Source organism: Aquarana catesbeiana, linkage group LG02, assembly GCF_042186555.1.
Source record: "Aquarana catesbeiana isolate 2022-GZ linkage group LG02, ASM4218655v1, whole genome shotgun sequence".
NCBI lineage: Eukaryota > Metazoa > Chordata > Amphibia > Anura > Ranidae > Aquarana > Aquarana catesbeiana.
In genome coordinates, this window is record NC_133325.1 from 78,577,240 (window position 1) to 78,699,135 (window position 121,896).

At 42.2% G+C, this 121,896-nt stretch overlaps 2 protein-coding genes and 1 long non-coding RNA gene across 3 annotated transcripts; 1 reads left to right on the forward strand and 2 right to left on the reverse strand.

Annotated features, from left to right (window-relative positions):
- Positions 1-26,039: 26,039 nt before the first annotated feature.
- On the reverse strand, positions 26,040-29,068 carry JRKL (JRK like). Its single transcript, XM_073613058.1, has 2 exons — positions 28,195-29,068; positions 26,040-28,098 (listed from the first exon to the last, which is right to left on the reverse strand). The coding sequence occupies exon 2, from the start codon at positions 28,063-28,065 to the stop codon at positions 26,332-26,334; it is 1,734 nt and encodes a 577-aa protein (XP_073469159.1). The 5' UTR covers positions 28,066-28,098; positions 28,195-29,068; the 3' UTR covers positions 26,040-26,331.
- A 20,584-nt stretch (positions 29,069-49,652) lies between these two features.
- On the reverse strand, positions 49,653-118,393 carry ANGPTL5 (angiopoietin like 5). Its single transcript, XM_073617856.1, has 8 exons — positions 118,114-118,393; positions 97,118-97,295; positions 91,243-91,346; positions 85,003-85,096; positions 83,099-83,199; positions 78,338-78,458; positions 65,817-66,002; positions 49,653-50,857 (listed from the first exon to the last, which is right to left on the reverse strand). The coding sequence occupies exons 1-8, from the start codon at positions 118,213-118,215 to the stop codon at positions 50,538-50,540; spliced, it is 1,206 nt and encodes a 401-aa protein (XP_073473957.1). The 5' UTR covers positions 118,216-118,393; the 3' UTR covers positions 49,653-50,537.
- On the forward strand, positions 109,094-118,463 carry LOC141129775 (uncharacterized). The gene is made up of 2 exons (XR_012241861.1): positions 109,094-109,310; positions 118,169-118,463. It is a non-coding gene; the product is annotated as an uncharacterized lncRNA (long non-coding RNA).
- Positions 118,464-121,896: the final 3,433 nt, after the last annotated feature.

A 121,896-nucleotide genomic window follows, 5' to 3' on the forward strand; every position in this document is an offset into this window, starting at 1 on the left:
CAACTCAATATTGAACCCTATCCACTAAGACGCCATTAAAGTTAATGTGCATGTAAAGGCAGGTGTCCCAATACTTTTGACTATATATTGTATATTGATGAGAAAAATATAAATCAGCGCAAAGTGGTAAATGAGCATTAAAAGCTGCTGAACACTAGGGTCAAAAAACAAATCCCTTAATACAAATATAACAACAGATAGTGCAGCGCTAAAGAAATAAAACACTGAAATCCACCATGATATCAATGTCCATAAGGGTAATCAGTAAATCATCCTCAGGTGCGAGCGAACACCAATTTGTAGAGAAGTGATTTCAGGTAGCCCACCACCAAGAAATAGGTTGGCCTCTCACCTGAAGAAATGGACCCTTTGATTATAGAGGGTCATAAATCGCCTTAATCAAGCAAGGAACAGCATGTGTAAACATCCGTCAGGGCTCAGGTGTCAAACACTCCTCAGGGACCAAGGGGCTCCGGTAACAGACTCTCCAATATAACCCGGGTATGTAAAAGAGGAATGACAAAAAAATAGTGCTCTCTGTATGCAATACTTTATTGAAGACTAAAAAAGAATCACTCACATGTTGAACGCTGGGTACAGGCATGTAATCAACAGAAGCAATGCGATCTCCGTCTCGTAGTGTGGATGTGCAGTAGCCGCGGGTGACGTCACGGCGTATCCTCGTTCTGGACGCGTTGCGTCCCAGTGGGCGGGGACTTCATCCCTGAGGAGTGTTTGACACCTGAGCCCTGACGGATGTTTACACATGCTGTTCCTTGCTTGATTAAGGCGATTTATGACCCTCTATAATCAAAGGGTCCATTTCTTCAGGTGAGAGGCCAACCTATTTCTTGGTGGTGGGCTACCTGAAATCACTTCTCTACAAATTGGTGTTCGCTCGCACCTGAGGATGATTTACTGATTACCCTTATGGACATTGATATCATGGTGGATTTCAGTGTTTTATTTCTTTAGCGCTGCACTATCTGTTGTTATATATATTGTATATGGCACTGATAAAGAATTAACCATTCTTAAAAGGATAGTTCACCTTTTACAAAAAAAACTGCCTATGCAGGTAAGAAATGTTTGTGGATTAAAACAAACTGTGCAGCTCTGACTAAAGATGAATAATTACCCTTGCTATAGGTGTAGGCCCTTTACATACCTTATGAAGCCTGACTGGAATACTCCCAGGACGTTGCTAAGTCAGGCCTAGTTATCACTGTTCACCTCCACCATCACAGGAGTGAGCTCTTTCTCTGATTCATACCCCCCCAGTACTCTCTCTCCCCTGATGCAGTAGCTCTGAGCTTAGCATTTGAGAGCTCACTCCTGTGATGGTGGAGGTGAGCAGTGATAACTAGGCCTCACTTAGCAACGTCCTGGGAGTATTCCAGTCAGGTTTCAAAAGGTATGTAAATGGCCTACACCTATAGAAGGAGCTTTATTCAACTTTAGTAAGAGCTGCACAGTTTGTTTTAATCTATAGATGCCCCTTATCTGCATAGGCATTTTTGTGGTAAAGGTGGACTATCCCTTTAAGGTCAACCAAAGCTTTTTTATTTTGTATTGAATGGAACAGAGTTACTAAGTCAGTTGTGTTCAGGTTGTTCCATCCTGCACTAGGCTGGACGTGCTTTCTACAAAATCAAAAAGGAAAAAAATGAATAAAAAAATAACCATTTTTTTTTTTTAATAAAAATAATAATAATATATATATATAAATATAATATGTTCTTTCAACAGGCACCGTGCTTCTGCAACACAGCCTCCCCATGAGGTTACTGTCACAACCTCTCAGTTGCTGCTCATACCACTCATTACCCGTTTACAGACACCACGAGCTTCTGCTACACGGCCTCCTTCTCAAGGTTTTTTGCCACAAGCTCTCAGTCACTACTCATACCCCTCATTACCCGTTTTCAGGCACCACAAGCTTCTGCAGCACGGCCTCCCCCTTGAGGTTCCTCCCTCAAGCTCTCAGTCGCCACTTATACACCACTCATTTGCCCATTGACACTTACAACTCATGCGACTTCTTAGGTCGGAACCGCCGACATGCTTCAGCACGCCTCTTTTCAGTGTCAGCTCATTTATTTATGTCACTCGGTCAGCATGGCCTTGGTTATCCCCATACATGTTCCAATTTTCTCTACGGCTTGTTTTCGCCTCCCTTTGAGGCTACTTTCTTGCAACACACATTGCAAGCTCGTCTCCAGTGGCACTCAACCCGGCCACTCACGTTTTCTTGTCTGTCTTTCTCCATAGGTCAGTGAGGTCAGGTTGTTTGATCCTTCTCAAGGTTGGACGTTTTTCTCACAGGTAATATGGCATACATACACACATGCAGGGCTTCGCATTTCTGGGGGGGGGGGGGGTGTTTGTCATGCTTTAGGGGGAGGGGGCGGGCTTAGGGCTCTCCTTCACGCCAGGTTAAACCTTTTTCAGGCTCCCGGTCGCCAAATTAGTCTCGGCCACAACCAGGACCCCTATTCTCTCAGGGCACAAGTCAGGTGGGTAGTACACGGGACACTCTCCCACATCAACCTACAGCACCCTTTATTCTTCTTGATACCTCACATACACTAATTGGGCTGCCGGTCTGGTGCTTAGCTACTGTCACATTTTCTTTCTTACCTATTTTCTGAAGGACATCTACTTTAAACTACGCAGAAACGGTTGCTAAACAGTTGCTTGTTGACAGTGCAGGCGTTAGCAGGCCAACCATACGTCACCTACTACAGAATGCAACATTCCTACTTAGGCCACACCCAGACTGCAACTTCCCTCCCCAGTACGCCCTGAGGCTCTGGTTTACAGGTCCGTGCATGACACTGACCAGGCACCCAAGCTATCGGTTATTTGGCCAGTCACCTCCTGGCTAACCTCGGTTGCCCCGCACTTTTCGAGTTTTCTAAATTTCCACTCTTCAACGTTCGCTGGAACGCATTGTGTTCTTCACTATACCTGTCGTTCCTTTTTCTGTTCTTCCTCCCCCTTGCTTCTTACTTATTCTTATGTATGCCATCTCTCCTCCTCATTTTCCAAAAACTCTTCTTAAACAAACACCCCCCCCCCCTTTCTCATTATAGCTGGAGTCATGTCACAGTCTGGCAGTGAGGACCTTGCCTCCGTCCCTCTGTCACCCACCGCGGGTTCAGAGCCAGGCAGCACTCAGTCCCTCAGGCGATGGACTATTCCCAAGCTCATGGCAGAGCTGCGGCACAGGGCCACAGCCAGGAAAGCTGAATTATTCAGGCTGCTGTTCCCAACACCAGCAGCAGCTGCACCCGGAACCCAGCAGGCATCCCTGCAGTCCATCTCCTCAGCTTTCGCCCAGCTGCACACCATGATCGGCACACTGACCGCAGCAGTCTCTGACATGCAGGCAAGAGTAGGAGTCCTGGAGGTGCACCCAGCGGCGAACCCCCTAGACACGGTCGCAGCACCCATCTTGGCACTACCACCCACAGGTATGCTGGTAGTTCCACTATTTTTCCTGCACACCTCATCCCTGCCGGCATCAGGAAGGACATCCTGGATGGAAAGAATGTTAACCTGGCCTCCCTGCGCATCTTGGTCCACGATCTGGCTGAGAATAAGTCCTGCGCCAGGGTGTGTCGCACTTGCTAAAATAAGATTTTTTTATATTAATCAGACATAACAGTACACAATAGTGGTTGGACATAGAGATACTGTCAGGTTTTGGCTTGAGTAGATTTCTCAAACAAATGCTGTTGCATACAAGGGGTATGTAGATACCATTGTTGTATTCATATTGACAGTTTGAATAGGCTATTGTCTCTATAGCTACAGTAAACAAGTAAGAGACTTACTTGTTTGAGATTCTTTCAGCTCTCAAACTGAAAGAATGACTGTTAGTCGGTTGTTATGGAAACAAGTTTGTAACCATTAACTTTTGGCAACAAACTTGTACAAATAAAAAGGGATGAGTAGAGACTGGGACACACACATCATCATGTTTTAAGATCGGAAGTGTCACGCCAATACTCACCAAGGCCGAGATGCCGAGAGCGGCTTGCCCTTACGACCACGCGCACCCGAACCCCCGAGAGTGAGACAGGGGATCGGAAGCACGCGGAGGCACGGGTCTCCGGTAAGCTGTAGGATGGCTTGGATGGTGGAGAGTCTTCTGAAGAAGTGCCTGGAGATGCAAGGGTAAAGGTTAAGAGATAACAGACTGGTGGTAAGGAAGTCCTTGGAACTGAGGGAATCAAGGGGGTGGCAGCCCCGTGGGAAGTATGGTTGGAAGCACAGGCAGAGGACAGGAAATCCAACAGGTCTGGAGTGATCCTTTAACAGGCCAAAGGTCAGGGTGTCAGCAAGCAAGAGTGGTCTTATATCCAGGCAGAGGGTCAGGGTATCTAGCAAGCAAGAGTGGTCGTGTATCCAGGCAGAAGGTCAGGGTATCTAGCAAGCAAGAGTGGTCGTTATATCCAGGCAGAGGGTCAGGGTATCCAGCAAGCAAGAGTGGTCATTATATCCAGGCAGAGGTCGGTATTACAAGTGACAGTAAGCAGGGTTCAAAACACAGGTCGGGGTAAGCTGACGACAAACCAGCAACCCGACTGGGTGCTGGTGTCGTCTAAAGTACCTCCCAGTGAGCGCGTCAGCGTGACGCGCTACCGGGCACCCGCACGGGCGACGGCGCGCACACGCGGGCCGCCGTGCACCCGCGCGCGCCGTACCATCAGGCCGCGCACGGGTGCACGTCTCAACAACAACCCCCTGCGCATGCGCCCAGCGGCCCGGCGGACGGAGGTGACTTGTCTTCCGTGACAGTGCTCCCCTCCTAAGGGCGGACACCGGACGCCCAAGCTAGACATCAACTCCGGATGGTCTTGATGAAAGGTTTGAATCAAGCGAGGGGCATGTAGGTTCTTCGCAGGTTCCCATGAATTGTCTTCAGGCGGGTATCCCTTCCATTGGATCAGGTACTGTAGTTGTCTGCCCCTCCTTCTACAACCCAAGATAGCCTCCACCTCAAACTCGTTCTCACCGTCCACCCTGATTGGTGGGGGAGGAACCTCTCCTCTTTCTGGAAATGGACTGGGTACAACAGGCTTCAATAAAGATACATGAAAGACAGGATGGATCCTGTACGTTTTGGGCAGGGCTAACTCCATGGCCACGGGATTGATGATCCTCTTGATAGGGAAAGGACCAATAAATTTAGGTCCTAGTTTTCGGGATGGTAACTGCAGCTTGAGATTGGAGGTGGACAACCAATCCTCTTCCCCTATGTTAAACTTTGGATTCTCCTTCCTGCCTCGGTCATACTGCTCCTTGTAGGTCCTCTGAGCCTTTTGTAACATGCTTTGGATCTCCTGAAAATTGGCTTGTAAGGATATTATTCTGTCCTGTACTGCAGGAACTGTTACCTCAGGAGTGTCCTTAGTCAGGAACGTGGGGTGAAACCCGCAGTTGGCCCAAAAGGGCGTCTGGTTGGTAGCCGCGTGAACTGAGTTATTATACGCAAATTCTGCATATGGAAGAAGTTTTGACCAATCATCCTGAGATCCTGAACAGAAGCAACGGAGATACTGCTCCAAAGTCTGATTTGTCCTCTCCGTTTGGCCATTGCTCTGAGGGTGATAGGCTGATGAGAGGCATACTTTAATATCCAGGGCCTTACAAAGTTCCTTCCAGAATTTGGACGTGAATTGCACGCCTCTGTCAGACACTATATTCTTTGGTACCCCGTGAAGCCTTATGACCTCTTTCAGAAAAACGTTGGCTGTTTCTGCTGCGGAGGGAGTACCAATCATAGGTAGAAAGTGGGCCATTTTGGACAGACGGTCGACCACAACAAAAATGGTAGTGTAGCCTTCTGAGGCTGGCAGATCCACAATGAAATCCATAGACACGTCGGACCATGGTCGTTCCGGAATAGGGAGTGGTTTAAGTAAACCCCAGGATCTGGCGTTCTGGCCCTTGCTGCGTTGACAACGGAGACAAGAGGCCACATATTCGCTGCAATCTCGTCTCCAACCCGGCCACCAGAAGGAGCGGGAAATCAAGTCAGCTGTCTTCCTAACTCCGAAGTGGCCGGCCAATTTATGGTCGTGGCACATCTTGAGAGCGGTTAACCGGGTTTGTTGGGGCACAAAAATTTTGTCCCAGACCCAAAAGAGGCCCTCATCTTTCCTCAGGGATTGTACCTCCGGATCGGTACATGTATTGGATGATCTCTTGATCGAAGACATCAGGTCTGTCTGTGTCAATCCAAGAAAGTTGTGAGGTGCAAGAATTGTACTTGGTTCTGAGGTCTGGAGTTCTGCTGAGAACATCCGGGAGAGGGCGTCTGCTTTTCCATTCTTTTTGCCAGGTCTGTAAGAGATATGGAAATTGAAGCGCGAAAAGAACAGGGCCCAACGAGCTTGTCTGGGTTTGAGGCGTTTTGCTGTTCGGAGGTACTCAAGATTCTTGTGGTCGGTGAAAATCATCACCGGATGGAGTGCCCCCTCAAGTAAGTACCTCCATTCTTCCAGGGCAAATTTTATGGCCAACAGTTCCCTGTCACCTACGTCATAGTTTAATTCCGCCGCACTGAGTTTCCGAGAAGCAAATGCAACTGGGTGTAAGATGGCCTTGGCTCCCTGTCTCTGAGAAAGGATTGCCCCCGTGGCTATTTCTGATGCATCCACCTCCAACACGAACGGATGGGAAGGATCAGGATGCCGGAGAATAGGAGCGGAACTGAACAGATCCTTTAGCTTCATGAAAGCTTCCTGTGCTGCTTGGGACCACTGGAATGATCCGTGCCGGCGAGTTAACTGAGTGATGGGTGCCACTATAGTAGAGAATCCGACAATGAACTTCCGATAGAAGTTAGCGAATCCTATAAAGCGTTGAACCCCTTTCTTATCAGAAGGAGCTGGCCACTCCTGAATAGCCTGTATCTTTTGAGGATCCATCTCCACTCCATTTGCCGAAATGATAAACCCTAGAAATTGCACAACTGATTTTTCAAATTCGCACTTTTCCCTTTTTAGGTAAAGCCTGTGTTGTCTCAAAATGGTCAGAACTGTTTTGACGTGATCCCTGTGCAGTTCCAATGTAGAGGAAAAAATTAAGATATCATCCAGGTAGACTACGAGGAAGTCATCTAGGTATTTGCGGAAAATGTCGTTCACTAGGTGTTGGAACGTAGCCGGAGCGTTGCAGAGCCCAAAGGGCATCACCAAGTATTCGAAATGCCCGAACCTCGATCTGAAAGCTGTCTTCCACTCATCCCCAGCTCTGATTCGGATAAGGTTATATGCCCCTCGGAGATCCAATTTGGAGAAGATTCTGGCTGACCTAAAGCGTTGGAATAACTCTGGAATGAGCGGTAACGGGTACCGATTTTTGATAGTAATGTTATTCAACTGCCGGTAATCCACACAGGGCCTAAGGGAACCGTCCTTCTTACCAACGAAGAAGATACCTGCTCCGGCAGGTGAAGATGAGGGACGGATGAACCCTTTTTTCAGATTCTCATCTATATATTGTTTGAGAGCCTCCAGCTCTGTTTCGGAAAGAGGGAAGATACGCCCAAAAGGAATTTCTGATCCTGGCAATAGGTCGATTGGGCAGTCGTATGGTCGATGAGGTGGAAGACAATCGGCCATTTGTTTGCTGAAGACTTCTTGGAACTCGTGATACTCCTGGGGGACATGCTGGAGGTCAATCGGAGGAGCTGAAATCGTAGCACAGATCTTGGATCTCTGAGGGCGGCAGTGTTGAGAACAGTAGGAGGAAGGAAATGAGACCATCTTCGAGCTCCATTGGATAAGAGGGTCATGGGCTTGTAGCCAAGGTAATCCCAGAATGACTGGAAACATGGGAGAGTGGATGAGGTCTAAGCGCAGAAGTTCTTGGTGTCCTGAATCGGTGGTGGCTAGGATAGGTTGAGTCTCCTGGGTGATTAGGCCTGAACTGGGAAGGGACCCATCTGCCAAGTGGACTTGTAAGTGTTGCGTTTTAAGTTGTAAAGGCACATGCAAGGTTCGGGCCAGGGCAGCGTCCATAAAGCAGCTACATGCGCCTGAGTCAATGATCGCCGGCAGGCGGGATTCCCCTTCTGGTAGCTGTAACGAGATTATCAACATCACGTAAGATTTAGAGGAATTGTTATCTTGGTAGGTCATTGTTTTGGGTTGAAAAGACTTACTAGGCCTTATCGGGCAGTTGCGCAGGAAGTGGCCGGCACCCCCGCAATAGAGACACAAGTTGGACTGCCGTCTACGCTGTCTCTCTTCTGAGGTTAGCGGTGGGCGTACTAAACCCAGCTGCATCGGTTCGGAATCGGGAAGTGCAGTAGACCCAGCTGTAATGGGTGAAGATCCTGGAATGGGTTGGAGTCTTGGAGTTGCCCATGCCGGGCGAGGATTTTGAAATCGCTCTGACCGACGTTCCCTCAAACGCCGATCTAATTTGGTCGCTGCCTGAATTAACTCCTCTAACGATGTGGGGGTCTCCATCCTGGCTAATTCATCCTTGAGGAGCTCTGACAGACCTTGGCGATACTGGTAGCGTAAGGCTGGCTCATTCCAGTTAGTGTCGGCCGCCCACTTACGGAATTCCACCGTGTAGTCCTCAATTGGTCTCCTTCCCTGGACTAGATGGTGTAGGATAGCTTCGGCGGTGGCCATACGCTGTGGATCGTCATATAGTTGGGCCATACTTTCAAAAAAGGTATCAATGGTATTAAGCACCGGACTCCCTGACTCCATCAGGCCGTGTGCCCAGGCCTGAGGTTCCTCCGACAACAGGGAAATCGCAAATCCCACCTTGACCACTTCTGATGCGAAGGTTCGGGGTTGCAACGCGAAGTAAAGAGTGCATGCATTCTTGAAGGCCCTGAACTTCTTACGGTCCCCTGAGAACCGTTCCGGAGTGGGAACCCTAGGTTCCGGAAGTGCCATTACTACTGTAGGACTGGCAGTGGCCTGAGGGAGCGGGCCTTCATTGCTAGGTGCTGGAGCTGCGGTGGCAGGGGGAAGTGCCCCCGTCAGTTGTTGGAGGTGGCTATCCACTTGTGTGTATCCCTCTTGTAGCCTCTGTACTGAATCAGCCAAGGCGGAGACTTGTTGGCATAAGATCTCCAAGGGAGAGCGCGCTCTGTCGGCCTCGGACATCTGGCTGGTTTGTACTGTCACGCCAATACTCACCAAGGCCGAGATGCCGAGAGCGGCTTGCCCTTACGACCACGCGCACCCGAACCCCCGAGAGTGAGACAGGGGATCGGAAGCACGCGGAGGCACGGGTCTCCGGTAAGCTGTAGGATGGCTTGGATGGTGGAGAGTCTTCTGAAGAAGTGCCTGGAGATGCAAGGGTAAAGGTTAAGAGATAACAGACTGGTGGTAAGGAAGTCCTTGGAACTGAGGGAATCAAGGGGGTGGCAGCCCCGTGGGAAGTATGGTTGGAAGCACAGGCGGAGGACAGGAAATCCAACAGGTCTGGAGTGATCCTTTAACAGGCCAAAGGTCAGGGTGTCAGCAAGCAAGAGTGGTCTTATATCCAGGCAGAGGGTCAGGGTATCTAGCAAGCAAGAGTGGTCGTGTATCCAGGCAGAAGGTCAGGGTATCTAGCAAGCAAGAGTGGTCGTTATATCCAGGCAGAGGGTCAGGGTATCCAGCAAGCAAGAGTGGTCGTTATATCCAGGCAGAGGTCGGTATTACAAGTGACAGTAAGCAGGGTTCAAAACACAGGTCGGGTTAAGCTGACGACAAACCAGCAACCCGACTGGGTGCTGGTGTCGTCTAAAGTACCTCCCAGTGAGCGCGTCAGCGTGACGCGCTACCGGGCACCCGCACGGGCGACGGCGCGCACACGCGGGCCGCCGTGCACCCGCGCGCGCCGTACCATCAGGCCGCGCACGGGTGCACGTCTCAACAACAATCCCCTGCGCATGCGCCCAACGGCCCGGCGGACGGAGGTGACTTGTCTTCCGTGACAGGAAGCCACTCATGATACAAGGAGGTACCTGGTCTCAAGGAGAATCGTTGCCAATGGAGATCACGAACATACAGTAACCAAAAGTTAAGTAACCTTTAAGTGTATTTGTACTGTTATAGACCATAGGCTGTTCATTTGCTAGGCATTTTGCATGTTATAGATATCTGTCAGTTTTGTATTGTATTCCCAATATTGTAATAGTTTTGCATGTACAGCATCTTTGTATAGTAAAAGCACATTTACACACTGCAGAAGTCTAAGCTTCCTTGCTTATACCACAGAGTAACCTTGCTAGATAGACGCAAGCAAATTATTTGGATCTTGTGCCATGATCTGTGCTATAATTCAATTGAGGCAGACCTGTTTTTCTGTAGTGTGTTGTGTAGCTTGTGCTAGGTAAAATGCTGCGTATTTGAGGGGGTAGGTATGGCGCTGCTCTTATTAAGAGGTGATCTACAACCTCTAAATACTTGAGGGGTGTGTGTCACGGGTGCATTTAGTGCAAAAAGTGACAATAAAAGTGCAGAAAATAAATATTTGTATATTCACAAAAATATCCTACTGTGTAAACTTCCTAACCGCTTATATATAATACATATTGTTATGTTCAAACGAAAATAAAATAAAACACAATCCTGTGCAAAACCTGCAATTCAAAGTGATGTTTCTGTGCAAAAAATTCCAACATATATGACTGGTGTATATTGTTGCTGTGAAACTGGGTTCAGAAATATGCATATACCGTCCTTAAACCCTGGTGTATAAAAAAGTCCAATAAAGTGACAATGTGCTCCTTCAAATTGTTCTGTGCTTCTTGGAAAACAGTGCCCCATAAGAAACGCACTCATCGCTATTATTCACCCCGCAAGGAGGTATTTCACCTTCACAGTATGAGCCACTGTGCAGCCTGTGGAGTGGGAGGAAACTTCCTGTCCTGTGTTCTCCAAGTGCCTCCTTGTCTGCGATGTAAGTGGTCTTGGCATCGCTCCAGATGACATCCCATTGATGAAATGCGTAGGGAGTTTCGCATGATGATCTGCTAGTGGGAAAGAAAAAGTATGCCAGTATACAAAAAAGCATACATTTATACACACACACGCACACACACACACACACACATTTTCTTGTAATCTTAGAGAAGGCTGAAAGCCCTATTAAATGTTATTGCTCTATGCCTTCCTTTTAAAGGTGTCCCCTTTGCTTCCTGACTGGTGAAACTATTGTCACTGAGACAATCCACTCTATCCAAAATTAGAAAAAAAATCTTTAACTTTAAAATTTAGGGACCTTACACACCAGCGCCAAAAACACCATGGTTTTACGCGTTCAGGTATTTTTTTCTGATCTGAATGCAGCCCATTGCTTTTAATGGGCCTGAACACCAAAGTGTGTCAAAAGCAGTAAACTATCATGTGTAGATCAATTAAAAAAGCACATAAATCGGAGTTATTGATCATTATTTTACACATATTTTACGAATGCGCAAATACAATCTGCTATTTCCACGGGCTACTTCCTTTTCACTTTATGCACTTGGTGTGGCCATTATTTCTTTGCTTTTTTCTGTTTTTTAAGGGGGGCGGGGTTTAACCCTTTCCAAGGTTTTGTTCTATAATGCAATCAAATGGAATAAATACATTTATCAAAACGTAGATATTAATAGAAATATAACAAATCATCATTACTATTGCCCATTTTTTAAACCGCATGTTTAACGTGATGGAAGTAACATAAATACATAAGGGATTAAGCTTCACACTCAACTGTTTCAATATAACATCTGCATCTCATAGGCAAAAATAGAAATGTACATTTCCCTAAGACAAATTAAAAACATGAAACATGAGAAGCACGTTCATTTTAAATTTAACAGCAGTATCTACTTATAAAACATTTAAAGTAGTACTCCACCCAAACCTTTGAAAAGGTTTGGGTGGTTTGGGCAGGGATCAATTCCAAACCAGGTCTTTATTTTTCTTTGGAATCTGGGATCTCGCAAAAAATAAATAAAAAATCCAAAGTGTCCCTTGTGATGCTGACTGTGGGATTACTTGAAATTTTCCTCTTCCAACCCTTTTCGCCCTGTACCCCTGCCACCGGAATCTTCTGATGAGGATGGGGGGATGAATGAAAGGCCTGCTTCTTTCCCCATTTTACTAACCCCCCCCCTCTATTTGGAGGCACACAGAGGTTGGAAAGGTTATTTTATCCTTCAACATTGAGATAAGAGTAATTTGCAAGGGAGAAAAGTTTGTCAACTCCAACCTTGCAAGCTACAGCCATTCCCAATGGTTAAAGACAAATGGCCTGGTATGGTAAAGGAAAGGAGGACACATGCTTGTTGCCGTTCCTTGAATGGCCACCAAAGCTGCATGCCTGGATAAGGGTCTGGTTGGAATAGTAAGGTGAATCCCAAGCTGTTCTTTTAAATAAATGTGTACTGTCATTTGCCACCACCTCAGCTGGCTGCCTCTTCTGGGTTCCCGCCTCCCAGCCATTCTGTTAATGGGCTTCTGCAGACTCCGGAATATGTTATAGCGGTTTCCCAGAGGGCTGTGAGGCCAGAACAGTGACAGGGGGTGGGGCCACTAGAAAAGAAAACATCCAATAAAAAAAAAAATCATTTATTATTATTATCGGGGGGCGAGGGGCAGATGCAAGTTCTGCTTTAATGCAGCTCTGTATTTATTAAAACATACCTAAATGCATTATGGTTCAATGCAGTCAGTGTAAGTAAGTAAATTTAGCTTGGTATTAGGCTTAGAGTAGGATATGATATGCAAGGAGCCAATCAGTTGTGCTTCAGGACTCATGTGCTAACAAGAGGCATGCTGATAGAAGGTGAGAGTAGAGTGACAGCGATGTCAGATCATTAGTATGCTGCTACTTCTTTTACTAGCTGAGCAATGGAACTGAACATGTTACTTAAAAAAAAAGAAGAAGCAAAAAAACTAGGTCTCCTAACCTGCCTCAAATGGCTGTACTGTGAGGCAGAGCTGTAAAAATCTCAGAACCACATGGACAGAAATGAAAATTTTTTGCCAAGTAAAACAGCTTCCTTATACAGCAGGGGTCGGTAACCCACGACCCGCGGGCCACACCCGGCCCGCCACTGCTAAATGTCTGTCCCGTCAGTGCACGTGATGAATTCACGTGCACCCGGCTGGTGGACATTTTTACCCCTTCACGCCGACCGTACGCAAATATGCGGCCTTGGCGTGAAGGGGCTGTACTGGGTTGATGCCTGCTGCTGCACGCACCGCCCCGGTACCGTTTTTTAGAGCCGGCAGTTGGCTTTCTTGGGATAACAACCGATGTGGCTAAGGAGGGGGTGACTTCTGCCACGTCTGCCTGTTGGCTGGAGACCCAAACGAAGCCGAAATCGGCTTCAATCGGGTTCAGTCGGGTCTCGGATCTAGTAACCGGATCTAGTACAGAAGACTTAAAGGCACCAAATTTTAAGAAATCAAAACAGGTAACCTTAAACAAAAAAAGACTGACAATTTTGAAAAAAAAAAACATTTTTTACTTTCTGCTATAAAACATACCCAATAAAAAAAAATTTAATTTCTTCATCAATTTAAGCCAATATGTATTCTGCTACATATTTTTGGTAAAAAAAAAAATCCCAATAAGTGTATATTGATTGGTTTGCGCAAAAGTAATAGAGTCTACAAACTATGGGATATCTTTATGCAATTTTTATTATTATTTTTTTTTTTTTTACTAGTAATGGCGGTGATCAGCGAATTTTAGCAGGACTACAATATTGCAGTGGTCAGATCAGACACATTACTGACACTTTTTAGGGACCAGTGACACTAGTACAGTGATCAGTGCTAAAAAAAATGCACTATTACTGTACTAATGACCCTGGCAGAGAAGGGGTTAACATCAGGGGAGATCAAAGGGTTAAATGTGTTCCCTATGAGTGCTTTCTAACTGTGGGGGATGTGCTTTCATTAAAGGAAAGCAGGGATCTGTGTTTCTGCTCAGCAAAAACACAAGATCTCCATTTTCCTCTCTGGCAGAACGGCGATCTGCCTTGTTTACATAGGCAGACTGCCGTTCTGCCTTCCCAAGAACAATTACAGATAGTCGGAGGACATCACGTCTGCCAGACCCGCTGATTGGCTCCAATCACAGCGAGAGCGGGGGGTCTAGCAGCGCGCACGCCCCAGAGCCGAATAAGAAAATAACGTACAGGTACAGAAAACTCCACTATGAACAGGCGGGACTTTTAAGGCTCAATAAGTGTACAGACACAAGCTGAACAAAATATAATTTCAAAATATTTATTAGTATCAAGTAAAGTAAAAAGTATTCATAAAAATATATATCTGTTACATACAACAATGGTATATAAAATTGAATGGTAAAGGGCTGCAAGGCAAAAAATGGCACCAATCAATATACAATGATTGAATTTATGTATAAACCGAACACCGACATGTTTCGGAGTCCTATATGCTCCTTCTTCAGGGTAGGATTAAACAATCTTCGTAAATATCGTCTAAAAAATAAAAAACACATTAGAACATCATAGACTATCTGCAGTATATACAAAGCGGATGGAGACAAGGAAGGAAAGGGAAAGGTAACAGAGGAATTACAATATCTGAGAGTGGATACACAGCGCACAGCCAACCAGAATAAAAACAATAATGCAGAATCCACTGAGAAGGATAAGGAAAGTACAAAAAATCCCTACAGGCTCAAGCGAGGCCCAAAGGATATACACAGAGATGACCTGATGTGAAACATAAGGAGGAAAAAAAATGGAATATATGTATATGTATAGGAATACACACACACACACACACAAACACGTATATATAGGGATGTACTGTAAACAAGGTTATAACAGAAATGTGCCTAAAGGCACATAATATGTATGAAGTTACCTTACGAGCAATGAGACAAGTGCCCAGCCTCAGAGGTAGCAAAGAGTATTCAGTAATCCCTCCAGGATTGTTTTAATGGCCGGATGCAGCAAGGAGGTCCATACCCAGGGAAAGGGGTTCAGAGCAGTAGTGGTTGTCAATTGAAAGATGATATACTCCAAAGAGTTTCTTGAATGAAAACAAAAGTATATATACATATAGGTAGTGAATAAAAATAGTGATGAGGTGTGGGGATGGCGACAGAAACATAATCATGCCCCCTACTCCCCAGCACTGAAGGTATCTTCAGAGTCAGAAAAGTAAACATCCATACCTGCTCAATGAATCCTCCCTGCCTGGTATGACCTGCATGCAGAAAACCACACTGGTTACTGCATGAACGGGGGTGTCTATATAGGAAGACACGCAAATAGCAGCTGCAACCTGCACTGATGGAGCAGGGAGAGGGAAGCCGATCCCATAATGAGCTCCAGTTGTGCACAGCGCCAAACGGCGCCAAAATGGTGATCTCCCGGGAACAGAGCACGCGGCATCACCCCGCACAGCCCCACAGGAAAGGGGGCATTATTTGCGGGGTGATGCCATGCGCTCGGGACCCACCGACACAACAAAGCTGCCCTGTCCCATGGGCGTGCCTGACGTCCCCAAGGGAATGCGGTGGCCAGGCAGACGGAAGTGATGCCCAGAGTTCTCGGGTGCGAAGGAAAAAGCAACCCGGAAATGGACGGCTGGAAACAGCCGATGAGATACAGACAGTAATGACACAAGGGGATACATCCCCTGAGCGTCAGAATGTATCTGAAGCCCACCGGCCTGGGTGTAACAACCAGTGAGAACACAAACAGAGCCAAGGTGGTGGTAAAAATAATAAAATAAAAAAAAGAAGGAGAATGAAAAGGAAAAAGAGGAATGAGGAAATAAGAAAATAAAGGAGTGAAAAAGAAAAGGAAAAAAGAAAAAAAAAAAAAAGGGAGAATATAAAATAATAAAAGGCGGAAAAAAGGGAGGAGAGCAAGGAGACTGAGCGTGCCGTATCCAAAGGCAGGAGTAGAAGGAGTAAAAAGGAACCACGGAGAGGACCAAAGGAAGAATCACAACTCCATTCCTCCGGAGACAAAGCCCTCCAAAAAGGGCTTGTAGTTGACGGCCTCATTGAGGCCTAGGTATTGAGTGACCCTTAAATAGTGGATCCACTAGGGGAAAGTCAGGATTGGCAGTTTGCATACAGAGTATATGCCTGTAAATTCTTTTGCACAGTTCATTTTTGTTTTTTTCAACATAGAAAGAACCACAACTGCAAATCAGGTTTTACAGTTCACAAAGTGTTTTGCATTAAGTAGCTGTCCATTTGACATTACAATGGAGGCACCTGTATGAATATATCTACATTGATTACAGCCTCCACAGGTGTATGTACCCCTATATTTGCATGGATCCTTCCTTTTTTCAACTTTGTATTCACTCTGTGATGGAATCTCGCAATGACACGGGGTGTCTATAAGTAATCTGAGGGGTCTGGGATACAAATCTCCCTATGTTGGAATCCAGGAATATCAGGTGCCAGTGTTTCTATATGATATGTCTTATACTAGAGTGTTGATTGGAAAATTTTATGATGATTCTAGTAAAATTCTCCTGTTTTCTAGGCATTTGGGAACCGTATAGCAATTTGTTCCTGGAATTACTAATTGCTTTCTTATAAGCTTTCTTCAAGCATGTTGGGGTGTATCCTCTCTCTAGCAATCTTTCTCTTATGCCGCGTACACACGAGCTGACTTTACGGCAGACTTTGCCCGGCGGACGGGATTTCGTCGGACAATTCGATCGTGTGTGGGCTCCAGCGGACTTTGTTTGCTCAAAAGTTGGACGGACTTAGATTTGAAACATGTTTTAAATCTATCCGTCGAACTCGAGTCCAGTCGAAAAGTCCGCTCGTCTGTATGCTAGTTCGATGGACAAAAAGCCACGCTAGGGCAGCTATTGGCTACTGGCTATGAACTTCCTTGTTTTAGTCCGGTCGTACGTCATCACGTACGAATTCGACGGACTTTGGTGGATTGTGTGTAGGCAAGTCCGTTCATTCAGAAAGTCTGTCGTAAAGTCCGTCGAAAAGTCCGCCGGGCAAAGTCTGCCGTAAAGTCCGCTCATGTGTACGCGGCATTAGTTTCAAAGCTTCCTGCTGGAAGGATGTTTCATTCGAGCAGATCCTTCTGATCCTAAGATACTGCCTATACGGAATAGATCTCAAAAGTGGTTTGGGTTGGAAACTCGACGCATGCAAGAGAGAGTTGCCAGCCATAGGTACGTGATTTTATGCTTAAGGGTAGCCCTGCTGCAGTAAATATATGTGGGGTGGTCCTTAAGCGGTTAATTACGCCTAAGTAACGTTCAAAAATATGTACCTTTTTGTCTTCAATTCCTCCTGAAAAATAGCAGTGCACTTCCTGGCATGCACTCCTGCTGGTAAGACCTTGTAGCTATAAATCTGCAGTGTGAGGTCTAGGGCACTGCCGCCTCTGACTGCTAGTCTCAGGAAATTTGGTGTGAGCTTTGGTGATATTAACACTACACTGCTTGCTGGAGGGGAATCTGCACTGCATGCACCCCCTGCTTCTGCTTAATTCATTTAGAGGACCTATAAATGTGAACCTCTTCTAAAGTTTTCAGAAGATTACCCAACCAGTCATCAGATCACCACCTGTCACCATGGGGAGCAACTCTTTCAAGAGCAAACCAAGCCCTGCCTCTACCAAGATGACGGCCTCCATACAGAAACACAAGGCATGGCAAGTCAGTAATGGGTAAGATCAGCGGCAGGGAGTCGGGAGACCACATGTAATAATGGTGATGAGTCCTTTGATCGCTGCCTGTCTTTTTGGACACAGCTTGCAAAATACAGGTCCTCTTTAAAAGAGAACTCATATCACAAGACATATGTTTAGTTTTTTTAAAACTGTAAATTGAAACCATTGTGCTTAGTTTTGTACCACACCCTTTTCCTCCTAAGACTGATTCTCTTGGCAGTTACTATGTTTATGCGTTTATGCTAATATTACTACAGCCACCATTTATATAGTATATGGAAATCTGGTGTACATTTTAGAACCTCTAATTCTATTGTTTTAGTAATCTTCAGCTCAATAATAGGAATGGAGTGACATGAATAGAATGATTTATGACTCCTGTTTATTCAGTTCTCAAGATGATTAATACATGAGCAGATGTGGCATTTAATTTGTTTCTCTAGAATAAAATAATTTGGATTTCAAAACACTAATAACAATTATTAATAGATAATTCACAGAGATAAGTGATATATAACAAGCAGATTTTAGTTCCTTGATATCTCAGCCCTTCAGACTGGTTGCTATGAGTTGTTGGTACATTGCTCCTTTCCTTTTTGAATAAGCCAGTAAATGACCCAACATTAAGAAATATAGAAAAAAGGAAGATTACATTTTTAAATACACTATATTACCAAAAGTATTGGGACGCCTGCCTTTACACGCACATGAAATTTAATGGCATCCCAGTCTTAGTCCGTAGGGTTCAATATTGAGTTGGCCCACCCTTTGCAGCTATAACAGCTTCAACTCTTCTGGGAAGGCTGTCCACAAGGTTTAGGAGTGTGTCTATAGGAATGTTTGACCATTCTTCTAGAAGCACATTTGTGAGGTCAGGCACTGATGTTGCACAAGAAGGCCTGACTCGCAGTCTCCACTCTAATTCATTCCAAAGGTGTGCTATCAGGTTGAGGTTAGGATTCTGTGCAGGCCAGTCAAGTTCCTCCACCCCAAACTCACTCATCCATGTCTTTGGAGACCTTGATTTGTGCACTTGTCCAAATCATTTGGTGGAGGGGGGTTGGGCTTGGCCCCTTAGTTCCAGTAAAGGAAACTCTTAAGGTGTCAGCATACCAAGACATTTTGGACAATTTCATGTTCCCAATTTTGTGGGAACAGTTTGGGGATGGCCCTTTCCTGTTCCAACAAGACTGCGCACCGGTGCACAAACAAGATCTATAAAGACATGGATGAGCGAGTTTGTGGTGGAGAAACTTGACTGGCCTGCACAGAGTCCTGACCTCAACCCGATAGAACACCTTTGGGATGATTTAGAGCGGAGACTGCGAGCCAGGACTTCTCGTCCACATCAGTGCCTGACCGCACAAATGCTCTTCTGGAAGAATGGTCAAACATTCCCATAAACACACTCCTGAACCTTGTGGACAGCCTTCCCAGAAGAGTTGAAGCTGTTATAGCTGCAAAGGGTGGGCCAACTCAATATTAAACCCTACGGACTAAGACTGGGATGGCATTAAAGTTCATGTGCGTATAAAGGCAGGTGTCCCAATACTTTTGGTAATATAGTGTATGTATTAGGCTACATTCACATGGGAGTTTATCTGTGGCAAGGGGTGACCTTTATCAATTATCAGTAGATTCTTTCCAGTGGTTGCAGTTGTTAGCAATGGCTATAAGATTTGTACTCATCTGAGCCGTTACAAGCGAATAGAGCCTACGACCGACCCGAGCCAGTGTGTGCTCAGGATCGGTGTTTCTACAGAGTTTTAGCTGCACACAAACTGGCTACAGCTAATCGGCCAGTTTGTATGTAGCTATAGGATAAACTGTTGCTGTCCCCAGAGGAGGCATTTAGCTGCGCCCCAAATGCAGCAGACTATTCGTGGTTAAACTGTTGTGTGAATGTGACCTTAAAGCCCAACGTAAAAAAAAAACGTTTTATCTTATTGTGGATAAAGCAGGGCAGGCTTAAGCTGGCTATACACAGAATATTCTTTGGGATTGTATGCTTTCGAAAGGATTGTTTGTTTTTATATGATAACAGGAACCTATCAGCAATCGACCATATTATGGAAAACCTAATTGTTTCTAATCTGAACTAACAAAATTGTTAATGTGGTCCCCAGTTGGGAAAAATCTTATATACCGTATTTATCAGCGTATAACACGCACCGGCGTATAACACGCACCTCAATTTAGGAGGGAATTTTAAGGAAAAAAACTTTTAGGAGGGAAGTTGAAGGGAAAAAAACTTACATTTAAATGCCCATCATTGCAGCCTTCTCAGTGCAGCCTTGCCCCAGTCCAGCCTTGCCCAGTGCAGCCTTGTCAGTGCAGCCTTGTCAGTGCAGCCATGTCAGTGCAGCCTTGCCAGTGCAGCCATGTCAGTGCAGCCTTGCCAGTGCAGCCATGTCAGTGCAGCCATGTCAGTGCAGCCTTGCTAGTGCAGCCATGTCAGTGCAGCCATGTCAGTGCAGCCATGTCAGTGCAGCCTTCCCCAGTGTCCAGTCCAGCCTTGCCCCAGTCCAGCCTTGCCCCAGTGCAGTCTTGCTGAAGCCTGTGAGCTTCAAAATCGCCGACCGCGATTTGAAAATGGCGCCGCCGGCGCCGAAATACACAGAGCCGGTCCTCGGCTCTTCTCGGCGGCTCTCGTTTACTTTCGGTTCCACTCGGACGGTGAGCGGAGCTATCCGAAACTAGCCGAGTATACTCGGCTAGGTTCGGGCGGCGCTCGAGTGAAACCGAAAGCCGCCGAGAAGAGCCGAGGACCAGCACTGTGTATTTCGGCGCCAGCGGCGCCATTTTCAAATCGCGGTCAGCGATTTTTTAATTCTGACAGGTCAGGATCGCAGGGGATCGGCGTATAACACGCACCCGCGATTTTCCCCTGATTTTAAGGGGAAAAAAGTGCGTGTTATACGCCGATAAATACGGTATATTATGTTCACTACTACAACCCCATGGGCTGATGAAGATATAATGAGCAAATTGATATACAGTATATACAGCATAAATAAACCTCTGAATATGCAATATACTTATAATTAGGGATGGGCCGAACAACCCCCTGTTCAGTTCGCACCAGAACTTTCGAACATCAGGAAAGTTCGGAACCGAATAATGAACTCTATTAAAGTCTATGGGACCCGAACGTGAAAAATCAAAAGTGGCCATTTTGAAGGCTTGTATGCAAGTAATTGGCCATAAAATGGTTATGGGGGTCCGATACTGCCCTGGGGGACACATATTAATGAAAAAAAAAGTTTGTAAAAAACTTATTTTAACCACTTTTACCCCCTTCCTGACCAGAGCACTTTTTACAATTTGGCACTGCGCTGCTTTACCTGGTAATTGCGCGGTCATGCAATGCTGTACCCAATAAGTGTATATTTATTGGTTAGCGCAAAAGTGATATCGTCTACAAACTAGGGTACATTTTCTGGAATTTACGCAGCTTTTAGTTTATGACTGCCTATCTCATTTCTTGAGGTGCTAAAACGGCAGGGCAGTACAACCCCCCCCCCCCCAATGACCTAATTTTGGAAAGTAGACACCCCAAGGAATTTGCTGAGAGGCTTGTTGAGTGCATTAAATATTTTATTTTTTGTCATAAGTGATTGAAAAATGACAACAACGGGGGGCAGGAGGCGGAGCCTAGCAGAGCAGACATGCATTGTTAGAGCTCCACACCGCTGAGGAGAGAAGAGAAGGACAAAGCGGAGCCTGCAGGCTCAAAAGGTATCCATTTGAACCTTTTTGCCCCAGGGAACAAACTGTGAAAGTTTGGGCAGGAAATATGGTACTGGGAGGAAACCGTGGCAGAAATAAAAATCACCTCACAAAGAGCTCACAGGCACTCACTGCAGCTGAAGCAGCTCCAGTCACCTCACAAGATACAGCATCAGGGCGCTCTCACAGACAGAAAATGTCACAGCAAGACTCTCCATTTGAGTCAGATACAGAACAAATCCTCTCACAAACTTCTCCACAAGCCTCCTCAGTATCCCCAGTAATATTATTACAATTTGAAAAGATGCTTCATAAGGCTTTAAAACAAACCTCAGACCAAATAACAAAAAGCCTAACCAAAGAAATAAGAGAGCTGGGAAACCGCACCGCAGCCTTAGAAATAAAAATGGATGAAATTGAAATTACAACCCAAGAAAATATAACAGAATTGGAACAATTAAAAAAAGAGAATTTAATACTTCAAACTAAGCTCGAAGATTACGAAAATAGAGCCAGACGTTCAAACTTGCGCATAAGGGGAATACCTGAAACTGTGACAGACCTGCAATCTACTATTACTGCTCTATTACAAGAACTAAAGCCAGATATCCCTATTGAACGTTTAGAACTGGACAGAGTACACAGAGCTCTCACAGCCAAAAAGAAAGATGGACCCCCACGTGATATAATCACAAAATTTCATTATTACAGAACGAAAGAACAAATACTAATTGCTGCAAGAGAAAAAAAGGAACTTAATTTTCAAGGACACAATTATCAAATTTTTGCTGACCTATCCCAACTTACTATTACTAAAAGACGATCCATGAAACCCCAACTAATGGAACTGCAACGCCACAACATTATGTATCAATGGGGCTTCCCCTTTTCAGTCAGATTTAACTACCAAGGTACAATTTACAGAAGCAGATCAGCAGATGAACTACAACAAACCCTTTTAAAATTAAATCTGACAGAACCCACAAGCAGCAACACTCCCACACGCAGAAGAATAGCGTCATCTTCACCTTCAGGCAGCACCCAGAAAATTTCAGAACAAAATGGGAATCATCATTCTCACAAAAGAGGCCGTTATGCCACATCATCCATGGACCAAGAAGATTCAATGGACTGACATCCTAATTCCTGATATCTCTTCATTTATTATACTAAGAGATGGTTCTCTATAAAAAAACTGTATTTATAACTGAATGTAACTGCATTCTGATAGTCACACACTGTGTGGGATCATGTTACATTCCAGTTATATTTCTTATTACTTCTGATTCATATAGCCTTAGAATATATAAGTGAAATAAGGAAATTCTTGTTCAGTTATATATTATCAGGTAATAACAATAGATTTATTACTTTTTAGGACAAATATGTTCAATAATCCAGAAGTAATGGAAGCTTTTTCTTTCTTTTCTTAAAACAAATATATTATTACCTAACTAGTTCCTAGAATTATGTTTTTGTTTATTCTAATCTGAAGCAATACAACCTCAATTTTATGAGTTAACATATCTAAACAGTTACATATGAATAAAATATGTAATTGTTTACTCTAAAAGGGTTAAAATCCCAAAATAATTCAAACTATCTTCATCAATACCAAAGTTATTAACAGTACCTTTCTAACTGAATTATTTAGCCTAGGGCAAGACTAACCATATACAACCACCCTGGAATAAATAATTTCAACAAAAACTATATTCTGCACTCCAATTAATGAAACATCATTTTGATGTCTTTTGACATAGCACTTCTCTCCTGTAAGCGGAAGATCCGTGTACCCCCATTAGCCCTCCTCATTCTCCCAACCATATTATGTGGGAGTGTGACGAAGGCACTTATTCCCCTGAGAGAGATATTTATTCTCTTTCACGGGTAAATTGTGATTACTTGCAAAAAATAATTTATACAATGTATCTAATCTCATATGTTTTTTGTTTACTCTTTACTCCAGAATTCACTGGTTTCTTTGCTATCTATTCATCTCTTCAGTCCACACAGGTTGATCTGCGCAGTCAGCTCTGCATAACAAAAAGTAAGTCCAAACTATTTGATCTATTGCCATGGCACCACTGAATATACTTTCCCTGAATGTTCAGGGAATAAATGTCCCTCAAAAAAGGACCAAAGCCTTCCGTACTTTCCATAACAAGAAGGCTCACATAGTATGCCTCCAAGAAACACACTTCACCAAAGATTCTACTCCAAAATATATTTCTCCTTTTTATCAACAAATTTACACGGCTTCTGCCTGTACCAAGCAAAGGGGAACTCTAATTGCATTTCACCGATCCACACCATTCACCTTATCATCAGAAATTAAAGACCCAGAAGGTAGATACCTGATACTCATGGGTTATATAATGGATACAGCAATCACGGTGATTTCCTACTACGCTCCTAACAAACAACCTACACCATTCCTCTCACATATATTACAAGTGATTAATACACACAAAATAGGAACAGTGATAATGTGTGGGGATTCGAACCAGGTCCTTCTCCCATTTCTAGATAAATCACCTTTTACACCATCCAAAATAACCTCTAGATTACCTTTTTCTCAACTTCTTTCCAAATACAATTTGGTAGATTCATGGAGAGAAAGTAACCCAATGAAAAAGAAATTCACTTATTTCTCGCACCCTCATCAAACCTTCACCAGAATAGATCATATTTTTCTAACAATAGGAATGATACCAGAAATTATTGCATCAGATATAATTCCGATTCCGTGGTCTGACCATAATGCAGTATACACTACTATAGCCTCAGCCATACCAAAAGCGCATGACCCAACGTGGTACTTACCGGACATAATGCTCAAACACCCACTACATCAGATGGCCATTGAACAAGCTTTAAAGGAATACATATCAATTAATAATACAACAGACATCTCCCCAATAACACTGTGGGAAGCTCATAAGCCTGTCTTGCGTGGTACAATACAAAGACAAATGGCACTATTTAAACGGGAACGCAAAAATCTAGCAAAAAAACTAGAACTCAGTTTTAATGCAGCCTACATATCATTTCAAGATAATCCATCTCAGAGTACAAAATCTCATCTGGAAAAATCTAGATTGGAATACGATCTATTTCTCACTGAGTCAGTTGATAAATCCCTCAAACGCTCCAAACACAATTTCTACATGAATACAAACAAACCAGGTACATATTTGGCTCGGGCATTAAATTCAACTAACAAATCTTTCAAACCAATACGTTTGAAATTATCAAAAAATGTTTACACTTGTAATCCAGTTAAAATAGTCCATAAATTTCACTCACATCTCGCAACTTTATACAAGACAAACAATGAATTTAATCCTACAGAAGCTGAATCCTTCTTCTCAAAAATAACCTTACCTGAGTTATCTCAGAATCAAAAAAGCAGTTTGGATGAGCCTATAACTATAGATGAAGTTGCTAACGCCATAAAAGACCTAAAACTTAACAAAAGACCAGGCCCAGACGGCTACTCGGCTTTATACTATAAAACATTCTCAGAAATACTCTCTCCCATTCTCACTGAAACTTTTAACAAACTTCTAGATGGACATTCTTTTCGGCAAGAAACACTAATGGCAATTGTTTGTATGATCCCAAAACCCCTTTCTGATGATACTTCCTGTGTGAATTATCGGCCTATCTCTCTGTTAAACCTCGATATTAAATTATTAGCAAAAATAATAGCAAAACGCCTCAATAGCATTATAGGAAAATTAATACATAGAGATCAAGTAGGCTTCATGCCAAATAGACAGGCAGGCGATAATATACGCAGGGCAGTGTTATTGGCACATATTGCTAAAAAACGGAAAATCCCTTTATGTTTTCTATCTCTCGATATTAAGAGGGCATTTGACACAGTATCCTGGCAATATATGCAATATTCATTACAAAAGTGGGGTTTTGGACCCCACTTTTTAACATGGATCAAAGCATTATATAATAAACCCAAAGCCTATATAAAATATGCTGGATACAAATCTGAAGCCTTTAATATCGAAAGAGGTACCCGACAGGGTTGCCCATTATCTCCCTTATTATTTGCCCTTATACTCGAACCCATGGCCCAATACATCAGAACAAACCAAACTATAACTGGCATTGAAGTAGGAGGTATTACACACAAATTATGTATATTTGCAGACGATATATTACTTTTTCTATCATCACCACAGGTCTCTGGTCCTAACTTAATACCAGCTCTTGATGGATTTGCAGCCCTATCCGGCCTTATGATTAATCCTAAGAAATGTCTAGTGCTTAATATTTCACTCACAAACATGGAATTGATCCCGGCTAGGGCTGCACTCCCATTCACATGGGCAGAAAAATCAATCCCATATCTTGGAATTCATTTAACAGCATCTCATTCTGACTTATTCTCAACCAATTATCCTCCTGTATTAAGACAGATCACAAATCTAATAAAACAATGGTCGCAACTTCCTTTATCCTGGATAGGGAAGATTAATGCAATCAAAATGACTATTCTACCCAAATTGCTTTATCTATTCAGAGTCCTCCCTATTCCAATTCCTTCCTATTTTTTGAGAATAGTACAAAAAAGAGCAACTTCTTTTATACAGGGGGTCCCCGGGTTACGAACGAGATAGGGACTGTAGGTTTGTTCTTAAGTCGAATTTGTTTGTAAGTCGGAACGGTACCTTTTTTAAGTGCAAATCCAGTCTCAGAGTCAGGAAGTGAGATTAAATCCATCTAATGAGGATACAGACAGCAGTAAAAACTTAAGTGGCTCTATAAATAAATAAATACAACGTAGACAGGTGTTTGGTTTAACATATTATTTATGTTTACCTGTGCATGTAGATGCAGATACATACATGTAAATTCCTAAACATTTTCAAACACTGTACAGTACTGTACAGAACAGTACAACCTTAAACAATTATGGTAGAGGATGATGGGCTTGTTGAAGAGGATGGGACTGTTATTATAGAATCTGATTCAGCTGCTGGACTCTTGAAGTAGGCATCAAGGGATGTTTGCACAGCGCTTTTCTTTATCTCATCATAAATAGCCCTGTAGCATCTCAGGCCGTCAGTAACTGTACGATAAACTTTGGTAAACCTCTCTGTATCAGGATCTTGCTCCTCTAACTTTGCCATTCCTGCTTCAACAAGATGAAAAGCATCAGATAACCGTTTTGTAGAAAACTTTTTCAATGTTGGAGTTTCTAGGTCCTGGTTTTCTTCACTAAATGCTGCCATCTGCTGCTCTAGTTCCATAAGGTCTTCATTGCTTAATTCTTGCCCATGGGAGTCGAGTAACTCGATGATATCATTTTCACTGATGTCCAACTGCAATTGATTACCAATAGTAACTACAGCTTGCCTGGTTGCCGAGATTTCTTCATCTGTAAACCCCAGAAATTCTTCTGTGAATTGGGGGCACAAATTTTTCCAAACACCTCTCATATTTGTTTCTTTCACTTCAGCCCAAGCATCAGCAATATTTTTGATGGCATCATAAATGTGATAATTCTTCCAGAACTCTCTTAAGGTCATCTGATCCTTTTGGGTAGCCCTGATAGCTTGTGAGAATGTCCTCCGTAAATAATAGGCCTTAAAGGAGGCTATGACTCCTTGATCCATAGGTTGAAGTAGTGATGTGGTGTTGGGGGGTAGAAATACCACCTTTACATTGGGGTGCAAGTCAGCTAAAGTGTTTGGATGTCCAGGGGCATTGTCAAGGAGAAGAAGAATTTTGAAGGGAATGTTTTCCCTCAAACAGTAACGTTCAACAGCAGGGACAAAATGGTTCAAAAACCAATCTTCAAACATTGTAGCTGTAACCCAAGCCTTTGTATTTGCCCTCCAAATAACAGGAAGAGATGCCTTAGTGACATTACGTAGTGCCCTGGGATTTAAGAAGTGATGCACTAACAAAGGCTTGAGCTTTAAATCCCCAGATGCATTACCCCCAAGTAAGACAGTCAGCCTGTCCTTTGATGCCTTATGTCCTGGTGCACATGTTTCCTCTTTTGAAATGTAGGTCCTAGCTGGCATTTTTTTCCAAAACAAGCCTGTTTCATCTACATTAAAAATTTGTTCTGGCATATAACCTTCGTTGTCAATAATAGCTTTCAATATCTTGGGAAAATTATTTGCAGCACTTACATCGGCACTTGCTGCTTCACCTTGAACTCTAATGCTATGCAAATTAGCTCTTTCTTTAAAGCGATTGAACCAACCCCTACTTGCACCAAATTCTTCATTGCAATCATCTTCTCTTGGATGGGCAGCTTTTAAATCGTTGAAAAGGCTTTGAGCCTTTTCTTGAACAAAAGTAAGACTGATAGGTATGTTACGCTGATTTTGGTCTTCTATCCAAATTGTCAGCAGCCTTTCCATCTCGACAATTAAACCACTGCGTTGCTTGGTAATAATCGTAGCATGCATTGGGGTATGGCCTTTCACATGCTCCATTATTCTACCTTTATCTTTTAAAATCGTTGCGATCGTTGACCGATTGTAGCCCAATGCTCTGCCAATAGATGATGGAGTTTCACCTTTTTCTGATCTTTTTATTATTTCTAATTTATTTTCCATGGTGATGGATCTTCTTTTCTTTGCTGTATCACCAGCACTTGCATCAGATTTGTTTTTCGGCATTTTGAAGACAAAAAATGTGGAATGAAGTGCACTCTAGAAAAGAAGAACAAGAAGGAAAAAAAGTGTAGCAGCCAGCCAATTTATTACCAATTTATTCTAGTTAGACTGGAACTGTATAAAAACACTCACTGTGGCGGCAAGATAGATACAGGTATGCCCGGTTGTTGTGCGTCCTCAGAGCCGTCAAGCACTGTGGGATCCAGTACAGTACAAAAAAACAGGGCTAAAAGAGAACAGAAGGATACAGTAGTGGTTACATTCACGACCAAGCAAAGATGGTATAAAAAACATGCGCGATTGGGTGGGGGCTCCGCATGGGTAGATGGCATGGGCTCGTGCTGGGACACAGGGATACATTCTGTCCCTGTGTTCCAGCGTGGGCTCATGTCGTCTGCCTATTGTGGAGCTCTCATTCAATTGTGTGTGGTACAAGCAGGGCCGGATTTGCTCTCCCTGCCACCCCAAGGCCAAGTTCCGCAATGCACCCCCTCCCCGCCAACCGAACCACCCCCCCCAAAAATGGCAACTGGATGGCAGGAGTGGCATGGTTAGTTCAAATATGTTTTGTTTCTTTTTTTTTTTACCACTTTTTTTTTTTTTTGTAGCTTGTCGTTTACTTTTTTAAATTTTTGTATAATTTTTTTTATTTTAATTATTCTTTACTTTAATTACGTTGTTATTTTTTTTTTTTATTTAATTAATACTGTATTTCTTATTTTTTTTTATTTTTATTTTTTTATCAATTTTTTTTCATTTAACTTTATTGCTATCACACAGGAGAAAACAATTCCCTGTGTGATAGCAATTGGAGGTGACAGGTTCCCTTTATTGACCCTGTCACCTCCTAGCACTGCTAGATTTTCTTTCATAGCTGAGAGGGGAGGAGCACAGCTCTCCCCTCTCACTCTTTACATGGCGGCAGGGACAGGAGGAAGCAGAGGTACAGTACACTGCATATTAAACATACAGTATATCTTAAGCATATTACAGTACTGCAGTACAGGCTGCTCACCTGATGGCACAGCAGGGAGATGGGTAGACGGTGTGTCCAGGCAGGCCGGCCGTGGTGCACCTCCGTGGGGCAGCACTCCTAGGAAAGACCGGGGATCCTGGAGGCCTCACTAGGCCGGACAAGGCCGCGGCCACGACGGGCAGTTGTAGCGGCCTGGCAGGCCACTGGCAGTCCCCCGGACCGTGGACAGGCAGGCAGGATAACGAGGGGGGCCCCTTAACTTCACAACCAGGCCAGGAACACAGGAACGGCTCACACTCCAGCAAGAAGAGGGATGGCGCCGGCCGGCAGTGACGTCACTCGGGCCCCGTTCGTAAGTAGGGGTCGTTCGTAAGTCGGATGTTCGTAAGTCGGGGACCCCCTGTATGGGGTTCTTCTAAACCACGTATACCTATACACACACTACATCTTCCCAAAAATAAAGGAGGCCTGGGATACCCTAATTTTACTAACTACTACAGAGCAGCACATTTGGCCAGTCTGTCCAAATACCATGCAAAACAGGAAATCCCATTATGGGTATTTATAGAGGCTTCAGAAAATGACCCTCTATTAATATCAAATTTATTATGGCTTGATCCTAAAGACCGCTTTAAAATTCATAATCCCATAACTAAACACTTCTTATCTCTCTGGGATAAACTAAAAACCAAATATCAGTTACAATCTCCACACAATCCTCTCCTTTCTTTTATCAGAAATCCGGCCTTTTATCCGGCATGGATCTACCCAAATTCTTTTAAAGCTTGGACAACATCAGGCATTCAGACACTAAATGACTTCATAGCATCTAAATCATTCCTTTCATTCCCATCGCTTAGAGAAAAATATGATCTACCAAACTCTGAGATATTTAGATATCTCCAAATCAAAAATTTCTATACACCATTCCTAAAGGGGGATACACCATTATCCCAATTATCCATTTTTGAATCAATCTGTACAAAAGATCCATTTGCTAAAGGTACAATTTCATCACTTTATAATCAATTATATGGAGTAGCAAATCTTAATAGACCCTCTTACGTTCAGAGGTGGGAGGAGGACCTGGGACGAACTTTAGAAGACACGGACTGGTCTAATATATGGCTCACATCTAAGTCATCTTCACCCAACATCTTGGCACTGGAGACAAATTATAAAGTCCTAACTCGCTGGTACCTTGTACCCGCTAGAGTGGCAAAATATTCACCTAATACCTCAGCTCTTTGTTTTCGAGGATGCCCAGAAATAGGCACATATTTACACATATGGTGGACGTGCCCAGTAATCCAAACCTTCTGGAAGGAAGTCTTCGTGATTGCATCTAAAATATTTAAAAAAATAATACAACCAGATCCATATTTAACTTTACTTAATCTAAAACCGGAATGGTTAACACTCTCTCAATTCAAACTTATGATCCAACTAATAACGGCTGCAAAACAAACAGTGGCCAAGGCATGGAAATCTCCTACATTGGTACTAGCAGAAACAATTCACAGAATGAATAATTCAATGTCCCATGCTAAGATGGTAGCCATCGATCAAAATCAAATTCCAAAATTTGAAAAACTCTGGCATCCTTGGATAAAACAACAGTTCCTGTCAAATTTCAATGACTCTGTCCTGTTGCCATGGTAACAGATTAAATGACTTACAGAGACACCCATTCTAAGGCTTCAAAGAGAACTAAAAAGAATAATAAACTGACGAGCGGGACAACCTTGTGGACCATACCTTTACCTTTCAACCCTTTTTCTTCTTTCTCTTTCCTTTTCTCCACCTTATGATTAAAGCTCATTATCAGAATTTATTTGACCTATATACACTCTACTTGTAAACAATATGTATAGTAGGTATAAATCATTTAAATACCTACAAAAGTAACTAAGGAAATGATATATATCTTTAATTTAGGTTTACGTGAACCCAATGTTTAATATTTGAAATTTCATGATATTTACCTATATAAACCCTACTGTAGAACAATGAGCTTACTTTATAGATCCTTGTAAACTTACTTTATGTATCTTTATGTATCTTTATAACATTGTATACTCAATAAACTTCTTTTGACAAGGAAAAATGACAACAACAAAAAATTTACACAAAGTTGTCACTGAAATTATATTTTGCTCAAACTTGTCATGAGCATATGTGAAATGACACCCCAAAATACATTCTGTTGCTTCTCCTGAGTATGGGGATACCACATGTGTGGGACTTTTTGGGAGCCTAGCCGTGTACAGGACCCTGAAAACCAAGCACCGCCTTCAGGCTTTCTAAGGGCGTAAATTTTTTATTTCACTCCTCACTACCTTACACAATTCCGCCATGAAATGCCCAGATAGCACAACTCCCCCCCCAAATGACCCCATTTTAGAAAGTAGACACCCCAAGCTATTTGCTGAGAGGCATGTTGAGTCCATGGAATATTTTACATTTTGCCACAAGTTTCGAAAAAATTACAATATTTTTTTTTTTTTTTTTCCGCAAAGTTGTCACTAAATGATATATTGCTCAAACATGCCATGGGCATTTGTGAAATTACACCCCAAAATACATTCTGCTGCTTCTCTTGAGTACGGAGATACCACATATGTGGGACTTTTTGGCAGTCTAAAGAACAAAATATTACAGCGCACACATGCAAAAAAGACATTTACCTCCTGCAAGGCTGGTTAAAACACCTAGACATTTTCAAAAACCATTATCAAAAAATATGGGGATTTGGTCACACCGTATTGCTATATGGTGCTTAAGCCCACTTACTGCGACAAAGTACCCCATGGTTATTGGGTTCTACGCTATCCATAGAATGGGAGATCCTGCTTCTCTGAACCTTGGGAGCCATACAATCCTCTATATGGGAGAACTAAAAGGTCTCCACCTATGACACAGGTGGACACTAATGAGAGGCACTGATGAGGGAGTGGGGTGCTCCTGCCCAAAAGGATTTGGTCAGAATCCATACAATAGACAAACAAGATATGGGGTACTTATCACAGTTATGGAGGCCCTGAAATGTCCAGATAGCACAACCCCCCCCCCCCACCCCCTAAATGACCCCATTTTGGAAAGTAGACACCCCAAGCTATTTGCTGAGAGGCATGTTGAGTATTTGAAGTTTTGAAAATTGAAAAAAAGAAAATATATTTTTCTTTTCTTTCTTCATTTTCAAAAACAAATGAGAGCTGAAAAATACTCACCATGCCTCTTAGCAAATATCTTGGGGTGTCTACTTTATAAAATGGGGTCATTTGGGGGGGGGGGGTTGTGCTATCTGGACATTTCAGGGCCTCCATAACTGTGATAGGTAGTGAGAAGTGAAATCACCATTTTATACCCTGGTCCTGTACATGGCTAGGCTCCCAAAAAGTCCCACACATGTGGTATCCTCGTACTCAGGAGGAGCAGCAGAATGTATTTGGGGGTGTAATTTCACATATTCCCATGGCATGTTTGAGCAATATATCGTTTAGTGATAACTCTGTGAAAAAAAAAAAAGTATTGTCATTTTCCCGAAACTTGTAGCAAAATATAGAATTTTCCATGGACTCAACATGCCTCTTAGCAAAATAACTTGGGGTATCTACTTTTCAAAATGGGGACATGGGGGGGGGGGGTTGTTGCTATCTGGGCATTTCATGGCCTCTGAAACTGTGATAGGTAGCAAAGAGTGAAATAAAAAATTTACGCCCTTTGAAAGCCTGAAGGCGGTGATTGGTTTTCGGGATCCTGTACGTGGCTAGGCTTCCAAAAAGTCTCACACATGTGGTATCCCCATACTCAGGAGAAGCAGCAGAATGTATTTTGGGGTGTAATTTCACATATTCCCATGGCATGTTTGAGCAATATGTCATTTAGTGACGACTTTGTGAAAAAAAAATGTATTGTCATTTTCCCTGAAACTCGTGGCAAAATATAAAATATTCCATGGACTCAACATGCCTATCAGCAAATAGCTTGAGGTGTCTACTTTCTAAAAAGGGGTCATTTGGGGGGGGGTTGACCTGTCCTGGTATTTTATGCACAACATTAGAAGCTTATGCCACACATCACCCACTATTCTAACCACTTGAAGACAAAGCCCTTTCTGACACTTTTATCTACATGAAAAAATATTTTTCTTTTGCTAGAAATTACTTTGAAGCCCCAAAAATTATATATTTTTTAAAGCAAATGCCCTACAGATTAAAATGATGGGTGTTGGTTTTTTTTTTTTCACACAGCATTTGCTCAGCGATTTTTGGGGAAAAAAAACACTTTTTTTAATTTTAATGCACTAAAACACACTACATTGGCAAAATGTTTGGTAAAATATAAAAGATGATCTTATGCCGAGTACATAGATACCAAATACAACATGCTTTAAAATTGTGCACAACCATGCAGCGGCGACAAACTACATACATTTTTAAATGCCTTTAAAAGCCTTTACAGGTTACCACTTTAGATTTACAGAGGAGGTCTACTGCTAGAATTACTGCCCTCGATCTGACATTCATGGTAATACCTCACATGCATGGTGCAATTGCTGTTTACATATGACACGAGACCAACGCTTGTGTTCACCATTGCGCGCAAGCATGGGGGGCAGGGGTGCTTTTTTTTATTATTATTATTATTTATTTTGCTTTTTTATTTTATTCTTACACTGTTCCTTTCATTTTTTTTTCACAGGGAATGTAAATATTCCCTATGATAGCAATAGGCAGTGAAAGGTATTCTTTTTAAAAATAATTGAGGTCTATTAGACTCTAGATCTCTCCTCTGCCCTCAAAGCATCTGACCACACCAAGATCGGTGTGATAAGATGCTTTCCCAATCTCCCAATGGCATTGTTTATATCCGGCAAAACAGAAATTGTGAAATGCTCGTAGCTTCTGGTTTCTTAAGCCATAGAGATGATTGGAGCCATTCTGGTCTTCGATCAGCTCTATGGTCAACTGGCGGAACCACCGGCTGCATTCTCAGGTTCCCCAGTGGAACAGGAGAGCCAGAGAAAATCATAGAAGACGGTGGGAGGGGGGGCATTCCCTTCCACTGCTTGTAAAAGCAGTCTAGTGGCTAACTAGCTTCTAGGATTGCTTTTACATGAAAGCTGACCACTGGCTGAAAAGAACAATACAAAGATGATACCTAAACCTGCAGGCATCATTCTGGTATAAGCACTCAAAGTCCAGCAACATACCAGTACGTTGCTGGTCCTTGTTGGGCATATACGCTGTTGCTGTCAAGATAAATAAATCAGTGCTGCAGCTGAATGGCGTACCTGAAAAGCAAACAATGGTAAAGATAAAACATTAACTCAATAAAACAACAATAATCTGTGTAAAAAAAAAAAGAGTAAAAAATATATATCCCGAAGCATGGGGGCAATCCGCCCCTAATGTTAGGGGCAAATTGCCCCTCCATCCCTGCCCCCATGCTTCAGCATATATGCTCTTTTTTTTTAACTGTTGTGTTGAAATCACCTCCTACAGCACTGGAGTCACTGTTGCTGTCAAGATAAATAAATCAGTGCTGCAGCTGAACGGCGTACCTTAAAATAAAATAATGGTTAACAATAAAACACAGTAAACAGTAAGGTATAAAAGAATTACATACCTGAAAAGCAAACATGATAAAACATAGTAACAATAAAACATTGCAGTTAAAAAATACAGTAAAAAAGAGCAGAACAATAGAGAGAGAACGGAGAAAGAATAAAACAACAACAATTTTTGGCTTTTTTTATTTTGTTTCTTTTTTAACTTTTTTATTTATATTTTTTTTACACTTTTATTTGTAACTGTAACGGTAACGGTTCCAGGTTTGGGTCTCTAAAAATGTGATGGCATCTTTAGAGACCCTGTGAAAGTGTGTCCTAGTCTACGCAGTGCTATACCCTACGCTATTACTCCACTAGTGTGGAGTAGCGTTCGAAACATTCACCGATGCAGAGACCAGGTTGGTCAGGACAGGAGGGACAACAATAGTGGGTGTCACGCTTGCTACAGACATGACATCTTCTTTGGGGTGATCGATTGGCAGGGGTGCCAGGGAGGACATACGGAAAATGCCTCCCATGCAGCCGACTCACTGCATTTGCATTGGGAAGTTGGGCCATAGCACCCTCTGGAAACAGAAGGGCTGTGATGATCTCTTCCTGGAATTTAAGGATGGATCCAGTTCATCCTGAAGCTTTGTATAGCACATAAGCGTTCAGCAGAGCCAATTGAAATAAGTATACGGACACTTTTTTGTACCAGAGTCTGGCCTTATAGGCAAATAAGTATGGCGTCATCAACTGGTCATTGAGGTCCCCCCTTCCCAAATTAAGGTTGTATTCGTGGACACAGAGGGGTTTCTCCACAACACCAGTCGCTGTTGGAATTTGGACCATCGTGGCTGCGTGAAGGTAGGACAGAACAAAAACATTCTTATTATCCCTCCACTTCACAGCGAGCAAATTATTACAACTCAAGCAGGCTCTCTCCCCATCCTAAGATGGGAATCTACAAGCCGGCGATTAGATCACATGGTGCCACATGTACCAATTCCATGATCAAACAAGTGATCTAAAAAGTGGCATGCTTGTGTAATAATTGTCCACATACAAGTGGTTCCCCCTTCCGAATAAGTGTGACACCAAGTCCCACACAATCTTACCAGCGCTCCCTATGTAGTCTGGGCAGTTCTCCGGCTCTACGTAACTATCTCTTGCCTCGTAAACCATAAAACTATATGTAGTGGTTTACGAGGGGCCGAATTTTGTAGAGCCGATCGTATTCAGGGTCCCCCCAAGGACGACAGAGTTCATTGTCATTGAAATGCCTGAACTGCTCGTATCGTGTCCTGGTCATGGAGGTAGAGAACACAGGCAAATGGTGAATTGGGTCAGTGGACCAATATGTCCGCAACTCACTTTTTTTAGTTATGCCCATGAGGAGGGATAGGCCCAGGAAGGTCTTAAATTCGGACACCGTAATAGGCCTCCAATCTCTGTCAAGGGTCAGTTGGAGATTAGTGGCGATAAATTGACCAGCATACAAATTGCTTTGGTCCACAATAGATCTATAGAGATCTTCCGTGAAAAACAGAAAATAAAAATCAAGTGACGTAAAATCAACTGTTTCCACCTGAATTACGGTTTGGCCAGTGAATGGGGGAAGTACGGGTGCTGCAGAAGTGGTGGGCTCCCAATTCAGATTGGCAAATGCAGCAGGAAGGGCACTATGGGCTCAACGGGCCTGTCTTTGTCTTCTTGGTGGCTGTGGGACACTACTTGTGCTAGCCACCTCACCAGCTTGAACTGCACTTATGGGACTCGCCACGTCACCAAGTGTTACTGTAGTGCTGGATGTACAACCAGGATGTACTAGGCCGCTGGTGCTTGCCAGTTCACTAGAAGGATGAGCGGCACTAGTACTGGCTCTCTGCTCCATACGACAGCAGAAGAACAGGGTCAGGTATGCCTGACCTTGGCAGGGACCACTACTCCGTCGTCAGAGCTATCTGTCAGGGTGCCGCTTTCCAACTACAGGATCGTATTCTGAGCCTGAATCTGACAGATTGGTGACAGGTGACTTCCTCTTCACTCATCTGTCATGCTCAGAAACGTGTAGGCCTTTTCACTAGTGTACCTTCGATTAGACATTTGGGCCTCTAAAGTTACTGGTACAACTAGTGAGACTCACAGGAAAAAAGAGCACCTGACTGTCTGCGACTGCTTCAAACTCTACCAAAAAAACTGTTAGCATTTGCAGGGATCAGGCCTGACTCTGCAAACGCTGCAGTTATGTGTTTTGTAAGTGACAGTTATCGATTGATACTGCACTTGGGTGGGCTGAGCAGAGGGGCTAAACGCAGGTGCTAGCAGGTATCTGGGCTGATCCCGCTAACACTGCGTTTTTGGGAACCCTAAACTACTGGGGATGCTAGTATAGATCTGATCAGATCAAAGATATTGATCCGTTCAGACACTATACTACTAAGGGAGGTGTATGGTGTGTGTGTGGGTGTTAGCTCTACTGGTGGCACTAATCTAATGCTGCCTGTGGCGACTCGGATCCTAACTGACGCTAAAACCTAACTGATGTCACCCGCTGGGTGATCAGGGGGTTAAACCTTTATTTAGGTAATATACGGCTGGTACCCTGATGCTATAAAAAAATAACTAACTAACCAGAGTCACCCATAACACTAATATGGTGATCACTGGTGACAGGGGGTGATCAAGGGGTTAAACCTTTATTAGGGGGGTTAGGGGGGTACCCTAAAGCTACCTGGGCCTACCACTAACTGCCCTAAGGCTGATTAGTGTCACAAATGACACCAGTACAGTGATCAGTGAAAAATCGGACAACTGCACTGGGTGACACTGCGATAGGGAGTGAAGGGGTTAACTGGGGGGGGCGATTGGGGGGTGACAAGTGTACCTATGTGTGCTGGTGTTAGTGTAGTGTTGGTGCAACTTACTGTGAGATGTCCTTTCTCCTCTCTCTGGAATGAAAAGAGTTCCACGAGGGGAGATGACATCACTTACTCTGCCTGTGTTTACACTTACAGGCAGGGAAAAGATTTAATTTGCCAGAACCGATCAGCAGGTCCAGGCCATAAATCATTGGCCTGGACCTGAAGATTGATCAGTTCTGGAACAAATCCGATGGTCACGCACGCAGCGGGGGCGCGCGGGCGCACCCCCTGGCGGCGAGAGCATGCCCCGTACAGGTACGGGATTTCGCGCAGCGGTGCCATTGTGCCACGCTATATATACGCGAGCCGGTCGGGAACCGGTTAAATGACCAGTGATTTATTGATGCTTACAGTGAAAGTATTAAAATGATAAATTCCTTTCAATATAGTGCCTGGGGGGTCCCCTTAGTCCACCTGTAAAGTGGCACATCTGTACTGTGTATAGAAGCTGCTGCATCAATAATTGCATTTATGAAGTCCAAAAAATGAAAAAGTGTCATGGAAAGGTAGTTTTGAGGCTTCTGTTGGTCAAGAGAGGAGAGGTGGAGAAGGTGGCCGCCTAAGTGATGCATTTCTGAATGTATTTAGTCCTCGCTGCCAAGGGATGTCAGCTTCCACATCCCATCGGCAGCGCCTGCATCACATGGTGGATGATTATCTAGGGGCGAAAACAGAGATGGAGAGCTTTCCAGTCAACGATCCACTGGCTTACTGGGTCATGAGAATAGACCAGTGGCCAGAACTTGTCCAGTATGCTATTGAGCTGCTGGGCTGCCCTGCATCCAGCGTGCTTTCCAAACGCGCATTCAGTGCTGCTGGAGATTTTGTTAGTGATCATAGAACGCGTCTGTCCACAGACTCCCTGGACCGTCTGACTTTTGTCAAAATGAATCAGTCCTGGATTACCAGCAGCTATGAAGCCCCTGATGCCGTTGTCATCGATTAAGTGTTTTTGGGATGTGGAATCTCTGCAGGACTTCTAGGCTGCCTAGTGTTGTGGGTGTTGATTTCATCTAGAGGAATGTTTTTGGTGTAGGTTTCATGGGCACAATTAACACACAAAGAACAATTTTTCCACACCTATTTGACAGGGACTGTATTTTTTTTTTCCATTGCAGCAGATGGGGCAGAGAAATTTGCTGGCTATTGTGGTGGTGTGCTGCTGGCAGATGTGCTGCAAGGACCTGGGACACCCTGTGCTATACCATCATCCCTGTCAGTGGAGGCTGCCGAGAGGTCATGAGGTATAGCAGGGACAGACTGAGGTGAGTAAGGAGGAGGGACAGATTCAAGTCAAGTATGTGGTACCCAAATGGTTGGTGTTTTTGCCACACTTGATGTGCTTGAGACAAAGGTGTCGGTGGAAGGAACCGCAGAACACAAACGGGGAAAGGCACACACACGGAATTGTACCACATTCAGCAAGCTTAGACCTGCACGGTAGACTATGACCAGAATTTGTCAATGTAGATAGTGAGACAAGTAAGTATTCACTGCTGTTTTTGTAGGAATGCTGCTCATTCCATTTATTTTTAAAAAGCAACAGAGTCACTTTAAGATTTTTCCTATTAATGCAACTCTGTTGCTTATGTGTATCATATCGTATTGTATCAATGTGACTGTACAATCTTTTTTGGATCTACCAATATCTATGTAATGTAAGGACCTGCACAACTGGACACACATTGAATAAATCATTCAGGTTTGTCCTCATATTGCATAATTTTGTATGTTTAACCACTTCCCGCCCAGCCTATAGCAGAATGACGGCCGGGCGGTGGTTGCATTATCCTGACCAGACGTCATATGCGGGGGTGCGCAGTGCGGCGATTGGTGGTGTGGTGTGTCACTCTGACACACCGCAACTTCGATCTAGATAAAGAGCCTCTGACGGAGGCTCTTTACCACATGATCAGCTGTGACCAATCGCAGCTGATCACAGCAGCATGAAACCAGGAAGTCCTTGTAAACGGCTTTCCTCAGTTCGCCCTGAGAGAGAGAGAGACGATCGGCGGCTCTCCTGTCAGAGGGTGAGTCTGCGCTGATAATCAGCGCAGTGATTATCAGCTCAGCCCCCATCAGAGGTGGCCATTACATCTGCCAATATCTGCCCATCAGCTGCCAATCAGTGCCCATCAAAGTGCCAATCAGTGCCCTTCACAGATGCCAATCAGTGCCCATCAGTAAAGGCTGTTAGTACCTCATCATCAGTGCTGCCTATCAGTGCCATCTATTAGTGCCCATCAGTGCCATCTATTAGTACCCATCAGTGCTGCCTGTCAGTGCCCATCTGTGCCACCTATTAGTGCCCATCAATGCCCCCTTTTAGTGCCCGTCAGTGCCACCTATCAGTGCCGCCTATCGCTGCCCATCAGTGCTGCATATTAGTGCACAACTGGACACACATTGAATAAATCATTTAGGTTCGTCCTCATATTGCATAATTTTGCATGTTTAACCACTGTGACCATCGGTGCCACCTTATCAGTGCCAACTCATCAGTGCCCATCAGTGCCTGTCAGTGCAGCCTCATTAGTGCCCGTCAGTGAAGGAGAAAACAAAATTTTATAACAGAAATTAAGAAAAACGTATTTTTTTTTATCAAAAATGTCTGTCTTTTTTAGTTTGTTTAGCAAAAAATAAAAACCCCAGAGATGATCAAATACCACCAAAAGCAAGCTCTATTTGTGGGAAGAAGTTTATAAAAATTATAGTTTGAGTACAGTGTTGCATGATCGCGCAATTGTCATTCAAAGTGTGACAGCGCTGAAAGCTGAAAATTGTCCTGGGCAGGAAGGGGGGGGAGTGCTCAGTATTGAAGTGGTTAAAGGTAATTATACAATGTGTGTATGGCCACCCTTAACCTCCCTGGCGGTATTCCGGAGTGTGGCTCGGGGGAAAATTTTCAGTACCAAAAGTGGTAACCCCGAACCACACTTGGGATCGCATCACAGGATCCAGGACCCTGCATGCGTTGTGACCCAGTCCAGCCCAGTGCCAAATTCAAAAAGTGAAAAACACATAATAGGTATAAACCGTCGCTGAGGATGTCAATGACAAAACGTGTACGATGGAGCCTTGCACACTACGTCACATTCGGATGGTCGAGAGGGTGGAACGCAGCTGGAGCGCAGCGAGCCGCTGCTAACCCCTATCTCGGCTTGTACCCAATTTTAGTCATACAGCTTGTTCACTATCAGCGTGCACCAGCTGGCTGCAGATACACACGCTTTTTGTACCTTGTGTATGCTGATTTTTTAATTTTATGTTTTAATTTTAATAAACAGACCACATTATTTTACTACACTATGGGAGCCATTCTTTTTCTTTTATGAGGAATACATCTATGGGCATACTCACCCTATCTAGAACCAAAGGGACGTTTCCGGGATCCATATAGCAGACATCAGGCTGAACTGACCCAAACAGAGAGCAACTACATGTCTATTACCCCTGCAGGGGTGACTGCATCCGGTGAGTAGGGACCCTGGAGGGGGAGCACAGAAGTCACCTGGAGTTACTTAAAGCACTCAAGTCACCTGTTGATGTTCTTTCTGCTATATATGCATATATGGGCACAACCTGATCATCCTGTATACGGGAACTTTTATATATATTTTTTCACTTTCTATATAGACTTACATGCCTTTTTTGATGGCGTCCTGATTTTTTTTTTTCTTTGGATTTTCCTTGTCAAAAGAAGTTTATTGAGTATACAATGTTATAAAGATACATAAAGTAAGTTTACAAGGATCTATAAAGTAAGCTTATTGTTTTACAGTAGGGTTTATATAGGTAAATATCATGAAATTTCAAATATTAAACATTGGGTTCACGTAAACCTAAATTAAAGATATATATCATTTCCTTAGTTACTTTTGTAGGTATTTAAATGATTTATACCTACTATACATATTGTTTACAAGTAGAGTGTATATAGGTCAAATAAATTCTGATAATGAGCTTTAATCGTAAGGTGGAGAAAAGGAAAGAGAAAGAAGAAAAAGGGTTGAAAGGTAGAGGTATGGTCCACAAGGTTGTCCCGCTCGTCAGTTTATTATTCTTTTTAGTTCTCTTTGAAGCCTTAGAATGGGTGTCTCTGTAAGTCATTTAATCTGTTACCATGGCAACAGGACAGAGTCATTGAAGTTTGACAGGAACTGTTGTTTTATCCAAGGATGCCAAAGTTTTTCAAATTTTGGAATTTGATTTTGATCGATGGCTACCATCTTAGCATGGGACATTGTATTATTCATTCTGTGAATTGTTTCTGCTAGTACCAATGTAGGAGATTTCCATGCCTTGGTCACTGTTTGTTTTGCAGCCGTTATTAGTTGGATCATAAGTTTGAATTGAGAGAGTGTTAACCATTCCGGTTTTAGATTAAGTAAAGTTAAATATGGATCTGGTTGTATTATTTTTTTAAATATTTTAGATGCAATCACGAAGACTTCCTTCCAGAAGGTTTGGATTACTGGGCACGTCCACCATATGTGTAAATATGTGCCTATTTCTGGGCATCCTCAAAAACAAAGAGCTGAGGTATTAGGTGAATATTTTGCCACTCTAGCGGGTACAAGGTACCAGCGAGTTAGGACTTTATAATTTGTCTCCAGTGCTAAGATGTTGGGTGAAGATGACTTAGATGTGAGCCATATGTTAGACCAGTCCGTGTCTTCTAAAGTTCGTCCCAGGTCCTCCTCCCACCTCTGAACGTAAGAGGGTCTATTAAGATTTGCTATTCCATATAATTGATCATAAAGTGATGAAATTGTACCTTTAGCAAATGGATCTTTTGTACAGATTGATTCAAAAATGGATAATTGGGATAATGGTGTATCCCCCTTTAGGAATGGTGTATAGAAATTTTTGATTTGGAGATATCTAAATATCTCAGAGTTTGGTAGATCATATTTTTCTCTAAGCGATGGGAATGAAAGGAATGATTTAGATGCTATGAAATCATTTAGTGTCTGAATGCCTGATGTTGTCCAAGCTTTAAAAGAATTTGGGTAGATCCATGCCGGATAAAAGGCCGGATTTCTGATAAAAGAAAGGAGAGGATTGTGTGGAGATTGTAACTGATATTTGGTTTTTAGTTTATCCCAGAGAGATAAGAAGTGTTTAATTATGGGATTATGAATTTTAAAGCGGTCTTTAGGATCAAGCCATAATAAATTTGATATTAATAGAGGGTCATTTTCTGAAGCTTCTATAAATACCCATAATGGGATTTCCTGTTTTGCATGGTATTTGGACAGACTGGCCAAATGTGCTGCTCTGTAGTAGTTAGTAAAATTAGGGTATCCCAGGCCTCCTTTATTTTTGGGAAGATGTAGTGTGTGTATAGGTATACGTGGTTTAGAAGAGCCCCATATAAACGAAGTTGCTCTTTTTTGTACTATTCTCAAAAAATAGGAAGGAATTGGAATAGGGAGGACTCTGAATAGATAAAGCAATTTGGGTAGAATAGTCATTTTGATTGCATTAATCTTCCCTATCCAGGATAAAGGAAGTTGCGACCATTGTTTTATTAGATTTGTGATCTGTCTTAATACAGGAGGATAATTGGTTGAGAATAAGTCAGAATGAGATGCTGTTAAATGAATTCCAAGATATGGGATTGATTTTTCTGCCCATGTGAATGGGAGTGCAGCCCTAGCCGGGATCAATTCCATGTTTGTGAGTGAAATATTAAGCACTAGGCATTTCTTAGGATTAATCATAAGGCCGGATAGGGCTGCAAATCCATCAAGAGCTGGTATTAAGTTAGGACCAGAGACCTGTGGTGATGATAGAAAAAGTAATATATCGTCTGCAAATATACATAATTTGTGTGTAATACCTCCTACTTCAATGCCAGTTATAGTTTGGTTTGTTCTGATGTATTGGGCCATGGGTTCTAGTATAAGGGCAAATAATAAGGGAGATAATGGGCAACCCTGTCGGGTACCTCTTTCGATATTAAAGGCTTCAGATTTGTATCCAGCATATTTTATATAGGCTTTGGGTTTATTATATAATGCTTTGATCCATGTTAAAAAGTGGGGTCCAAAACCCCATTTTTGTAATGAATATTGCATATATTGCCAGGATACTGTGTCAAATGCCCTCTTAATATCGAGAGATAGAAAACATAAAGGGATTTTCCGTTTTTTAGCAATATGTGCCAATAACACTGCCCTGCGTATATTATCGCCTGCCTGTCTATTTGGCATGAAGCCTACTTGATCTCTATGTATTAATTTTCCTATAATGCTATTGAGGCGTTTTGCTATTATTTTTGCTAATAATTTAATATCAAGGTTTAACAGAGAGATAGGCCGATAATTCACACAGGAAGTATCATCAGAAAGGGGTTTTGGGATCATACAAACAATTGCCATTAGTGTTTCTTGCCGAAAAGAATGTCCATTTAGAAGTTTGTTAAAAGTTTCAGTGAGAATGGGAGAGAGTATTTCTGAGAATGTTTTATAGTATAAAGCCGAGTAGCCGTCTGGGCCTGGTCTTTTGTTAAGTTTTAGGTCTTTTATGGCGTTAGCAACTTCATCTACAGTTATAGGCTCATCCAAACTGCTTTTTTGATTCTGAGATAACTCAGGTAAGGTTATTTGTGAGAAGAAGGATTCAGCCTCTGTAGGATTAAATTCATTGTTTGTCTTGTATAAAGTTGCGAGATGTGAGTGAAATTTATGGACTATTTTAACTGGATTACAAGTGTAAACATTTTTTGATAATTTCAAACGTATTGGTTTGAAAGATTTGTTAGTTGAATTTAATGCCCGAACCAAATATGTACCTGGTTTGTTTGTATTCATGTAGAAATTGTGTTTGGAGCGTTTGAGGGATTTATCAACTGACTCAGTGAGAAATAGATCGTATTCCAATCTAGATTTTTCCAGATGAGATTTTGTACTCTGAGATGGATTATCTTGAAATGATATGTAGGCTGCATTAAAATTGAGTTCTAGTTTTTTTGCTAGATTTTTGCGTTCCCGTTTAAATAGTGCCATTTGTCTTTGTATTGTACCACGCAAGACAGGCTTATGAGCTTCCCACAGTGTTATTGGGGAGATGTCTGTTGTATTATTAATTGATATGTATTCCTTTAAAGCTTGTTCAATGGCCATCTGATGTAGTGGGTGTTTGAGCATTATGTCCGGTAAGTACCATGTTGGGTCATGCGCTTTTGGTATGGCTGAGGCTATAGTAGTGTATACTGCATTATGGTCAGACCACGGAATCGGAATTATATCTGATGCAATAATTTCTGGTATCATTCCTATTGTTAGAAAAATATGATCTATTCTGGTGAAGGTTTGATGAGGGTGCGAGAAATAAGTGAATTTTTTTTTCATTGGGTTACTTTCTCTCCATGAATCTACCAGATTGTATTTGGAAAGAAGTTGAGAAAAAGGTAATCTAGAGGTTATTTTGGATGGTGTAAAAGGTGATTTATCTAGAAATGGGAGGAGGACCTGGTTCGAATCCCCACACATTATCACTGTTCCTATTTTGTGTGTATTAATCACTTGTAATATATGTGAGAGGAATGGTGTAGGTTGTTTGTTAGGAGCGTAGTAGGAAATCACCGTGATTGCTGTATCCATTATATAACCCATGAGTATCAGGTATCTACCTTCTGGGTCTTTAATTTCTGATGATAAGGTGAATGGTGTGGATCGGTGAAATGCAATTAGAGTTCCCCTTTGCTTGGTACAGGCAGAAGCCGTGTAAATTTGTTGATAAAAAGGAGAAATATATTTTGGAGTAGAATCTTTGGTGAAGTGTGTTTCTTGGAGGCATACTATGTGAGCCTTCTTGTTATGGAAAGTACGGAAGGCTTTGGTCCTTTTTTGAGGGACATTTATTCCCTGAACATTCAGGGAAAGTATATTCAGTGGTGCCATGGCAACAGATCAAATAGTTTTGACTTACTTTTTGTTATGCAGAGCTGACTGCGCAGATCAACCTGTGTGGACTGAAGAGATGAATAGATAAAAAAGAAACCAGTGAATTCTGGAGTAAAGAGTAAACAAAAAACATATGAGATTAGATGATACATTGTATAAATTATTTTTTGCAAGTAATCACAATTTACCCGTGAAAGAGAATAAATATCTCTCTCAGGGGAATAAGTGCCTTCGTCACACTCCCACATAATATGGTTGGGAGAATGAGGAGGGCTAATGGGGGTACACGGATCTTCCGCTTACAGGAGAGAAGTGTTATGTCAAAAGACATCAAAATGATGTTTCATTAATTGGAGTGCAGAATATAGTTTTTGTTGAAATTATTTATTCCAGGGTGGTTGTATATGGTTAGTCTTGCCCTAGGCTAAATAATTCAGTTAGAAAGGTACTGTTAATAACATTGGTATTGATGAAGATAGTTTGAATTATTTTGGGATTTTAACCCTTTTAGAGTAAACAATTACATATTTTATTCATATGCAACTGTTTAGAAATGTTAAATTCTTTGGATTTTCAATCAATTTTGATTTTTATTCGTTTCTAAATATTTGATATTATTCATAATTTTTGCATATATGGTTTTTGCATTTATATATTTCACATTGTATCACCATATATCTGCTGCCTGCAGTTAGTAATTGTATAGCACAATTTTTACGTACAAGTTTTTTATATATGGATGGCTTTGCACTAGTGTTTAGTGCGGAACACTCTGACTTTTACTTGTATGGTTTACATTTAATATATTCACCTTCAGCTGATTTTTTACCTTCACTACACATACTTATTATGCACCATTAAGTCACTGTTTGGGTAGTCCTTTATGGGTGGTTATTGGCCGGAGTTGTTCTACTAAGGTATCTTTGAGGCCCTTGCCCTCTATACTTCTCTACCTGCACAGACTCCTTTACCCAACCACATTATAGGTCTTGTTGTGGATTTATTTAGCTAGGATAATAAGTGTTGAGTTTTGTCATACACCCCCTTTTTAGGCTTAGCCTATATCCCATTTTTTAGTTAATAGGTAGCGCCATTCACCCCATTTTTTGTTTATATAGAAAAACACATAGTACATACAGTAGACTGTAATCTTACAGATTACATTACTGTATCAAATTATTTCACAACCCTTTTGTCCCTAATGCTTTGTCCAGTGCCCTGCATGCAGTTTTATATCATATATACTGTTTTTTCTGCCTGGAAACGTGAGAATGTCCATAGCAACCAAAAAGTGTCCCTTTACGTCAAAAGTGGTTTTAGACCAGCTAGAAAACAGCGATAATAAATTAGAATCACTTGCAGAATTGAGCGATAGTGGTTTGTGGGGGAATTTGTCATCAAACACTGAAAGTAATGACAGCGACAATTCTGCAACTGAGCAAATTTCAGTGTTTTTGATTTGATTACATTATTGAATACATTTTATTATAACTATATTATTATTTGTTATAATTATTTATAGTTATTTATTATATTATAATTTATGATTTTGTGTTTTAAACTTTATCATACCCGGGATATCTACTAGACTCTTGTTTGGACAGATTTAAGTGTGTTATTCCTAAGAATTACAGGCCTACAATATAAAACGCCAAATTTCCATACAAAACATTGTACCACTTTGAGCATCAAAAATCTGACATAATCATACCGCCAGTGCGCGGTCATGCTACACTGTACCCAATGAAATTTTTATCTTTTTTTCCCACAAATAGAGCTTTCTTTTGGTGGTATTTGATCACCTCTGTGGTTTTTATTTTTTGTTAAAAAAATTTAAAAACATCAAATTTTATTTTTTTTTTTGTTTTGTTATAAAATTTTGAAAACAGGTAATTTTTCTCCTTCATTGATGTACGCTGATGAGGCGGCACTGATGGGCACTGATAGGTGACAGTGATGGACACTGATGGGTGGCAATAATGGGCACAGATCGGTTACACTGTTAGGCAGCACTGCAAGGTGGCACTGATTGGCAACAGTGGTAGGCATTGATAGGTGGCACTTGTGGGCATTGATAGGTGGCACTCATGGGCATTGATAGGTGGCAATGGTGGGCAATGTGGGCACTGGCAGGTGGCAATGGCAGGTGGCACTGGCAGGGGGTACTGGTGGGCACAGATGAGGCATAATTACCTCTTCCTCTTCGGGACCGATGTCCCTTGCAGATAAGCCGGTGATCGGCTGTCAGCGTGAGGAGAAAAAAGAAACGATTACCAAGCTTTTGTTTACATCATGTGATCAGCTGTCATTGGCTGACAGCTGAGCACGTGGTAAGGGGCCGGGACCGGCCCCTTACTCAGATCTGTGATCACCCGAATCTCAGTGACTCGTGATCACAGGGGGCGTGTGTGCACAGGGGAGGCCGCGGAAATTCAGGTCCGCGCTGTGGCCGTCATTCGGCTATAGCGCGGACGGCAAGTGGTTAAACAGAAATCCTCTGGTGAGGTCTCTTCAGAAACCAACATTTTCAGGAGCATATGCAGCAGAAGAGGTGATTATTTACCTTTACAGGTTCCTTTTTACCAGCATTTTTTTTTAAGTGAGTCAGTTTGAAATTTAGTTCAATTTGCATGAATGCATCTGATATTCGTGCAACAAGTGTTTTAGAAATAGACGTCCTTGGCGTTTTTCGAACTGCTGAGAGCAATATACTTTAATTTAGGGGAGTAATGGGGGACAGGATTTATTGTTCAACCAAACTGTTACATGTGTCCAGGTGACATTGCTGTCTGAAGTGATTCAGGACTTTGGATTTGATATACTAACAAAGTAATTCATGTTCAGTTGCAAAGTGAATCTTCAATTAAATTAGTGAATGAGGTGAAACAGAGTAAAAATGTATTTAAAATGTACAAAAAAAAAATAGGATTTGTGCTTGCACACTATTTGATGATTTTTTAGCATACCATTAACTAAGCTAAATAAAGATTCACTTTGAAAGTGATCATTCTCTGCTCCATGAGTAAATCAGGCAGTGGTGTAACAATAGTCATAGCAGTTCACACAGCTACTATGGGGCCTGGGGGTAGAAGGGGTTCCATTAGAGTGGGGCTATTGAGGCTAATGCATGTGAAGATAACACAGATCCAGGGCTGCATTGTTAAGGATTGCAGAGGTTGCTGTTGACAATAACCCTATACCCTCTGTCACATTACCAATTAAGAAGAGTCAATGTAAACACACAGGAGGAGACTTCAGAATTTTTTATTGGTCACAGAAGAGAATTTGTTTAGATCTTACATTAATCTGGATTTATTGCCCCCAGAGCTTCTGGTCATCCTGGGCAGCACTGAAATTATTATTTTTTCCTGACTACTAGACCACCTCTTTCAGCATTTGCTTGCTGTCACAGTGAAAGAAGCATGCGAACCTCTATGCGTGTACATGTTTAGAAGGTTATAGCAATACCATCATCCTAAATTGGATAATAGGGAAGAGTAACCAGGGGTGACCCATATAGAACCCCCAGTAGGAAGAGTAATGGACTATCTCAGTACCCAATTATTGAACAAAAACATTAAAAATATATAGATTTTATTTACTGTATACAAAATAGTTAAAAAAGACATAGATGCACAATTGTAATAAAACAGCAATTCATGATAACCTCCACAGACAGTAAGTTATACAAACACGTCTAGCTGGTCACATAACACAGCAATTTTTGCCTCAGATGAATGCTGAAGGCATATGATTCACAATGTACTGTATATCCTCTACATGTTTCGCGGCAGACACCTTCAAGAGTTGTTATATATAGTATCATCTACAACAAAGCAAAAATGTTATTATACCGATGTATTAATAAATTGTAGTGAGTGTAAAAGAGTCACTACAATTTATTTATAATGACATTTTTGCTTTGTTGTAGATGATACTACTGTATATATAGCACCTCCTGAAGAAGCGGCTTCTGCCACAAAACATGTAGAGGATATACAGTACATTGTGAATCATGTGCCTTCAGCATTCGTCTGAGGCTACTATGTAACCTGTTAGACATGTTTGTGTAACTTACTGTCTGTTAAGGTTATCATGAATTGCTGTTTTATTACAATTGTGCATCTATTTCTTTTTACCAATTTTGTACAAATAAAATGTATATATTTTTAATGTTTTTGTTCAATAATTGGGTATCGAGATATTCCATTACTCTTCCTACTGGGGGTTCTGTAGGGGTCACCCCTGGTTACTCTTCCCTAATAGTCATAGTGAAAGAGATGAGAGAATTTAGCATATACAGAGTAGTAAGCTGAAAAATGATTGTACAAAGTTAATTCGCTGAACTGCTGCCATCCCTATGGTCACAGTTCACCTGCTACCGTCCTTGATTTAGACATACTTTTTGTCAAGATTGGTGACAAGTGGGAGGCTGCTGGGGGACCCCATCAAAACTTTGCTCTAGGGCCCCATGACTTGTAAATGAAAAACAGATGCAGTGTTCACCTCAGGGCCCCAGAATAGACGTGAATTTGAATAGTCAGTGCTCTGGCTCCAAATGTCCTCCAAACACCCGAACAGGATGCAGATAGATAAGGAAAGCCGGCAACTGCACATTCGTATTAAAGTCTTTATTTACTATAGCTACAGAATACTGAAGATAAGAACAGCTTACACGTTTCAGCAAATAACCTTAGTCATAGCCCACATGGCTATTTGCCAAAACATGTAAGCTGTTCTTATCTTCACTACTCCATAATAAATAAAGCTGTTCTTATCTTCACTATTCTGTAGCTAAATAAAGACTTTGATATGGATGTGCAAGTTGATGGCTCTCCTTATCTATCTGCCCCATGATTTGTAGTTATGCCCCTAAAATCAGGGTCACTGTTTCAGGTATCACATACTGCTACAGGCCCAAAACCTTATAAATATTATTTTCTTTTATTCCAAAAAAGTACATCTAAAAACATAAAGTACACAAGGTTAAATACATCTACGTGTTCATTGTAGTTTTTTGTTTTCCACGTGTTGTCCTTTAAATAAATCATTGTATATACAATAATGATGTTCTAAAAACTATATTAAAATTTCAAACATAGTCATCATTTAAAAAATGGATAATGAGTTCTCTTGATTTTAATGGAAGCAGATTTTATCTTGACAATCGAATCATTTTCCTTCCACGTGTCCCATTGAATGCCTGCTATGTCTATACCTCTGGTCACACGGTGGACCCCGTTCAGGTTGGCTAAACCACACTTGCTGAACCACCAGCCGCTCTTGTTGTTGTGCTGACTGCAACTGTTTACTTTGGTGCCATTGAAGAAGCATGAAGGATAACAGTTATCATTGTCGATATCATAGGTGCTGAAGGGCATTGCATTCTGGTTGTCTTCTTTCTTGTACCCACGAATGGCATCACCTGCACAGAAATAGTCAATTATTTTTAAGATCTCAATCTAGAGAAATCAGACCCCTGGTTTAAATTAAATGTCCCCTGGCTTCTCACTTTTGGCTTAAGGTTTATAATTTACTGAATTCGGTTCTCCATGTTAATCTCCAACAAGACCCTTGGGAAGCACTCCTACATAAACCCAACTCGTATCTCAATTAACTTCAAAAGAACTTGGCGGGACATCTTTTCCTGGCAGCTAGGCAAACTTTAGCTAAAGCTTGGATGGAGACATCTATACCCTTTGCTGAAGTCAAACAATGTCTTCTTGGGACCATGACAAATGAAAAATTAACCTCCATTCTTAATGATACACATGCTAAATACCTTCAAATTTGGAGTCCATGGTTAGATTATGTCAATGATTTAAATAGCGACCATACCCTCCTCTCCCTGTAATTAATATCATTTAATATCACTATATACTTGTCTTGCCTCTGCAACTAGACGACACGTGATACCCTTCCCATTCCTTCCAGCTCAACTCCCCCCCCCCCCTTTTTTTGTCATTTATTTTGATTTAGCATAATTACATTTCTAATGTCTTCCTATCTCCTCCTTTTGTCTTAATTTGTTATATCTTAACAAACAAAAGGATAAATGTTTATGAGCCTGTCTAAATGAAAGTGATTGTAAAGTCTCGTTTTTTTTTTTTTCTCTTAAATAACAAACATGTCATGCTTAACTCCTCTGTGCAGTTGGTTTGGCACAGAGCAGCCTGGATCCTCCTCTTCTCAGATCCCTCTTCGGCTCACCTGGCCCCTCCCTCCTGTCGAGTACCCCCACAGCAAGCAGCTTTGTATGGGGGTACCCAAGCCGAGTCACAGCTCCCTGTGTCTGATCCCACCCCGCCCCCTCTCTCCCCTAATTGGCTAACTAACTTTGATTGACCAGTATGAGAGAGTGAGAGCGATAACACCAAATTTAACACACCTGCTCTCCATTCACACCTGAGACCTTTTAACACTAACGAGTCACATGACACCGGGGAGGGAAAATGGCTAATTGGGCCCAATTTGGACGTTTTCACTTAGGGGTGTACTCACTTTTGTTGCCAGCAGTTTAGACATTAATGGCTGTGTGTTGAGTTATTTTGAGGGGAGGGCAAATTTACACTGTTATACAAGCTGTACACTCACTACTTTAAATTGTAGCAAAGTGTCTTTTCTTCAGTGTTGTCACATGAAAAGATAGAATAAAATATTTACAAAAATGTGAGGGGTGTACTCACTTTTGTGGGATACTGCATATCAGTGGGGACGGAAAGTATTCAGACCCCCTTACATTTTTCACTCTATTGCAGCCATTTGCTAAAATCATTTAGGTTCATTTTTTTCCTCATTAATGTACACACAGCACCCCATATTGACAGAAAAACACAGAATTGTTGACATTTTTGCAGATTTATTAAAAAAGTAAAACTTAAATATAACATGGTCCTAAGTATTCAGACCCTTTGCTCAGTATTTAGTAGAAGCACCCTTTTGATCGAATACAGCCATGAGTCTTTTTGGGAACGATGCAACAAGTTTTTCACACCTGGATTTGGGGATCCTCTGCCATTCCTCCTTGCAGATCCTCTCCAGTTCTGTCAGGTTGGATGGTAAATGTTGGTGGACATCCATTTTTAGTTCTCTCCAGAGATGCTCAATTGGGTTTAAGTCAGGGCTCTGGCTGGGCTATTCAAGAACAGTCATGGAGTTGTTGTGAAGCCACTCCTTCGTTATTTTAGCTGGGTGCTTAGGGTCATTGTCTTGTTGGAAGGTAAACCTTCGGCCCAGTCTGAGGTCCTGAGCACTCTGGAGAAGGTTTTCGTGCAGGATATCCCTGTACTTGGCCACATTCATCTTTCCCTCGATTGCAACCAGTCGTCCTGTCCCTGCAGCTGAAAAACACCCCCACAGCATGATGCTGCCACCACCATGCTTCACTGTTGGGACTGTATTGGACAGGTGATGAGCAGTGCCTGGTTTTCTCCACACATACCGCTTAGAATTAAGGCCAAAAAGTTCTCTCTTGGTCTCATCAGACCAGAGAATCTTATTTCTCACCATCTTGGAGTCCTTCAGGTGTTTTTTTTAGCAAACTCCATGCAGGCTTTCATGTGTCTTGCACTGAGGAGAGACTTCCGTTGGGCCACACTGCCATAAAGCCCCAACTGGTGGAGGGCTGCAGTGATGGTTGACTTTCTACAACTTTCTCCTATTTCCCGAATGCATCTCTGGAGCTCAGCCACAGTGATCTTTGGGTTCTTCTTTACCTCTCTCACCAAGGCTCTTCTCCCCCGATAGCTCAGTTTGGCCAGAAGGCCAGCTCTAGGAAGGGTTCTGGTCATCCCAAACGTCTTCCATTTAAGGATTATGGAGGCCACTGTACTCTTAGGAGCCTTAAATGCAGCAGAATTTTTTTTTGTAACCTTGGCCAGATCTGTGCCTTGCCACAATTCTGTCTCTGAGCTGCTCTTTGGGCAGTTCCTTTGACCTCCTGATTCTCATTTGCTCTGACATGCACTGTGAGCTGTAAGGTCTTATATAAACAGGTGTGTGGCTTTCCTAATCAAGTCCAATCAGTATAATGAAACACAGCTGGACTCAAATGAAGGTGTAGAACCATCTCAAGAATGATCAGAAGAAATGGTCAGCACCTTAAATAATAATAATTAAGTTAAATATATAAGTGTCACAGCAAAGGGTCTGAATACTTAGGACCATGTGATATTTCAGTTTTTCTTTTTTAATAAATCGGAAAAAAATGAACTTAAATGATTTTAGCAAATGGCTGCAATATAACAAAAAAAATTTAAGGGGGTCTGAATACTTTCCATCCCCACTGTATATATATATATATATATATATATATATATATATATATATATATATATATATATATATATATATATATTTTTTTTTTTTTTTTTTCTAACACCATAGAGAATAAAATGGCGGTCATTGCAATACTTTTTGTCACACCGTATTTGCGTAGCATTTTTGGAAAAAATGCACTTTTTTGAATTAAAAAATAAGACAACAGTAAAGTTAGCCCAATTTTTTTTATATTGTGAAAGATGAAGTTATGCTGAGTAAATTGATACTCAACATGTCACACTTTAAAATTGCGCCCGCTCGTGGAATGACGACAAACTTTTACCCTTAAAAATCTTCATATGTGACATTTAACAAATTCTACAGGTTGCATGTATTGAGTTACAGAGAAGGTCTAGGGCTGGAATTAGTGCTCTCGCTCTAATAATAGCAGTGATACCTCACATGTGTGGTTTGAACACCGTTTTCATATGCGGGCGCTACTCACGTATGCGTTCGCTTCTGCACGCGAGCTCGGCGGGATGGGGCGTGTTTTTTCCTATTTATTTTACCTTTTATTTTTAATTTTTACACTGTTCTTTTAAAAAAAATTGTGTCACTTTTATTCCTATTACAAGGGATGTGAACAATCCCTTTTAATAGAAAAAAAGCATGTCAGGACCTCTTAAATATGAGATCTGGGGTCAAAAAGACCTCAGATCTCATATTTATACTAAAATGCAATAAAAAAAAAATAAATTAAATGTCATTTGAAAAAAAAAAAAAAATTGCCCTTTAAGAGCTATGGGCAGAAGTGACGTTTTGACGTCACTTCCGCCCTGCAACGATATGGAGACGGGTGGGGGACATCTTCCCCTCACTCATCTCCATACTAAGCCAGGGAGAGGACGCCATCACCTCCGCCGCTGCCGGCGGCTTCAGGAAGTGGTGCAGGGCACCGGAGAGCTAACTAACTAACTAATAATAACTAACTATTAAATTATAGGTATTGGAATTTCCTTTCAAATTCGAATGTTAGTGAATGCAACGAATACAAATTTATCTGAAGTTACGAATTATCCAAAATAAAGAATGCCGCAGATAAAACAATTGGAACGGAACGAAATAATAATAATAATAATAATAATAATAATAATAATACATTTTTATTATTATTGTTATTTATTTATATTAATTTGTTACGTTCCATTCGTTCAGATACATCATTCGTTATTACGGATGATTCGTAACTTTGGATAAATTCGTATTCGTTACGTTCACTAACAGCCAAATTTGAAAGGAGATTCCAAAACCTATAATTTGATGGTTAAGTTATTATTAGTTAGGTATTATTTCATATTTTCGGGTTTTTGAATTTTCGGATTTTCGTTCTTATTTTCAGATTTTCATTCTTTTGATTTTTCGGATTTTCATTCTTTTTGGATTTCCGAATTTTCACATTTTCGAATTTCCGAATTTTGAATTTTTGAATTTCAAACTTCCGGAATTTCAAATTTCCAAATTTTCGGAAAAATTCGGAAATTAGAAAATTCAGATTTTTCTGAATTAAGGAATTTGTCTAAATTCATTAAAAAAACTAATTCGGAACTAAACAAATTGCACATGTCTAACAGCTATACCAGAGTAATGTGTGTTGAAATGGCCTCTTGTAGTCTCTATCAGAAGCCGGTGGGACAATGAAGCTGCACAACTGGGAGACAAAGTGTTGTCACTTTATCGCAAGGATCTTACCTGAACAAGTATGCAGATTTAAAAAATATATTGAAATGCCTCCTCCATAGAATTTACTTTTCTCCAGCTAGATTGCCCAAAATCTATCTGGACCTGTCATTTACATGCTGAAGGTGCAACTAAAAGTTCTGTTTTTAAATTACATTGTTCGACCGTGTTAATTTGTTTTTGTTTTTTGCAGGCTAGCTGCAAAGTGTGCTGGTAAATTATCTGTTTGTTTTTATTATGCAATGCCCTTCTATGTACCCCTTATTTCAAAAGCTAGTTAAAAATTGGGGTGGTTGCTGATTTTGTATAGCTTGCTTGCTGGATTTGGCATGGAGATACATTGAACATCTTCAGCTGCCATTGTTCTCTTGCTGGGCTTCAAACATGTCGCTGCACCTTTGAGGAGGAGTGAGCTCCCTTCAGGCATATCTGCCCTTAATTTATCCACTGTTACACAGTACAGAGCCTTGAAAAAGTATTTTATTGGGATTTTATGTGATATACCAACACAAAGTGGCACATAATTGTGAAGTGGAAGGAAAATTATAAATGGTTTTCAAAATTGTTTACAAATAAATATGTAAAAAGTGTGGCATGCATATTCAGCCCCTTTACTCTGATACCCATAACTAAAATCTAGTGGAACCAATTTCTCTCAGAAGTCACCTAATTAGTAAATAGAGTCAACCTGTGGGTAATTTAATCTCAGTATAAATACAGCTGTTCTGTGAAGCCCTCAGAGGTTTATTAGAGAACCTTAGTGAACAAACAGCATCATGAAGGCCAGGGAACACACCAGACAAGTTAGGGATAACGTTGTGGAGAAGTTTAAACCAGGGTTAGGTTATAAACAAATATCCCAAGCTTTGAATATCTCACGGAGCACTGTTCAATCCATCATCGGAAAATGGAAAGAGTATGGCACAACTGCAAACCTACCAAAACATGGCCGTCCACCTAATCCGACAGGCCGGGCAAGGAGAGCATTAATCAGAGAAGCAGCCAAGAGGCCCATGGTAACTCTGGAGTAGCTGCAGAGATCCACAGCTCAGGTGAGAGAATCTGTCCACAGGCCAACTATTATTCGTGCACTCCACAAATCTGCCCTTTATGAAAGCGTGGCAAGAAGAAAACCATTGTTGAAAAAAAGCCAAAAGAAGTCCCTTTGCAGATTGCGAGAAGCCATGGGGGGGGGGACACAGTAAACATGAGGAAGAAGGTGCTCTGGTCAGATGAGACCAAAATTTTACTTTTTGGCCTAAAAGCAAAATGCTATGTGTGTGGGGAAACTAAAACTGCACATCACCCTGAATACATCATCCTCACCGTAAAACATGGTGGTGGCAGAATCATGTTGGGGGGATGCTTTTCTTCAACAGGGACAGGGAAGCTGGTCAGAGTTGATGGGACGATGGATTGAGTCAAATTCAGGGCAATCTTAGAAGAAAACCTGTTAGAGTGTGCAAAAGACTTGAGACTGGGGCGGAGGTTTACCTTTCAGCATGGCAATGACCCTAAACATACAGCCAGATCTACAATGGAATGGTTTGGATCAAAGCATATTCATGTGCTAGAATGGCCCAGTGAAAGTCCTGACCTAAATCCAATTGGGAATCTGTGGCAAGACTTGAAAATTGCTGTTTACAGATGCTCCCCATCCAATCTGACAGAGCTTGAGGTATTTTGCAAAGAGGAATGGGCAAAAATGTCCAAAGGCAAATGGGCAAAGATGTGCAAAGCTGGTAGAGACATCCCCAAAAAGACTTGCAGCTGTAATTGCAGCAAAAGATGGTTCTACAAAGTATTGACTCAGGGGGGCTGACTACAAATGCACGCCACACTTTTTACATATTTATTTGTAAAAAATTTGGAAAACCTTTTATCATTTTCTTTTCACTTCACAATTATGTGCCACTTTGTGTGGGTCTATCACATAAAATCCCAATAAAGTATATTTATATTTTTGTTGTAACATGACAAAATGTGGAAAATTTCAAGGGGTACTTTTAAATACTTTTTCTAGGCACTGTATATACTCCATCTTGGAGACTCAAATTTAAGAGTTAGGACCATACTTTACAGAAGAGCTTTGGTGAGGCAGTGAGGCTTCCACATATATTGGCAAATGTGTGCAACTAAAACCTCTGTTTTTAACATAAATTGTTAGGATGGGCCAATTAGAATTTTTTGGAGGCTAGCTGGTAAGTGTGCTAAGACATGTTCTGTTTGTTTGTGTTATGCAATGCCCTTCCACGTGCACCCTACTTCAAAAACTAGTTATAAATTGGGGTGGTTGCCATTTTTGTATAGCATGCCCCAACATACAGTCCTTTTGGTGGAAAGTGGTAAGTCTCGCTTCTTATACCAGAAAGGAGCACTTGCCTGTTGGGTCTGGTGGACACCTTACCCACCACTGTATCTGTTAGAACCTTCTGAAACATTCTACTTTTCTATGCCAGGAACATTATTAGTGTGCATTGGAAGAAACCTAGCCCACCCACAATACAGGCTTGGAAAGGTCTCAATAATTGTCCCTCTACTTAGATAAAGTTACTTATACAAGTAGAGGTACATTCCTAAAGTTTAATATAGTATTGGAAAGCTGTCCACACTCAGAACATGCCACTTCTGGGTAACATTGTTGTCCTATGAACCAATGTGATCATATTTGTATAGTGACTGTGCTACTGACCCTTTTTTGTGTTTTGGTTACCACTCTAAGGTACTTCACACTAAAGGCGCCGGCCGTAAGCGTTAAAGCACCGCTCGTTTTCAAGCGCTTCGGAAGCGCTGCTCATTCATTGCAATGGGCAGTAGCGTTTTGGGAGTACTGTATACATTATTATTTTAGAGCCCTGCCAGTTTATGTCTCCCATCAGACCATTGAGCCGATTCAAAGGGATATTACCAAATTTATCCGGAGGGGTAAGAAACCTGGATATGGAAAGCTGCTGACTCATAGGCCACTCTCCCAAGGAGGATTACCTTACTTATGGCTTTATTTTGTGATAGCCAGAGTAGCTCAAACAGCCCAATGGCACGTACCTTCAACCCAGATACCCTGGCTACAATTCGAGACTATATCAATACACCCATATTACCTGCCTGGCCTCCTTTGGCATACTACCGTCAGACCCAGAGAACTTAGCACTTTAAATGGCATTATCTCCCAAACATTGCACTTATGGTCCATATACCACCAGAAATATAAATTAAGTTCTCCTAGACCCCCCTATCATCATTCCGGGAGACAGTTGGTTCCCCCCAGCTTTTGGCTCACCTGAGGACTTCCTCTGGTGGGAGACGAACACCCCACTACTCTTTCCTCCTTAACACAAGGGACACAATTTTGCTCTTACTCCTATCTTCAACAACAATATGATTTCCCAAGAATTGAATTCTATAAATTTCTCTGAATCAGACATTATTTTGAGTCGCTATACTCTATTAATACTAGGCCTAGATTTACGGAATTTGAATCCATCTGTGGAATTCCTTCAGAGATGAAGGGGTCATATCTAGGTCATACAGCTATCTCAATGGGCAGAATTTACCTGAGAAAGCTGCAGCCATGATCCATTGAGAGACAGATATTGGGCAAGAATTCACCACAGAGGAATGGTCTGAAATGCTCATAAACATGCAGAAATGTACACGTTCTATAGCCATTAAGGAGACAGTAGTGAAATTACACACTAGATGGTACCTGACCCCTAACAAGGTACATTTGTTTTACCCAAAAATCTCGGATCCATGTTTCAGGGGTGTCAAGCCACAGGCACATTTCTACATATTTTTTGAAGCTGCCCAAGCCTTCAAATGGTCTGGAGAGAGGCCGCCTCTAGAGTAGCCCAGATTACAGGTTCACTTATCACACTGACTATGCCAATGTGCCTATGCCAATGTGCCTTCTATTTACCCCACTCCCAGAGGTCCCAGTCTCGACCCAGAAATTGACCCATACACTTTTTAGTGCAGTTATTTGGGTGATTGCACTTAATGGCGTTTCCCTACAGTGCCCTGCGCCTTGGTGATCCAGAGAATGGAAGCTATAAGACTAATAGAGCGTGTACATCATATCATACTAGATACAATACATATCTTTGACTGTAAGTGGGCAAGCTGGGAGTCATATAGTAACTTTATTGGGCAAGGTTAAAAACCATACAATAATTTCCCAAGTGACACGAGAAATACTGTTCACACTATTTAATACATATCCCTACCCTTTCTTATAAGGAGTTTGTTTTTCTTTTATTTGTTTGTTCATTTGTTATCTCTCGTTTTTTTTCTTTGTTTTTTTTTTTTTGTTATTCCTAAATAAAGTGGTTGTTTTAAACCTGGAACTAGAAAATAGTGACGTAACAGTTTTGGGTACAGTTAACTTTTTTGGAATATATAGATAGGTCGGTAGAATATTTCAGATATACAAGCACTTTGATTACGTATAAATTTGGACTATATTCATGCATATTCTATGGTCGCTAATGATACCCACTTAATACCCCATGTTTTGGCTGTACCTTTCTTTTATATTGATTGTACAATTTTTACTCTGAACACTGATTTCCTATGTTTTGCCTGTAAACCCTCAATAAAAGGGTTTGTATTGGTAAAATCTGATTATAGTTGGCCTAAACAGGAAGGATCAAACTATAGGCATCTGAATCCATAAGGACTGCATCTCATACGTACATATGACCTGCTATTCTTCTTTGAATTTCCTTCATGTAAAAACTGGGTTTGGAGAGTTTTTTTTTAACCCAACAATCAGATAGAGGGAGGGCTGGGAGAAAGGTTATGTTCATCCTGGGGTTGGGCTTTAAAGTATATTTGAACAAATAATAATAATTTAAAATTTGGGCTATTTTAGAATTTGAATTATAGCACCTGGCTCGAATTTTAATTAATTCATTTAGTTTTTTGTATTTTTGAATGTGGTAGCAGTAATATTTTATTTTTTAGTTTATTTTATTTAAGTTTTTGAGTTTTTTGTGATATCCTCTGAAGCACAGGGTATATTGGGGTTGTTTTATTTGAACAAATACCTTGTAAACAACCCATTCAGTTTAAAATACAAAATAAACAGGCAAAACATACTGTGCATATACTTAAAAAAAAACATTATAAATATCTTTTTTTTTCTTTTATAAGTGATAACATAATATCTGTTCTCAACTGCATAAGGTATTTAGAGATAGGGGGTGGAGAGACAACAGTACACTGATCTTCGCAGTGAATGGCTGTGCAGGCGAGTGTCAGCACAAGTCTTGACCATTGAAGGACAGGCAGGCTGTTCTCCCAATACAGACAGAAAATTGACCAATCTGAGATAAATGTGCTCTAATGCCTAGTGTGATCAGTTTGAAATACCGGTAGGTGAGTAGGGGAACTGGCAGAGTCACTGAGTATTACACAGTAAGGAAGCAATACAAAGAGAACAAGACAAAACAAGCACATAGTACAACAGACACATATCAGGATTATGAAATGTTGGGGTAACATATTCTTTATCTTTTTATTTTCATATTTGCTGTAGGTAGCAGAAATGTAACAAAATAGTAACATCGTAAATAGCTGTTCTAACAGTTTCCACACATGAAAAACACATGAAAATGTTACATGTATCTGTGCTAAGTGTAACACATGATTATGCTGACCATTAAATCAGAAGATACTATCAATGTCCACACAACATAGACCAGGACTTTGGTGGTCAAACTGGCATATGCAGTGGGGCAATAGGGTTCAGACATTGTAGGGTGTACAAGGGGCACTATAGGGGCTTAACTGAAGTCCTGGGAGCATTATTAACCTAATACAATCTTCATCTGCAAGTTCTTAAACACCAATTTAAATAGTTTTTGTTTTTTTACACCAAAATTAGCTTCTTATAATGACTATGACTTAAAGCAGTGGTCTCCAAACTGTGGCCCTGGGGCTGCATGGGGCCCTTTGCTTGCCTTTATCTGGCCCTTGAGGCATAATTCCTGCCACTGATACCAACAGTGGGGCACTATTCCTTTCACCGACACCAACGATAGGGTATAATTCCTTCCACTGGCAAAAAAAATGGGGCACTATTCTTCCCAACAACACCAACTATTTCTCCCCCTAATACCAAAGATCAGGCATTGTTTACTCCCACTGTCCGGTCCCCCCTAAAGTCTGAAGGATAGTAAACTGACCCTTTCTTTAGAAAGTTTGGAGACCCCTGACTGATAGATACACATGCACAATCCATCCTTTGCTTTGCCTTGCTCCTGAAGCCTGTAAAAAAAGAATAGAAAGGGTACTTTTCCTGCTTAGAACTGTAGGTTTCAGGCACTGTAGTATGCAGCCTCCCAAGGTTGTGCTGGTTGCCAGCAGAGGCCACTAATGTGTCAGCCCATTACAAAACCCTTTTTCCAGTAGCCTCCCACAGTGGTTATTGGGAGTAGCTTTCTTACACACAAGAGCTCCTGTCAGTTCAACACTCAAAGGTTCTGCAAACCAGGGTGTCTCAAACCTACCATCTTTTGAAGTAAACCTTTTTACTGGCATTTTTTCACAGTCTGTAGGGGCAAGGCAAAATAGAGGGTAAGTGCTGCAAGTGAACTCAGGAGAAACCTTAAAGGAATTGTAAAGGCAGAAGGTTTTTTTATCTTAATGCATTCTATGCATTAAAAGTTTTCTATGTGCAGCAGCCCCCCTCAGTCCCCCTACAACTTACTTGAGCCCATCTCTATCCAGTGATGTTGCAGGAGTGTCTCATCTGCTGGGACTTCCCTCCTCATTGGTTGAGACAGCAGCGTGACACTTACAGTCAGCCAATAAGGAGAGAAGGGGGCGGGGCTCTATGTTTATATGGACAGAGAGAGCTGTGGCTTGGGAGCCCCCATAGCAAGCTGTTTGGAAGAGGAAGAGGATCCGGGCTGCTCTGTGCAAAACCACTGCACAGAGCTTGTAAGTAAAACATGTTTGTTATGTTTAACTAACTTAAAAAAAACAAGACTTTACAATCACTTTAAGCTCAGCATGTAATTAGCCTAATTAACTATCTTGTATCCATAAACAGAAAAATAGTCCTATATAAACCATGAACTCTATGAGGACACAGAGCTTCAGCAGAAAGCAACATCTAGGATCTCTGCCAATAAAAATATATCCTTTATTAGTATTCCATAGAACAACAGATGAGCCCTGTGTGGGCTACAGAAACCTAAACAATCCCGAGTAACAAATGATGTGGCTGAAAAACTCAATACGTTTGTTCTCATGGCTGGGAGTTCAGTTTTTGGTGTGAGACTCTTGGCACTGAAAAGTAATGTGCATAGTATAGCTGCCCATTGTTTTACTAAGAAAGATAATATCCACTGCACAAAACTTTTAACTTGTACCTTTAGTACTATTTTAGGCTAACAGATTTCCGACAGAAGAGTGAAAAGAATTATCAGAGGAGTTGTCAAAGAGTCTAGGACCACTTGTGAAGAGCTTCAGAAAGACCTGGAAATAGCAGGTACAATTGTTTCAAAGAAAACAATAAGTAATGCACCCATCCGCCATGGCCTGTATGCATGCTCACCACGTAAGACTCCATTGCTGAAGAAAAAGCATGTTGAAGCTCTTTTAAAGTTGACTGCACAACATTTAGACAAGCCTGTGAAATCCTGGGATAATATAGTCTGGTCAGATGAGATCAAAATTGAACTCTTTGGGTGCCATAATACACACCATGTTTGGAGATCAAATGGTAATGCACATCACCCCAAAAACACCCCCATACCAACAATGAAGTTTGGAGGTGGGAACATCATAGTGTGGGGCTGGTTTTCAGTATACAGTACTGGCAAACTTCATATCATTGAAGGAAGGATGAATGGAAAAATGTACCAAGACATTGTTGATAAAAATCTGCTGCCATCTACCAGGATGATGAAGATGAAGCAAGGGTGGACATTTCAGCAAGACAATTATCCCAAACACAAAGCCAAGGAAACTCTCAATTGGTTTCAAAGAAAGAAAATAAAGCTGCTAGAATGCCCCATCCAATCACCTGACTTGAATCCAATAGAAAACCTATGGAAAGAACTAAAGATCAGAGTTCATAGAAGAGACCCACGGAACCTTCAAGATTTGTGGAAGAATGGGCCAAAATCACACCCGAGCATGCAACTACTTTCTCCATACAGGAGATGTCTTGAAGCTGTCATTACCAACAAAAGATTTTGTACCAAGTATTAAATGCATTTCAGTTAGCGCGTGCAATACCTTTTCCCTGTGTCATTCCATTTTATTACACTTAATTTGTGAACTTATTTGTTTTGGTTTCTTTGTATGTATGGATTGCATGAGTTGTTACTGACACGTGGTGAAAATTTCATTAGAGCTCCTGTAGGGGTTTTACTGTTCTCTCTCTCTGTTAAGCTGGATACACACTATACAATTCTCTTTAGATTTTTTCCTTTATATTTACCAAAACCATATAATATGAGGTCAAACCTAAACACTTTAAATTTGTATGCAATCAAGCAGGCCCTTGCACTACATAGTTGAAGGTATCTGAAGGATCTAATGGAAATCGAACAACAAAAGTTGTATATTGTGTATCCAGCTTTAGAGAGATTAAAAGATAAGTATGGTTTTCTTTTTTCTTTTTCCCATTTATACTTACCTAGGTGAATTTTGCATCTGTCCACCAGCATCTCTGCACAGAAAACTGAGCGAACTAACATTGCCGATCACTCGGTTTTCAGAGCTCTGAGAGCAGAGAGCTGCAGACTGTCAGTCACAGCTCTCTGCTCTTCTCCCTCCTCACTCTTTGGAGCGCTGAGCTGTGGAGGGGCAGGGAGTGGCCTGTGTCAGCTCTCAGCGGCTCGCTGAGGGGCTGAGACAGGTGTCAGTCCAGGCACCTGGCGGATCCAGACTCCCATTGTCAGAATGACGCAGTGCCTGGACTGATATCTGTGACGTCAGCAGAGAGCGGACTGGACTGAAGAAAATGGGTCACAGAAGTGCAAAGCTAATTGCACTCCTGTGATCTATAGGAGAAGCCCAGCCAAACGAGCTTAGGCTGGACTTCTCCTTTAAGTTTCACATCTAGCCCTGCTGCCCATGTTTTACTAGACAGGAAATGGGGAAAAACTGCAACAGGGACACAGACAGAAATCTAAACCAAAAATGGGGTTGTAGCCTTCTCCTATTCTACAAAAGAAAAGCATTTGTATTACTGTTTGTGTTCCTGTTGGAGAGTTCCCTCATTTCCTGTCTGGTAAAATGTGATCAGCTTGACAGGAAGTGAGGATACATTTTGCTAATGGAGCTCCAGATAGCTGTAAAAATCTAACAAGAGTTCTAATCCTTTCACACGCTATCCAAATGTAGAAAAAAAATGTTCACTTGAAACTTACCCTCCTGCCAACATCCCTTAAACAATAAACCTTTACACCTAAGGGCCCTTTCACATGGGCTGCCTGTCAGTTTTTCAGGTGGACCTGATTGGACATTCCATTCACCTCTATGGAGCGGCAGGTCAGCGGTGACATGTCAGCTGACACCCGCTGCTATCCGATCTTATCCTCTCTGCCAAAACCAGATGGACGGTGGTCCTATTTTCCATCCGTCTGGTAGGTGGGATCGGATGAAAACTGTCAAGCGTTCCGTTTTCATCCCCATAGAGGAGAGCGGGGCTCTATTCGTCTCCACTCTGCACAGTTAGCGGAGATGGACCTGTCATCCGCCTGCTCAGCGGGGATCAGCGGAGCGATCCCCTGTGGAGCAAGCGGATCCCGCAGAACAGAGGCCCCCTTGTGAAAGGGGCCTAACACTAACCTAATTTAAAACTAAAGCTGGCCATAGATGGATCAAAATTCAACCAGTTCAGCAGGCCAAACTTCAATCCATCTATGGCAATTCCTGCTTGGCAGAAGTTGATCATTAGAATAGAAATGTTGGAAAATGTTCATTTTATCAACGCCTACAGCGATGATCAGTGTATTCTAAAAGTGGGGAGTCCTGCTGTCAGAAAACAATAGCCCAGCTGGGAGAATTCTTCTATCCACCTCATTTGTGTGGACAGGGGAATCCTTTCGCTTTTTCCCATCAGCACTGTGGTTGATCAAAAAAAAAAAAAAAAAAGAACACATCTATGGTCAGCTTTCTTTACTTTAATTAACTCCAATTTACTGCATGCTCATCTCATTTTGCACCAAGATCCTCTGTGCTGATAGTATGCAATGTTGAGATCCTGCAGACAAGATAAATCGATCCGTGAAAAAGAACCAGCGTGCAATCAGCCTAACTAAATCTGGGCTGCTTTTATTCTGCTTTGCATTAAAACTATAAAATATAGACGACTAATACTGTATGCATGATCCATGAAAAGTTCCTCAAAACAATATTTTTCTAACCTGCAGTTCCAAAGTATCGCCCAACATGCATTATGAAGGAGGTCTTCTCATCTTCAATCCAGAAGTTATCATAGGTTGCATACGCCTGTGATCCATCTTCAGCCTCCAGGGCAATATTCAGCATGAAACTTGTGTTTTTCTGATTCAGAATGCAGAAAGTTTTCCTCAGACCCAACCAGAATTCCCCTGCAAATGCATTAAAACAAGCTGTGTTATGCTGCCTCAATGTATTAAAAAAAATATCTTATCCATTTAACACCTTCCAGTCTGGGCCAATTCTAACATCCCTCTTCCACACGTAAAAAAATCATCTTTTTTGCCAGAAAACTACTATACATTTTTTTTAAGCAGAGGCCCTAGAGAATAAAATCATGGGTGTTGCAAATTTTTACGACACACGATATTTTCGCAGCAGTTTTTCAAATGCAAATGTTTTGGAAAATATACACTTTAATGAATTTTAATGCACACAAACACAATATAATACCCAGTTTTTTGTAAAATATAAAAGATGATGTTATGCCAAGTAAATAGATACTAAACATGCCACGCTTTAAAATTGCATACGCCCATAGAACGGCACCAAACAACGGTACCTAAAAATCTTCATAGGCAACGCTTTAATAGCCTTTACAGGTTACCAGTTTAGAGTTACACAGGATGTCTGGAGATAGAATTATTGCTCTTGCTCTGACATTCGCAGTGATACCTCACATGTATGGTACAATCCCTGGTTACATATGGGTGCAGGACCAAGGCTCGTGTTCGCATTTGCACACCAGCATGAGGAGGGCGGGGGTGCTTTAACTTATTTTTTTATTATATAGCCAGGCGCTGGCTATATTCACTTTTGCCATCATGGGACGCTCTTTGCTGAAGATTACATTGAGCTTTGTTTCCTCTAGTGCCCAACAGAGGGATTATTGCATCATTTCTTGACTGCAGAGAGAGAGACCACTACTGAAAGCAGGGCATCGTGGGACATGTAGTCTGGAAAGCCGGGATTCCAATGGATCTAATGTTGCTGCAAACTACCAGCTGGCTGGAGAGAGAAAGAGTTCTGGGTGAGCAGATAAATAGAACGGTTTGGGGAGGGGCTCCCTCTTGGGACACGGGATCCACATCTGCAGAAGCGAGAGGCCAGGCTCCCCTGGTTGGTGGAGTGAGCAGCGCGGCCTGGGCAGCGCAGAGGGCTTTTACGTGAGTGAGCCTTATCCCTGAAGGCAGATCCTCAGCCACCAGCCTCTCATCAGCAGAGTGGCTATTCAGGGCCACTCCCACCTAAGCTCACACAGATGCTGCTGAAGCCCTGGGTCATCAAGTTGCCAGTCAGGCATTCTTCATCTGACTGCAGGTCCTTCAAGAGCCTGTTCTGGGACGTCCTTTCCCCATGAGCCTTGGTATCTCAAGGATTGGTGAGCGGCCAGAAGCCCATCCTTAATTTTACATTCAGAGACACTGCATACAGACAATTTTACCGCACCCTTTACTTCTTAAAAAAGCCTTTTGCTGGGAAGCACCTTCCTCATCCTATTCACCTTTGCAGGTCGCCATTGCACAGCAACATCTTTGGGCCTTTTCATAGCTAGCTGAAGATTTTGGACACCCTTACTTCAAAGACTTCTTCACAAAAAGGAATCAGTTTACAACATCTGTTTATATTAACGCTAGGTTCACACCTATGCATTTTTGTGAGCCGTGTTTGCACAGGCACACCAGCTCATTCAAATAAACAGGCATGCCTACATTTCGGCAAAAAGGTACACACACCTTTTCAAAAGTGTGGCCGCAGGGAAATTGCATGGTCTTTTTGGCCATGCGATTTCCCTGTGGTTACCGCACCCGCACTGGGATTTTACATGCATGGAGGTGCCATTCAGAATGAATGGCAGCCCCGTGAATTTACGCAGAGCAGTGCGTTTTCACTGCAGTGGTTGTGGATATCGCTGCGATTCCTGCACCCGCAGAAGTGTGAACCTAGCCTAAAGGGGATCTCTCGCTCAGGTTTTACATATTGTGTTTTATTATTGCTTTTCGCCTGTGGCATCAGGTCATAGAGGGAGCTGACTGACTGAAATACTCCTCTGCCCTCCTCTTGCACCTGAGGTAAAAGGTTCCCCTGAAGATTTGTTGGGCTCTATTGTCAGGTTCATCGCATATCTCTATAATTTTGTTTTATGCTAACGTTGCAATTTGGGCAATACCCACATTGCACATTCTTTTTCCCTTATTACCTAAAGAATTTTCAGTAAAATATCCTTTTTGCAATCTTTGTTATTTGTTTGGTGTCTTTTGCATTTGCATTTTCTCTTTGCATGTCAGAACCCAAGGTTTATAAACTACTCAAACAAAATTAAAGGAACACATTTTAATCAGAGTATAGCATCAAGTCAATTAGACTCCTGGGATATTGATCTGGTCAGTCAAGTAGTAGAGGGGGTTGTTAATCAGTTTCAGCTGCTTTGGTGTTAATGAAATTAACAACAGGTGCACTAGAGGGGCAACAATGAGACAACCTCCAAAACAGAAATGGTTTTAGAGGTGGAGGCCATTGACAATTGTTTCCCTACTCATCTTTTCTGACTGTTTTTCACTAGTTTTACATTTGGCTAGGGTCAGTGTCACTACTGGTACCATGAGGTTGCCCAGGCAGTTCAACTCCTCCTCCATCAATACGTGCCATTGCCAGAAGGTTTGCTGTGTCTCCCAGCACAAGAGCATGGAGAAGATTCCAGGAGACAGGCAGTTATGCTAGGAGTGCTGGACAGGGCCGTAGAAGGTCCTTAACCCATTAGCAGGATCGGTATCTGCTTCTTTGTGCAAGAAGGAACAGGATGAGCACTGCCAGAGCCCTACAAGATTACCTCCAGCAGGCCACTGGTGTGAATGTCTATGACCAAACAATCAAAAACAGACTTCATGAGGTAGGCCTGAAGGCCCGAGGTCCTCTAGTGGGCCCTGTGCTCACTGCCTGGCAACATGGAGCTTGATTTGCATTTGCCATTAAACAGTGTTAGCACTTTCACCTAGCAGCAAAAGGGTCGCTGGTTCAAATCCCGACCACGACACCATCTGCCTGGAGTTTGCATGTTTTCCCTGTGCCTGCGTAGGTTTCCTCCGGGTACTCCGGTTTCCTCCCACACGCTAAAGACATGCTGGTAGGTTAATTGGATCCTGTCTAAATTGGCCCTAGTATGTATGAGTGTGTGTTCGGGACCTTAGGTTGTAAGCTCCTTGAGGGCAGGGACTGATGTGAATGTACAATACACTGCGTAAATTGGCATCGCTATATAAGTACCTGAAATAGATAAAATGTGACAGATGTGAAAGGGTCTGGAGAAGTCATGATGATTGTTATGTTGCCTGTAATATCGTTCAGCATGACCGGTTTGGTGGTGGGTCAGTGATGGTCTAGGGAGGCATATCTTGACTGCCATTAGGTATAGGGATAAAATCCTTGGACCCATTGTCAGACCCTATGCTGGTGCAGTGGGTCTTGGGTTCCCTCTTGGTGCACGACAATGCCCGGCCTCATGTGCCGAGAGTATGCACCCAGTTCCTGGAGGATGAAGGAATTGATAACATTGAATGGTCCCCACACTCGCCTGACCTAAATCCAATAGAACACCTTTGGGACATTATTTTTCGGTCCATCTGATGCCGCCAGGTTGCACTTCAGTCTGTTCAGGAGCTCAGTTATGCCCCGGTCCAGATCTGGGAGGAAATACCCCAGGACATCATCCGTTGTCTCATTAGGAGCATGCTCCGACATTGTCAGGCAGGCAAACAAGAATGTGGGGGCCATACAAACTACTGAGTACCAGTTTGAGTTGCTGCAATGAAATTTCAGGAAAATGGACTAGCCTGCTGCATCATTTTTTCACTCTGATTTTCAGGGTGTCTTTGAATTCAGCCCTCTGTAGATTGATAAATTTTATCAAACGATGTGGCATCCTTTGGTTCCCAAAACATTACCCAGTCCATATCAGTATAGATATCCAGCATGATATTTTTCCCCGTTGAGATCTGATGTGTTTTCAAAGTTTCTTTAATTTTTTTGAGCAGCGTACTTTCTGAAGTCTGTGTATCCTCCTTTCTCAATCCCTGTCCAATATCCCCAATCATATTAAACAAAAAGCCTACAGTGGGTGTGCTTGGGAATAACTCTACTGCATCACAAGCAGGGGGTCTCAGATCACTAGATTACCAACATAAGGAAATGGAGTACATTGGTACACTACAGCATTATTTGGATGATATACTGAAGTATTGAGCAGGTAGGCCATGATTCCATTATACATCTTATGGCATAATTTTGGGCTCTGGTTTCAAAATAGGACAAGTATTGTTCATTTTGATCTTCATTTCATAAAGGAAACGCTGGCAAGCAGTAAGGTCTCATGCACACCGGGGTTCTTGAAAATGCCCCCCCCCCCCCCCCATTGCAGGTTGGGCTGGATTCTGGCTTCCTGCAACTTCTCCATACCCTTTTCCCTTATCTCCATGAGAGCTATAGTATGTGTTATGTTTGCAGCCATGTGTCTGGTGGGGGAGTTATCCCCTGGGACGTCCCTTGCTGTTGGGATGTATTCCACCTGTTTGGTGGTCCCTTCTTGTGGTTACTATATGTTTTTCTCTCTTCAGTCTTCTCTTCCTTTTCTTCCCTTTTCTTTCTCCTACCCTTTTTCTGCTCTCTCTCCTTGGGTCCCAGGGTCGGCAAGCCAGTCAATCATCACCTAGGGAATCTGTCGAACCTTTCTCTGTTGAGGAGCACTTCCACTCCTCCACACTATGGCAAGCCCTCAGTTGAAAATACACTCACAAAACATCCATGGCTTTAATTCACCCATCAAGCGATCCAAAGTGTTCCACCATCTTAAATCTCAACGGGTGGATATAATATGCCTACAGGAGACCAGGTTCGCCCAGTCCTCCACTGCTAGGTTCCCCCCCCCCCCCCCCCATTATCCAAAGTTTTATACTGCCTCAGCCACTGAAAAACAGAGGTGTCTTGATCGCATTCAAACGCAACCTTCCGTTTAATTGCGCATTGGAGCTTGCTGACCCTACGGGCCATTATCTACTCTTTTTTATGGGTGACTCTAACATTACCCTCAACTCGACCTTAGACAGATGATATGCTCAGGGGTCTACCCCCTCCCACAAGGCTCAGATGTGTGCAGTCCTGCAAACTTTTGCAGGACTGGAGGGAGCTCCAACCCACTGACCGTGACTTTACCTATTACTCCAAACCCCATGACAGCTTTTGCAGGATTGACCATGTTTTTATGCAGGTACATCACCTTCCACTGGTTCGTAAGATCTCTATTCTTTCCTCACCATGGTCTGATCATGACCCCTTGATTTTCTTGTTTCTCTCTCTGGCCCTACTAAGCGTCCTTTTTTATGGTGAATTAATGAGTTCCTACTGTCCCCCCAGGCTACGAATCTACAAATCCAATCTTTCATACAAACATATTTTGCTGACAACGTCCACTCGGTCGCATCAGCTGTGTCTCTGTGGGAAGCCCAAAAGGCTACAGTTCGGGGTCATATCATTCAACTTGCATCAGCACGTGAACGAGACAGAGAGCATTGCATCACAGAACTACAGTCTCTTCTGACGGCCACTGATGCACTTTGGAAGGCACGTCCCACTGCTACATATAGAAAAGCTTGAGACACCCTGGTGACAGAGCTTAATCTTCTCTCTACCTCCTGAGCTGAAAAGACCCTACGATGGGCTAAGCACAGGTACTATACCTGTGCAGATAAACCATGTCCTATGCTGGCCAAGAAACTGAATTTGGTGGGAAAACTCTATAAGCCTGTTCGACTCCGGACGAGAACTGAAGGTCTTACCTTTAATCCTGAGCAAATCCTATCTAGATTCTCTGAGTTCTTTTCCTCACTTTATACTAAACCAGGTCCATTTCCCTTACAGAAAGCACAACAGTTCTTCCAGGACCTAAACCTTCCTTAGCTTCCTGGTGGCGCATATGAAGCTCTCAATGCAAGCATCTCAGAAGCTGAAGTTCTCCGGGCAATCAAGTCCCTGAAGCCCCCTAAGGCTCCGGGCCCAGACGGATTCTTCGGTCTTTACTATAAGACATTCCCTGCGTTGTTAGTACCTCACCTTGCTAACTACTTCAACGCTAAAGCAGGGCTCCTTGGCCTCTCCTGATGCTTTAAGGGCACATATTGCAATGGTCCTGTAAGAAGCCAGAGGATGTTAGTGAACCTCAGGCCTTCCGACCGATATCGCTTCTGAATAATGACCTGAAGATCCTAGGTAGAATCCTGAGCATCCGCATTAATCAATATATAGGCCACCTGATCCACAGGGATCAGGTGGGTTTTGTGCCAGGGAGGCAGGGAGGCAGGCAGGCTGGTGACAATGTCCGCAAGGTGGTTCATCTTATTCATCTCATGCAGCATCGGAAAATCCTGGGCTTCCCTCTTTCCTTTTTATAAAGCCCTCGACACCTTGTCGTTGGAAAACCTGCAATTTGTGCTCTCTCGTTGGGGTTTTGGGGAAGCCTTGCTGACCTGGATTCAGGCTTTATACTCAGCCCCTACAGCTACGGTACAGTACTTTTCAGCACCCTTCTCTATCCATAGGGGCATGAGGCGGGGGTGCCCCCTTTCCCCAGCTTTGTTCCTTTTGGCTTTGGAGCCCTTAGCACTCGCACTTCGCACAGACCGGAATGCGACTGGAATCCCCTATGCAGGCCATGAGTTCAAGTTAAGCCTCTTTGTGTCAGAGAAATGGCAGAAGCCGGACTTGCCAGTATTGGCACTTCCCTGTGCGCATGCGCGGCAGAATAGCGCTCCGGCGCATACGGGTGCTCGATACAGAGTGGCGGCGCGGGCTCGCCGAAGCGAGCACAACGTGAGATCCCCCTGGCTGGCCTATAAATGGCGGTCCAGCCCCTTGTCTAATTGCTGGTTTGTCCTACAGCTTCCTGTTCCTGTTCCAAGTTCTGCTACCTGTGTTTTCCTGTTGTGACCCGGATTGACCCTGACCTGCTCTAATCTTCTCCAGTACTTTGACCCCAGCTTGCCTAAGGACTCCTCTACTACCTGCTTCTTGTGTATGACCCTTGCTTGCTTAAATGATTTCTCTACTACCTGCTTCCTGTGTATGACCCTGGCTTGTGTTAAAGGACTTGCTTCTGCTGGACTTTCTGTGTTTGACCCTCGGCCTCCTCCTCAAGACTCTGCTCCAGTCTCTACTTTTGGATCTTTGGTGTTAGAGCCCTGGCTGGGCTTCCTATTCCTGCTTGGTGCCAAGTCCACCCTTGCACGGTACATCAGCCCTACAGGAGATCTTCACGCAAGTCCCATCTACCTGCTGGTGACCCGTGCCTCTCTGTGCCCTATACCCTCTGTACCACTTTCAGGGGTAGAGTGCGCTCAGTTGCAAGGGGAGCCGCTCTTAGCTTAGCGGCCTTGGTGAGTACCTGACACTTTGCTGACGACGCTCTTCTGACCTTGACTAATCCCCTTACTACCCTCCCCAACTTGTTACGCCTCTTGACACATTTCTCATCCTTTTCGGGCCTCTGTATTAACTTTTTCGTTGGACAACCATATACAGTGAATATCTGGGAGTTCGGCTGACCCCGACTTAGTCCTCTCTGTTCTCTGTTATTTACTATCCCCTGCTTAGATCCTTGACCACTCTTCTGTAGACATGGCAATTTCCACACCTGTCATGGTTGGGTCAAATCCACTCTGTAAAGATGACGGTCTTACCAAAATTCCTCTACTTTTTCCGCACCCTACGAGTACGGGTCCCTCCACATTTTTTCTGCCTACTCCAGAGCAGGATCATGCACTTTATCTGGGCTAATAAATGCCCTAGAATTTCTAAGGCTCCCCTTTTTATACATAGATTGCAAGGTGGTTTGGGAGTTCCCCATGTCTCTAAGTGCTATCTGGCAGCTCAGATCTCCCAATTATCACTATTCCATGCTTCCTCCAATGTCCCTCTATGGGTGCTTCTGGAGCTCCCTAATTGTGCCCCTCTTTCTATGCAAGCGCTTCTTTGGCTTCCCCAGAAACTTTGGCCAACGTCATTGAGCCCTCTCATGCTACATAGCTTAAAGTTGTGGGACTCGGTAAGATACTCGAGCTCCCTTATGTCCCCCTTCCTGCCCCTGCTGCCTATTACTAATAACCCATTGTTCCCCCGGGTCTCGACCAGTCTCAGACATTCGCGTGGTGGAGCTCACGGGGCCTTACCCAGGTACGCCATCTCTTGACTACACATACTCCACCGATGTGGTCTGCATTCTGCAAATCCTATGATGCTCCCCAGGCAGAATTATTTTGTTTTCTTCAGATCCAGCACTGGATAACTACGTTCCGACGTACCTCCTCCTACCCGTTCCAGACATCCACTTTTGAACATATCTGTCTACATGCCCCGGGTTCCCCACGGGTTCCCCGGGCCTAATCTGCACCCTCTATGCAGCTTTGAATGGTCAATCATCTCTCACCTCACTCTCCTATGTGTCCCAGTGGGAACGAGATTTGGGACATGGGATCGAACCGGCGGACTGGAGCAGGGCCTGGTCTTCTGTAGCTAAATGTTCCTTTAATACTGCCATCTTGGAGGCAACATACAAAGTGCTGTAATGGTGGTATTGGGTTCCAGCACGTATTGCCCATGCCAACCTGACCTCTAGCGATCACTGTTTCCGAGGATGTGGCCATCGTGGGGATGTAATTCACACCTGGTGGGCCTGCCCACGATTAGTGGGTTTCTGGTCCCGAGTGTTTGGTTTGTTATTTTTTCTGTTCCATTTGAATGTCTGTAAAGAGGCCAAATTTGCACTATTACATTGCCCCATCCAGGGTTTGTTTGTTTGTCAACAGAACTTGGCAACCTATCTGTTTATAACGGCCAAAAGGACGATCACTCAAGCATGGAAAAAAAACACAGTCCCCTTTCAGGAAGTGAAAAACCGCTTGACATCCATGATGGTCAATGAACAAATGTCTAGTATGCTCAAAGACACGCATCCAAGTTCCTTAAAGTTTGGGAGCCATGGCTGGCATATGCCTTCCCTGAACTTCCTCTGGCTAGTATGGAACGGCTCTGACTGGTTTCCTGGGTGATCCCGGGTCCCCTTCTCCTTTTCTCCTTCTCTCTCTTCCCCCTACCCCACTTTTCCTTATTCTCCCCCTCTCTTTCTTATTTCACTCTGTTTTCTTTCTCTTAACAGGGCTATTAGCCCTTTTTGACTGCTAACAGATGCCCAAGACGATCTTAATGTAGAGTTAATCCATTTTTGTTCTGGTGATTCCTGTACTTATGGGGGTTACCCCAAATTATGTATGTTGCACTCAGGATTTCTGTGACCATTTAAATAGGAGGCTGCCCTTCTCTGTTTATGTTGTATTTTTTTTTCTCTTATGCACCAGTTCTAGCCCCTGCGTGGACAATCTAGGTGCCTTTGACATTGTTGTATATTTAGCACTACTTCTACAATAAAAACGTATTGAACCAGAAAATGTTTTTTTATCTGATAGATTAATTGGCTATTGTCTAAAATTGGCCCTAGTAGGTGTGTGTGGCTCTAAAAAATTCAATTGGAGACCCTGATAACACTGGCAAATGATGGGAGGGGATGTAGATGGGATGTCATTAAATTTGACTTGAAAGACAGATGACATAAATACTGATAGTTACAATGGGGGCATGAATTTAGGGGCTTATTCACATTGGCACTCAGCTCCATACAGTGTGAAGAGCCCTTTGTGTACTTTTCTGTACTATGACTAAGCTGCATGCAGACAGCCCATATTACTGAATGGACATGCATCGAATGTACGGACTCGCCTGCCAAGTTTGACAGGTACACAGAAACAAATCTATAGCACTGGATGCACAGGCTCTGCGTCAGTGTTGGTGTACCTGTCCCTGTGTACCTGTCAAACTCAGCTGTGCAGGTGAGTCCGTACAGCCAATACATGTTCATTTACTATTATGGGCTGTCTGCACGCAGCTCAGCACTAGGACAGAAAAGTAAAGAAAGGGCTCTTCACACTGTATGGGGTTGAGTACCCTTGTAAACAGGGCTGGGACAAGGGGTGGGCAGGAGGGGCGGCTGCCCTGAGCACTGTTGTATCATGTGAGGTGGGGGGGGGCACCATGAGGAGTTTGGGAGGGAGGGGATTTGTGCTGGGTGGGGGAATTTGGGGAGCAGCAGGGGTTAAGAATTATTATAGGAGGGGGAATTTGGGAGGGTGTGCTAGGAAAGGTGATTTGGGGGATTTGTTTTGGGAGGGGGGTGAGGGAAGAGGATTTGTGGTGTTTGTGCTAGAAGAGGTGATATAGTAGAGGGAAAAGAGATTGATGCTAGGAGGGGAATTTTTTTTTTTTTTTTTGGGGGGGGTGGATTTGTGCTAGTAGGGATGAACATGGTGTATTTATTCTAGGAGGGGAAATGTGTGTGTGTGTGTGTGTGTGTGGGGGGGGGGGGGGGGGGGGGGTTGGGGTGGATTTGGAATGGGAGGAGAGAATGTGTACTTGGAGTTGAAATTTGAGGGGTAGAAGAATTGTGCCAGGAGCAGTGATTTTTTTTTTTTTGGAGGGGGGATTTGAAGAGAGAGGATTTGAGCTGAGAGGGGGAATGGGGGGGCAAAGATTTGTGCTGGGAGGGGGGATATCAACCGGGGGGGGAGTATTTGGCCTGGGAGGAGGGGGAAGTTATGCTTAGGGGTAAGCATGCTGACATATAATGCTCATACATCTTGGGGGGAGTGCAGTTTGACATTTTTGCCCTGGGCTCCAGATGACCTTGTCCCAGCACTACCTGTAAATGAGCCCTAAAATCGAAAATCAATGTTGCAAAGCGTAACCCTGTATTTTTGCTTTTAAATAAATATTTTAATAGAGTAAAAGTTAATCATTAAAAGTAAAGGCAAACTTTACATATTTTTGCTGTATGATTTCCATATTATTTAATTGGCTTTAATGCTGGCAATCTTTCTCCTATCCTAAATGTTCTTTTGTTTGTCTTCCCCAAGCCTAATGAAATGTGTGCATGCAACTAGAACTGTGAGTCATGCAGCAAAATGAGTCACTGCAGAACAGTCTGGCCAAGGTACTGGAAGATTAATTTTAATTTAAGGAAATAAAACAGGATTTCATGAATAAGTAAAGCTCTTTCTATCACTGCCTACAAGCGCGGCCTACCTGTAAAACTCCAGAACCACTTCTTGTTCTCAGCAAAGGAATAAATACTTTTTCAACTATTTATAACATTCGCTGCCTACCTGTAAATCCCCATCACCATTATGTGTATGTAAACCCTAACAATGAACTTTTCTTGATAAAGGAAAAAGGAAGTCTTGAACAACCACACTACTGAAGCAATCACCCTTATTTAGAAAATCGCCAAACAGGGTAAAAGCATCAAGGAATCAGCAGCGGAAGTTCAGGGTGACCGGCTGACATGTTTTGTGCTACGCTAGCCCTTACTCATAGCATTGGCCTTTCAGCAAGTTAGGTTGAAAAAGGACACAAGTCCATCAAGTTCAGCCAAAAAAATATATATAAAAATTCCATATACTCAATCCTTTACCCAGTCGATCCAGAGGAAGGCAAAAGAACCTTTAATGCATGATCCAATTTGCTCCAGCAGGGAAAAAAAAAATCTTCCCTCATTGCCCAGAAGACAATTGGATATTCCCTGGATCAATAGTCTCTGGTGTTATTTTGATATAGGTCTATACATCAGACTAAAGCAGGGCTAAGGGAGGAAGAAAGAGGGCAGAGGAATTTAGTTCCAAAAGAGGGTCAATTCTTGCAAATGAAGGACAGTTGGGGGCTATGCATCATCTCTCCAAAGTTTCAGTAAAAATATTTTTTTTTTACATTTTGCAATAATACTATATGTTTAAACTTTGGTCAGTTGAAATTAGAAGGGCAATATTCTGGGATTTGTTATGTGCTAGCCCCCTCACTATAAAATAGTGGGTTCCCAGCAGCCATTCGTTTATTGAGAGCTGACAGCCTGTGTAGGGAGCATCAGTGTACAAATTTGGTTCCAAAAGAGGGTCAATCCCTCCAAATGAAGAGCAGTTGAGGACTCTGCATCATTTCTCTAAGATCTTGGTAAAAATCTATTTTTTTTATTTTATTTTGCAAGCATATTATAATAGTTTCACAAATTTAAAACTACAGTTGTATATGCTATGTTTTAAAGGAACCCAGATAGATTTTTATTTACCTATTTTACACAACTCTGCTATCCAGCACCTATGACTGCTTCATCCAACTCAGCAGGAGTGGTGCTAATTACAGAGCAGGAAATTCAATGTGCTTGAAACCACAAAGTCATGCGCTGTCCTGGAATTAGCACCACTGCTGGGATCAACCTCCAGCACCTGATATGATAAACCAACAGGTTCCCTTTAAAACACAAGGTGTACTTTATAACCACGGAAATCTCCTTTATAACATTGCCTACATGGAATAACAAAAAAGTCTTTCAATATTCGTCTACCTGAAAGTTCTCCAAATCCTTCCATGTAGTCAAGCCAAGTTCTCTGGAAATCAATTGTGCCATCAATTCTCTTTTGAAGGACGGTCCATCCTCCTCCTCTGTAATCCATGTCACAAAACGCCTAATAAGACATTACACAGAAGAGTATACGTCATAGTAATATAATAAAAAAATAGTATTATCATTCTGCAGAAATAGGTTTATAATATCATGTAAACTGTAAAGCATCAAGCTGTAAAGTACATTTTAGAGTTTCTCTAGGGTCTATAAAGGGACATTATACTTTGCATGTGTGTTTTGGCACCCTATTTTTCTGGGCCTTTGCTCATATTAGTGTCAACACATCATTACAAACTTTCTACCACCAGAAGCATTGCTGTAAAAGACACATTAACAATGTTCCTATTTGTAAAACCCTTAGGTTTTGTGCTGGCACCATCATATACTTGGAGATGCTAAACTATGCATCATATGGAAAAATGTATCCAAGTTTTGGGTAATTTACTAACTAAAAAAAAGGATGCTTCACATTCACAGGATCATATCTTTTGTTATATTTTACACTAAAGTAGCTTACGGGTCCATTTATAAAGCAGCAGCATAGCCATACATTTGCTCTAAAAAAAAACAAATAAATAAATAAATAAATAAGTAAATAAATAAAGACATGTTTACAAAGCACAGTAATGTGCTTTACAAGTGTGCATTGCCTTTTGCTTGCTTTGGACTCCAGTGCTGGCACAGCCCCTTATAGGTTCTATTGAAAGCACATTTGACAGGGTGACAATGCAGGAGAGCAGTTGGGCGACCGGGAAAGAACATTATCACCCCAAAACAGGAATTTTCTGAACAAGAGTCTTCATGGCAGGATCACCAATTTTAATAAAAGCTGCAGATTTAGGATCTATTAAAGGGACTAAAAATGACTTTTCAAATTACATAACATTTTAAAGTATATACGATTTACTGTAGCAGTTGGTTTACATCTACTTTAATGTATTTCCATGCTTGGATTCAACTGCAGCATTCATCTTACTATTCACCAGAGTTATAAAATTGTTGCTGCACTGGGAAAAGAAGGAAATGCCAACATAGGTAATAGACTAGCTTAACCACTTCAGCCCTGAGCCTCGTTTTGAGATTTGGTGTTTACAAGTTAAAATCATTTTTTTTTTTTTTGCTGGAAAATTACTTAGAACCCCCAAACATTATATATATATATATTTTTTTTTTCTAACACCCTAGAGAATAAAATGGCAGTCGTTGCAATACTTTCTGTCACACCGTATTTGCGCAGCGCTTTTACAAGCACACTTTTTTGGGAAAAAATACAGTTTTTTGAGTTAAAAAATTAGACAACAGTAAAGTTAGCCCAAATTTTTTTTATGCTGTGAAAGATAATGTTACGTCCAGTAAATTGATACCCAACATGTCACGCTTCAAAATTGCACCCGCTTGTGGAATGGCGATATACCCAGCCGAGCCAATCTGCCGCAGTAAAACTGTGGCGGCTGGTCCGGAAGTGGTTAAAAATAGGCAATGTTTAAAAAATTCTACAGGTTGCATGTTTTTAGTTACAGAGAACTATTGCTCTCGCTCTAAGGATCATGGCAATACCTCACATGTGTGGTTTGAACACCGTTTTCGTATGCATGCTTCTGCACTTGGCGAGACAAGGTGAGTTTAAAAAAAAAATTTTTTTTAATTATTTATATTACCTTTTATTTTTTATTTTTACACTGTTCTTTTCAAAAAATGTGTGTCACTTTTATTCCTATTACAAGGAATGTAAACATCCCTTGAAATAGAAAAAAAGCAAGACAGGACCTCTTAAATATGAGATCAGGGGTCAAAAAGACCTCAGATCTCATATTTACACTAAAATGTAATTTAAAAAAATGTCTCTTTAAGAGCTATGGGTGGAAGTGACGTTTTGACCTTGCTTCCTCCCTGCAATGGTATGGAGACAGGTAGGGGCCATCTTCCCCTAGCTCATCTCCATACCTAACAGGGAGAAGGACGCGATCGCCTCCGGTAAGCAGGCGGAGGGCACTGGAGCGCAGCGGGAGAGGGGGCCCGCCGATAAAAGTAATCTTGTGGCGAATCTGCCGCAGAGACCACTTTTTTCTGAAAACGGACCGCCCACTGAAAAAGAGAATAGCTGGTGTGTGCTGGGGGGCTGCTACACACAGAAGGTTTTTTTTATCTTGATGAATAGAATGCATTAAGATAAAAACCTTCTGCCTTTACAATTCCTTTAAGTTTCTAAAGATTTTTCCCCCTTCATGACCAGGTCATTTTTTGCTATTCAGCATTGCACTATTTTAACTTTCAACTGCCATGCAACACTGTACCCAAACAAAATTATTTCATTTTTTTCCACACAAACAGAGTTTTCTTTTGGTGGTATTTGATCACCACTGGATTTTTACTTTTTGCAAAATAAATGAAAAAGGCAGAATGTTTTGAAAAAAAAAGAATATTTTTTACTTTCTGCCATAAAACATATCCATATATTATATATTTTTTACTTTCTGCCATAAAACATATCCATATCCATTTTTTTTTAATCTAATTTCTTCATAAACTTTGGCCAAAATGTATTCTGCTACATGTTTTTGGTTATAAAAAACTCAATAAGTGTATATTAATTGGTTTGCGTAAAATTGGTTTGCGTAAATCAGCGACTTATAACGGGACTGTGATACTGCAGCAGTCAATCTGACACTAACTGATGCTGGGGGGAAATGACTAACTGCCACTGACATCACCAGTGACATTAATACAGTGATCAGTGATAATACTATACACTGTCACTGTACTAATGACACTGGCTGGGAGGGGGTTAACATCTAGGGCGATCAAGGGTTAAAAGTGTGCCTAACTATGTGTAATGTGTGTAAAGTGTGCTGCTTTTACTAACTAATCTCTAAGTTTCTCACTCCTGCTTTGCAGGGATGAGAAACACAGAGATTGTTCCCTGTGTACAGAGCTCTGTGTTAAATATCAACACAGAACTCTAGGTTGTGAATGTACATGATCAAATCATTGTCTGGCGCTTGCAGACAATACAGCAGGAGCTGGTTGGGGGCATGCATTTGTGCACCCTAAACCCTGCAGTAGGCAGCGGCATACAAGTACCTCGCTTTGCCTACAGCCACAGCTTGCTCGCAGTACAATGCGGACAGGCAGGCGGCAAGTGGTTAAAGGAAACCTACACTGACAGATTATGGGGACTGCTATTGCTGAACTCTCCTTCTGAAAATGCTATTTCTGTAACTATAATTAGTTTGTACACTGAGCCTAACATTAAAGGCCCATTTATACCAGGCCGATCCGTATGATAAATATTTAAGGGTCAGTGCTCAGGCTATCAAGGTCCTATAAGTTGGATGTCGCTCACTAGTGAGGGTGCAGGTTGAGGAGGGTCCAGACCCAAAGTACACTGCTGAAAAAGCAAGAGATAGCCCTGCCGCCGCACACCTCGCCCCCAGCCCAGGTAGTTGGCAGGTAAAAGCAGTCTCAGCTTGATTCATCCAGGCCCGTCCCCAACATGTTTTGCCCTGCCCCGGGGCTTAATCATGGAGATGAGGGTCTGCTGTAGGCTGATCGGTATGCACTCAAGCATGCATGAATGAATGGGCTGCCGAAAAGGCCACAACAGACTAAAAATCACAATTGCAGCAAATTTCAAAAGGACAGAGCATGATAGTGAGTTGCCATGTTTCACAGTGTGTTGGCTACGTATTTACAATGAATGGCAGCATACCCATGTACATAACATGCATTACTGCCCTTTGCTGTAAAGCTCATGGTAGTGTTCACAATACTTCAGTGCACTGGTGTGAATGGGTCATCAAGGATCCTCCAACACTTCATACCATACAGACTTGCCTAAACCCAATTTTGAACATAATGCCTTAACGCTTAACTCCCCAAAAGTTAGTTCTTAATCTATGACTTAACACATAACCCTTAAACCCCAACTACAACCAGAAGAGGCTTTTTAAGATTTTGTGTTTTTGTTTTGGAGTAGGGAAACGTTAACCCCTGAAAGATTTTAGAGGCTGTCTATGTCCTTGTTGATCAGGTTTATATAGATGTCCCCACACCAACCTCAAAGTCATATCTCATGCTACAGTCCACCCCACCAGGTACTTTCTGGGGAAACACAGCAAGAGAAATAGATCAGCAACAAAGATTGTCAAAGCTCTTTTTTTAATCATATCTCCAATGCATCCGAACAGTATTCAGATATAAAATGTGTCAATAATATAGACTGTGCCATGCTTTATGTACAGAACATGAATAAACACCAGTTACCTACCCAGCATAGCCATGCTTCCCAATGTGGTCCAAAAAAGTTTTTGCAGGTGTTATGCTTCAACCTAACCCTGACAATCCCTAAAGTAAGCCTTTAATGCTTAACCCACCTCTCTCCCCAACACTGAATACATATCCAACTCTTTCAAACCTATTCCTAAACCTAACCCTAAAATTGAAACAAACCCCCCCAAACTCTGACCATAAAATTAGTCTAAACTGAGCCCAAACATGAAACCCAAAGCCCAAACTTTTACCCTGGTCTGGAGCAGCTGCTCTGAAACCTCATAGCTCTGCTTTGAAAAATGTGACCTGTCAGCGCAGAGAATTTATATCTATAGTTCATAAGTATGTAAGGTTCACAACCATTTCAAATACAATCAATCAAATATTTTTGCTTTCAGCAAAGTAGGCACTGTAAGATATTTGCTTCATTACCTCAAATGAAAATTGTGTTCCTTCAGGCTGTATTATATATATTCCACTTGGTGCTTTCGAAAGGGTTCCAAAATTGTCCTTAATATCACTGCAATCAAAGCCTATGTATAGAAATAAGAAGGACAAAGTTTCTGTCTTGCATACACCTCTAATAAATGCTTTAGTTTTTCAACTCCACACAGTTTGATCCTTGCCACCTCACTATTGTAACTCTTTACCTCTCCACAAGCTATCCCCTCTTCAGTCTATCATTAATGCTGCTGCCAGACTCATCCACCTTACCAACAATTCAGTGTCTGCCACCCCTCTCTGCCAATCCCTACACTGGCTTCCTATTGCCCAATTAATGAAATTCAAAACACTAACAATAACATGCAAAGCCGTTTACAACTCCGCCCTAAGCTACATCACCAATCTTGTCTCCAAATATCACCCAAATTGTGCTCTCCACTCCCCCCAAGACCTCCTACTCTCTAGCTCCCTTATCTCCTCCTCCCATGCTCCTCTCCAGGACTTCTCCAGAGCATCTCGCATCCTCTGGAACTCACTACCCCGATCTGTCCAGTTATCTCCTACTCTGTTCCCTTTAGGCGATCCCTGAAAACTTCAGCAAACAACAGAATCTTCTACTTCCTCATCAGTTCATCCCTCACAGTTACTAACTTTTGTTAAACCAGCCACACCCTATTAGACTGTAAGCTCGCAGGAATTGTCGCAAGCTCGCATTGAATTGTATTGTTGATGTATTGTCTCCCTTTATATTGTAAAGCACTGCACAAACTGTTGGCGCTATATAAATCCTGTATAATAATAATTTATATTAAGTAGTACCCGTCAGCAAAAAAGATTGATCCAGTATTCCTTTTAAAGCGGTAGTAAACTTAGTTGTTTCAACCCTATGTTTCATATAATGCAATGTATAACGTTAATATGAATCAAAGCGCCGCCATGGCAAAGCATATCTAATGCTTCTTACTTGAAAAAATATTATTTGTCTAAAATCTCCTTTTACAGTTAGAGCCGCCATAGTGACTGCTGTCTTCTGCGTCCACCAACATTCTGACTTCTGCCCTTACTCCCTATCCGTGTCCATAATCTCGCACCTGTTCAGTACAGCATTGCAGCTCTCCTGTGTAATACTACTCTCTCCTGTGTAATACTACTCTCTCCTGTGTAATATTACTTTCTCCTGTGTAATACTACTCTCTCCTGTGTAATACTACTCTCTCCTGTGTTACGCTCGCTGTGCTTACAACCCCTGTGACATATTTGAGTCACATGGGGTTAACACTCAGCTTGTGAATGTGAAGCTAGTCTCGCAGGATGTAAACACCATTTTTCCGGCATGAAGAGCTTGCCTGAAAAATGGGACTAATTGCGCATGCGCCGATGACGTCATTGCTCAGAAAATGAACGATTGCACTGAAACAAAGAAGGTAGGAAGCCATCTACACGCAGCAACTAGTTGACTCTTTTATAATGAGTAATATGCTGGAAATTTAATTGGATGGGTTTACTACCGCTTTAATTGGAATGATATGAAGCACCCTTTGTTGATGTCAACAGCTCTTGGCAAATTGATAAACAATATTTTTAAGTATATTTAAATCAATAAATGTTTTTTCATTTTGAAACTAAATAAAAAATTTTTCTAACTTCCTCTCGTGTCTATGTTTGGCTATGGAACAGGAAGTGAATGAACATCCCCCAATGTAAGACAGATGGCAAAAAAAATCAAATATGGTATTTAATTCTTCCCAATTCTGTCCACAACTAAAAAGAAAAAAAAGATTGACTTTAGATATACTTTAAGTGATTCTATAAATGAAGGCCATAGTATTCTGGTGGGATATTATATCATACACAACATTTTTCAAAATCTTTTTAAAAACGATTATCCTTACCATGAGTTTGAAAAGGTCTGTGAATGAGGGGGTCTGTGTGTTTTTTCAAGACCTCTGCATTCAAAAGAAGAACCTTATTGGTTAGTTCACTCACCTATAGGTGCAACAATAAAATAAATAAATATCTCCACTAAAGTATGCAACAATACACATTTAAAGTAGAACTATAGGCAAAACATTTTTTTTTTTTTTTTTCATTTTGAATAGAGCAAGGGAGGGTTATAACTCCTGTCAGATTTTTTTTGTTGCTATCTGTGTCCCATTAGGGGGATTTCCCTTCACTTTCTGTTCCATAGCCAAACAGGAAGTGAGAGAAAATTCCAGTAAATTAGGGGAAGTCATTGGGGAACTCCCAGGTCACCAGAACTAGTGTGCTGATTAGAAGAGTTCCCCTCTATTACTTTTCTGGGGACAACCCAAAATGTAGGATTTTCTTTTACGTTCACTTTCAATGATAATGGTAAACAGGATAAATAGAGAGGGTGAATCTCCTTAACGGGGATACAGATAGCAATAAAAACTGACAAGCGTTCTAATCCCTCTGCACTCTATCCAAAACTAAAAAAAAATATGTTTTTCCTTTGTTATACTTTAACCCTGCATTTTTATATGTATCTTGATCCTATTCATATATGTCATAGCAAGATTTAGTCAAATACAGTATATTGTTTATTGAAAGGTTTCCTTGTAAAACTTTAAAAGATTCAGCTTTGCGTGGATTAGGGTGTTTCAGACATTTACAGTATCTCACAAAAGTGAGTACACCCCTCACATTTTTGTAAATATTTTGTAAAGTAGTGAGTGTACAGCTTGTATAACAGCATAAATTTGCTGTCCCCTCAAAATAACTCAACACACAGCCATTAATGTCTAAACCGCTGGCAACAAAAGTGAGAACACCCCTAAGTGAAAATGTCCAAATTGGGCCCAATTAGTCATTTTCGCTCCCCGTTGTCATGTGTTACAAGGTCTCCGGTGTGAATGGGGAGCAGGCATGTTCAATTTGGTGTTATCGCTCTCACTCTCTTATACTGGTCACTGGAAGTTCAACATGGCACTTCATGGCAAAGAACTCTCTGAGGATCTGAAAAAAAGAATTGTTGCTCTACATAAAGATGGCCTAGACTATAATAAGATTGCCAAGACCCTGAAACTGAGCTGCAGCATGGTGGCGAAGACCATACAGCGGTTTAACAGGACAGGTTCCACTCAGAACAGGCCTTGCCATGGTTGACAAAAGAAGTTGAGTGTACATGCTCAGCGTCATATCCAGAGGTTGTCTTTGGAAAATGGACGTATGAGTGCAGCACTCGTACATCTATTTTCCAAAGACATTCCTCAACCATTGCTGCAGAGGTTGAAGGGGTTGGGGGGTCAGCCTGTCAGTGCTCAGACCATACACCGCACACTGCATCAAATTGGTCTGCATGGCTGTCTTCCCAGACGGAAGCCTCTTCTAAAGATGATGCACAAGAAAGCCTGCAAACAGTTTGCTGAAGACAAGCAGACTAAGGATATGGATTACTGGAACCATGTCCTGTGGTCTGTTGATACCAAGATAAACTTATTTGGTTCAGATGGTGTCAAGCGTGTGTGGTGGAAACCAGGTGAGGAGTACAAAGACAAGTGTGTCTAGCCTACAGTCAAGCATGGTAGTGCGAGTGTCTTGGTCTGGGGCTGCGTGAGTGCTGCAGGCACTGGGTAACTACAGTTCATTGAGGGAACCATGAATGCCAACGTGTACTGTGACATACTGAAGCAGAGCATGATCCCCTTCCTTTGGAGACTGGGCTGCAGGGCAGTATTCCAACATGATAACGACCCCAAACACACCTTCAAGACAACCACTGCCTTGCTAAAGAAGCTGAGAGTAAAGGTGACGGACTGGTCAAGCATGTCTCTAGACCTAAACCCTATTGAGCATCTATGGGGCATCCTCAAACGGAAGGTGGAGGAGCGCAAGGTCTCTAACATCCACCAGCTCCGTGATGTCATCACGGAGGAGTGGAAAAGGACTCCAGTGGCAACCTGTGAAGCTCTGGTGAACTCAGTGCCCAAGAGGGTTAAGGCAGTGCTGGAAAATAATGGCGGCCACACAAAATATTGACACTTTGGGCCCAATTTCGAACAGCAAATTTACACTGTTATACAAGCTGTACTCTCACTACTTTACATTATACCAAAGTGTAATTTCTTCAGTGTTGTCACATGAAAAGATATAATAAAAAATTGACATAAATGTAATGGGTGTACTCATTTTTGAGAGATACTGTACATGCTAGACATAGAGTAGGGCACCAACCAAGCTGATAGCTGTAGTGTAATCAGGACACCTCTCTGCTATTGTACAGGTAATTATGCAACATATTTTTTTACAGAGTGCCTCTCAATAAGTTTTTAATGATAGAAACATGGTTGATTTAAGTCACTAGAGGTGGCAAGAATAATACTAGTCAGAACTCAAGGCTTCCTGTTCTGCTTGGGCCTGGGATGCAAAGGGAATTCACAGGGACACATTTGAAGTCTAACACAGGTGCTTCCAGGTACTACAAAGTACATGGCTTTGATCACTATTGTTGGAAAAAAATGAATGCTAAGTCAGGTTTAGGGCCGGGCACTTATAGGCAATTTTTGGTTTTCAGGATTTTTTACAAATAAATATCTGAAAAGTGTTGCGTGCATTTGTATTCAACCCCCTTTACTCTGATACCCCTAACTAAAATCTAATAGAACCAATTGCCTTCAGAAGTCACCTGATTAGTAAATAGTCCACCTGTATGTAATTCAATCTTAGTATAAATACAGCTGTTCTGTGAAGCCCTCAGAGGTTTGATAGAGAACCTTAGTGAACAAACAGCATCATGAATGCCAAGGAACACACCAGAAAGGTCAGGGATAATGTTGTGGAGAAGTTTAAAGCATGGTTAGGTTATAAAAAACTATCCCAAGCTTTAAACATCTCACCGAGAACTGTTCAAGCCATCATCCGAAAATGGAAAGAGTATGGCACAACTGCAAACCTACCAAGACATGGCCGTCCACCTAACCTGAATGGCAAGGAGAGCATTAATCAGAGAGGCAGCCAAGAGGCCCATGGTATCTCTGGAGGAGCTGCAGAGATCCACAGCTCAGGTGTGAGAATCTGTCCACAGGACAATTATTAGTCGTGCACTCCATAAATCTGGCCTTTATGGAAGAGTAGCAAGAAGAAAGCCATTGTTGAAAGAAAGCCATAAGAAGTTCCCTTTGCAGTTTGCGAGAAGCCATGTGGGGACACAGCAAACACGTGGAAGAAGGTGCTCTGGTCACATGAGACCAAAATTGAACTTTTTGGCCTAAAAGCAAAACGCTATGTGTGGCGGAAAACTAACACTACACATCACCCTGAACACACCATCCCCACCCTGAAACATGATGGTGGCAGCATCATGTTGTGGGGATGCTTTTCTTCAGCAGGGACAGGGAAGCAGGTCAGAGCTGGGAAGATAGATGGAGCCAAATACAGTTCAATCTTAGAAGAGTCTGCAAAAGACTTGAGACTGAGGCGGAGGTTCACCTTCCAGCAGGACAATGACCCTAAACATACAGCCAGAGCTACAATGGAATGGTTTAAATTAAAGCATATTCATATGTTAGTATGGCTCAGTAAAAGTCCAGACTTAAATCCAAATGAGAATCTGTGGCAAGACTTGAAAATTACTGTTCATAGAGGCTCTCAATCCAAACGGACAGTGCTTGAGCTATTTTGTAAAGAAGAATGGGCAAAAATGTCACTCTCTAGATGTGCAAAGCTGGTAGAGACATCCCCAAAAAGACTTGCAGCTGTAATTGCAGCGAAAGGTGGTTCTACAAAGTATTCACTCAGGGCTGCTGAATACAAATGTACTCCACACTTTTCACATATTTATTTGCAAAAAACTTTGAAAACAGTTTATTATTTTCCTTCCACTTCACAATTATGTGCCACTTTGTGTTGGGCTATCACATAAAATCCCAGTAAAATGCATTTATGTTTTTGGTTGTAACATGACAAAATGTAGTAAATTTCAAGGGGTATTAATACTTTTTAAAGACACTGTTTGTATATATATTAGGGGTGCACCGAATGGAAATTTTGGTACCGAAAATGAAGAATGCACTAGGCCTGAAAACCGATACCGAAAATTACAGTTTTTAAAAAATATTTATATTTTCATATACAATTGTATTATATTTGACTTTTTAATTAATATCATCAATTTAAATGAATATTAATTTATTGTTGGCCATTATTGGCACCTTTAGTGCAAGAAAGACTCAGGAAAAATGCAGTCTGTAGTCTCTAACCATCTGTTGTATCATGTCCTCAGTCTCTAACCATCTGTTGTATCATGTCCACAGTCTCTAACCATCTTTTGTATTACGTCCTCAGTCTCAAACCATCTCTTGTATCATGTCCACAGTCTCTAACCATCTGATACAGGAGACTGCAGACATAATACAGGAGATGGTCAGAGACTGCAGACATAGTCCGCTTATCTCCTACTTTATTAGCACTCAGAAGATCCCTGAAAACCCTTCTCTTCAGAGAAGCCTATCCTACCCACACCTAACAACTGTACTTTCATTTTTTTTTCCCATCTGCTCATCCCCCACAGTTATTACCTTTTGTTTCCACTTGACCCTCCCTTCTAGATTGTAAGCTCTAACGAGCAGGGCCCTCTGATCCCTCCTGTATTGAATTGAATTGTAAGTGTACTGTCTGCCCCATGTTGTAAAGCGCTGCGCAAACTGTTGGCGCTATATAAATCCTGTATAATAATAATAATAATAGTACAGGAGATGGTCAGAGACTGCAGACATGATACAGGAGATGGTCAGAGACTGCAGACATGATACAGGGGATGGTCAGAGACTGCAGACATGATACAGGAGATGGTCAGAGACTGCAGACATGATACAGGAGATGGTCAGAGACTGCAGACATGATACAGGAGATGGTCAGAGACTGCAGACATGATACAGGAGATGGTCAGAGACTGCAGACATAGTACCAGAGATGGTCAGAGACTGAGGACATGATACAAGAGATTAATGCAGCCTCACCAGTTTCCATCAGATGCAGCCTGCCTGTTCCTATCAGATGCAGCCTGCCTGTTCCTATCAGATGCAGCCTGCCATTGCCCATCATGCAGCCTGCCAGTGCCCACCAGATGCAGCCTGCCTGTGCCCATCATGCAGCCTGCCTGTGCCTATCAGATGCAGCCTGCCTGTGCCCGTCATGCAGCTTCCCTGTGCCCATCAGATGCAGCCTGCCAGTGCCCATCATATGCAGCCTGCCAGTGCCCATCATGCAGCTTGCCTCAGCCCATCAGATGCAGCCTGCCAGTGCCCATCAGATGCAGCCTGCCTGATGGGTACCCAGATGCAGCCTGCCTGCATCAGATGCAGCCTGCCTTTACCCGTCATGCAGATTGCCTGTGCCCATCAGATGCAGCCTGCCAGTGTCCATCAGATGCAGCCTTCCTGTGCCCATCAGATGCAGTCTGCCAGTGCCCTTCATGCTGCTTGCCTGTGCTCATCAGATGCAGCCTGCCTGTGCCCATCAGATGCAGCCTGCCTGTGCCAGTCATGCAGCCTGCCTGTGCCCATCAGATGCAGCCTGCCTGTGCCCGTCATATGCAGCCTGCCAGTGTCTGTGGATGCAGCCTCACCAGTGCCCGTCATGCAGCCTAACAGTGGCTGGATCAAAATGGCGATCTCCGTGTGTCACGGAGCTGTATTTGAATTGGCCGGGCCACAGTAACAACGTCCCGCCTCCTGTGATCATGTCACGCTGATTTAATGTCCCACCATTGGATCAGTGTGTCGTCTGTCACAGGAGGCGGGACATTGTTACTGCGGCCCGTGCAATTCAGCTCTGCGACACACGGAGACCGCCACTCTGTGCGAGGCAGGAGAGGAGGATGGAGGATTGGGGTGAGCCAGCATGACACCCCCCCCAATGGGCGGCACCCCAACCCCCCCCCCCCCACCCAGGCCCTGCCCCATTTTCGGCTCCATTATCTGCAATATTTTCCTTTCGTCAATGTGCCGAAAACACAATTTTCCACAGTTTTTTTTCGGCCGCCAAAATTTTGGTGAATCCCTAATATATATATATATATATCATACACTTTAAAGATTCTTATAACAATTCTAATGATACGATTTTAAAAGAAAAAAATATGTATCATTGTCTGCTTTTTATAACATTTGCACCTGATTGGAGAGGAATTCCATAGATTTTTGATGTTCTTCCATCATACTCTTTACCATCCTCTTTGTGCTCCTAGCATAGGAAATAAGAGAATTTTGTAGATTTCCTTGAAAAGAAAAACATAAAATGTGGCATTGAGATTATAAGAAATCCATTTACAGTAGTTCTTAAAAGAATAGATTTAAATAATAAACTATTGCCTATTTATTTTAACCACTTTAGCTCTCACACAAATACCCCATTTGGACAAAAAAAATTTCTACATTTCAGCGATGGTCCTGCTGATTCTGCAATAACTTTTTCATCATTACCTATTACCCAGGTAATATTTTTTTCCTGGAATAAACAACGCTTTCTTTTGGCAGTTTAGTCTTGCAAAAATTATTTTATTTTCAATGCAAACTCTATAGGCAAAATAACGTAACAGAAGGAAAAAGGTCTTTTTTACATTTTATGTATTCTTTTTTATTCTAGTTTGTAGCATTGCATTAAAAGAATACATTTTATATATTCTTTTAATGCAATGCTACAAACTAGAATTAAAAAAAACACAAATGATAAAATGTTTACAATCTATAATTTACGTAAAAATAACATCATAAAACAAAATAGATATGGGCATAAAAGCTAATCTACTGTCGTATGATAATTGGTCTGGTTATTAGCATATGGTGTATAAAAATAAATCTTCATGTTTGATCAACAAAAGGGGTGGGGGATGCCCACTTACTACAGGGATGTGCAGTACTAATTGGATATAAATGGCCCAATCAATTTGTTTTGCCGATAGTCATCTTTGATGTGTGATGCATTGGGCAGCATATGGCACAGAAACATGCACTATAGTGAGAAGGAGAAGCTGTGCGTCCTATTACCATTGTTACCCGGACCTTGTCTGACCTGGGCAGTAAAGAACTGCATATGCATTTTATTTGCTGTATACTGTTGTAACTGCTATTTTTTTTTTTATGCAAAACCACACTTTTACATCTATGGGAAGATAAGCTTGACAAATTACAGCTATTTATAGTAGTATTTATTTCCATATCTATATGAAAATAAACAATGTTATCATATTTGTGGAAAGAACTAGTTATTATGAGCTAACACAGACATATAGGGAAAAATTTAACAAATCAGTGTATTCAAAACCTAAAAATAAACTTTTCCTGTTTGCTTTTTTTTAATCTATGACATAAACCATTGGAAGTATTTTGTTATAGCTGCTCAATAAGTACAAAAAATACCTGTTGATCCTGTCTGAAATTCAGAGCTGTCCTGTGTTTCGTTCACACCCCATTTGTTATCTCAAATAGTCCTCCCAGTTCTTACCATGGACAATAGAACATACACTATATTGTCAAAAGTATTGGGAAGCCTTCTTTTACACACACACATGAACTTTAATGGCATTGCAGTCTTAGTTCATAGGGTTCAATATTGAATTGGCCCACCCTTTGCAGCTTTAACAGCTTCGACTCTTCTGGGAAGGCTGTCCACAAGGTTTAGGAGTGTGTCTATGGGGATGTTTGACCATTCTTCCAGAAGCGCATTTGTGAGGTCAGGCACTGATGTTGAATGAGAAGGCCTGGCTTGCAGTCTCCACTCTAATTCATCCCAAAGGTGTTCTATCGGGTTGAGGTCAGGACTCTGTGCAGGCCAGTCAAGTTCTCCCACCCCAAACTCGCTCATCCATGTCTTTATGGAATTTGCTTTCATGTTAAAACAGGAAGGGGCCATCCCCAAACTGTTCCCACAAAGTTGGGAGCATGAAATTGTCCAAAATGTCTTAGTATGCTGACGCCTTAAAAATTCATTTCACTGGAACTAAGGGGTCAAGCTCAACCCCTGAAAAACAACTCCACACCATAATCCCCCCTCCACAAAATGATTTGGACCAGTGCACAAAGCAAGGTCCATAAAGACACGAATGATTGCGTTTGGGGTGGAGGAACTTGACTGGCCTGCCCACAGTCCTGACCTCAATCAAAGAGAAAATCTTTGGGATGAATTAGAGCGGAGACTGCAAGCCAGGCCTTCTTATCCAACATCAGTGCCTGGCCTCACAAATGCGCTTCTGGAAAAATGGTCAAACTTTCCCATAGACACACTCCTAAACCTTGTGGACAGCTTTCCCAGAAGAATTGAAGCTGTTATAGCTGCAAAGGGTGTGCCAACGCAATATTGAACCCTACAGACCAAGACTGGGATGCCACTGAAGTTCATGTGCATGTAAAGGCAGGCGGCCCAATACTTTTGGCAATATAGTGTATACTCTCCATGTTGTAAGAATAAGAAGAGTGGGAAGGGTTCAGTAGTTTAACATAGCATAACTAGGCAGGGATGACACCATTCCTTGAAATGTCCATAGAGAAAAGGGCATGTATTGTCAGTCCACAACAGAAACTTAGGAACTAAGTAAATTTCTGGCACATCAATAGACATGTTTCTGTATGTACAATGTCTTTAATAGATTAACACATGGGTATTGTAGAGATATGATTTTTTCATTTTATTTTACCCTAATATACTGTATGCTTCAGTCCTCCTCAGCCTTAAAATAATGTCAATGGTGGGGTCGGGCACTGATAAAGGATTAATCTAATTAAAGAAGAGCTTCAGTCCCCCCAAAAAATAAAAGTAAGCAGCTACAAATACTGTCGCTGCTAACTTTTAATAAAAGGACACTTACCTGTCCAGGGATCCAGTGCCATCCTTACCCCAGCAGGTTCTTTGCCAGTCTTTGGGTCCCCAGCGCCAGCATGTTTACAAAGGGAAGCCGGCTGTGATTCCTTGCGGCTTCAAAGCTGGATTCCCACTGCACATACGCAAGCCACACTGTGCTTTTGGAATGGTCTCTGCAGTCTTCTGGGACCTGCGACATGTCCCAGAAGGCTGCGGGCAAAGGGGGGGTGGGGGTTCAAACTTCTGCTTGAATCACCTAGGAAGTGGGAGCGGGTACCTGTCAAAACCAGGTACCTGCTCAATAGAAAAAAATAAAAGTGTCCAAATGCGGTAGAGGAGGGAGGGAGGGAGGAGGCGGAAAAGTGAAACTTCCCCTTTTGGGTAAGTAACGCTTTAATCATAATTATCCAACATTCTTTTCAGCTGCAATAAAAATATACTTTTTGAGTTTTGCTAAACATTTTCTTTTTTGCCCATTAGAAATGAGCAGTGCATTGAAACATCTGTCATAAGCCTGGTACAGACATATACTATTTTAGGCATACCCTACAAAACACTGTAGATATCAGATTCTCAGCGGGAGACAAGGAGAGACTAATTCAAAAGGGTTTAGCCAAGTGAACTGTCTTTTCATCTTGCTTTCGTGTCTTTAGGTTATACAGTGAATCCGGAAAGTATTCACAGCACTTACTAACAATACTCCATAATGACAACATGAAGGAAGTTTGTTTGAAATCTTTGCAAATTAATTAAAAATAAAAAACGAAAAAATAAATCACATGTACATAAATATTCACAGCCTTTGCTTAATACCTTGTTGAAGCACCTTTGGCACCAATTACAGCCTCAAGCCTTTTTTAGTATTATGCTACAAGCTTAGCACACCTATTTTTGGGAAGTTTCTCCCATTCTTCTTTGCAAGACCTTTTAAGCTCCATCAGGTTGGATGGGGAGTGTCGGTGCACAGCCATTTTCAGACCTCTCCAGTGATGTTCAATCGAGTTCAAGTCTAGGCTCTGGCTGGGCCACTCAAAAACATTCACAGAGTTGTCCCGCAGCCACTCCTTTGTTATCTTGGCTGTGTGCTTAGGGTCGTTGTCCTGTTGGAAGATAAACCTTTGCCCCAGTCTGAGGCCCGGAGCGCTCTGGAGAAGGTTTTCATCAAGGATGTCTCTGTACATTGGTGAATTCATTTTTCCCTCAATCCTGACTAGTCTCCCAGTTCCTGCCACGGAAAAACATCCCCATAGCATGATGCTGCCACCACCATGCTTCACTGTAGGTATAGTATTGGCCAGGTGATGAGCAGTGCCTGGTTTCTTCCAGACATTACGCTTGCCATTCAGGCCAAAGAGTTCAATCTTTGTTTCATCAGACCAGAGAATTTTGTTTTGCATGGCCTGAGAGTCCTTCAGGTGCCTTTTGGCAAACTCTAGGCATGCTGTCATGTGCATTTTACAGAGGAGTGGCTTCCGTCTGGCCACTCTATCATACAGGCCTGATTGCTGGAGTGCTGCAGTGGTGGTGGTTCTTCTGGAAGGTTCTCCTCTTTCCACAGAAAAATGCTGGAGCTCTGTCAGAGTGACCATCAGGTTTTTGGTCACCTCCCTGACCAAGGCCCTTCTCCCCCGATCGCTCAGTTTGGCTGGGCTGCCTGGTCTAGGAAGAGTCCTGGTGGTTCCAAACTACTTCCATTTATGGATGATGGAGGCCACTGTGCTCATTGGGACCTTCAATGCAGCAGAATTTTTTCTGTACCCTTCTCCAGATCTGTGCCTTGATACAATCCTGTCTCTAAGGTTCATAGACAATTCCTTGGACTTCATGGCTTGGTTTGTGCTCTGACATGCATTGTTAACTGTGGGACCTTATATAGACAGGTGAGTGCCTTTCCAAATCATGTCCAATCAACTGAATTTACCACAAGTGGACTCCAATCAGGTTGTAGAAACATCTCAAGGATGATCATTGGAAACAGGATGCACCTGAGTCCAATTTTGAGTGTTATGGCAAAGTTTGTGAATACTTGTGATTTTTTTATTTGCAAAGATTTCAAACAAACTGCCTTCAAGTTGTCATTATGGGGTATTGTTTGTAGAATGTTAAGCAAAATAATGAATTTAATCCATTTTGGAATAAAATGTGAAAAAAAATTGAAACACTGTGAATGCTTTATGGATGAACTGTATCTATGGAGTAACATTGGTCATACCAAGCACGAGAAGGCCCGAGCGGCGCCATTTCCGTCTGTGCTTTGCCAGGAAGGAGGCGTGTCGTACTGGCACTCGTCACAGAAGAGGAACAGCGCCCTACCACTCCGCGGTGCTCGAATTTGCTGCGAACGTTCGGTTTGAATATGTTCAATTCGCCTGCGAACAAACGAACACCTGATGTTCAAGTCGAACTTACGGACTTACATCAGGACCATCCCTATCCAAAGTTACATAGATACTTGGAATCTATACTTGATACCATTAATCAAGCATTTCAGTGTACCTTACCCTTGGATCCCAAATGCTATTTATTAGGTATGTTAGATGATGTAATCTCAGATGCATTTGTTAAGGTAACAGTCTCCAGGGCCCTGTTTTAGGCTTGCAGAGTCATATTGCTTCACTGGAATGGTGCTTCCCTTTCCCCCCATAGAGAATGGGTAACTCATATGGACACCACTCTCAGCTTTGCACGGGTTATCTTCCAACATAGAGAATGCCTGTTCAAATTTGAAAAAGTATGGGGTGGATGGTTAGATATTCCTGGATTGGCCCCCGTGGAACTGGTGGAACTGGTCATAGATAGATTGCTGGGGTAATGTGCTGCTGGTCTCTACACGTTATATTTTTAAATGTAATCCAAGTCAATGGAATTTTGTCTGCTAATTTTTGCAGTTGGTTGAATTACACTTTGGGGGATAAGTGGGACTTGGAATGGCGTGTATCCACTGTATTCATTTTGGACTGGAATGGAATATTGGTAGAGAGTTTGTACTGTTGTAATCATATGCAATGGAGGTATTTGGATATCTGTTTAGTTCTGGAACCTGTATGTTTGTATGAACCTAATAACCAACCAATCAGGTGAAATTTCTGTTTTCCACAGCAACCAGATTCCTGTGGTAGGATGAGCAAAAGTTCAATTTATCAAACAATACGGAAGCATAATAACAGATAACAGAAAGGTCTTTCCACTTACTGCACATGTTAAGTTTTTTCTCCCTCATTATTAAGGACATTTCTTGGCAGAGCTGAGCACATTGTTGGTTACTTGCTGGGACACTTGTAGACTTGAGTTTTCTCTTTGAGGAAGAAGTTACGTTTTTAAGAGTTTCTTCTATGACATTGACTGAAGTGATCCCACCCATTACATTCCCCTAAAAGCAAAAAAAAAACAATTATAGTTAAATCAGTTGTTGTATAAAATGGATTGCATACTACAAGGCATTATACTTTTTTTCTACAAATAACTCACTTTTTTCATATTGTACTTCTTTTCTGTGTTTGTATTTCGAAACACATTTTTACATGCTACCCTGTAGTGAATATACTGTATGTGTTTCAGACAGTGCAGTTAGCCACCCTGGCGAGCAACTGCTGAGAGAAAATAAACAGGCTAGATCATAAACAGATTGTATTGCATTCAATGAATCATTATGAGTCAGAGCTGACCCACAGGCTTTCATTAAAGGATAAGTTCACCTTTAAGAAAAAAATAATATATACACAAGTTTTTGCAGGTAAAAAAAAAAAGTGCATTTATTATTTTTTTACATGGGAGCCTGCAAAGTATTGCACCTTCAATCAGTGGATTGCGAGTATAACGGCAGGCTCCTGCAGACACTTCCTAAACTCTCTGCCTATACCTCTGTACTGGGCTTTTACTTACTGAGCTGCAGGAAGTGTCAATGGACTACAAGAGCGCTAAACAGCACACTCATAGTTCATTGAGAACAACAATGGGCTACATTGCATCATGGAAGATGGGACTTGTAATTCATTTATTTGTAGATCTCTGTTGATTTTAAGGGCTAAATCACACTAGGTGCAGTGACAGACAATTTACTGCAACGTAAAATGCTTGTCTCCACATGGACACACAGAATACAATTATTTCCTAAGTGTCCCATTCACACTCCAACGCAGCACATGGCTGCGATAAAATGTACCATGCCGCAACGCATGGCAACATGCAGCAGCATAGAACATCACACAGCCATACGTTGTCATGAGTGAAGTGTACATTTTGTACACTTCACATAAAGTTTTTACAGAAAAAAAAGGGAGCTGTGTGACATGCTGAATCGCACACCACACTACCCCCTACCACAGCCGGTAACGGAGAGATGCTGGAGCGGTGAATCATTCTCTTGCAGTTCTGTGTTACTGCCTGAATACAGCCTTAAAGTGACAGTGGCTTCCTGGGAGAAGAAAGTCCACCCAATATCATGGAGGGGCTCAGGGGATGAGGGTTGGGGTGTTTAGCAACATGTTACATGTTACACCCTAAATATGGGTATAACATGTAAGATATTGTTAAAGGTGAGAGATTTAAAAGTAGAGGCTCGCTCATTCACGTCTTTATGGATCTTGCTTTGTGCACTGGTCCAAAACATTTGGTGGAGGGGGGATTGCGGTGTGGGGTGGTTTTTCAGGGGTTGGGCTTGGCCCCTTAGTTCCAGTGAAGGGATCACTTAAGGCGTTAGCATACCAAGACATTTTGCGCTTCTGGAAGAACGGTCCAACATTCCCATAGACACACTCCTAAACCTTGTGGACAGCCTTCCCAGAAGAGTTGAAGCTGTTATAGCTGCAAAGGGTGAGTCAACTTAATATTAAACTCTACGAGACTGGGATGCCATTAAAGTTCATGTGCGTGTAAAGAAATATATGGCCTCTACGAGCATGAACTAAGTAAAATAGAATGGGGGTGTACCATCATCCGACATATGAGAAATAGAAAGCTAGGGAGATCGGTCCCTAACAAAGTGCATAACCCGGGGTATACGCTTTGTTGCCATCCTACAAAATACAAAAGCTTGGGTCTCTTTGTGTGGCTCCTCTGGATTGACCACCATCTCTTCCCTTCCCGTAGTGCCTAGGCACTTATGCCTCGATTTGGCTCTCATGTTCTGAGATCCTTTTTCTTCTACCCTGGACCCTAGTACTGTTTATTCTATTGAAGATATACGTCCATTGTTTGCACGTCCCCCCTAGCCGCAGCGGGGGAACCTTTTTTGGCGCTCTTGCTCTGTGTGGACCTGGGTCACGGATATTCTCCTGAGGAAGCGGCTCTTAGGCTGCACAACTGGTTGAGAGATGAACAATTATCCCAATGTGATCCTCCCCTTTTGGGGACCTTTATGCTGGTGATATACATGGATTGTTCATCATGCATTTTAATATGTATTTGATCATGTATTGTTTTATTTTATATTAATTTTGTATTAATAAAATTATGTTTTTATTTATTATACAATTTGAATTTATACCAATCAAACCAGTACCGTGATAGTCCATTTTTCTTGTTTTTTGGGGTACCGATCTCCCTAGCTTTCTATGTGTGTGTAAAGGCAGGTGTCACAATACTTTTGGCAATATAGTGTATGTACAAAATAAATCTGACTGCCCCTATATACATATATACTGTAACTACAATCTAAACACAAAAACAAGAAATCATTAAATCTAAACTCCAGATAGATAAAAACAATGTTTAGTTCTATTATGTATTGAACAACATTAATCCCAAAATGTGGTTTAAATACAGCTGTACAGTCATTACATTCCTGTAAAAATTTGAACAAAATGATTCACATTTGAAAATCCGAGCAAGATAAACAAACAAATTTCCAATTCAAATGGCAATCTGGTTTCCTCCTCTATCTGGGCATCAATTTAACTTCTTTCTTCCAGAATTATTATTACTGAAACTATCCGTCCCTACTTAAAAATGTCTTACAAAACCTAGAGAAATGGTCTCTTTCACCATCTTATTGGTTTGGGAGGATATATTCTGTTAAGATGAATATCCTCCCCAGGATCCTATGGTTGTTTAGAACACTTTCAATGGGTATTCCTAAATCTGACCTTCTTGCATCTAAAAGAAAATAGCAACATTTCTCTGAGGTAATAAAAGACCCAGAATCAAGAGCACACTCCATACTCCATACAGTATATTTTTAAAAGTATTGGCACAGCTACCTTTACACACACACAGTGGTGGCCCGTAATGCAGGGTGCAGGGGCGCCGCCCTCCCCCCTTTCAATGCATTCAGCCCCCTAATCTACATGCAGGGCGCCGAATGCATTAGATTCATATTGGGATTTTTTTTTTTTTTTTGAAGCACATAATTAGAGCACTGCGCCCCCGAGTCCACCCACTTCTCTTCCCGGTCAATCAGGAAGCCCCGATTGGTCAGGGAGTCTTAGGACTCCCTGGACAATCGTGCCTCAGGACACACTTTCTGTTCCTGTTCTGCCGGGAAGGAGAATGTCTCTCATTGTGTGCTGCAGCATTGCCGGGAGAATCGGTCTGAGAGCGGCCCCGGCTCTTCCTTCCCCCTGACTCCATAAGGTAAGGCAGGCATCTGACTGGCACATTTACATGAATCGCCATCGTCTGTCTCCCGCGGGGGGGGGGGGTGCTGGGGTTTAACTGCTGCCGCCTGTCTCCTGCGCGGGCGGGTGGTGTTAGTTTGCTGTTTAATGTGAATAAAAGCTGGTCAACACAGGCCCTTGGGGAAATCGTTATTTGTGAATCTTTTGCACAATTATTTTTTTACTTGGAGTTTCTGACAGTAACAAGGGAGGGGATCATGCTCTGCTTCAGTACATGTTGGCATTCATGGTTCCCTCAATGAACTGTAACTCCCCAGTGCTGGCAGCACTCATGCAGCCCCAGACCATGACACTCCCACCACCATGCTTGACTGTAGGCAAGACATACTTGTGTTTGTACTCCTCCCCTGGTTGCTGCCACACACGCTTGACAACATCTAAACAAAATAAGTTTATCTTGGTCTCATCAGACCACAGGACATGGTTCCAGTAATCCATGTCCTTAGTCTGCTTGTCTTCAGCAAACTGTTTGCAGGCTTTCTTGTGCACCATCTGTAGAAGAGGCTTCCTTCTGGGACGACAGCCATGCAGACCAGTTTGATGCAGTGTGCTGCGTATGGTCTGAGCACTGACAGGCTGACCCCCCACCCCTTCAACCTCTGCAGCAATGCTGGCAGCACGCATACGTCTAATTCCCAAAGACAACCTCTGGATATTATGCTGAGCATGTGCACTCAACTTCTTTAGTCGACCATGGCGAGGCCTGTTTTGAGTGGAACCTGTCCTGTTAAACTGCTGTATGGTCTTGGCCACCGTGCTGCAGCTCAGTTTCAAGGTCTTGGCAATCTTCTTATAGCCTAGGCCATCTTTATGTAGAGCAACAATTCTTTTCTTCAGATGCTCAGGGAGTTCTTTGCCATGAGGTGCCATGTTGTACTTCCAGTGACCAGTATGAGAGAGTGAGAGCGAGAGCGATAACACCTGCTCCCCATTCACACCTGACACCTTGTAACACTAACAAGTCACATGACAGTGGGGAGGGAAAATGGCTAATTGGGCCCAATTTGAACATTTTCACTTAGGGGTGTACTCACTTTTGTTGCCAGAAACTTAGACATTAATGGCTGTGTGTTGAGTTATTTTGAGGGGACAGCAAATATACACTGTTCTATAAGCTGTACACTCACTACTTTACATTATAGCAAAGCGTAAGTTCTTCAGTGTTGTTACATGAAAAGATAATAAAATATTTACAAAAATGTGAGGGGTGTACTCACTTTTGTGAGATACTGTATATTTTACCAAAACAGTTTTTTTTTATCTTTATTGTATTGAACATTTGTTTTTAATGGAATCTGTGATCAATAATTTATCAGTGTGTGTATGCTCAGGAAGAAATGTCCTGAACAGGAAATTGTCATTTTGAAACCTATTCGTGTAGGTGTAAATGAGCCCTTTTAAACTCCTAATAAAAACACACCAACCAGCCAAATGAGTAAACATTGGATTTCTACTTGAACTGCATGTTAATGCAGTACAGTTATATATTTTAACTGCAGGGTAAATGGACAAGTTTGAAAAGGCCCCAAATGTATATTTACACCCAAAAGTAAACCTTTTCCAAATCTGGACAAGTTAAACTGATGGAAAAAAACATACGCAGAGGATACCTTATCCACTTCCTCTCCAAATCACTTTATTCATTTTTGCACACATTTAAAAATTTGCATTGTTGCCTATAAAATTACTTTAATCCCCAGAGCATTATATATTTCATGAAAGCAGAGGCCCTATAAAATAAAAAGGTAGTAGTTGCAATTTTTTATGTCATATGATATTTGCGCAACTGTTTAATAAACACACATTTTCAGGAAAAAATGTAAAAAAAAAAAAAAAAAAAAAATTTACTGCAAACAAACCCAATATAATACTCACATTTCCATTAAAATATAAAAGATGGGGTTGTTTTGAGTAAATAGATACCAAACAAGTCAAGTCTTAAAATTGTATGCACCCGTGTAATTGTGGTACTCAAAAAACAGGCATTTGAGCAGAGAGCCGGTGACTGTCAGTCACCGGTTCTCTGCTCTGCTTCCCCATCGCTCACTGGAGCGCTGGGCTGTGGCGGGGGCAGAAGTGGTCGGCTCATCCTCTCAGCGACTTGCTGAGAGACTGAGCTAGGTGCCGGTCCAGGCATGTGGGCAGATCCCGACCATATGGTCGCGATCTTTCCTGAGCCTGCACCGGCTCTGAGATGTCAGCTAACCGCGGGCTTCAGTCCACTGTCTGCTGAAAATGGGTCACAGGAGTGCAGAACTAACTATACTCCTGTGATCCACAGAAGAAGTACAACCTAATGAACTCTGGCTGTACTTCTTTAATGCTTGGGGTAGACTTCCAGCAAAGGTAGTAAGTCAATCAACAGTAAGTGAATTCAACCAAAAATGGGATAAACATAGACAGACAATTGATACCAAGATATTGGAAATCCCTTACTATTCCTACAATTCCGGAGTGGATTGAGACTCTTAATAGTACTATGCATATGGAGATACTGGTAGCTGAAAATAATGACACTATACAGAAGTTTAATGAGGTGTGGCAGACCTGGATAATATTTAAAAACTCATCAACATTTTTGGAAACTTGTTCATTTTCAAATTTATTGCTGTTGGAGCAGATATATTATATTCTGTCTGAAACATTTCTAAAGGTTGAAAAAAGATTCTATGAATTTTTTTAAATGTGAGAAACCACTAATAATGTTCTTTCCTTATTTATCCCTTTCCCCTTGACCCCAACCCCTTTTTTTTTGTCGCACTGAATATATAAGGAGGGTTGGTGAGTGCTAGCTGCAACGCTGTATCCTGGCCTAGGCCGACAAGGCCCAGGCCTAGGGCAGCACTTTGCAGGGTGGCAGCACGGAAAGAGTCCCCGCCGGCTTGCGATACACTGTTAGTGTAGCGCCAGTCTTATGGGGTGGACTGGGCTGAGAGGCCAATTAGTTTAGCGCCCCATAAAGCGGCTGCACTGCTTCTGGTATACGGGTGGCCGGCATTCCGCAACTGGGGGGGGGGGGGTGCCGCTTCTACTTTTGACTGTCCTATCATCCTAGACCACAAACCTTCCTCACTGTGCTATGTTTTCTGCTGCGCCATTGGCATGGTTATATCTTCTTAGTCCTCTCCATAAAATTATCAGAAATGTGTGCTTAAAGTAGAACTATAGGCAACACTTTTTTTTCATTTTGGATAGAATAAGGGAGGGTTATAGCCCCTGTAAGTTTATTTTTTTATCATCCCTGTCCCATTGCAGAGATTTCCCTTCACTTCCTGCCCCATAGCCAAACATGAAGTGAGAGGACATCTATGCAAATTAAGGGAATCCATTGCCCCCCCCCCCCCCAGGCCCTCAGAACTAGTGTCCCCACTCGAAAATTTCAGGGCAGGTCTTAAACAGCAAGGGGTGTGGCCTTGACAGGAAGGGGTGGGTCATATTTAAATTAGAAGGGTACACAAGTTTAGTCAGGCCTAGGGCAGCACAAAACCTAAATACACTACTGGCTAGCTGGCCCTGAAGAGTGAGATCAAGAGTCAAGTAAAGTCCTGGAGAGTGAGATCAAGAGTTGTGCTGGAGCTGGAAGTAAAGAAGTTGTATATACCAGAGGTGTATATAGTTGGTCTCATATTCCTTTTCTGCAATCAATTGGCATCTCATGAATATCCCATCCCCATCCAAGTTAAATCCCCTCAATAAAAAAAAACAAAAACAAAGTTCAAGGACTGGTTTTATGCCTGAGGATGAATGAGAACTGTGTGTCTAGCTGGGCAGGGTGACTGACAGACCACAACTCAGCAGCCCTTATGGGGGTACCACTATACTAGCTGCACTTTAACCTAGATAAATGAGAACCTTCACTGACTTTCAGAGCCGGTTCACACAGGGGGCGGCTTCAAAGTCTTCTGACTCTGAAGCCGCCCCATACAGTGCGACTTCAGCGCGGCTTGCAAAACGACTTCTGTATAGAAGTCAATGCAAGCCGCTCTGAAGTCTCCCCAAAGTAGTACGGAAACCTTTTTCTAAGTCAGAGCGACTTGAATCGCTCCTATTGGAACAGTTCCATTACAATGCATGGAGCGTCACTTGTCAGGCGGCTAAGTCGCGTGACAGGTCACCCTGTGTGAATTGGCACTGAAAGAAATCAATGTAATATCAAACAATTGTAACTACATGTACATGTGTGACCAGGGTGAGATCCTAGTAGACATCCACAGATGATGAATAGTCCAGGGATTCAGCCACTGCGGATTTTCTGGCAAGTCAGCGTTTTTTTCTTTTAAGTAAACAAGAAATGTATAAAGATTCGGAAAATACACATCTTTTACTTAAATAAATGTTCCTGCCTCCTATCATCACATTAATATACAGCGGCAGCAGCTGTTGGTGAGAAGAAAAGGTTACACAAGGCTACTCCAAGCATGTTCTCCACAAACACAATACAAAGCCCACATGTTATCTATCTTAAAAACATTAACCAGTATCTCAATACTATTGAACCATATGTGAAAGAAATGTTATTTTAATGTATGAATCTAGGGACCTATTTATAAGTATTAAAAAAAAAAAAAAGAAGAAAAGCAGACTTGTTACCCATAGCCAAATCATATTAGATTATTTTATTTTCCCAGGGAAAAGAAATATGATGCAAATGGTGACTATGGGGAACAGCTTTACATTCCCTCTCAACCTTTCTCCAGGTTTTTGTAAAAATGCTCTAGATACATTATTCAGAAAATGAAATAAAGTTTCTAATGAATTCTATAAAGTCATTTACACTGAATTATAAAAAAAAGGATATTTTACATCAAGGGTTAATATGTAAACTTTAGGCACTTGATCCACCTACAGTATCTCACAAAAGTGATTACACCCCTCACATTTTTGTAAATATTTTATTATATCTTTTCATGTGACAACACTGAAGAAATGACACTTGGCTACAATGTAAAGTAGTGAGTGTACAGCTTATATAACGTTTAAATCTGCTGTCCCCTCAAAATAACTCAACACACAGCCATTAATGTCTAAACCGCTGGCAACAAAAGTGAGTACACTCCTAAGAGAAAATGTCCAAATTGGGCCCAGTTAGCCGTTTTCCTTCCCCGGTGTCATGTGACTCATTAGTGTTACAAGGTCTCAGGTGTGAATGGGGAGCAGGTGTGTTAAATTTGGTGTTATCACTCTCACTCTCTCATACTGGTCACTGGAAGTTCAACATGTCACCTCATGTCAAAGAACTCTCTGAGGATCTGAAAAAAAGAATTGTTGCTCTACATAAAGATGGCCTAGGCTATAAGAAGATTGCCAAGACCCTGAAACTGAGCTGCAGCACGGTGGCCAAGACTATACAGCGGTTTAACAGGACAGGTTCCACTCAGAACAGGCCTCGCAATGGTCGACCAAAGAAGTTGAATGCATATAGTCAGTGTCACATCCAGAGGTTGTCTTTGGGAAATAGACGTGTGAGTGTTGCCAGCATTGCTGGAGAGGTTGAAGGGGTGGGGGTCAGCCTGTCAGTGCTCAGACCATACGCTACACACTGCATCAAATTGGTCTGCATGGCTGTCGTCCCAGTAAACAGTCTGCTTGTCTTCAGCAAACTATTTTCTAAGGACATTCGGCGTGTGTGTATGTCAGCTGGTTCGGCTGGCTTCTGACAGATGAACATGCTGGAAAACCAGCATCCGACTGGCTCCCAATCAGCGCTCTCAGCCAATGGCTGAGAGTGCTGACCGGAGTGTTCTGGCGGGGGGTTGCCCTGTCAGTTTTTTTTTCTCCTTCAACCCACTGGGTTGAACAAAAAAACGAATAGGCCCCTTTCACACGGGCTTTTCGATCAGGTCCGCCTGCCAGTTTTTCAGGCGGACCTGATCGGAACCTCCATTCTCCCCTATGGGGCAGCGGATGCCAGCAGTGACATGTCCGCTGATACTCGCTGCTATTTGATCCTGTCTGCCAAATCCAGATGGTGGGCCTATTTTCCATCCGTCTGTAGATCGGATGGGATTGGATGAAAACAGACAGGTGGTCCGTTTTCATACGATCTCCACCATAGAGGAGAGCAGGACTCTGACAGGTCCGTATCTGCACAGTGAGCGAAGATGGACCTATCATCTGCCTGCTCAGCTGGGATTAGCAGATCGATCCCCCGCTGAGCAAAGCTGAGTCCGCCAAGCGGACCGCCCTTGTGAAAGGACCCTTATGCCCTGTACACACGGTCGGACATTGATCGGACATTCCGACAACAAAATCCATGGATTTTTTCCGACGGATGTTGGCTCAAACTTGTCTTGCATACACACGGTCACACAAAGTTGTCGGAAAACCCAATCGTTCTGAACGCGGTGACGTAAAACACGTACGTTGGGACTATAAACGGGGAAGTAGCCAATAGCTTTCATCTCTTAATTTATTCTGAGCATGCGTGGCACTCTGTGCGTCGGATTTGTGTACACACGACGGAATTTCCGACAACGGATTTTTATGTCGGAAAATTTTATAGCAAGCTCTCAAACTTTGTGTGTCGGAAATTCCAATTGAAAATGTGTGATGGAGCCTACACACAGTCGGAATTTCCGACAACAAGGTCCTATCACACATTTTCCGTCGGAAAATCAGACCGTGTGTACAGGGCATTAGTGTGTACCAGGCTAAAGGAAAGACAGAATAGAGGCAAAGAAAGAAAAAAAAAAGGGGGGACATAGGACTTATTTTCTAATGGATGATCCAATGCACAGGAATACAGTACTTACCAGGAGTCCGTTCCTCTCAAGTGCCAGAATGTGGGTGGGCACTCCTACGTTATCAGCTGGTCCTGCATTGTATGTAATAAAGAAGAAACAGCAAGACCGGTCAGAGAAAGGAAAGAAGATCAAGACTGCAGGGCCATGGAATAAGGTAAGTATTTTAATGTGTTAGATCTTTCTCTAGATCAGGTGTCTCCAAAGTTTCTAAACAGGGGGTCAGTTTACTGTCCCTTGGACTTTAAGGGGAACGGACTGTGGCCACTGGAAGTAGAAAAGGTCCCGACATCAGTGGGAATAAACAATGTCCCATCTTTATTGTCAGTGGGAGGAATTGTGCCCCATCGTTGGTGTCATTGGGAGGAATTGTGCCCCATCGTTGGTGTCATTGGGCCCAATAATTGGTGTCATTGGGAGGAATTGTACCCCATCATTTGTGTCATTGGGCCCAATTGTTGGTATTATTAGGAGGAATTGTGCAATTTTGTTGGTGTCGGTGGGAGCAGTTGTGCCCCATCATTGGTTTAATTTTGCCCATTTGTTGGTGTAATTGGGAGGTATTGTGCCCCATCGTTGGTGTAATTGGGAGGAATTGTGCCCCATCATTGGTGTAATTGGAAGGAATTGTGTCCCATCGCTGGTGTAATTGAGAGGACCTTTGTCCCATTGTTGGTGTAATTGGGAGAAATTACTGGTCTCGGTGGGGGGGGGGATTATGCCCCATTGTCGGTATCAGTGGATGAAATAGGTGCCCCAAGGGCCTGATAAAAGCAAACAAAGGGCTGCAGTTTGGAGACCACTGCCCTAGATAACGGAAAATTGTTACCAATACTTACTGTAATTTTCCTTTCCTTGCCTGTCCTCACGTCAACACACAATGGGTTAACCCCTCTCTCTAGTCTCTCAGGACCACCTTCTCCTAGCTGATAAAAAGGGACCCCTTCCTCCCCCCGCCCTTGTTCCACTAACTAGCGGACGTCAGGCTTGTAGGGAGGGAAAAAAGATTGTGCTGCCATGAGGACAGGCCAGGAAAGGAAAATTACAGTAAGTATTGGTAACAATTTTCTGTTTTCCTGGCCAGCCTTACGTCAGCACACAATGGGATTTGATTTAGCTGATATAGGGTGGGATAATAAAAATAGACTTGAAAAACAGCTAGTAATACTGCTTTAGTGAATATTTTATCATGCATTCTGCACACAAGAGCTTTTCAGGGGCGGATGGCGCTGAACAAGCCCAGCAGAGGCCTTCCGCGGGACGGCCTCTTGTCGCACTTTGTTCTGCCACTATAGCGGTCTGAGCAGTCTTGTGGCCTGGGCTGGCCGTTGCTTGAGGTCTATGTCCTTAGCGTGACCCAGATGCCTGCGGAGATTTTGAGCGGTGGCAGAACTTTTTCCTCCGCAAATGTCTTTTTTTTAGGGCTTCTGCTCCTATAAAGACAAAACACCTTATTAGCCTGGTGTATTGCACTCTTTTGTTTGTGGCCCCCGTAGACCCCTCCTACCTTTCCGACAATCTTCGTGCACTTTGGGGCTGTGGGGAGCTCATACTGCAGCAATAAAAATACATGATTTTAAAAAAAGAAAAAAGCTCCTATTCTAGCCTCTCCTTTTTTTTTTTTTTTTTAACTCTGGCATTTAAACTTTACCTTAATACAGGATGTGGAGTCACTCAGGGTGGCAGCAGATTTAGAAAATATCTGAAAGCTGTAAACACATGGGTTATGCATTAAGGATATTCAGTGGTTACAGCCTAGTAAACACTGACACAGCCCAGCCACCCCTCCCACTCTCCACAGGAAACTCACCAGTAAACTTCCCTCACTAGCTGTGGCAAACAGCCTGGAGCTTCCTGGCCCTCCAGGCTTTATGGTGAGCGTTTCTAGGTGACGCCTGTCACCTCTGCCCCCACAGCCCTCCCCCGTGATGTCATCGCCGATTGACAGAAAGCACAGGGGAGGCGGCTGGCGTGGCTCCTAGGGAGCAGGAAAAGAGTGCACGAGCTTCCGGCAACACCACAGCCTTAATGGTAAGCTCTTTAAGCCTTTAGTCTACCCGGATTGCTCCAGCACCTAGAGCATCCAGTGTAATAAAAGGATCTACCTTTATTGTTCTGGACCTTCCAACCCAGGAGAGGCTTGAACCTGGGCGGGTAGGTTCGGTAGGGGGGTGTAGTCTATTCCACGAGCATGGTGGCCTGGAGTCTGACCAAAAAAAGAGAACAAGGGCGGGGGAGGAAAGGCTCCTTTTTATCAGCTAGGAGAAGGTGGTCCTGAGAGACTGGAGAGAGGAATTAACCCATTGTGTGCTGACGTGAGGCTGGCTAGGAAAAACAGATAAACAAGTATTATATTCTTTATCACCTGGCATAGCAATGTTAATTATTACAATGTTTATTTATTACAGGTATTTATATAGCACCAACAATTTACATAGTGCTTTACATATATTTTGTACATTCACATCAGTCCCTGCCCTCAGTGAGCTTACAATCTAAAGTCCCTAACTGACATTCACACACTAGGGCCTATTTAGACAGGAGCCACATAGCTTATCAGCATGCCTTGAGCTGTGGGAGAAAACCAGAGTACCCAGAGGAAAGCCACCCAGGAACAAGGAGAACATGCAAATCCCAGGCAGGTTGTGCCATAGTTGGGCTGTGAACCAATGACCCTAGTGCTGCCAGGTGGAGGTGCTAATCACTTAGCCACTGTGCTGCTCCAATTATGCCTGGGGGTTGGATTTAAATACCAACTTCAGCTAATACTATTTTTTTTTTTATATATATATAAAGAGATTTAAGAAAATACTTTTGTCACATTTTTATTGCTGTCCTTCACCCAGTTTAGGAAGATGTGATCTTGGTTTATGTATGACAGCAAGACATGAAAGGAGAGGAGGATTTGTCAACGAGATATGAAGACAAAGACAGTAATAATCTTATGGATGTAAACTCTGCATTGGGGTCCCAGACTAGAGTAAAAATTGGACAGGATTTTATCACTTCCCCACTCTGTTAGAAAAAGAAAAAGTTTTGGCTGGTTATATATGGACATGTATCTTATGGGTGTCCATTTTGCATGAACTCACAACAGGCACCTCCTTTGTCTTTAATCCCTCAGTTGTCCAAAATATAGAAGCAGCATGAGCACTAAAGGGACAATTTTATAAAAATATATTAAAGAATCCCTGTCAACTTGTAGACAGGGCTGCAGTATATCTGCAACCTGAAAGTGGCACTGTGCTGTTTCTTCAGGCTTGCAGGACATCATTGAGGACTAATTTGTCCTCTGCTATGAGCTCCATGTGAAAATCTTGAAGAGGACAGCATAATCTTGCAAGTGTTAGGCAGCCATCTTGACACGGAAGTCCTAAATAGGAGGCTCTGCATCGTTCAGTGCACTTGCACTGTGAGAGTAAGTTAGGGACAGAGCCCCAGCTGGTGAGGGAGAGAGTAGGAGTAGCATTAAAGAGGGAAAGAATAGGTTTCTAATTGCTGGGTGTCCCTTCTGTCAGCTTCTCACCTGCCTATCAACCCACTTTAAAAATGAAGACTAGGCATCTGGAGGCCTTCCTTATCTGCCAGCTACAGCGTGTGATTGGCGGCTTCATAGGAGGTAAGGAAAGCAGGGGGCACAGGACACAACATGACCATGAGTGGTCTGCATCATGGAGCCCCATGGATGTTAGAAGTACAAGTGGCCCCTTGGGAGTTAAAATATTTATGCATGAAGGCACCAGAAACTTCATATTCTTGTCAGGCAAATTACCATTTTTGTAAATAGTGCCTAAAATAATAACATAACATCGAGAAGTCTGCAGGAGTCGGAACTGTGTGTGTGAGCTACTGGATATTGACCACATAAATGCTTTAAGCCACATCTTTGTCACATCGTGATCATGGAACTTCAAAAACATTACTTGTTACCTAAAGAAATTATATCATTATTCTCTATATAAAGAAGTGCATACTTTGTACATCAGAAAATATCTGCCTGTATGTGTTTTATTTATTTATTTTTGGGGAAAAGCATGTTCTTTTTCTACTTTACATGACAGTGATTGAAAACAAAGGATGCATGCCTCTTGAAATTAAATTAGAAACAAAACTAGAAGCTAAAACACATGTTGACACAAAGTCAAAGCTGATGCAATAAGAAAAACAGCAGCCGTAAATGTTAAGATAAAATTACAACAAACATGTACATTCCATGCTTCTAAAAACTTTAGAGCTTTACACTCTAGTATTGCAATAGTACCTTGCTTCTTAAACCATAAAGCAAAATCCATATGCTACAAAGACAAAATATCTCTAGTGTATACCATTGTATGTACACTTAAAAAATCCCTGGAGATATAATGATAGATGAATAGATAGACAGATAATTAGACCTCTGTCAGTGGCAACAGGATGGGAGTCAGTATCTGAAATGTCAGCGGCTCTGCATCATGAGACATATAACATGAGAGAGAGCTACAAAAGAGAATATTTAATGTATACCTAAAGCCAAATATTTTTTTTCATTTTGGTTAGAGTAGGAAATTGTTTTGTATCCAATTAGGAAGATCTCCCTTGACTTCCTGTCCTGTATACACAAATAGAATAGTAAATCCCTTGAATGTGAGGGAAATTGCCTCTTGGACAGCTCTCACTGGAAAAGGTGACCCCACTGGAAAAAATCCCCTCTAATCAAAAGTTTGGGTTTTCCTTTCCTGACAGTGGTCAGAAGCTTAAATAGAGAGAGTGTCACAGACAGGGGTTCGCATGTGGGCGTGGCCCTGCATATGTTGGTACCTTTCGCACAGGGCGCACTAATCAATGCCCGGGACCAGGCAGAAAATGTGAACATTCTAACATTAAGGCAGTTCCCCACTTAGAGATGAGCTTTTATTGTGTGCAGTAGTAAAACACACAGAGATCCTCTGTGCAGTGTGTTGTTCCATGTCACTACACACTGTAATTTTAGTAGATGTTGCATTAGGAGGGACATGCTCAGCGCATGCCTATTCCACCAGTCCAGTGTACCTCTGTCACATCACTCCCAGGAACATAACGGGGTCCTGCCGAGACCTCCTGCATGCTCATTAACTCCTTACTTCCCATTCCTCATGACCAGGCCATAGATCTCCGTAACACGGGTTTGGATCTGGTTGCTATTGGATATCAACCACTAGGGAGAGAGCAAGCATATTGACCCCCTTACTTTGCCGGGTACCATGCCTAATGACTGGTTGCTTGGTGTCTTGAACCTGTGCTTGGTTACTCTTAGCAACTACACTCCTTCCTTACAAACACATGGCAACCACCCTAACCCACAACTGGCCTTTGCAGCAGAGAAGAGCACATGGAAGGACGACCCTTATAAAAAAAAAAAAACAAAGAAAAATTCTCAGCTCACTTACCCACCAGCCTACAACAAACTGAATTGTCCTGTCTAACATCTCACGTTAAAAGCAGGGGTTTAGTTTGCACACATTTGCAAATATATTTATATGCTACAGGGCCACTTCACGGCAACCTAACTTTGAAGACTCTCAAAATTAATAGAGTTAGGACTGCAGTACATTAGGGTACCGTGAAGTGGCCCTGCAGTTTACACATATATTTGCAGATGTGTGCAAACTAAACATCTGGTTTTAACGTGAACTGTTAGACAATTAGTTTGTTGCAGGCTGGTTGGAAAGTGAGCTGGGAATTTTTCTTTTTTTTTTGACAAGGGTCATCCTTCCATGTGCTCCTTCTTTCTTGTTTTGCTGAGTTAACTCTTTTTTAGTGGTGTTACTTCATACCCCTTTTGTGCCTTACAGACCCTGGTTCTTTCAATACACCAGAACCCACATGCACCCCTTTGAATAACTTCAGACCAGGCTTAAAACAGTTAATATAACTTTACTGGAGAGACTTCAACATAACAGTTCAATATGAACAATGTGCAATTCCTAACCCGAACTACACTTGTGTGGCTGCCCAGGTATACCTCCACCAGATGATAGTCCATGCTGGCACTCTCCATGGTTTGGATGTCTTCCAAAAACCCTGGTGCCTTCAGTAAACTGCAAGCCGCAACAGGCCCCGTATCACGAGCTGAGAGCGGGAACAGAATCGACCAGTAGCCCTGGACCTCTGCCTTCCCCCTTTTTATATCACAGGTGGGCTGGCTGGGACCAAAAAGTCCAGGAACTCAGCACACATAACTTAAACTTTTCCACCAGCCTGGGCCAGCCGCTAACTCACTGAACCAGCATTAACACAACCTGCTTACACGCATCCATTGGGAGAGGGTCAGTCCAGAAAATACATTAGCATATTTGAGACTGAATGAAGACACAGGGGACACAGAGGTGCCTATGGTGCAATGGAGTCACAGAATTCTCTGAGGTCATTGTGTGAGACCAGATACTGTGGAGTCACAGGAAGACTCAGGAGTCCCCAAGGACACAGGAGTCACAGAAGACATATAGGAGGGCTGAGGTCAAGAGAGATGCTGGGGTCACCAAGGACATAAGAGTAACTGGAGACTCAGGAGTGTTGGGTCACTGGAGACACTGGGATCACCAAGAACACAGAAGTAACTGGGGACTCAAGAGAGCTGGGGTCACCAGAGACACAGGAATCACTGAAGACACAGGAGTGTTTAGGGGTCATCAGAGAAAAAGGAATCACTGAAGACCACCAGCACCACAGAAGTCACTGGCGTCACAGAAGTGCACAGGGTCTAAAAAACTTTGGTGGCACAGTAATACAAGGGTGACAGGGGGTCACGGGAGTACACAAGGGTCACCAAGTCTCTGGAGGCACAGGAGCACAGGGGTTGTTGGAGGCAACAGAGCGCAGGAGTTACAGAAGTTTCAGGAGTGCAGAAATCACTGGAGGCACAAGGATCACAGTAACGGCAAGCATGGGGTGCAGAGGTCTCAGAAGGCACAGAGGTATAGGGGTTGCTTTAGTGCTATGAATCAGACTTTGGGGGCACAAGGGATTTGGCTTGGATACAGTAATGCATTGCTTAAGCATTGAACAATGCATCATCTAGCCTTTTAAAGAAACACCTGGGATCTGATTGACTGCAGCACTGGTGGCTGCATGCAGAAGAAAAGACCCATAACTGCAGCAGGAAGCAGGTGAGAAAGTGAATGTCTCTAATGGGCACAAAGACAGCAATAAAAATATGCTACCCTATCCAAATAAAAAAACAAACAGAAACTGTTTGGCTTTACACACACTTTACCTAGGGGTTGCATTACTAAAATTGGAGAGTGCAAAATCTAGTGTAGCTGTGCATGGTGGCCAATCAGCTTCTAACTTCAGCTTGTTCAATTTAGCTTTGACAAAAAAAAAACCTGTACACTGACTGGTTTCTGTGCAGAGCTTCACCAGATTTTGCACTCTCCAGTTTTAGTAAATCAAACCAATAGTGTCTTTAGTTATCCATACAATGCAAATTTCAGGGAGGGGAGGGTCCTTCGTAGCTTCAGAAGTGCCCCTGAGCCAATGCATGGAAGTCACAAAGTCACCATAACAGACAATTTTTCATATTTTTCTTAGGAGAAGATAGTTAATTTTAAAGAAATGGTCAGATTTGGAAGTTAATTTCCCTGACAGGCTCACATTTAGACAAACTAAATTTTAGACCAAACATTTCTAAAAGAAAAGTAATGTGTCTGTACTGAAGTTCAGGTTGTAGACTTAATAATGTTCAAATGTTCCATCCTCTGAGTTAATGGAATTGCAGGACAGTCAAAATAACACGCCATGCAGTCTGTCAACTATATTAACTGCCACTTCTGTAACTGTCTTTACACGCCTTGCTTTATAGGTATATAAACTTTCCAGCTTAAAAATGTTCTTTACTGGCCAACAGCATCCAAACTCATATTCACTCAGATTATTCTCTGTCATTATTCAGTGCCACTTTAAATGTGACTGAAGGGCAGTGTGATTTGGACATTTTCTTAGAATTTATTTCTATGTGAAGAAAGAAGAAATTGGCAAAAATAATAAATTACAGACCAAAGGGCCATCAAGTGCAGTGGTTATCAAGTTCTAAAACATCATAGGATTTTGCAACATAATGTATGTTCTTCTATTTTCTAACATTTGTTTAAGATAACAATGGAAACAGAAGAAACATATATTAGAAAGGAAGAATAAAAAAAAACGGTAAGGACTGTTTGTAACAGAGTGCTAAAAATATTTCTGGCCCTGGAAAATGGGTGTTCTGAGTCTGCCTGTCTTTAATCTAAACCTAAAACTGTCCATACAGTAGTACAATTTTGTTAAAAATGTTATTTTATTTTCTATTGATTTCTGAGGTCAAATGGATGCTTGATTTTGACCGCAGTGATGAGAACAGGATAGAAAAATTTTCTCGAAAGAATACATTTTTTAACAGTGAATGTGATATTTTCTGTGGGGAAATTATATTCATTCCAAAAACTGAATGTTAAAAGCAAAAAACATTTTTATGCACTTTTCGAATGGCGTTCGTCAAGTCATCAAACGCACTGAGATTTTGTACATTCATATAAATGTTTGAGAAAAGGGCAATGTCTACTGTTTTGCATCCAACACTCTCTTCAAGATCACTGATATGCATGGTATTCTTATGGCTTAAAGGTGACCTGTCATTGCATAAAACATATAGGCTACCACACCTGACCTACACTCTCGCATTCTACCACCCCAACATAATAAGATGAATACATTTCCCTCACTCTACTCTTCAGGTATTTTCTCTTTCCTACATTTCCCACTGGCTAAAATACCTATATGGTTTCTTGTTAAGATCTAGATCCTTGACCTTCACCCATTATGCCCTGTACACATGATCGGACATTGATCGGACATTCCGACAACAAAATCCATCGGATTTTTTCCAACAGATGTTGGCTCAAACTAGTCTAGCATACACACGGTCGCACAAAGTTGTCAGAAAATCCAATCTTTCTGAACGCAGTGATGTAAAACACGTACATCGGGACTATAAACGGGGCAGTAGCCAATAGCTTTCGTCTCTTAATTTATTCTGAGCATACGTGGCACTTTGTTAGTCGGATTTGTGTACACACAATCGGAATTTAAACGATCGGGTTTAGTTGTTGGAAAATTTTATATCCTGCTCTCAAACTTTGTGTATCAGAAATTCAGACGGAAAAAGTCAGATGGAGCCCACACGCGCTCGGAATTTCCGACAACACAATCTGAACACTTTTTCTGTCGAAAAATCAGATCGTGTGTACAGGGCATTAGGCCAACGACCTTCTGTTGTATGATTTCACTAGTACACCATGGGGGTTATTTACTAAAGGCAAGTGCAAAGTGCACTTGAAATTGCATTGAAAGTGCACTTGGAAGTGCAGTCGCTGTAGATCCTAGGGGGACATGCAAGGAAAAAAAACAGCATTTTAGCTTGCACATGATTGGATAATAAAATCAGCAGAGCTTCCCCTCATTTCAAATCTACCCCTCAGATTTACAGCGACTGCGCTTCCAAGTCCACTTTCAGTGCAATTTCAAGTGCACTTTGCACTTGTAGTCCAAAGTGGATTTGCCTTTCGTAAATAACCCCCCCCCATGAGTCCATGAAAACTAAAGCTCCACTAATATAACTGGACTGTATACTACCCAAGTGTTACTAAAACTCCTTACAGTGGCCAAGTTCAATAGCTACTGTTGCAACCAGTTTTCCTCCTTTCTTCGAGGTTGACAATTAGTTGACCACATGTTGGGCCCTCTTTCTTGCAAGTTTTATGCGCTTCACCACTATTCCATGGATGAAGTTTAAGCAATCATTATGCACCAAGCTGCTTTCTATCTGGCTGCGGAACCAGTTTCCCTCTCCAGTTTGGTCGTTGTGCCTCTGTCCTATGGGTCCTGACACTTTTCCTTATGGGGAGCTCTCCAATGTCGACATCACCCTATTTACAATTGTTATACTCCTGAAGAACTGGATAGTCACCAGAAAACACATTGAGAGTATCTGTCTATCCTTCACCATATATTAGCCTCAACTCTGGGCTAATATTGTCTTATGTTAAGATATCTTTTAAAGCAATATTAATATTATTTCTTCTTATTATTATTATGCAGGATTTATATAGCGCCAACAGTTTACGCAGTGCAATAGCTATGTAGATGTTGGACAAGATGGTGTTTATGCATGAGTTTTCAGTTACATGGGTGTATTGAAAGTTTTTGAACTTCTCCATGTATATTTTAAATCATTGCACTAAATAAAATTACGCTTTTATAAAATGTTTTTGTAAAGTGGTCACCTTGAAAGTCCACACATTTCTATAAATCTAGATTGATATTGGATGTATTATCATGATTGAAGTCCATTTATATGTAGCATTCTGATCCAGATATTATTACCTGCTCAGTGGCTTAGAAGGTACTGAAACCATTGGAGCAATTTGACAGCCAGGCAATTTGAGTTTTAACAGAGATCAGCAATGGCAGCCAGTGTAGTTCTCACTGGACAGGAGCCCAGGTGAGGTTCCAGCTCAACACCATTCCTAATAGTTCAATGATTCTGCATCTATCAGAATTTTAGTTCAGCAGTATCCATGAATGTACACAAGCCCGACACAGTGAAATAACGCATTCCAAATAGTGTCCTTTACAAGGCAATGAAAATGTGCAAGATGATATAGCAAGTAATTACCACTATATGTTTTGATTGCTATAAACTGGTTGCTTCAGGTCAATGCACCACGCTAATTTGTGCTACCGGATTAAAAAAAGACTTTATGTATTTAAATAATGTAAACTACATGTTGTTATCATAGACATAATAACATGGACAATAGAAAAGTAATAAATAGCTTACCTTTACAGAATAGAGGGAATAGTTACTACTGGTCAATGTACTTTCTCCTCTGTAGAAAACAATGTGGCAGAAAATCAATACAGCTGTAGAAAAGTGCCTCATCTTTAATATGAAGAAATGCGAACCCTTCAAGAAGAGCCGTCAGATCGTCTTCTGAAAACACTGCAGACCGCAGATGCTCGAGCTGAGACTGCTGGAAGTTTAGCTGTACACTCAGAGCCAGCACCACTGCCTGGATCTCATCATGAGAAGTGACTGTCTCATTTCAGAAGCCTGCACCCTCTTTGAAATCTTAAATGGATCCACTTGCTATTAATTAGTATGGTGTAGTAAAAAACTGACAGCTATTATGAACTTGTGAGGATTGTTTTATTACGTCATTATATTATTTTACATATTCCTGACTTAGCCAGGATTTCTTAGTTTGTGCAGATTAAAGGATCAGCCCACTCAAAACTGATTGCATTGGTTACCTTTGGAACCTGTAGGGTTAAATCAGCTGCTGGCCTCTTCTCATCTATCCAGGGCTTTATCGTACCAGATCTGGAGGTCCTGTCTTCACCTGCTTAGTGGGGTTAAAGCTGGACTCTGGCATAGTTTAAAAATTACCCTTGTTGTGCCCTCATCCCTTCCTGCACAGAAAAAGTTAAACTTAGTCTACGGGTAGAGGAATTTGCCCATACATTATACAACTTTCTTATTAAATTTACCTTCAACTATGTAGTGCAAGGGCCTGCTCGATTGCATACAAATTGAAAGTGTTTAGGTTTAAGTTCATATTATATGGTTTTGGTAAATCTAAAGGAAAATTGTGCAAGAAAAGTGTATAATGTATGGCCAGCCTAACGCTATTCTTTAAAGACAGATGGTGCTTTTCCGATGTTGACTCAACGCTCTCTCCCGCTGCAATGCTGGGTGCGCAGTGTGCCACTACTTATATTGGCATGGGGTGGGGTCACCGGAGGCCCGTCCTTTATGACATCACCACCCATCATGCCCCGGGAGGTGACGTCATAAAGGACGGGCCTCCGGATGACGTCACCTGGTGACCCCGCTCCATGCCAATATAAGTAGTGGCACACCGTGCAGCCAGCATTACAGCGGAAGAGAGCGTCAAATCAACATCGGAAGAAGACAGCGAAGAAGACAGCGGACAGAGGGAGAAGAACCGGAAAGGGCTAGAAGACATCAGTGGAGAGCGGAGAAGAACTGGCAGAGGCAGAAGACATCAGCGGAGGAGGCAGAAGAGCCAGAGAGGGTAGAAGTCGGAAGAGATGATGGAGCTGCCTTAATAAATTACTTTGAAAACCTGTGTACTGCGTTTTATTTTTGACCCTTTTTTTTAGGTGAATGGGTAGGGGTACAATGTACCCTATACTCATTCACATAGGGTAGGGGGCCGGGATCTGGGGGCCCCCTTGTTAAAGGAGGCTTCCAGATTCCGATAAGCCCCCCACTCGCAGACCCCGACAACCAATGGCCAGAGTTGTTGGAAAGAGGCCCTTGTCCTCATCAACATGGGAGCAAGGTGCTTTGGGGCAGGGGGGCAGGGCCCCCTGCCCCAAAGCACCCATCCCTCATCATGTTGAGGGCATGGTTCAGGCACTCGCTCATCCCTACCCCCTTTCCTGACCTGCCGGGCTGTGTGCTCGGATAAGGTTCTGGCATGGATTTGGGGGGACCCCCATGCCATTTTTTCGGCATGGGGGGTTCCTCTTAAAATCCATACTAGACCGAAGGGCCTGGTATACTCTTGGAGGGGGAACCCATGACTTTTTTTTTCCCCTTCAAATTATCAGAGCACAAGTCGCATGCCAAAGTCAGATCAGTTAAAACAGCGATCCGACTTTGATCCGACTTTAGTGATATTCAATGAGCTGAAGCAGGATCAAAGTGGGACCAAAGTAGTGCAGGGAGCATTTTCAAAGTCGGACCGACTTGTGTCGGACCAGTTAAGACGGCTCTCATAGGGAAATATTGATTTTCACACGTCATGTGACATGAGCTCCCAATGTCAGAGCGTTTGTTGTACCAGTGTGAGCTCGGCCTCAAGGCCCATATATATTTCTTCAGTGAGAGATCACATGTGTGTTGCATTAAGGCAGCTCATGGAAATGAATGGGCTGACAATGCATCTTAATGTGCCAGAAAATCAGACATGACATATTGTTTTCAAATGCAGCGCACTCATGTTCGTTGGTATGCAGTGTGACGCGCTGCAACGCAGGTGCATTGCCTTGCCATTGCATTGGGATGCCATTTAAAATGTGTTTAACCCTCGCAATGGGGGAGGGCAATGCCAGGGTAATTTTTACTGCTGACTGGATTTTGACTTTAATTTATAAACAAAGCAAACTTCTGCTGTTACTCATAGTAACCATTAAGATGCCTTCATGTAAAATAGGAAACATAATTGGTTAATACTGGCTATATGCTCTTTTGATCCAGTTTTTGTAAATCATCTATATTGTCTGTAGTTTAAAAAAAAAAAACTTAAATTGGCTGTGCCATGACTCCGATTAGCAGTTATATGTTAACAGCAGTGTAGCCGGCCATTGATTTGTACAGGGTACAAATCTGGCTGCAGCTAGTCGCATACACTGTGAGCATTCACAGAAATCTCACTGGCGGCCACCCCGGCCAGTGTGCATGAGGCCTATGAGGAGAGAAGCTGTGATTTCTGTTTTCTTCTGTGAACTTTGAAGATTAATTTCTCCACAATGCCTGCATCTACAAGGGTCAGAGCAGGCTTGTTCCAAATTGCTTTTCTGTTTGTTCAAAATATATAAATCATTTAATATGCATCTGGGCATAGGTGCACTTTAAAAACATTGTTAGGTTTTTATGGTTTGTAACCCCACTTGAGTAAGTTCCTCTCACTTCCTGTTTAGTCGCTTGAACTAACCTGTTTAGTTACCTAATCTGGGCATAGGTGCACTTTAACAATTCCCAACACCATGCAAAGCTTAAAAAAGGTTTTGGTTGGAGTTGGCTTTTTGGCTTGAATAGGAGGAACATGCAGGTCATGTACCCATTACTCATAATGCAGGATATTTTTAAACCTCACTGCAAAGCATGTATGCTGAATGAACCTGAAATCACAATCTATTCTCCTATCTTCAAAAGCCATTAAAGTGGGGAAAAAAATTCTAGGTAGCAGGGTGGATTTGATTTAAATCAAGTTGATTTAAATCACAATTTAAATCATGATTTAAATCACTAGTAAAAAGGCTTGATATAAATCAACTCGATTTTAAATCATAATTTTTAAAGAGCAACTGTCATCTCTGTCCCACAGCAGCTCTTCCTCTGACTCGCTGTTGACTCATCGACAGTCCTATTCACTTTAATGGGACGGCTGGTGATGCGGCAGTGACACAACAAGGTGAGGGGCGTGGCGGCAGCAGGTGAGTGGATGCCCGCTAACAGGTCCTGCCATGATGGATCTGAAATGACTGGTGCTCTTTAAATGTAAGGCTTATTCTTGCTGATTAGTTAAAATATTTAATATTTGCAAAATGAATGTTTCCTATTTAGAGTAATAAGCTGTCAGGTTAGTAAAACAGCGATATCAGAACCGATTTAATCATACCGTTTGTAGTGTACATAGATTTGCAAAACAATGGGATAAAGGAATGTTCCTGAACTTTGGTTTATCTCATGGTTACTGTGGAATTGTGTGAATGCATCAATGCAGTGCATGTTATCTCAGCTTGCAGATCTTGGATTCATTGAATGAGTTTACCAAAAATGTAAATATTGCAGAGTACACAGCCTCATGAT

Coding starts and splice junctions, on each gene's coding strand:
- JRKL (XM_073613058.1), bottom strand. CDS start 28,065: ATGCCGAAAAACAAATCTGATGCAAGTGCTGGTGATACAGCAAAGAAA.
- ANGPTL5 (XM_073617856.1), bottom strand. CDS start 118,215: ATGAGGCACTTTTCTACAGCTGTATTGATTTTCTGCCACATTGTTTTC. Junction 91,347..97,117: donor GAAAAAACTTAACATGTGCA/GTAAGTGGAAAG, acceptor TTTCTTTTCAAG/GAAATCTACAAAATTCTCTT. Junction 85,097..91,242: donor TGGAATTCCTCTCCAATCAG/GTGCAAATGTTA, acceptor TTGCACCTATAG/GTGAGTGAACTAACCAATAA.